The sequence below is a fragment of the Lampris incognitus genome, chromosome 10, assembly GCF_029633865.1.
Source record: "Lampris incognitus isolate fLamInc1 chromosome 10, fLamInc1.hap2, whole genome shotgun sequence".
Lineage (NCBI taxonomy): Eukaryota > Metazoa > Chordata > Actinopteri > Lampriformes > Lampridae > Lampris > Lampris incognitus.
Window position 1 is genome coordinate 43,685,576 of NC_079220.1, and position 144,179 is coordinate 43,829,754.

Consider the following 144,179-nt stretch of genomic DNA (forward strand, 5'->3'; position numbering starts at 1 on the left):
AGGTAAGTAAACAAACTTCGATGAGCAGGACAAGCACAAGTACTCTCCCAGGGAACGGCACGAACTGGCAACAAGCTGAGAGTGACACAGCCAGATATAGGGAGGTGATTGCCAACAGGTGAGTGGAGGGGTAACGAGGAAACAGGCATCAGGTGGAGTTGGCAGAGCTCCGGGTACGCTTACACTGCAGAGCGGGTGTGGAGCGGGGAGACGTTGAGCCTTGGCCAAGGTTACACTGCAGAGCGGGTGTGGAGCGGCGAGACGTAACAGTACCCCCCCCTCTACGGGAGCCACCTGGCGACTGACCTGGCGCCCCCGGGTGGGCACGGTAGAAGTCGGCGAGGAGAGAGGGATCCATAATGAGCTTCCGCGAAATCCAACTGCGCTCCTCAGGTCCATAACCTGCCCAGTCCGCGAGATACTGGAACCCGCGGCCGCAGCGCCGGACTTTAAGCAGCCGGCGGACCTTCCATTGAGGATGACCATCTACAAATTCCTGAGGCGGAGGCTCAGGAACCGGGGGCATAAGAGGACTGCTGGAGACGGGCTTAACTCGAGAGACGTGGAAGACAGGATGAATGTGCATGGAGGAAGGCAGCTTCAGCCGAACAGCTGCCGGGCTCAGGACTTTCTGGACTTCAAAAGGACCAATGAAGCGGGGCGAGAGTTTCTTGTCGGTTGTCTGGAGGGGAACGTCCTTCGTGGACAGCCAGACCCTCTGTCCCTTCTTGTACTCCGGCGCAGGGGTACGTCGCCGGTCAGCCCCTCTGCGAGCGCGCTCCCCAGCCTTGAGCAGTGCTGTCCGGATGGTCCTCCAGACACGCTGACAGCGTCGCAAGTGGAGCTGTACGGAGGGAACGGCCACTTCATCCTGCTGTGGGTCGAACAGGGGAGGTTGATACCCCAGGGATGCCTCGAATGGAGAAAGTCCAGATGCAGAGCTGACCAGGGAATTGGTGGCGTACTCTACCCACGGTAGGTAGTCACTCCAGGTGGAGGGCTTGCTGTTACATACACAACGCAACGCTGTCTCCATGCTCTGGTTTGCCCTCTCGGTCTGACCATTTGTTTGGGGGTGGTAGCCCGAAGACAGACTTACTGTGGCTCCGATGCCTTTACAAAATGCACGCCACACTTGTGAGGTGAACTGAGGACCTCTATCGGAGACTACATCTGATGGCAGGCCATGAAGCCGGAAGACATGTTGCATCAAGAGGTCCGCGGTCTCAGCAGCCGAAGGAAGTTTGGGAAGGGCTATCAGATGGACGCCCTTGCTGAAACGGTCTATGACGGTGAGAACCAGTGTTTCCCCGAGAAGGTGGTAGTCCAGAAACGAAATCCAAAGCCACGTGAGACCAGGGGCGGCTAGGAATAGGGAGTGGCTGCAACAGACCAGATGGCGCCTGGTGAGAGGCCTTGCTGCGGGCGCAAACAGTGCAGGCCGCTACAAAGCTCTTGACATCCTCCCGCATAGTTGGCCACCAGAAGCGCCGAGCGATGAACGACTGGGTACGACTAACTCCTGGGTGACAGGAGAAACGACTGCTATGACCCCACTGAAGAACTCGAGACCGAACAGCATCTGGGACGAAGAGGCGACGGGGTGGCACGTTACTCGGAGCGGGTTGAGCACGTTGGGCAGTGCGAACAGCCGACTCAAGACCAAAAGTGACCACACCGACCACTCTAGCCGCAGGGAGGATGGGTTCAGGCTCTTCAAACGCGCCTTCCTTCGGGTGTAGCCGAGACAGGATGTCAGCCTTTACGTTGCGTGTCCCAGGACGGTAAGTCAGAACATAGTTGAAACGACTAAGGAAGCCAGCCCACCGAGCCTGACGACTGTTGAGACGTTTGGCTGCCCTCAGGTGAGTCAAGTTCTTGTGGTCCGTCCAGATGAGAAACGGGTGCTCAGCGCCCTCGAGCCAGTGGCGCAATTCCTCCAGAGCAGCCACTACAGCCAGTAACTCCCGGTTTCCAACGTCATAATTCTGCTCGGCCGGCAGAAAAAGGCGCAAGGATGGAGTTTCTGGTCCTCAGCCGACCGCTGGGAGAGCACCCCCCCCTACGCCTGAATCCGAGGCATCAACCTCTACCACGAATTGTCTCTTGGGGTCAGGATGGAGCAGCACTGGGGCCGAGGTGAACCTTGTCTTGAGGACTTGGAAAGCAGAGCTGGCAGCAGGAGACCAGATGAAGGGTTTGGCTGGGGAGGTCAACGCAGTAAGCGGTTCTGCCAGCTGGCTGTAGTTGCGAATGAATCTCCGGTAGAAATTTGCGAACCCTAGAAAACTCTGCAGCTCCTTACGGTTGGTAGGTTCCGGCCAGTCCACCACTGTCTGGACCTTGCGGGGATCTGCTCTGGTCCGTCCCTTCTCTACGATGAATCCCAAGTAATCCACAGAGGGGGAGTGAAACAGGCACTTCTCCGCCTTGACGTAGAGTTGGTTCTGGAGGAGGCGCTCCAGTACCCTGCGAACATGCTGGACGTGTTCCTCAAGAGACTGGGAGAAAATGAGGATGTCGTCCAGGTAAACGACGACAAACACATCCAACATGTCACGGAGTACGTCGTTCATAAACGCCTGAAACACTGCTGGTGCGTTTGTGAGTCCGAACGGCATCACCAAGTACTCATAGTGGCCTCGGGGTGTTTTGAAGGCGGTCTTCCACTCATCGCCTTCCCTGATTCGCACGAGGTGGTAAGCGCTCCTCAGGTCTAGCTTGGTGAAGATGGTCGCCTGTGAGAGAGGCTCAAAAGTCGAACTCATAATTGGAAGCGGGTACTTGTTCTTAATGGTGATTGCGTTCAGTTGCCGGTAGTCAATACAAGGTCGAAGTCCCCCGTCCTTCTTCTTCACAAAAAAGAACCCTGCAGCAACAGAGGAAGACGAGGGCTTGATGAGACCTGCAGCAAGGGACTCGGTGATGTACTCATCCATGGTCGCCTTCTCAGGGAGTGACAAGTTGTAGAGGCGGCTACTGGGAAGAGTAGCCCCAGGACGGAGATCAATGGCGCAATCATACGGGCGGTGAGGCGGGAGTGACTTAGCACGGGTCTTGCTAAATACCTCACCAAGGTCATGATACACAGGGGGCACGGAGGAGAGATCAGGAGGCAGGGGAGTAGGCGAGCTCAAAGGCGTAGCACTAGGAGCTGCACGAAGGCATTGGGCATGGCAAGTAGAGCCCCATCCAAGGACTGTGCCTGTGGACCAAGAGATGTGGGGTTCATGGTGTCTGAGCCAGGGGCGTCCCAAGATAACTGGATTAAGCGGGGAACGTATGATGTAAAATTGCATTGTCTCTGTGTGGTTACCTGCAACGGTGAGAGTAACGGGGACGGTCCGCTGTGTGATACAGGCTAATCTCCGGTCATCCAAGGCAAACGCATCAATGGGGGTCCCAAGAGACTCAAGGGGAATGTCTGCCTGCGAGGCAAAGTCAAGGTCCATAAAACTATCATCTGCTCCGGAATCAATCAGGGCTCCAAGGGAAAGTCTCTGGCCCGCCCAGACTAAGGCAATAGGAACAAGATGGCCGCGAGATTCGGACCCACGGGAGAAGGAAAGGCGGCTTACTAGGATCTCCCTTGGTCCTGGTAAGCCTAATCTTTTGGCCGTGAGGGACAGTCGCGGAGTCGGTGCCCCTTAAGACCACAGTACAGGCAAAGACCTGCCTTGAATCGGCTCTCCCGTTCAGCAGGAGTAAGTCTAGCACGTCCTACCTCCATCCGCTCTTCTACATCCCCAGGTGGCGTTGTCGCGAAAGAGTCAGAGGAGGGATTGGCCGGGGAAACGGGAACAGCGGTTCGGTCTGACGCAGAGGTAGTTCTGGGATTGAAGGAAGTTCCACGCAAGGCCTTCTCACGCTTTCTCTCCCGGATACGTCCATCAATGCGGATAGCGAGAGCAATGAGGTCATCCAGAGATGAGGGTTCTTCTCGGGTAGCAAGTTGATCCTTCACCGCCTCGCTCAATCCTCTACGAAAAGTGGCACGCAGGGCCTGGTCATTCCATCCGCTCTCAGCGGCAGCCAGGCGGAAGTCGACGGAGTAATCTGTGACGCTGGCGCCGCCCTGCTGGATGTTATTCAGTCGTGAGTCAGAATCCCGACCGCTTACCGGATGGTGGAAAACCTTACGTAGCTCTGCGACAAAGTCTCTATAAGAGTTACAGTAGCTGGCCCCCATGGACCAAGAAGACGTAGCCCACTGCGCTGCTCGACCACTGAGCAGGTTGGTCACGTAAGCGATCTTAACAGCATCACTGGAGAACACGGTGGGCTGGTGTGTGAAAACAAGCTCACACTGCATAATGAAGGTAGAGCAAGTTTCAAAGTTACCGTCAAATGGGCGTGGACTGGTAATGATGGTTCCACGGGGTAAATAAACAGGAACCGGAGGATCTACTGGAGCGGCGGCCACAGGGGGCGCACTTGCTGGCGGTACAGGCTGGTTCAGCTGCTGGTTGGCAAGAGCTGCTGAAATGGTCTGCAGTTGTTGCATGATCTCTGCCTGCTGACTCGCCATCGCCGCCTGCTGGACAGCTAAAGCTTCCACAGAAGCTTGCAGGGGTTGAACTTGAGACTGGAGACCCTGCACAGCAACCGAAGCCTCTTGTAATTGCTGGGAATGGGCGTTGGTAATCTGAATTTGTTTTACTAGGGCTGCTTGCACCGGATTGGCTGTGGGTGTGCCGTCTGTGCTGGCTGGGGTCGTCATGGCCAGTTCGTACTGTTAGGGTTTGCACCCGACCCCAAGAGCACAAACACAGAAGGCACAAAATAGCGGGACCAACAGGCTAATTTATTGAAGAGAAAACTCAGGAAGTCCACTTTCACCAGGAAACGCGAAGTCCACCTTTAAGCCGGGAACCGTGGAGTCGCCCTTTAATCCGGGAACAGTGGAGTCGGCCCTTAATCCAGGCAGGAGGGGGGGGGGGGTAAACAGGAGGATACCAAAGGAGAACGGAAAATCACAGCAACGCTGGAGTGAAGAAATCCTCTTCGTAAACGGAAAGCAGCGCACAGGGGAAGGGGAGCAACGAGGACGGTCCAACAGAGAAATCTCCAGGGAAGATCCAGGTAAGTAAACAAACTTCGATGAGCAGGACAAGCACAAGTACTCTCCCAGGGAACGGCACGAACTGGCAACAAGCTGAGAGTGACACAGCCAGATATAGGGAGGTGATTGCCAACAGGTGAGTGGAGGGGTAACGAGGAAACAGGCATCAGGTGGAGTTGGCAGAGCTCCGGGTACGCTTACACTGCAGAGCGGGTGTGGAGCGGGGAGACGTTGAGCCTTGGCCAAGGTTACACTGCAGAGCGGGTGTGGAGCGGCGAGACGTAACAATTCCGCTCATTTGTTGAGCACTTATATATAAAGATACACTACCGTTCAAAAGTTTGGGATCACATTGAAATGTCCATATTTTTGAAGGAAAAGCACTGTACTTTTCAATGAAGATAACTTTAAACTAGTCTTAACTTTAAAGAAATACACTCTATACATTGCTAATGTGGTAAATGACTATTCTAGCTGCAAATGTCTGGTTTTTGGTGCAATATCTACATAGGTGTATAGAGGCCCATTTCAAGCAACTATCACTCCAGTGTTCTAATGGTACAATGTGTTTGCTCATTGGCTCAGAAGGCTAATTGATGATTAGAAAACCCTTGTGCAATCATGTTCACACATCTGAAAACAGTTTAGCTCGTTACAGAAGCTACAAAACTGACCTTCCTTTGAGCAGATTGAGTTTCTGGAGCATCACATTTGTGGGGTCAATTAAACGCTCAAAATGGCCAGAAAAAGAGAACTTTCATCTGAAACTCGACAGTCTATTCTTGTTCTTAGAAATGAAGGCTATTCCATGCGAGAAATTGCTAAGAAATTGAAGATTTCCTACACCGGTGTGTACTACTCCCTTCAGAGGACAGCACAAACAGGCTCTAACCAGAATAGAAAAAGAAGTGGGAGGCCGCGTTGCACAACTGAGCAAGAAGATAAGTACATTAGAGTCTCTAGTTTGAGAAACAGACGCCTCACAGGTCCCCAACTGGCATCTTCATTAAATAGTACCCGCAAAACACCAGTGTCAACATCTACAGTGAAGAGGCGGCTGCGGGATTCTGGGCTTCAGGGCAGAGTGGCAAAGAAAAAGCCATATCTGAGACTGACCAATAAAAGAAAAAGATTAAGATGGGCAAAAGAACACAGACATTGGACAGAGGAAGACTGGAAAAAAGTGTTGTGGACGGATGCATCCAAGTTTGAGGTGTTTGGATCACAAAGAAGAACGTTTGTGAGACGCAGAACAAATGAAAAGATGCTGGAAGAATGCCTGACGCCATCTGTTAAGCATGGTGGAGGTAATGTGATGGTCTGGGGATGCTTTGGTGCTGGTAAGGTGGGAGATTTGTACAGGGTAAAAGGGATTCTGAATAAGGAAGGCTATCACTCCATTTTGCAACGCCATGCCATACCCAGTGGACAGCGCTTGATTGGAGCCAATTTCATCCTACAACAGGACAATGACCCTAAACACACCTCCAAATTGTGCAAGAACTATTTAGAGCAGAAGCAGGCAGCTGGTATTCTATCGGTAATGGAGTGGCCAGCGCAGTCACCAGATCTGAACCCCATTGAGCTGTTGTGGGAGCAGCTTGACCGTATGGTACGCAAGAAGTGCCCATCCAACCAATCCAACTTGTGGGAGCTGCTTCTGGAAGCGTGGGGCGCAATTTCTCCAGATTACCTCAACAAATTAACAGCTAGAATGCCAAAGGTCTGCAATGCTGTAATTGCTGCAAATGGAGGATTCTTTGACGAAAGCAAAGTTTGATGTAAAAAAAATCTTATTTCAAATACAAATCATTATTTCTAACCTTGTCAATGTCTTGACTCTATTTTCTATTCATTTCACAACATATGGTGGTGAATAAGTGTGACTTTTCATGGAAAACACAAAATTGTTTGGGTGATCCCAAACTTTTGAACGGTAGTGTAGATGTAGGGGAAAAAAACTTTAATTCATAGTAGTACAAACCTGTTTCATGCATCACGCACACATTAGCTGCTAAGGTGGTTAAACAACAAAGAAAATAGAAGATACAGCCAATAAATGCCATGCTGCTCTGCGCCACGCCTCTAGTTACAGTGCACAGCAACCAATGAGAGGAGAGGAAACATTTCTAAACTAACTACAGAATCATTACAACCAATGCGAGGAAAGACTGGGGCTCGTTTTGAAAAAGCATGGACTTAAAGGGCCGGGGCACTGTTGAAAAAGCATACATTCAAAATATAACAAAATACCATCCAGTGGGGTACTTTACGTATACCATATAGCTGAGTGGGGCTGGAGCACAGTTGAAAGAGCAGACGTTTGAAATATAAAATATAACATCTATAAAGGTCATCACATGTATATCACCTAATGGGGGGGGGTAATAAAGACAATGGCTTGTTTATAATGGCAAAGCAGATATTTTTGTGTGTCTACAGCTGGTGGCCAGTTCATTTCTACTGCTCAAGGTAGACCTTACAGGCTTGCAAATAATAGAGTACTTCTCTGCCAAACATAGATTATGTCTTTCTTTTTTTTGACAATAAATTGTTCTTTATTCTTGATTATTTATTTTTTTATATACTATAAAAAATGGTTAGACATCACTCTGGAACTGCAGGGAGGTATAATGGCTTAATATGAGAAAAGATGGGAGTACACATAACACAAAATATGGTCCCTCTAAGTGTATGTCTAATTTTTTCCAGCTTTATGCAATTTAAAACAGCTTTAATCCAGAGAGCATGGGAAGGGGGTGCCAGAGATTTCCATCTAAGTAATTTCAATTGTCTCGCCAACAGGGTGACAAAAGCAACTATGTCCATTTTGGTCAGTCGTAATGTGGGTGAGGCAACCCCAAATAGGGCGATGAGTGGGTCTGGTTCAATTTGTGCCGCTTATTTCAGAGAGTGTGTTAAATATGTCTTCCCAAAAACCAACAAGAGATGGGCAACCCCAAAACATATGAACATGATTTGCAGGAGATTGGTTACACCTTACACAGTTAGGGCTAACATCTTTGTAAATTTTGGATAATCTTGCCTTGGTCCAGTGAGGCCTGTGAACGAGTTTGCATTAGATGAGGCTGTGTCAGGCACAGATAGAGGAGGTGTGTACCCTCTGAGTGCCTCTACCCATAATTCGTCAGATATTTCCTCACCCAGTTCTACCTCCCATGAAGATTTAATATTGTTTAATGAGGTGGCCTGTAGAGACCAAATTTGTCTATAGGCTAATGTCAGAGTACTTTTTAGAGTAGGAAGGGGGGTAAGAAAAGTGTCAAAACTGTGTGTCGCCAGCAAGAGCGGGGAATCGAGGATATATGCTGCAGATATAACTCTGGATCTGTAAGTACCTAAAAAAATTATGTCTGGGAAGCCCGAATTTGGTTGAGAGTTGCTCAAATGTAGGAAATGTATTATTAATATAGAGATCGCTGAACCTATTAATACCAAAACTAGACCACATTGAGAAGGCACTGTCCACCATAGATGGGGGAAAAGCCGGATCTGAAGCCACCGGGGCATCAAAAGAAGTTGTCTGAAACCCAAAATGGCATCTAAATTGCTTCCAGATCCTCAATGTTGTTTTGACACATACATTTTTAGTGAAGAATTGATGAGGGCCTGTAATGGAAGAGTGGGCGAGGGAAGACAATGACGCCGGTGCACATGAGGCGGCCTCCCTCTTTAGCCAAACTGGGGGTTTGGATATTTCTTTGCTCTGCAACCAGAACTGAATAATCCTGAGATTAGTAGCCCAGTAGTAGGACCTGGATTCTATTATCCTCTTTCCATGTTGTATTGTGTAAATTATGTAAACACAAAATCCATTGCACATTGTCCGTCTTGGGAGAGAGATCCCTTCTCTGTTACTCTCCCTGAGGTTTCTTCCTATTTTTTCTCCGTTTAAGGTTTTTTTTTAGGGAGTTGTTCCTTATCTAATGAGAGGGTCTAAGGACAGGATGTTGTGTTGCTGTTAAGCCAACTGAGGCAAATTATTAATTTGTGATATTGGGCTATACAAATAAAATTGACTTGACTTTACTTGACCTGAAATCTGGTAGCGCTAGGCCCCCGTCTGACTTGGGCCTCTGCAAGAGCTGTTTTCGCATCCTAGGAGACTTTCCATCCCATATAAAAGGTAACATTAGGCCATCAATCCAAAAAACTTATCGGGAAGAGAAATCAGTAGGCATTGAAAGCGATATAGGAATTTAGGGAGGGTGTTCATTTTAATAGAATTAATTCTTGCGACTTAAGGGAGGTGCAGCAATGACCAGCGTTCCAAATCGTCCTTAGTTTGGGTTAAAAGGGGGACAAAGTTGGCCTGAAAGAGGTTTTCAAGTCTGTTTGTGACATGTACACCGAGATAGGTAAAAATATTATAAACCGTTTTAAATTGACAGTTATGTAGAGAGAAACTTTTTGCGGCCACATTAAGTGACATCAATTCACTTTTACTAAAATTCAGTTTATACCCTGATAAGTGACCGAAGGATGTGAAAGTGGCAAGGGCTGCGGGGACAGAAACAGAAAGGTCTGATATGTATGACAATAAATCATCTGCATATAAAGATAGTTTGTGTTCGTGTCCGTGTCTAATTAGACCTTTACTGAGAGGATTGGAGAGAAGTTTTATTGCCAGGGGTTCTATGGCGAGGGCAAATTGCAAGATTGACCTGAGTGTAACTGATGAGCAAATTAAATGTGTTGAAGAGCTAACCCGGGAACAGGCAAAATCTTAGCTTTGGCTATAATTCAAGGCAGGACATAGCTCCTCATCAACATTAAAATCTTGCTATAGGACAAATATCAAGTGCCCTTCTCAAAGCCTGATCAAGAAAATTTGCTACCCTCATATAGTTTCACTGCTGAGGCAATAAGATGGGGATGCACCCATGAAAAAGTGGCACTTGATGCATATACAGATATAATGGCTACAAAACATACAATATTTCAAGTAAAGGATTGTGGCTTTGTGATTTCAAAGGATCTACCGTTCATGGGTGTCTCCCCAGATGGAACCACATATTGTTTTTGTTGTGGGACTGGTTCATTTGAAATAAAGTGCCCTTTTTGCATACATGACTAAAGCATTGAAGCTGGCCTAAAAAAGAAAAACTTTTGCCTTGTTGAGTATAGTGGTGGTATGCAATTATCAAGATCTCATGCATATTATTATTACCAGGTACAGATCAATCTGTATAAAGAAGCCATCTTTGGAGATTTTGTCTTGTGGACAGAGAAAGATGTATTTATTGAAAGAATCCTGCCTGATAAAGAGATGTGGAAAACGACTGTTGCTGAAGCATCTTAATTTTTTAAGAACTGCCTACTACCAGAACTTGTAGCTATAAGTACTTTACAAGGAAAGTTTGAAACCTAAGTTATTCTGTAAGAACTATGCTATTGCAGGTATTTGATAAGGCACAAGCAACCAAAGCAATTTTATCAATTGTTGTCGCACCATTAACATCTTTTGTATTTATATGGTCTGTTGGAAGGGTAGACTGCAGAATTCTGTATTTTCTACATACAAGTCCAGTCACTCTCTCAATGTGAATCCTTACAGAGGCAATTTTTCTTGTACTCTCCACATCATGTGCAGCAAGTTGTTTCTTCCCTCAAGGATTTTAACTTCTCCATAATAAAGGGCAATACATTCTTCAATGTTAAATCTCCTATCTGCAAGAATGACATCACCTGGGAGTAGATTATCCAGCAGTCCACAATTTTCAGTGAGGAATTTATCACTGGCTCTTCTACCCCATGCCTTAGAGATGAATGTTATAACTCCTTGTGCAGAAATTCCAATCAAAAATGTTACGGTATTGTGATGCTTATATGTTGAAAATGTTTGTACCCTTGCAAGTAAACTCAAAGGTTTCTCCACAAAAACATCAAAGCAGTCTATCACTACTGTCATTTTGGTCCCTCAATGCTGTCGAAATGTAAGTGGTGTTGTTTTCCATATTTCTTCTCTTTCTGGCCATCTAATCAAAAATGAAAATTTAACAAAGGCAATGTCTAGCATCCGTAGGAATATTCTTGATATGGTAGACTTGGATAAATCGAATCTGTATGCTATATCTTCGACAAACAGATTAAGCCTCAGTCACAGTAAAAGGACCATCAACTGCTGAAATTTTGTCAATAAAGAACTCTGTGCTAAAGGTATATATGGCTCAAAAAGGCTAAATACTGAAGACAGGGTGAGAAAATTTGGAAGCCCTGTGTATACCGCAACTTTTTTGTCATTTTCTGTCAATCATTCTTCAGTAAAGGATAACTTATCAAGCTTTGCTACCGCATTTTCATACCTTCTTTCCAAGTCATAAATCTCCTCACAGGTCATATCAGTTTGACAAGATACATCCTTGGTTACCAATGTGGTTTCGATATATCCGTCCTTATCGTTCGGTAACTTGACAGGGGTCTGATTGCCTTCATCTTGGTTTGCCTGATGTTGCTTCCGTTTTTGGCCTCTAATGATTCTTTTCAGTGATGAATCTGCAGGAGGCCTGAATTTGTTGTGTCCCAAGTTTAAAGTAGGTGCCCAGTCTATGTTCGCCTTGTGGAAAAGAGCAGCTGGTTTCCCGGAGACGAAGTGATCTGAACAAACTCTGGTGTTGGTTTGCTTCTCGTGGTCAAATCTGATCTGCTAATCCGAGCCAACCAGACAGCTTGTCTCTCTTCTGAAATTAATTTTGCATCTTCACCGTGATGTGTGATAACTTTTGGTAATCTGAACAAAGATTTCTTGTCACTTCCAATTCTGTTTGAACACCCAACGACTGCAAAAAAGTTTACCATGATTGATGAATTCCTTTTGATCGGGTAGGCTTATGGCCTAAAACGATAGGAACTAACTTGAAGAATTTTTCCTACTCCTGTCAGAGCCAGGTACTTAAAGTTTTAAAAAAAACCTGTTCCCTAGATAATAAAAGGCAGCAGGCAATAATTTTACGAAGTAAGAATTAACTTTTAACTTATAAACGTACTTTCGAGCAAAAACAAGCAGCGAGAACACACGTTGCATAGAATAAACAAACAGTTGCTACATGTATCCATAGCTCGGTTGTGATCCAACATGGCGGCAACCAGAAAGTCACGTGACCGATAGGAATAATGAATTGAGCATAAGTGTCCCTGTATGCAGATGATTTGTTACTTTATGTATCAGATCCAAAAAGAGCCATTACATATTTCTTAGACTCTCTCAAAACATTTGGCACTTTCTCTGGATATAAGCTCAGTATAGGAAAAAGGTATTTACCCCAACCCCCCCCACCCCACCAATCAGCTGTCATGGGATATTACACGGTCTGATTTGCCATTCACTCTTTCCCCAACAACCTTTAAATATTTGGGAATCAACATTTCCCAAAATATATCACTATTATTTGACAACAATTTTTCTGTGCCAACAACAAAAGTTAGAAGATCTTCAAAGGTGGAACAGCTTGCAGATCACACTGGCAGGGAGAGTACAATGTATAAAAAAGAATATTGTCCCTCAATATCTGTACCTATTTCAATGTTTGCCTCTTTTCCTGCATAGGTCATTTTTTTGTAGCATTAACAGTATGTTTTCCTCATTTATATGGGGCAATAAATCTCCAACGCTTCAAAATTCCTGATTACAGAGGGGTAGATTGGAGGGAGGTTTAGGATAACCAAATTTGCAATTTTACTAATGGGCAGCCAACATGCAAAAATTTCACATTGTCTGTCCTGAAACCAAGTGGTGGAATCACATTCATGTTACTCCTCCTCCTTAAACACTTGGGTATGCTATGCTAACAGACTTAAACCCAAACAATACACAGATACGCCGGTAGTCATATCCACTTTGAAAATCTGGCAACAAATCAAACAACACTGTGGCTGAAACATGCCCCCAACCCACTTAACACCCCAATATGTAATAATGAACTGTTCAAACCTGCTAAGATTGATGCCAGATTTTCTTTTTAGGATAGACAAGGTACAATTGGTGATTTCTATAGTGAAGGCACATTTTCCAGCTTTGCTCAGTTGTGTAATACCTTCAACCTATAGCAATCTGACCACTTCAGGTACTTCCAAATTTGGCATTTCCTCAAATCAAACACACCTTCTTTTCTAGATGCCCCACCCTCATTGGGAATTGATAACCATTTAATGGTGACAAAAATGACAAGACAGTGTATGTCGTTTTTATTTAACTTCCTAGCTCCAGATACACTTCCAGTTTTGCTGAAAATTAAAACAGAATGGGAAACAGAACTTGACATTATCATGCCTGACGATTGGTGGGCTAAGGCGCTGACAGAAATAAAATCTTGTTCATCTTGTGCAAAATTTCAACTCAAAATAGTTCACAGGGCACACTATAGTAAATCTAAACTTGCCAGGACATACCTGAATATAGCTAAAACCTGTGACAGATGTTATCAGGCTCCTTGTAATTTCACTCACATGTTCTGGTCATGTCCGAGACTGGGGGAGTATTGGAAATCTTAACTTTCCAAGTCATTTCAGTAATATTAGAACAAGCAAAAGAACCATCCCTACTGACTGCTATATTTGGTATACCTGACCCTGGCAAAAATACACTACCGTTCAAAAGTTTGGGATCGCCCAAACAATTTCGTGTTTTCCATGAAAAGTCACACTTATTCACCACCATATGTTGTGAAATGAATAGAAAATAGAGTCAAGACATTGACAAGGTTAGAAATAATGATTTGTATTTGAAATAAGATTTTTTTTACATCAAACTTTGCTTTCGTCAAAGAATCCTCCATTTGCAGCAATTACAGCATTGCAGACCTTTGGCATTCTAGCTGTTAATTTGTTGAGGTAATCTGGAGAAATTGCACCCCACGCTTCCAGAAGCAGCTCCCACAAGTTGGATTGGTTGGATGGGCACTTCTTTTAGCAGATTGAGTTTCTGGAGCATCACATTTGTGGGGTCAATTAAACGCTCAAAATGGCCAGAAAAAGAGAACTTTCATCTGAAACTCGACAGTCTATTCTTGTTCTTAGAAATGAAGGCTATTCCATGCGAGAAATTGCTAAGAAATTGAAGATTTCCTACACCGGTGTGTACTACTCCCTTCAGAGGACAGCACAAACAGGCTCTAACAGGTACTATTTAATGAAGATGCCAGTTGGGGACCTGTGAGGCGTCTGTTTCTCAAACTAGAGACTCTAATGTACTTATCTTCTTGCTCAGTTGTGCAACGCGGCCTCCCACTTCTTTTTCTACTCTGGTTAGAGCCTGTTTGTGCTGTCCTCTGAAGGGAGTAGTACACACCGGTGTAGGAAATCTTCAATTTCTTAGCAATTTCTCGCATGGAATAGCCTTCATTTCTAAGAACAAGAATAGACTGTCGAGTTTCAGATGAAAGTTCTCTTTTTCTGGCCATTTTGAGCGTTTAATTGACCCCACAAATGTGATGCTCCAGAAACTCAATCTGCTCAAAGAAGTGCCCATCCAACCAATCCAACTTGTGGGAGCTGCTTCTGGAAGCGTGGGGTGCAATTTCTCCAGATTACCTCAACAAATTAACAGCTAGAATGCCAAAGGTCTGCAATGCTGTAATTGCTGCAAATGGAGGATTCTTTGACGAAAGCAAAGTTTGATGTAAAAAAAATCTTATTTCAAATACAAATCATTATTTCTAACCTTGTCAATGTCTTGACTCTATTTTCTATTCATTTCACAACATATGGTGGTGAATAAGTGTGACTTTTCATGGAAAACACAAAATTGTTTGGGTGATCCCAAACTTTTGAACGGTAGTGTATGTCAGTAAAGCAAGCCAATATAATCTCATTCACCTCTGTAATAGCCCATCGGCGAACACTTTTACTATGGAAGAAACCGTTACCCCCACCTACCACTTCTTGGCTGCGTGATACCATGTCTGTTTTGGAGTTGGAAAAGATCAAATTCTCCATACCAGGTTCGACGGATAAATTGGCAGCCTCTGATCTCTTCTGTTAAGAGTCTGACCTCCCTTCCCCCAGAATGACTACCCAGATGAGACGATTAATACAATGGAACAGCTAAATCCTACAGTTTGGTAGCACACTGAAAATCTTCAAACTCCCAACAACTTATTATGTACCGTAATGGCCCATACATATGAACACTTTGCTCTCATTTATGCTTGTATGTGTGTTTATATACATTTTTTCTTGTTCTCTTTGTTTTACACTAACGTACCTCATTTATTATTATCATTATTATTATTCTTAACAGTAATATATTTTTGTTATTATTGTCATATTTCCTTGACCTAAGATAAGGAGCTAAAAAGACTAAGTGGTGGTGGTGGGGGGGGGGGGGGAGTAGAGGAAGCCATTAACAATTTATGTTAATGCAATGCTTTATATTTTCCTAAAATGTTTGTTTTCCTAAAATGCTAATAAAATATGTTCATAAAAAAAGAAGGTGGCCAGGGCCTAATTGACCGTTGCAGTCGTATCACAGCTTTTCACCTTCAAAGTGTGCAGTGACTATTATATATCACAAACAACAGTTTTGTGGGTAACCGGGTAGCATCGCAGTCTATTCCGTTGCCTATCAATACGGAGATCGCCGGTTCGAATCCCCGTGTCACCTTTGGCTTGTTCGGGTGTCCCTGCAGACACAATTGGCTGCATCTGCAGGTGGGAAGCCAGATGTGGGTATGTGTCCTGGTCACTGCACTAGTGCCTCCTCTGGTCGGTCGGGGCGCCTGTTTGGGGGGGGGGACTGGGGGGGAATAGCGTGATCCTCCCATGTACTACGTCCCCCTGGCGAAACTCCTCACTATCAGGCGAAAAGAAGCGGCTGGCGACTCCACATGTATCGGAGGAGGTATGTGGTAGTCTGCAGCCCTCCCCTGCTCAGCAGAGGGGGTGGAGCAGCGACCGGGATGGCTCAGAGGAGTGGGGTAATTGGCTGGATAAAATTGAGGAGAAAATGGGGGGGGACCTGCTTTGAAGTGAAACTGCATCTGTGTTGCTTCGTAGGATTGTGAACCTGAATTATGACAAGCACTTGCACCTTCTGGAACTAGCTGGCATGGAGTTCACTACGACACCTTTCTATCAGGCTGTCCTCCGAGCTTGGGGAACAGTCTAAAACAAGAAGAGATTGCTCCCAGATCTATGGCAGTGTAGCGGAGGAATCTCTGTTCTGTAAACCACTGATACACTGCAGGATTCTCAGCTCCGTCAGTGTACGGCAATCCCTCACAAGAGCTAGATTTACTAAGATAGCGTGTGGAAAACGGCTGCCATTTTGAGCCAAGAGACTGGTTTTAAATATTTTTGTCTAATGGAGAGGCTGTTGGAGGAAGTGATCAGTGCACTTCGTTATTTCTTCAGAGAGGCATTTGGAGCAGGGTGTGGAGAGGGTCAGCCAGTTATGCGGCCTGTTTTTGAATCTTTATGGATCCATGTTGCAGTGGAAGAGCAGGAGGAAGAAAACGGGCCCTTTCTGTCTTTTAAAACACGAGAGCTACAGGACTTCTCAAGAACATCAAAGCAGGCCTTGTATGCAGTCACTGTAAAGATTCTCAACAGAACATAACTAGCCGGTGTACAGGAGGCGAGGTGGTTGAGTGTATTGACACCAGGTTCATCTCTCAAAGGCAGCTGAAATTCCCTGTACAAAACCCCCATAAAGGAACACACTGCAGCTCTGCAGTGGAGAGTGGTATATGGGGATGTGACTATGAACAGGCATGTGGCACATATACAGTGCATCTGGAAAGTATTCACACCCCTTCACTTTCCCCACATTTTGTTATGTTACAGCCTTATTCCAAAATGGATTAAATTCCTTTTTTTTCTCATCAATCTACACACAATACCCCATAATGATAAAGTGAAAAAGGTTTTGCAGAAATTTTTGCAAATTTATTAAAAAATAAAAAACTGAAATATTGCATGTACATAAGTATTCACACCCTTTGCTATGACACTAAAAATTGAGCTCAGGTTCATCCTGTTTCCACTGATCTTCCTTGAGATGTTTCTACATCTTGATTGGAGTCCATCTGTAGTAAATTCAATTGATTGGACATGATTTGGAAAGGCACACACCTGCCTATATACACTCACCGGCCACTTTATTAGGCACATCTGTCCAACTGCTCGTTAACGCAAATTTCTAATCAGCCAATCACATGGCAGCAACTCAATGCATTTAGGCATGTAGACATGGTCAACACGATCTGCTGCAGTTCAAACCGAGCATCAGAATGGGGAAGAAAGGTGATTTAAGTGACTTTGAACGTGGCATGGTTGTTGGTGCCAGACGGGCTGGTCTGAGTATTTCAGAAACTGCTGATCTACTGGGATTTTCACGCACAACCATCTCTAGGGTTTACAGAGAATGGTGCGAAAAAGAGAAAATATCCAGTGAGCGGTAGTTCTGTGGGCGAAAATGCCTTGTTGATGCCAGAGGTCAGAGGAGAATGGCCAGACTGGTTCGAGCTGACAGAAAGGCAACAGTAACTCAAATAACCACTCATTACAACCGAGGTATGCAGAAGAGCATCTCTGAACGCACAACACATCGAACCTTGAGGCAGATGGGCTACAGCAGCAGAAGACTACACTGGGTGCCACTCCTGTCAGCTAAGAACAGGAAACTGAGGCTACAATTCGCACAGGCTCACCAAAATTGGACAATAGAAGATTGGAAAAACGTTACCTGGTCTGATGAGTCTCGATTTCTGCTGCAACATTCTGATGGTAGGGTCAGAATTTGGCGTCAACAACATGAAAGCATGGATCCATCCTGCCTTGTATCAACGGTTCAGGCTGGTGGTGGTGGTGTAATGGTGTGGGGGATATTTTCTTGGCACACTTTGGGCCCCTTAGTACCAATTGAGCATCGTGTTAACGCCACAGCCTACCTGAGTATTGTTGCTGACCATGTCCATCCCTTTATGACCACAGTGTTCTCATCTTCTGATGGCTACTTCCAGCAGGATAACGCGCCATGTCATAAAGCTCGAATCATCTCAGACTGGTTTCTTGAATGTGACAATGAGTTCACTGTACTCAAATGGTCACCAGATCTCAATCCAATAGAGCACCTTTGGGATGTGGTGGACCGGGAGATTCGCATCATGGATGTGCAGCCGACAAATCTGAAGCAACTGCGTGATGCTATCATGTCAATATGGACCAAACTCTCTGAGGAATGTTTCCAGTACCTTGTTAAATCTATGCCACGAAGGATTAAGGCAGTTCTGAAGGCAAAAGGGGGTCCAACCTGGTACTAGCAAGGTGTACCTAATAAAGTGGCCAGTGAGTGTAAGGTCCCAATGTTGACAGTGCATGTCAGAGCAGAAACCAAGCCATGAACTCAAAGGAATTGTCTGTGGGCCTCTGAGACAGGATTGTATCGAGGCACAGATCTGGGGAAGGGTACAAAAAATTTCGACAGCTTTGAAGGTCCTGAAGAGCACAGTGGTCTCCATCATTCGTAAATGGAAGAAGTTTGGATCCACCAGGACTCTTCCTAGAGCTGGCCACCCAGCCAAACTGAGCAATCGGGGGAGAAGGGCCTTGGTCAGGGAGGTGACCAAGAACCCGATGGTCACTCTGACAGAGCTCAAGCGTTCCTCTGTGGAGATGGGAGAACCTTCCAAAAGGACAACCATCTCTGCAGCACTCCACCAATCAGGCCTTCATGGTAGAGTGGCCAGACGGAAGCCTCTGCTCAGTAAAAAGCACATGACAGCTCGCTTGGAGTTTGCCAGAAAGCACCTAAAGGACGATCAAACAATGAGAAACAAGATTCTCTGGTCTGATGAAACCAAGATTGGACTCTTTGGCCTTGAATGCCAAACGTCACGTCTGGAGGAAACCAGGCACCTCTCATCACCTTGCTAATACCATCCCTACAGTGAAGCATGGTGGTGGAAGCATCATGCTGTGGGGATGTTCGTCAGTGGCAGGAACTGGGAGACTAGTCAGGATCGAGGGAAAGATGAATGGAGCAAAGTACAGAGAGATCCTTCATGAAAACCTGCTCCAGAGTGCTCAGGACCTCAGACTGGGGCGAAGGTTTACCTTTCGACAAGACAACGACCCTAAGCACACAGCCAAGACAACGAAGGATTGCTTCGGGACAAGTCTGTGAATGTCCTTGAGTGACCCAGCCAGAGCCCAGACTTGAACCCCATTGAACATCTCTGGAAAGACCTGAAAATAGCTGTGCAGCGACGCTCCCCATCTAACCTTACAGAGCTCGAGAGGATCTGCAGAGAAGAATGGGAGAAATACCCCAAATATAGGTGTGCCAAGCTTGTAGCTTCATACCCAAGAAGACTTGAGGCTGTAATAGCTGCCAAGGGTGCCTCAACCAAGTACTGAGTAAAGGGTGTGAATACTTATGTACATGCAATATTTCAGTTTTTTATTTTTAATAAATTTGCAAACATTTCTATAAAACCTTTTTCGCTTTGTCATTATGGGGTATTGTATGTAGATTGATGAGAAAAAAAGAATTTAATCCATTTTGGAATAAGGCTGTAACATAACAAAATGTGGGGAAAGTGAAGGGGTGTGAATACTTTCTGGATGCACTGTAGATCCCTGAGCAAGGAGTCACTGTTTTTTCTGTAATGATGAAGAAACTCTACAGCACTTATGGTTCAGCTGTCTCAGATTGAGCTCTGTGCTGCAGTGGTGGCTCAGAGGTTTAAGTTAAAGTCAAAGTGTCTTTATTGTCCCTTGCAGGAAAATTAGTTTGCAGCCAGTATAATAAAACTCTCATACAAAAACGAAACATGTAAACACCAAGGTAGAATTGACAACAGGACATAGTGGGCAAGGAGAACCGAAGGCGTTCAAATATACAGACCAAGGAAACAAGCGACGTGCAGACAACAGATGAATACTAACTTACTCATAATTCCTTTCTAGATGTCAACTGTATGAGACTGGGAACAGAATAGGAGATTGACAGCTACAAAGCAAATGCTAATAGAGTTCTGCATCTTGACTAATAAGTATATCTACCAATCACTTTGGCAGGTACTTAATCATCCTTGGAGATTGAATATGTCTAGTTAGATAGTGAAGCTGTGATAGTGGCTGGTAAATACAATTTTGGGATGAACCAGCCATTGTGGACAATTTATTTTCCCCATTCTAGACACAGCTGGGGAACTTTTCTCCCCTTTTGCAAAGGCGGAGCTGGAGTTTGTGCAGGGAGGAGGGATGTGTGCAGGCCGCTCATAAGCCACCTGCTGCTGTTGAGGGTAACTCTGAACAGCAGTCATCTGGTTCTTTACCAAAGCAACACCGAATAGTTCTGAGCACGTAAAGGACCCATCCCAATAGTATCCATTAGCGCACGGTTTGGTGTGGATTTTTGGTACCATTTTATAATCATTGTCAATGCGGTTATAATGTACCAGCAGGTGGGCTTATTGACATCGGTATTCAATTATTGTTTTCACATATCTAGTGATGCCACATTTTACACGGCGTTAATATCATACAGCGCCATTATTACATTTTTGCACTGATCTCAAACTAGTATTGAACTCACAATGAGCAGGTGTTTGACTTTTTCAGTCAAAAAATGAAACAAAACAAAAATATCTGAACCATTGTCATGGTCAGTGGAGGAGACACTGGCGCCAGCATCACATGCATTATGTAAACGGATGCCATTACATACATCACACAACTCCTTCCCAGAGCAGCGTGGAATGACCTTGTTGCAGCCTCTGTGTGATAGTGGAGAAAAAGGTAAATGTAAAAGGCTTGGTGTTGATTTGCTGTCAGCTTTCTATTTAACACAAACTGTCCCCCAAACCATGTCCCTTCGGAAGGCAGTGACAGTGCTTTTTTAGACCTGAGGTTTGTTCACACCTTGCATGTCTAGTTAATGCTTTGTTCCTTGCAGTTTCCATGTTTATTTCATCCTGGTTCAGTAAGTCATTTCTAAACGGTGTGGATTGATTTAAAAAAAAATCATGGATCACTCCTGATGGTTAAGAATTGGCATCTAAATTCTGTGGCACAGGATGTAAGAAATAAAAAGAACATTGTATTACTACTGAAAGTTAAAAAAAGAAGTAAACTTAGACATTAGTTCATTTATTGTTCTCTTAATGTGTCTAACCATTTGTTATTTTGATATTTTCAGATGATATCAGAGTTTCAAGTCCAAGGCTATGGATTCCAACCAAGCAATGATTCTTGGTGGAAAAGATTGCTATTGTGTTCAAGATATCTTGGTCCCCTTTTTTTATGTTTATTAATGTGTTTAAAACTGTCCCCTTAGTTTTTTTGGATCCCCCCCCTTTTCTTGCAATTGTACTTGGCCAATTATCCCACTCTTCCGAGCCGTCCCAATTGCCAGCCGCTTCTTTTCACCTGATAGTAAGGAGTTTCGCCAAGGGGACGTAGCATGTGGGAGGATCACGCTATTCCCCCCAGTTCCCCCTCCCCCCTGAACAGGTGCCCCGAGCGACCAGAGGAGACACTAGTGCAGTGACCAGAACACATACCCACATCCAGCTTCCCACCTACAGACACGGCCAACTGTGTCTGTAGGGACGCCTGACCAAGCTGGAGGTAACACGGGGATTCAAACCGGCCATCTCCGTGTTAGAAGGCAATGGAATAGACCGCCACACCACCCAGATGTCCCCATCCCCTTAGTTTTTAGTGCAAAAGGGAGTGTACAACCATATTCTGTTGACTGACCTGTTTTTCCTAGATTTAAGTTTCAAAATTTAATCAGGTCAGTGAAAGGCATTCATAAATTTTAAGGTATAACGCTCGTCCTTTTTTTTGCAACTTTATAAAACATGGCACTCATTTAGTGGCCATTTGAGTTTTTGGTTCTTTTTCAATTTATGATTTTAATCTTCCTTCTTGTATTTATTTATTTATTGTGTGCACTAGGCACAGTTGTGTAGCAATTGAGTATTGCTGGTTAGCTGTTAAGGTGGCCTGTTGCTCTGCTGAGTGCTTGTTTTCAGTAGTCTTCAGAATGTTCCTGTGACTACCACTTCATTACACCCCTTTAGGGTTTCTTTTTTTCCTTTTTTCCATAATTTGGATGTCAAATATGGCATTTATTGAGCATTATAAGCATTCTATCATTACCAGATTGCACTTCTTTCTCATCCTTTGACAATGTTTTGTAAATTGTATTTTTATCAGTGATTTCCATTAAAGAAAGTGTTGTGTTCAGAAAGTCCTCATATCTTTTTTACTTTGCTTCAAGTTTATTTGTCAAAGCACAGAATAGAAGAAATAAAGTACAATAAAAGGCCCTCATTACACATAGACAAACATCATGGTAACACAAATGCTTCACATTACTCAAGCCAATTACATAACATGCTGCTCAATTTATAGACTATCTTGTCTATAAATCTCAGTGTTTCTCGGACTGGCAAAAATGAATAACGCATAAATGATAATCAACATCCCAAACAAAAGAGTTGATGGTAGTCTGTGTGAAAATCTCTTTGGGCTGCATTTTGTCTACAGCTTCTCTTCTGTCACCTGTGTTATTATCATCATTTTTATGGTGTGGCTACCTGGCAGTGTAGATCCAGCTAGCTCAGCTTTGTCTGCGTTAAATGTTTCCAACTGAATGTCGATACACCTCAGTTTCCATTTGTGAAGCAACCCTTCAATGGACCAGTCAGCACTGAAAGAAAAGGATGCTGTTAGACTCATCTAGCCAAACCAAGCCACTTCTAAGTTATGACAGTGAGTGAAGGTCTACCTTCTTTCCTGGTATGTGGTCCAAAACTGGGCCTTTGGGTTTTTTCTCAGAAGAAAAGCGATGGTCACAAGAACATCCTCAAAATCTGGAATAAGTTTGCATTTTGTTATGCACATTCTAAGTTATATGGCCCAAGAACTTGTGATTTGGGTTATACAGCGAAATCTAGAATAATTTTGCATTTTGAAGTCAGGTTTTTATGCAAATTGTAAGTTATATGGCTCAGGACATTGTGATTTGGGTTATACAGTAAATGTTAACTGAAGAAATTAACCTTCTGGCTCGTAGAAAACATCTGATCCCAGGATGATGTCCAAGTAAGGGAGGATGAAAAGATCTGGTGAGATTTCGCCCCAAGTTAACCCTGACACCAGCACATTGGACAAACCGTTGGCAGCACAGCTTCGCCAGCAGTTCTCAAGACAAAGTGGAAGCTCTGCACTGTCTGACAAGATTACCTTTGCCCCACACTTTGCAGCCACCACACCTGGTAGACTCACACCTGCACCAAGCTGTGAATACACATCCAAAAGTATTTAAAAGGTATATACATTTTCATGTCTGCAGACATAACATCCCTTATTATGTTGTGAACTGAAATGTGAATCACACCTCCAGTACTGTCCTATGCTTCATCTCCTCTCTGTGTGTCCATACATACTGTGCCAGCACCACAGCACAAGGCCAGACATACATGCCATATTGTGGATCGAGGACCTGTGTGCATGGTTCAATGTATGTCATTTACGAGTTAGCCACGAAGTTAGTGCGGAGTGCGTGCAATAAATGCAGATATAACTTTTCAAATGTGTCATCAGAGAATTAGCAAAAATCAGGTGGGTACAACTAGGAAGATTAAAAAAAAATCACAACACCTCAGGTATGGAGACAGACAGTGATTGCCGTGTGTCTTGATTTTCTTCAAAAGAGAATGTTTTGTGGGCTATATTAGGTGAATAATCTGTACTGTGGTCCATTATTCTGGCTCTCGATCATCAGAAGATAGAGAATAAAACCAACCATGTTCCCGTCTTCTTTCTGGGGAAAAAAATAAAGTCCAAACACATCTTCTTATTCTTTTTGCGTTTTAAGGGCGGCTAACATCCAGCTTTAAGGTGCATTACCGCCACCTACTGCTCCGGCATATGACTCGAAGCGCTGTGGAAAACTCATTGTAGTTTTTTACGGTTAACATAACTGTACACAACTGTGCTTTCCTGTACTGTGTCCATGTTTCATGACCGTGAAATTATTAACGGTCACATGCTAAATTATCTTATTCTTTTTTTTTTTTTTAGTTTAGATAAGCCTCACTTTCGGTCTAAGTAATTTCCCCCTTTGTTTTTCCTCCCATCTATGAATTCAAGCGTTTCCATCTCGGTCTACATGTACATACCCAATGAAATGTAACTATTGGGTCTATGGCGGGCACTCCATATTCTATCCAATTGTTAGTTGACTATCTTTGATTGGCACTCGTCTACGACCAATGATTTTTCTATTGATACAATAGAGGGCGGGCACTCAGGCTATTTATTTGTGTTTGGTTGCAGTCGCACAGTAACGTCAGGTAGACCGTTAGCGCCTCTTGCTAGCCGTATTACTACTTTTACGACAAAGACAGGTACATAAACGCACTCACAGTTATTTATAAAGGTCCGAGTACGTATTTTTAACGCAACAATTTACTTCCAAATCGGCGGCACCAGCATGAAGCGAGGTACAAATAGTCAAAATTAGCCAGACTAGAAAAACGCAGCTAGCCGGCTAGTGAGGCGAATGTGTTTCTCCAGAAACCCCGGTCTGGCTAGTTGGCTAACCCTCGTAGGGTAACAGCGTTACATTTTTTTTAATTAATTTTTTTTTCATAGGAAGAATGAATCATAAGAGTAAGAAGAGGATTAAAGAGGCCAAACGGAGCGCCAGGCCCGAGTTAAAGGACTCATTAGACTGGACAAAGCATGCTTACTGCGAGTCTTTCGACCTGTCACACCGGACAGTGAAGGTAACCCATCAACTTGGCACACGCGCTCGGCTTCCATTAGCTGCTAACGTTACTAGCTCGCGCCTTTCACGTTACAAAACGTCAGCGGCGCGGTCGGTCACGTAGGCAGCGCACCCGACCCTGGTGACAGTTAATTAGGCACCCGTTGAAATTAACGATATAGCCTCTTATGACTCCGAAACACCCCCCCCCCAAAAAAGATCTCCAACAGCCGAAGTTTACTAATCAAATCAGTCATCATATGTTAATCAATCACACATTGCAGTTTTTTTCTAGATCTGCTTTATATATATATATATGTTAAAAGAAACTCTCAACGGTGGGAAAGTGCTCAACAAAATAAGGAGTAAAATAATCCAGTGAGTCAAGTAAATTCTTTGAGACGGTACAAGCCTGTTTCATGCCATAAGCAATCATCAGCTGTCGATTGACAGCTGATGATATAATCCAGTGATTTGACTCTCTGGATTATATAGCTAGGTTAGGAGAGGTGACAGCAGTATGGTTTCATGCCACGAAAGAGCACTACAGATACGATGTTTGCTTTGAGAATGTTGATTGAGAAGTATAGCGAAGGCCAAAAGGAGTTACATTGTGTCTTTGTGGATTTAGAGAAAGCATATGACAGGGTGCCGAGAGAGGAGGTGTGGTATTATTGTATGAAGAAGTCAGGAGTTGCAGAGAAGTATGTAGAAGTGGTGCAGGATATGTATGAGGGAAGTGTGACAATGGTGAGGTGTGCGGTTGGAATGACAGAAGGGTTCAAGGTGGAGGTGTGATTACGTCAAGGATCGGCTCTGAGTCCTTTCTTGTTTGCACTGGTGATGGACAGGTTGATGGACAAGATCAGGCAGGAGTCTTCGTCGACTATGATGTTTGCGGATGACATTGTGATCTGTAGCGAGAGTAAGGTGCAGGTTGAGGAGAGCCTGGAGAGGTGGAGGTATGCACTGGAAAGAAGAGGAATGAAAGTCAGTAGGAGCAAGACGGAATACCTATGCGTGAATGAGAGGGAAGACAGTGGAATGGTGAGGATGCAAGAAGTAGAGGTGACAAAGGTGTACGAGTTTAAATACTTGGGGTCAACTGTCCAAAGTAACAGGGAGTGCAGAAGAGAGGTGAAGATGAGAGTGCAGGCAGGGTGGAGTGGGTGGAGAAGAGTGTCAAGAGTGATTTGTGACAGAAGGGTGCCAGCAAGAGTTAAAAGGGAAGGTTTACAAGATGGTTGTTAGACCAGCTATGTTATCTGGTTTGGGGACAGTGGCACTGATGAAAAGACAGGAGGTGGAGCTGGAGGTGGCAGAGGTGAAGATGCTAAGATTTTCATTGGGAGTGATGAAGACGGACAGGATTAGGAATGATTATATTAGAGGGACAGCTCAGGTTGGACGGTTCAGAGACAAAGCAAGAGAGGCAAGATTGAGATGGTTTGGACATGTGTGGAGGAGAGATGCTGGGTATATTGGGAGAAGGATGCTGAATATGGAGCTGCCAGGCAAGAGGAAAAGAGGAAGGCCAAAAAGGACGTTTATGGATGTGGTTAGGGAGGACATGCAGGTGGCTGGTGTGACAGAGGAAGATGCAGAGGACAGGAAGAAATGGAAACGGATGGTCCGCTGTGGGGACCCCTAACGGGAGCAGCTGAAAGTAGTAGTAGTAGTAGTAGTATATATTTATATATATATATATACACACACATACTACAATCCAGTGAGTCAAGTAAATTCTTTATGAATGTTTCAGGCTTGTAACAGGCTTGTACTGTCTCATAAAGAATTTACTTGACTCACTGGATTATTTTGCCCATCATTTGTTGAGAACTTTCCCTACCATTGAGTGTTTCTTTTAACAAAGTTTTTTATATATATATATATATATATATCAACACGGATACAGGGAAAAAGATTTTAATACATTTCAGTACAGGCCTGTTTCATGTGTCTCACACTCATCAGCTGCTAATGTGATTCATCAAAGAATCATATATATATTTTTTTTTTATGTGTGTGTGTGTGTGTGTGTGTTCGTATGTAGATTTGTCCACATACTTTTATTTTACACTGTTTTTCTTGCACTCACAACTGTATCAACAACACCAAGCTAAATTCCTAATGGGCAGCATGGTGGCCCAATGGTTAGCACTGTTGCCACACAGCAAGAAGGTCCTGGGTTTCCAACACCAGGCCGTCCCAGGTCCTTTCTGTTGGAGTTTGCATATTCTCCCCGTATCTGTGTGAGTTTCCTCTGGGGGCTCTGGTTTCCTCCCACCATCATAAGACCTGCATATTAGGGTTAATACTACTGCCTGTACCCCTGACCAAGGCAATGGAAAGAAGAACTGGAGTTGGTCCTTGGGCACTGCAGCTGCCCACTGCTCCGTTACAATAGGATGGGTTAAATTCAGAAGACAAATTTCATTGTAACCGAACAACTGCACAATGACTAAATAAAGTGGCTTTCTTCTTCTAGTGCATGCAGTGCACATGGCAATAACGTAAATTCTGATTATTTATACACCATTTATACACTAAAATGCAGTGCGCTTGACACTAGGTGAAAGTGCATGGATAAAAAGGTCATGATAAGAGGTAAACATCTGTTGTGCCAGCGGTAGCAGTGCTACAAGTTTCAGGCTAATGTTGCTCAGTTTATTCAGATTAGGATTGTCATGGTCACTGACTTTGTATTGTCGTCTTGTGAGGTACATTACTCGAAAGTATGTACAGTGGGGAAAATAATTATTTGACCCCTTGCTGATTTTGTAAGTTTGCCCACTTACAAAGAGTGCAACAGTCTATAATTTTAAGCGTAGGTTCATTTTAACAGTGAGAGACAGAATATGACCAAAAGTGGAATAAGACGTTGTATGAATTTTATTAATTTATTTGCATATTTTTGGTCCAAAATAAATATTTGAACCCCTGGACAAACATTATGTTAATATTTAGTAGAAAAGCCATTATTGGCCAGCACAGATGTCAAACGGTTTTTATAGTTTCTGACAAGGTTTGTGCACATTTCGGCAGGGATGTTGGCCCACTCGTCCCTGCAGACAGCCTCCAAATCATTCAGGTTTCGAGGCTGTCGCCTGGCAACCCGAATTTTAAGCTCCCTCCAAAGATTTTCAATTGGATTCAGGTCTGGAGACTGGCTAGGCCATTCCAGAACCTTGATGTGCTTCTTCTTCAGCCACTCTTTGGTTGCTTTGGCGGTGTGCTTTGGGTCGTTGTCGTGTTGGAACCACCATCCACGACCCATCTTCAGCGCTCTCACTGAGGGAAGGAGGTGTTGGTCCAGAATTCCACGGTACATGGCCCCGTCCATCCTCCCCTCAATGCGATGGAGTTGTCCTGTCCCCTTGGCTCAAAAGCACCCCCAAAGAATGATGTTGCCACCCCCATGCTTGACGGTGGAGATGGTGTTCTTTGGGTTGTACTCCGTGTTCTTCACCCTCCAAACACGGCGAGTGGATTTGAGCCCGAAAAGTTCTATTTTGGTCTCATCCGACCACATCACCTTCTTCCAGGCCTCTTCTGAGTCGTCCAGGTGTTCATTGGCGAACTGCAGACGGGCCTGTACATGTGCCTTCTTGAGCAGTGGGACCTTGCGTGCGCTGCAGGATTTTAATCCATGATGGCGTAGTGTGTTACTAACCGTTTGCTTTGTAACTGTGGTCCCAGATGCCTTCAGGTCATTAACCAGTTCCCCCCTTGTGGTTCTGGGATGATTCCTCACCGTTCGCATGATCAGGGACACCCCACGAGGCGAGATCTTGCATGGAGCCCCAGACCGAGGAAGGTTGGCGGTGGTGTGGTGTTCCTTCCATTTCCTGATAACTGCACCGACAGTTGTTACTTTCTCTCAAAGATGCTTTCTAATTCTCTTGTAGCCCATCCCAGCCTTGTGCAGGTCTACAATCTTGTCCCTGGTGTCCTTAGACAGCTCTTTGGTCTTGCCCATGGTGGAGATGTTGAAATCTGATTGATTGGGTGTGGACAGGTATCTTTTGTACAGGTAACGAGGTAATGCAGGTGTATTTTATGTGGGTAATTAGTTGGGATTGGGGGTGCATAACTAACTGGTTTGTGGGAGCCAGAATACTTGCTGTTTGGTAGGGGATCAAATACTTATTTTTCTAAATCAGGTGGTTATTAATTTTTATAAATTCATATGATGTGATTTTATGGAATTTTCTTTGGGATTCCGTCTCTCACTGTTAAAATGTATATATGATTAAAATTATAGACTGTTGCATTCTTTGTAAGCGGGCAAACCTACAAAATCAGCAAGGGGTCAAATAATTATTTTCCCCACTGTAATGATGCAACATCAGGTGTATTAAGGATGTGACAAACAATTACTTCTCACGATGAATCGTGGTTTGCTAAAATTTGTATTTTAGTTTCTGTTGTTGGATAAGCTTTTTTTATCATGGTGGCTGTAAAGTTTTGTTGAAGATTTGATATTGTGATGAAGAGCAAGATTTCTCCTGTGTACCCTTGATGACTTAGCATATACAGTGCATCCGGAAAGTATTCACACCCCTTCACTTTCCCCACATTTTGTTACGTTACAGCCTTATTCCAAAATGGATTAAATTCCTTTTTTTTCTTATCAATCTAAACACAATACCCCATAATGACAAAGTGAAAAAGGTTTTGTAGAAATTTTTGCAAATTTATTAAAAATAAAAAACTGAAATATTGCATGTACATAAGTATTCTTACCCTTTGCTATGACACTCAAAATTGAGCTCAGGTTCATCTTGTTTCCACTGATCATCCTTGAGATGTTTCTACATCTTGATTGGAGTCCACTTGTAGTAAATTCAATTGATTGGACATGATTTGGAAAGGCACGCACCTGTCTATATAAGGTCCCACTGTTGACAGTGCATGTCAGAGCAGAAACCAAGCCATGAAGTCAAAGGAATTGTCTGTGGACCTCCGAGACAGGATTGTATCGAGGCACAGGTCTGGGGAAGGGTACAAAATATGTCTACAGTTTTGAAGGTCCCGAAAAGTACAGTGGTCTCCATCATTCGTAAATGGAAGAAGTTTGGATCCACCAGGACTCTTCCTAGAGCTGGCCGCCCAGCCAAACTGAGCAATCGGGGGAGACGGGCCTTGGTCAGGGAGGTGACCAAGAACCCGATGGTCACTCTGACAGAGCTCCAGCGTTCCTCTGTGGAGATGGGAGAAACTTCCAGAAGGACAACCATCTCTGCAGCACTCCACCAATTAGGCCTTTATGGTAGAGTGGCCAGACGGAAGCCTCTGCTCAGTAAAAGGCACATGACAGCCCGCTTGGAGTTTGCCAGAAAGCACCTAAAGGACTCTCAGACCATGAGAAACAAGATTCTCTGGTCTGATGAAACCAAGATTGACCTCTGCCTGAATGCCAAACATCATGTCTGGAGGAAACCAGGCACCTCTCATCACCTTGCTAATACCATCCCTACAGTGAAGCATGGTGTTGGCAGCATCATGCTGTGAGGATGTTTTTCAGTGGCAGGAACTGGGAGACTAGTCAGGATCGAGGGAAGATGAATGGAGCAAAGTACAGAGAGATCCTTGATGTAAACCTGCTCCAGAGCGCTCAGAACCTCAGACTGGGGCGAAGGTTTACCTTTCAACACAACAACGACCCTAAGCACACAGCCAAGACAATGAAGGAGTGGCTTCGGGACAAGTCTGTGAATGTCCTTGAGTGGCCCAGCCAGAGCCCAGACTTGAACCCCATTGAACATCTCTGGAAAGACCTGAAAATAGCTGTGCAGCGACGCTCCCCATCTAACCTTACAGAGCTCGAGAGGATCTGCAGAGAAGAATGGGAGAAATACCCCAAATATAGGTGTGCCAAGCTTGTAGCTTCATACCCAAGAAGACTTGAGGCTGTAATCGCTGCCAAGGGTGCCTCAACCAAGTACTGAGTAAAGGGTGTGAATACTTATGTACATGCAATATTTCAGTTTTTTATTTTTAATAAATTTGCAAAAATTTCTACAAAACCTTTTTCACTTTGTCATTATGGGGTATTGTGTGTAGATTGATGAGGAAAAAAAAGGAATTTAATCCATTTTGGAATAAGGCTGTAACATAACAAAATGTGGGGAAAGTGAAGGGGTGTGAATACTTTCTGGATGCACTGTACGTCACATGTCATGCTAGGGGGAATTGAGTAGTCTCAACACACTTAATGCGATAGTGTAGAAGTCTTTCTTTGGTTTTGGGTGTACCTTGAGCTTGAAAAAGAGCTAATCTTTAACCCTCTAACATACATTCTTCAATACAAAAGCATCTTTCTCAAAGAGACGCACCTATTTGCTTTGTGCACTGATATATGCTGTATTACTAGGACAATGTTGAGCGAGTGGACACCCTGCGTCTCAGTCCGGAGGAGTTCATCCAGCGCTTTGAGAGACCATATAAACCTGTTGTTCTGCTCAACTGCCAGGAAAGCTGGCCCGCTCATGAAAAATGGACTCTGGAGCGCCTCAAACGCAAGTACCGCAACCAGAAATTCAAGTGTGGCGAGGACAATGATGGCTACTCAGTGAAGATGAAGATGAAGTACTATGTGGAGTATCTGGAGTCGACCAAGGATGACAGCCCTCTCTACATCTTTGACAGCAGCTACGGTGAGCATGCCAAGCGCCGTAAGCTGCTGGAGGACTACCAGGTGCCCATTTTCTTCAGAGATGATCTGTTCCAGTTTGCAGGGGAGAAGCGCCGACCACCCTACAGGTTAGCTGTCATTTTTCATGTAGCTCTCTGGTTAATTAGAATTGCACACAGCTGTTAGTGTTGTTTACCGAACACCGTTCTGTTTGAATTTTACTCTGTTTTCTTCCTTTTGTTGAAATTGTTTACAATAACCTTTTTATGTTGTATTTTAAGATTTGTTTGTAATGATGAAGATGGAATGCATTAGTGTTAAATTCTGTGGTTCATTTGAGTATTACCTTTTTAAGTATATTGTTAACTGGTTGTTTGTTCACCTTTTCTGTTTTCTGTCAGCATTGGCAAATTCCTGTAATGTCTTTATCTGCTCTGCTCCTCTCCCCTCCATTTCAGATGGTTTGTAATGGGCCCAGCTCGCTCTGGCACAGGTATCCACATTGACCCATTGGGCACAAGTGCCTGGAATGCCTTGGTACAGGGGCACAAGCGCTGGTGCCTCTTCCCTACCCACACACCCCGTGAACTGATCAAGGTGACAAGGGAAGACGGGGGCAACCAGCAGGATGAGGCCATCACTTGGTTTACTGTGGTGTACCCACGCACCCAGCAGCCCACTTGGCCACAAGAATTCAGACCCTTAGAGATCCTCCAAAGGCCCGGAGAAACCGTATTTGTACCAGGTCAGTGAAAGGCCATCTGGTTATCATGTCCTTTTCTGCTCATCTGAAACTTTAGAAATGTTGATTGCCCTGTGGGCAACTGAATTCTTTCCAACACAGAAACGCTAAAAACATGTCAAATACAAGTACCATAAGAGTAATAAACAGCTGCATGTGCAAATCCCAGCCATAAAACAAATGCACCCGTAAACCCAGCCAACATCACAACATTGCAATACCTGAAAAATATGTGGATGGTAAAGATTGTACATATATTAAACTGCAGAAGATTTTGATCTTCTTAGGTGCAATTATCCAGTCAGAATGATCTTTCGTCTTTTGAATACACCTCACCTTCACTGGGATTTGTTAGGTAGAGCCAGATTTGACACGACAATTAGATAAAGCTTTACAATGTATAGCACAGCTAAGACGAATAGAGTCCCTTTTGGTCTGACATTGGCTTTGTCATAATGAAATCATCGTTATTTTTTATTTTTGTAAAGCAACATGGGTAAGGCAGCTGTTGTGAGATACAAGCATAGACAGTTTATTGTCCTCGTGAGGAAATTCTTTCCACAGTCAAGGGCAAGCAATACATTTACTAAAGAAAAAAAAAACACAATACACACAAAACCACAGAGTACTAATATAAATTGCACAGATATCACAGACACAACCATTAGTTACAGGAGGAGAGGAGTTGTTAGTTCATGTATGGCAGGGGGGACAAAGCCTTTGCTAAAACAAGCTGTCCTGTACCTTAGTGTCTTGTATCTATGGACAGAGGCAATAAGAGTAAAGTGATAATGAAGTGGGTGATCTAGTATGCTTTGGTACTTGGTCCAGTTAGTGTTCTGACTCTCTGAAATGCTTATTTAGTGTTCATGTTAGAAAATATTAGTTCCAGTTTATTTTTATAGTTCACTTATTTTTGATGGTACAGCTGATGGTTTTAACTGCAGTCCACATTGCTTTTTTAACAAACATCTGCATAAACAAAGCCTTGATTTTTTTTTTCCTTTTGATTTTTTTTTTTTGAGTCAAGGTTGTTATTTGTCTCTGATTCTGTTTGTGATATTCATGGACAGGATCTCAAGGCGCAGCCAAGGTGAGGAGTCGACCAAGGATGAACCTCAGAATTGCATCTTTGCTTTTCGCGAATAAAGTGGTTTTGTTGGCTTCATTAGAACGCGGCCTCCAGCGCGCACTGGGGCAGTTTGCAGCTTTCTGAAATGGCCGGGATGAGAGTCAGTACCTCCAAGTCTGAGGCCATGGTTCTCTACCGGAAAATGGTGGATTGCTCCCTCCGGGTTGGGGATGAGTTGTTGCCCCAAGTGAAGGAATTTAAGTATCCCAGGGTCTTGTTCACAAGTGAGGGTATGATGGAGCAGGAGATGAACAGGCAGATTGGTGCAGCATCAGCAGTAATGCGGACGTTGTACTGGACCGCTGTGGTGAAGAGGGAACTGAGCCGGAAGGCAAAGCTCTCAATTTACGAGTCAGTTTTCGTTCCAACCCTCAGCTATGGTCATGAGCTTTGAGTAGTTACCAAAAGGGTGAGCTCACAGATACAAGCAGTTGAAATGAGTTTCCTCCATAGGGTGTCTGGGCTCAGCCTTAGGGTGAGGAGCTCGGATATCCGGAGGTAGCTCGGAGTAGAGCTGCTACTCCTTCGCATCGAAAGGAGCCAGTTGAGGCGGTTCGGGCATCTGATAAGGATGCCTCCTTCGCGCCTTCCTTTGGAGTTTTTCCGGGCACGTCCAACTGGGGGGAGATCTGGGGTAGACCCAGAAGTTGCTGGAGGGACTAGAGTGCCCTACTTCACTTGCTGCCACCACAACCCAACCCCGGAGAAGCGGCTGATGATGAGAGATGAGATGGGTTTTTTTTTTTTAATGGCCGTAATGGCTGTGTTTAAATAGACATATAAACAGAAGAATAACATGAAGAATGCTTTGTGATAACGTAGTTTAGTTGACCACCCCTAGAGTGATAACTGATGTGACTTTGAGCCTCCTAATTCCACCTGGTCTTAAGACTGCAACAAAACTGGATTAAATCCTCAGGTCAATTAGTGCAGGCCTCACCACGTGGGATTCTTTGATTGTAACTGAAGACAACTACAACCAAAGTGCTTGAGTGTCAAAGGATGACTTGTTTCGTGGCATCTGTTTGCCAGATTGTTTTGTTCCTTTGAGAGGTCCATTTTGCATTGAAGTTATATTCACACCCTTGCTCGTATCACTCCTTCCCCATATCTTAAAAAGATGGTTATTGTCTTTTTAAGGTGCCTAATAAATAGTAAAATTGTCCTTCCTGTATCACTCAATCAAGAATTTACACCAGACACAGCTATATGTAGTTATGCCAAGTTTATTACAGTATTTCCCAAATTGGTAAATAATACTGTTAGAGTATTGTTTTCTGTGAATGTTGTCATGGGTGATGAACTATTTCAATTTTTGGTATGTAAACGTGGATACTTGTCTAATCACTTTGTCCTAGACTTTATATCTGCCGTTTACTTAAACCTTATACGCTTTTGCATTATTTAGCCCCACTATTCCATATTTAATTTGCCTTGCCAACTAAATATTCAATCTCTTATAATCCTCTTATAACTAAAGTGCATTTTGTACGTTAAATGTGGCCAATGTTACCAGGCCAAATAAATATATGTAGACCTGCTTTGTTGGAACTAGAATGCGTCTTATTATGTATCCTCAGGTGGCTGGTGGCACGTGGTCCTCAACATGGACACAACTATTGCTGTAACTCAGAACTTTGCCAGCACAACCAACTTCCCCATTGTATGGCACAAGACCGTCCGAGGCCGCCCCAAACTTTCAAGGAAGTGGTATCGGTAAGTACTCATTACAACTTGGAACTAGAGGAGTGCACTCAGTCGAGTGTAGAGCTCCGCAAGGTGTATCTCCCCTTCTCTGATGCTTGTACTTGGCAATGAACCACCCCGTTTTTCACCTAATGGGAGAAGGGAAAATATGGAGGAACTGCTTGCGTTTCTCCCCTTCTCCAGTGTTTGGACTTAAAGGAAAAACCAGTTGAGGAGTTAGCACTCAATTGCGGTATAAAACAGGTTTTTCAAAGGTTTTAAATCACCTCAACCACAAGAGATCCTTGATCATACAGTCATAGCTATGCACAAAAATTATCAGTCTGACAGGCCCAATAGTATGTGAGATTAGCACCAGACAGATGCGTGCACACACAGACAGAAAAACCAGTGTTTTTCCTGCCATTATTAGACTTTGGTGCAGCGCCCAAGTCAATTGAACGGGGAGTATGGGGGGGAAAAAACGTTTTCAATATGCAGCGCTCAAGCTAAAAAATTGACCTAATAAAAACTTTTGCCTGTCAGTCTGTGGTTGCGCAGCCTCCAAGGCAGACCCTCGCACGAGTGCAACCAAGTCTAATATGAACTTGCACTTTCCAAAAGGAAAAGGTTTGCTATGTGACCGTTTTGGTCTAACCATAACCCTGTCTTTATTTTTATTATATAATAAAGCTGGGTAAACCGTTTATGCTTGCGAATGGGCGACTCACATCTACGGTTGACTCAGATCAGTCAGCGACAATAATATGCAGCTGTTCCTGTTTTGACTGCAATCCAGAGGAAGTTATTCTGATTCTGACAGCTTTCTTATTTTTGGATTATCAAGTTTTTTTTAATAACTATTGGTCATGTCGCTGACCGATCTGAGTCAACCGTAGATGTGAGTTGCGCATGCACGAGCGTAAACGGTTTACCCAGCTTTAATATATTGTGAAAATAAAGACAGGTATTATTTTTGTTTCATCCAGTGTTCTTACAGTTCTCCTGTGCTGAGATCATTAGTGAATGATTTACTGACGTGTGAAACACAGTCAATTTCTTGTTTACTTTCGAGACTCATATGCTGTCGCTGTCCGATCTAAGTCAGTCGTGCTCATGCGCGACAGTCAATCTACGGTTGACTCAGATCGGCAGCGACAGAGTAGCATTGGTTGAGCGAGTTAGAGAGTGAATGGAGAGAGGGAGTAGCAGTAGTGGGAAACGTTTTTCAAAGGTTTTGAATCACCGCAACCACGAGGGGTTCTTGATGATAGTTATTGTTAAAAAAAAAGAAATATTAGGCTGATGGGCCCAGTAGTATGCGAGATTAGCGTTAGCTGCGGACAGAAACACACACACACACACACACACACACATGAACGACCAAATCCATAATCCCCTCCAGGCTACCACCTGGTGGCGATCAATATCAGCTGCTGGTATGAATTATTTTACTCTTTAGGAGGAAAAAGGAATGGTTTTGATGTTACTGACGCACAGAAATTTTGTCTGTCTTTCAGTGTCAGCAAGATGAGCGCTTTCAATTATTGGCCATCCAGTAAATTATGCTGAAAAGTCCTTGTTGCACTGAAAACAAGAAACATGATATATCTCACCATCGGGTCAGTCACTATTTGTTTAAGCAATGGAGACAACTGAAAGCCTCAATTGGAAATGAAAGTGATGTGGCATTGGCTGGTTTCTCATCCACAAGTAATTAGATGAACAATGTTTACTAAGTCTGACCAATTGCAGATTGTACCTTTTAAAGACAGGGTCTCTAACTGCACCACACAGCAGCCTATTGATTTCATCCTTTGCGTGGACTGAAAGTAACTCACTTGTTTCAAAGTTGGCCCAATTCTCTGGCATGAATGTGGTCTAATTTTGATAAATTACTTGTGTTTTGTTTTGGGTTTTTTTTTCTTCTTCTTTTTTGCTCCTGTAAAAGCATCTTTCATAAGATTGATCTGGCAGTCTCAAGGCTTTTGTTCAAACTATGGTCGTTGATGAATATTACAGTAAATCTTGTATGGTCTTGAGTTTCCAATTGCCTATATAAATTTTAAAGATTATTGTCTCGAACTCATATTCACACGAGACTGACATGTAAAATTGCTGTACAATTTACACATTAGTTTATATGTCTCAATCAGTTTTTAGAGATAAGTAGAGGGAAATCCACCCTTTGAGGTCATTCAAGTTCAGGAATCAGGAACATTTATTTGTCATTTCATTCCATGCACCTGCACACATAAAATGAAACGAAATATCGTTTCCCCCAGCCCACAGTAGTTCAACACCAAGACAAAAACACATGCAAACCACAAGAACACATATCCAAACTACAAAAAAAAAAGAAAACTACAAAAACACATGTATCCAATATATCAAAAAAATAAAAGACTTCTGGTGACTCACAGACATGGGGTAGATGCGTCTGTTCCATGCTCGCGCAAGTAACCAGTAAGTCATATTTTTTACCCAATATTTCGCTAACTTTTTTCTTCTAACGAACAGCACACTTTTAATCCTGTATCTTACAAAGCCATGGCCTCGAGAGCCAGTAAACAAAAAAAAAAGATAACATCACCAAAAAAGCAGACTTGCTAGCTGGCGGCATTGACATGTCCACTGCTTTGCTCGAAAACCACATAGCAACCATATCAGCTGAATTTAAATCAGCATTTTCAGCCTCGAAGCAAAGCTGGAGACAATTCAGACCACCGTCTCTGACCACAAACAGCGAATCGGCTCTCTCGAGCTCAAAGCAGAAACGATTAGCCAGAGTACTCGAGCCTTAGCGATGAGTTGTGCAGACCTAGCTAGCAACAACGCTAATGCTAGCCGCAGCCCTGTGATGGCCTGTCGGCCTGTCCCAAGTACCCCTGATTGCAGTGCAGATCAGTGACGTATTCAGCGTCTGTGACGTGTTCGATTTGGGCTGTGACATGCGCAATGTGGGCGTCCTCAAGTTCACTGGTTTGCGATTCCCGCCATTGTACGAACATTAGCTAGCATGAAACAGCAGTCATGGATTATGTTGCTAGCTAGCTTTATAGTTATTTAGCTGTATGTTTTTTACAATCCACGTTGACATAGAGTTGGTTAATAAAGTTGCGAGGGCTGAAGGCCCGAGCTGCGTCTAAAGAGCGAGGCTGCAGGCTCAGGTCCTGGACGAGCGAACGCTTTTTCTTTTTTTTTTATTCACAAATTGGTGGCAAACAATAAAGTGTTGCAAGTTAAGACAATAACATATCACAAACAACAACAAGAACAATTAACGTAATATCAGGGGATCATAATGAAAATGAAATGGAAAATAAAGCAAATCAGCTCTGAAAAATGTCGAATTGAGTACAGAGATTTATAGTATTAATGGCTTTCCTATTCTTAGAATATGGAATTGTCGAAATATATTGTTTGACTACATTCACAAATATTAAAAAAGAAGGTTTACGATCGGAGAATTTAGACTTATGGATATGTGATTTAGCAATTAATAGAATCAGATTGATGATATCGTAGTTATTTGTTTTAGAAGGCAAGTAAGTAAAAAAGCCAAACAACATATTTTCATAAGAAAGGGAAAAGTCAGGGTCAATATTATGGGTAACAAAAGTAGAAACATCTTGCCAAAAAGTGCATGTACAAGAGCAAGACCAAAATAAATGAGTTAACTCTTCTGGAACCAAATGAAAAAAGGAGCAGTCCACATCGATGTCCTTTCAATATATTTGCAGAAATATTTTGGATGGATAAAAACGATGAATTATTTTGAAAGACACTTCTTTCACTTTGTTCAAAATTAAATATTTAGAAGGCAAACACCAGATTTTCTTCCAATTAAGATCAAGGATACAGTTATTCTAGTAAGAAATAACATTTGGAACAGAGACCATTTCTCTTTGAAATAAAGAACGTATCCGGGGTTCGCGTCCCGGTCTCATCAGATCCGACTATGGCCGGACTCGATGAAGCAGCAATAACTAGCAGCGCTGTCTTCGGGAGGGGGTCGGAGTCGGCTTGTGTTCGTCACATGAATGCGTCTCTGTGTGTGTTGGAAAAGCAGTGGTTCGGCCTGGATTCGCCTTGTCACGAAAGTGGCGAGGCGTCTCCTTCGAGACTGCCGGCCGGAGAGATGCAGTTGGTGAACGCATGCAGTACGAGGGTGGGTGTTTGAACTAAAATAGGGATCGATTGGCCACTAATTTGGGAGAAAAAAAGGGAAAAATCAGAAATAAATTTAAAGAAAAAGAAATAAAGAACATATATCACAGTTATTATTTCTTTTTTTAGAAGAGAAGCAGATTTGACCAACGCTAGTAACAGCAGGATCCAGTGGCAATGGGGACATTTCAGCTGCAATTGAATAACCAAAGAGTGCCACAACACCTGAAGGAATTGCATCAAAAACTACAATATATACCTTTGGAGGTACAGGAATACCATACTTGTGTAAAAATTCAGAGTATGACATTAATGCACCTTAAGAATTGAAGAGCTGACTAAGTAACTGAATTCCATGGACAACCCCGTTTTCCAAAAACAACGATTTATGTTTATACAAAATGTCTCTATTAATCTAAATGTAGTATCGGTGGGGTGAAAAATTATGTTTGTAAATTAAAGACCAAGACAGAAGCATCTGTTTGTGAAAGTTGGATAATTTTAAGGGGATTTTTTCCAACATTATAGCTGTAGAATAAATTTAAGGCAACCAAGTTTAGAAAACAAGAAATTGGGGATAAAGTTCCAAATTGAATTTGGGTGTCTAAAAAAATTGCTTAAGCTAATTTATTTTAAAAGTATTGTTTAGTGTGGGGAAATCAATGAAGTTCAGGCCACCGGTTTCATATGAGTTCATTAAGACTGATTTTCTGACGTAGTATATTCTATTTATCCATACAAACTTTTAATGTAACTTATCAATGGCAGTAGATGTCTGTCTATTCACATCTAAAGATAAGGCTGTATATGTAAGTCGAGATATGCCCTCTGCTTTTGTTAGCAAAATTCTACCTCTAATTGACAGATCCCTTTGAAGCCATGAATTAAGTTTTTGTTGTACCTTACCTAAAATTGGGTCGAAATTCAAAGTGCATCTAGTGTTTTGGTTTTTGTTAATAACTATTCCAAGGTAAGTGACTGAGTCTTTCACAGGAATGTTAAAAATAGGGGGTACATTGCAGTTTTTGAGGGCAAGCAGCTCACACTTACTGATGTTCGAAACGAGCCCAGAAGTATAAGAAAAAGTCTTATTTGTATCAATGGCAACAGAAACCTGTGAAGCATCCTTTAGTAATAGAGTAGTATCATCAGCCAGCTGACTAAGAATGATCTCCTTTTCACCTACTGTGATACCTTTCAGGGGGCTGAGCTTAATGAAGTCTGAAAGTAATTGAGCACAGATCAGGAATAAGTAAGGCGAGATGGGGCAGCCTTGTTCGACACTGCGATTTAAATCAAATCAAGGAGAGGTGCCTGCAGGTAATTTAATTGAGAACAATTTGCATTATTATATAAGGTCTTTATAGCCGCACAAAAGTAAGGACCAAAGCCAAATTTCTCCAAAGTCTGAAACACACAGCTGTGCTCGACAGTGTCAAAAGCCTTACAGAAATCTAAAAACAAAATAAAAATGTCATCATCACATAAATCAGCATAGTCAATAAGGTCCAACACAAGTCTGATGTTATTCGATGTATGTCTATGTCGCATAAAACCACTTTGGGTTTCATCAGTGATGTGGTCCGACACATTCTTCAGTCTTTTGGCAAAAACCTGAGGTAGAACTTTATAATCATTATCAAGGAGACAAATTGGATGCCAATTTTCAATGTTAAGTGGGTCTTTCTTAGGCTTTGGAATCAGAGTAGGGAGGCCTTGAGACAAAGTTGGAGGAAGAGATTGATTTTCAATACTTTCTAAAAACACAACGTGGAGGAAGGGGGCTAGTTGCTCTGCAAAAGCAATATAGAATTCAGATGATAAACCATCAACCCCTGGTGATTTATTGAGTTTTAAGTGACGAATGGCAAACAGAAATTCATCTGATGACAATGGGCTATCACATGAGTCTTTTTGATCTGCTGAATTGATTTCGTGTCAGTGAGACATTCCAAAAAATGGTTGGTTGCCCTCTCATTATACTTTGATTCATACAAACGTCTATAAAATGAGGAACAATAGTTACTGTTCACTACTCATTTTATTTGTACATATGCCTACGGGCAAGGTCACTTATTCTACCCTAAGCAACTCCCCATATCTCAGTGTGTTCGGTCTTTTTAACATTGAACTATGGGTTACTATAATTGTACTTAAATGCAGGATATGGGATACCGGATATTTCCTGTAAGGAAGAATGGGTAAGAGGGGCGCTAGTGTGCAAGAAGTGTGGGAGTTTTGCACCAAGATGTGGATTTTTGATGTTTTTAGTTTTTTCTTTCTCCTTTTTTCTTTTGTTTTGTTTTTTTTTTCCTTGTTTTTTTTTGTTTTTTGTTTTGCCCTCCTTGTTTTGCCCTTTCTTCCTTGCTAAGCTGTCCAGGTGTTGGATAGTCTGCATCATGCCTCCCATTTATAATAATGGCTAAGACAATAAACAAGAGTAACATCCACGTCATCACATGGAACGTCAAGGGAGCCAATCATCCCACAAAAATAAACAGAATTATGGCTCATCGTCAGCATCTCAGGGGGGACATTTTCTTTCTCCAGAAAACGGACCTTCAAACCGGTGATATATTGCAACTTAAAAAGGCTTGGGTAGGCCAACTGTACCATTCGAAATTCAATGGGAGCACTAGAGGCGCTGTCATTCTGATTCATAAAAACACCCCATTCAAACCAACTAATGTCCTGTCTGATCCTAACGGACGTTACGTTATTCTCTCTTGAGAGACTAAGGGACAGCCCTCTTGTACTAGCAAGCGTGCACGCGCCCAACTGGGATGATGCTCAGTTCATTTCCAGGTTTTTCACACTTCTTCCTGATATTGACAGCAAGCATATAATCATAGGGGGTGATTTCAATTTGGTCCAGGATGCCACTCTCAACAAATCCTCAGACAAGCCTTACGTGCTAGCTAATTCAGCAAAGGTACTAGACACGTATGTCAAATGTTTAGGGCTGTCTGACCCATGGAGAGCCAAATTCCCCTCAAGTAAGGCTTTTTCTTTTTTTCCCCATGTCCATCACTCATACTCACGAATAGATTTCTTTGTAGTAGACAGCAAATTAATTTAGAAAATAACCACCTGTGAATATCATAGCATTGCCATTTCGGAACATGGCCCTGTTTCCATCGCTATTAGTCTCCCACCCCTCTCCTTAAGCAGTGGTGGTTCACTTCCTCTTTACTGGCCAAGGACTCGTTTTAGACAGTTTTTAAATTCACAAATAGTGCTTTTTTTTTTTAGACCAATGACACAATCAATGTCACAAGAGGGACTCTCTGGGAAGCCTTCAAAGCCTGTATACGCGGCAAATCCATTTCATATGTCTTGAAAATGAAGAAAGCTAGTAAGACCAGGTCAATGGAGATACTTCAGGATCTTCACCGCCTGGACAGTCAATATGCTACTTCCCCTGACCCTGAACTATATAAAAAACGTTTACAGCTCCATGCCGAACTTGACCTCCTAACGACCCATAAAGCAGAACTTCAACTGCTTAAATCTAATCAGCGCTTCTTCAAAATGGGCGACAAGGCTGGGAAAATCTTGGCCCTTCAAGCCAGAGCCACCGCGGCCTCAAGATTAATCCCGAGAATTAAATCTCCTGCAGGAGAGGTTTTCTCAGATCCAGTTAATATCAATGACACGTTTGCTGCATTTTATTCTGAGTTATACACCTCTGACCCCCCCCCCCCGATTTCTGAGGGGGACTGGCCTCTTGACTGGATGAGCTTTCCAAAAATTAATGACAACTTAGTTAGAACACTGGGCAACCCCATATCTATAAATGAAATACATGAGGCAATCAAGGAGTTCTCCACTGAATTTTTAAGACATTTATCACTCCTTTAGCACCAGTCTTACAAAAAATGCATTATGAAGCATTCAAAAAAGGCCACCTGCCACCTACCCTATCGGAGGCCTCAATCACCCTGCTGATTAAAAAAGGCAAAGACCCTCTACTCTGCAGTAGCTATAGACCTACACTATACGTATGTACAAAAGTATTGGGACACCTGGCCATTACACCTACAGGAGCTTTTATGACATCTCCTTCTAAATCCGTAGGCATTAATATGGAGTTGGTCCCCCACTTTGCAGCTATAACAGCTTCCACCCTTCTGGGAAGGCTTTCCACAGGATTTTGAAGCGTTTCTGTGGGGATTTTTGCCCATTAATCCAGAAGAACATTTCTGAGGTCAGGCACTGATGTTGGAGGAGAAGACCTGGCTCGCAATCTCCGTTCTAGTACATCCCAAAGGTGTTCGATGGGGTTGAGGTCAGGGCTCTGTGGGGGTCAGTCAAATTCTTCCACACCAAACTCACCCAACCATGTCTTAATGGACCTTGCTTTGGGCACTGGGGCACAGTCATGCTGGAACAGAAAAGGTCCCTCCCCAATCTGTCCCTACAAAGTTGGAAGCATAGTATTGTCCAAAAGGTCTTGGTATGCTGAAGCATTAAGATTTCCCTTCACTGAAACTAAGGGGCCTAGCCCAACCCCTGAAAACCAACCCCATACCATTATTCCCCCTCCACCAAACTTTACAATTGGTACAATGCAGTCAGGCAGGTAATGTTCTCCTGGCATCCGCCAAACCCAGACTCATCCATCAGACTGCCAGACAGAGAAGTGTGATTCGTCACTCCACAGAACACGTTTCCACTGCTCCAGAGTCCAGTGGCAGCATGTTTTACAGCACTCCATCCGACGCTTGTCATTATGCTTGGTGATGTAAGGCTTGCATGCAGCTGCTCGGCCATTGAAACCCATTCCATGAAGCTCCCGGCACACAGTTTTTGTGCTGATGTTAATGCCAGAGCAAGTTCGGAACTATGCAGTTATTTTTGGCGACTTTTACGCACTATGTGCCTCAGCACTCATTGAGCCCACTGTGTGACTTTACGTGGTCTGCCACTTCGTGGCGGACTTGCTGTTGTTCCTAAATGCTTTCACTTTTCAATAATACCACTTACAGTTGCCCGTGGAATATCTAGCAGGGAAGAACTTTCACAAACTGACTAATTGCAAAGGTGGCATCCTATGACAGCACCACGCTTGATTTCACTGAGCTCTTCAGAACGACCCATTCTTTCACAAATGTTTGTAAATGCAGACTGCATGGCTAGCTGCTGGATTTTATACACCTGTGGCAATGGGTCTGAATGAAACACCTGAATTCAATGATTAAGAGGTGTATCCCAATACTTTTGTACATATAATGTATCTCCCTTTTAAATATCGACTACAAAATTCTGGCAAAGATTTTGTCTCTACGACTTCAGCAAGCAGTTCCCCAAATAATTTCAACAGATTGAACAGGATTTATGTTGGGAAGACAATCTTTTCATAACACCAGAAGACTTCTTAATACACTCAATACAACCACCTCACACATGCCAGAGGTTGTGGTATCACTAGATGCTGAGAAGGCCTTTGATAGGGTGGAATGGCGGTACCTTTTTTATGTTTTGGATAAATTTGGTTCTGGTACTAATTTTATTTCATGGATTAGGCTACTTTATACTGCCCCTATGGCTTCAGTGCAGTCAAACAATATACATTCTTCCCCTTTCTCCCTGCATCGTGGCACTAGACAAGGCTGCCCGCTTTCGCTGCTGCACTTCGCCATTGCGATCGAGACTCTAGCCGTCTGGCTCCATGAGGAGAAGGAGTTTGAAGGTATTTCCTGGCTAGGCCTGACCCATAAATTGTCGCTATATGCAGATGATCTACTGCTGTACATCTCTAATCCAATGTCGTCCCTCCCGGCCGTGTTGCGCATCCTGGATCAATTTGGCAAACTTTCAGGGTACAAACTGAACCTCAATAAAAGTGAGTTGCTACCAGTTAATTCTTTGGGTGAGGAACTCCCACTGTCATCTTTCCCTTTCAGAAGGGCCAGCGTTAGGTTAAAATACCTTGGAATTTTTATTACGAAATCCTTAAATGATGACATCACCCAAAATCCCACCCCCCACTAAAAAAAATGTAAAACGGATATGCAGTGTTGGTCTAGTTTTCCCCTATCCCTAGCAGGTCACAAAGGTATGGTCAAGATGATAATTTTACCTAAGTTCTTGTATCTCTTCCCGCACATTCCAGTTCTCCTTAAGAAAAAGTTTTTTGCTGACTTGGATAAACTCATCTCTTCTTTCAGTTGGCGTAACGGGCCCGCCTGTATTAGGAAGGCTGTATTACAGCTCCCAAAAAATATAGAGGGTCTTGCACTCCCCAACTTCACACAATACTACTGAGCTTGTAATTTTCAGAAGATTCTATATTGACTCCAGATGATGGATCTCCTACTTGGGCCTGCATGGAACAGTTATCTGCCCCTTTTTCATTGCGCTCTATTATTTGCTCCCAATTGCCACTACCCGTTACCTTCAGTACAAATTCAGTAGTTACACAGTCAGTAAAAATCTGGGCCCAGTTCAGAAAACATTTTCGTTTGCATAGACCCTCTACTCATGTTCCACTTTTTAATAATTGTATATTTGGACCTTCACTGACAGACTATTCATTCTGTATTTGGTTTAGCAGGGGCATTAAGACCATGGATGATCTTCACAGTAATGGCATATTCATTTCTTTTGCTGAACTCTCCACTTGGTTTGGCCTACCCAATTCCCACATGTTTAGTTTTTTTCAAATCAGGCATTTTGTACAAAGACAGTTCCCTCACTTCCCCAATCGCCCCCCTGAGTCACCAATGGATACCGTTTTAACTCTAGATGCACAGCAGAAACACCTCATCTCTACTATTTATGGCCTAATTGACTCACTAAACTCAGGCCTTCTTGCCCAAACAAAAAACTCCTGGGAGATGGACCTATGCAGGTATTGAGCTACCAGAAGATAGGTGGAATCACATTCTTAAGCTGGTTCACTCATCCTCAATTTGTGCCAGGCATGGCCTGCTAGAATTAAAGATTCTGTATAGAGTCCATTATACCAATGCTAGGTTAGCAAAGATGTACCCCAAATTCAGTGATGCTTGTAATAGGTGTAAACACTCATCTGCTAACCTTATACATGTGTTTTGGTCCTGTCCCAGGCTACTCGATTACAGGACAAACATATTTAAAACTCTGGGGGATGCTTATAATATGATCATTGATCCTAACTGACTTACAGCAATATTTGGCATTCCACCAGAAGTAAACTTTCCCTTACCATTGCAAAAGGTCCTGGCTTTCACAACTTTATTGGCCCATCGTCTCATTTTTTTAAAGTGGAAACATAGTTCACCTCCCCCTCATGACAGATGGATCAAAGAGGTTCTACAATGTATCAAACTTGAAAAAATCAGATTCTCCCTTAAAGGCTCCCTGAGGTACTTTAATAAAACATGGAGACCCTTCTTGGACAATATAAATAATTTGACAGTTCTACCTGACCCTGACCCTCCCTATTTACCTCTCCCCCTCCCCTATCCTCTTCTTTCTTAATGCTTTTCTAATTCTATTTTCTATTTCATTTATTTATTGATTTTACATGTATGTATATTTGTATATATGTATATGTGTGTATCTATAGATATTTATATGTATACATATATTATGATTATCTTTTATGTGTGTATGTGTGTGTGTATGTATATATATATACACTACCGTTCAAAAGTTTGGGATCACCCAAACAATTTTGTGTTTTCCATGAAAAGTCACACTTATTCACCACCATATGTTGTGAAATGAATAGAAAATAGAGTCAAGACATTGACAAGGTTAGAAATAATGATTTGTATTTGAAATAAGATTTTTTTTACATCAAACTTTGCTTTCGTCAAAGAATCCTCCATTTGCAGCAATTACAGCATTGCAGACCTTTGGCATTCTAGCTGTTAATTTGTTGAGGTAATCTGGAGAAATTGCACCCCACGCTTCCAGAAGCAGCTCCCACAAGTTGGATTGGTTGGATGGGCACTTCTTGCGTACCATACGGTCAAGCTGCTCCCACAACAGCTCAATGGGGTTCAGATCTGGTGACTGCGCTGGCCACTCCATTACCGATAGAATACCAGCTGCCTGCTTCTGCTCTAAATAGTTCTTGCACAATTTGGAGGTGTGTTTAGGGTCATTGTCCTGTTGTAGGATGAAATTGGCTCCAATCAAGCGCTGTCCACTGGGTATGGCATGGCGTTGCAAAATGGAGTGATAGCCTTCCTTATTCAGAATCCCTTTTACCCTGTACAAATCTCCCACCTTACCAGCACCAAAGCAACCCCAGACCATCACATTACCTCCACCATGCTTAACAGATGGCGTCAGGCATTCTTCCAGCATCTTTTCATTTGTTCTGCGTCTCACAAACGTTCTTCTTTGTGATCCAAACACCTCAAACTTGGATTCATCCGTCCACAACACTTCTTTCCAGTCTTCCTCTGTCCAATGTCTGTGTTCTTTTGCCCATCTTAATCTTTTTCTTTTATTGGTCAGTCTCAGATATGGCTTTTTCTTTGCCACTCTGCCCTGAAGCCCAGAATCCCGCAGCCGCCTCTTCACTGTAGATGTTGACACTGGTGTTTTGCGGGTACTATTTAATGAAGATGCCAGTTGGGGACCTGTGAGGCGTCTGTTTCTCAAACTAGAGACTCTAATGTACTTATCTTCTTGCTCAGTTGTGCAACGCGGCCTCCCACTTCTTTTTCTACTCTGGTTAGAGCCTGTTTGTGCTGTCCTCTGAAGGGAGTAGTACACACCGGTGTAGGAAATCTTCAATTTTTTAGCAATTTCTTGCATGGAATAGCCTTCATTTCTAAGAACAAGAATAGACTGTCGAGTTTCAGATGAAAGTTCTCTTTTTCTGGCCATTTTGAGCGTTTAATTGACCCCACAAATGTGATGCTCCAGAAACTCAATCTGCTCAAAGGAAGGTCAGTTTTGTAGCTTCTGTAACGAGCTAAACTGTTTTCGGATGTGTGAACATGATTGCACAAGGGTTTTCTAATCATCAATTAGCCTTCTGAGCCAATGAGAAAACACATTGTACCATTAGAACACTGGAGTGATAGTTGCTTGAAATGGGCCTCTATACACCTATGTAGATATTGCACCAAAAACCAGACATTTGCAGCTAGAATAGTCATTTACCACATTAGCAATGTATAGAGTGTATTTCTTTAAAGTTAAGACTAGTTTAAAGTTATCTTCATTGAACAGTACAGTGCTTTTCCTTCAAAAATATGGACATTTCAATGTGATCCCAAACTTTTGAACGGTAGTGTATATATATGTATATATATATATATAGACACATATATATATACACATACATACATACACACACACACACATCTTTTTCCGTCCGCTTGTTTTGCTTCTCCCAATTTAGGGTTCAGCTGGGTGGCTTGAGGGTGGGTGGTCGGTGGGTTTGGTTTTCATAGGGTAAAACTCATAGGCATGTTTACATTTTGCTCTATAAACCTGTGCAAAAATGCTATAAAAAGATAATATATTAAAAAAAAATTCATTGTTCAAGAGGGCGAATGCCAGGATGACTGTTAGAACTGCTTGTCTGCATGGGCTAGCAGTTAGCTTAGCCTGCCCCGGTTCCACGCCCTGTCAGACCTGTCAGTTATTTCCCTTATAGGGCTGCACAATTAATCGAACATTAATCACGATCACGATTTTGGCTTCCCACAATTAAAGGAACATGATCGACCACGATATTGACGTTTAAAATGCGTGCTCAGAACGTGCCCCTGCATATCAAATCAAGCGCTTCCTAAACTAACTTCCTGACCAATCACAGCTGTTCCCTTTAAGCGCCAACCCTGCAGCGGCAGTCTATGCAAAAATTTTCTCATTGTTGTGGCTGCAGTCCAGAGTAGGCGAGTAAGGGCAAAACGAATATCAAATATCTGGAGCTGAAGATGAAGAGCTAGTCCCTCGAAACGGATCATTATCCCTTGTTTGGAAATATTCAGGGCAAGTGATGTCAACCAAGAACAAGTCATATGCAAAGAGTGCAGTAGAATTTTGTGTGCGCCACAAAGCACACAACTAATCTTTTCAACCATCTGAAAAACACCACAAACTGTAGTATGATGAATGCATGAAGGCCAAGAAGAATAACGTTGCTAACGTTGGCTCACTGAATCCCCATCGTTGTCCAACGTCAATTCAGACATCCATAACAGCAACCCTGTACAGCGTGTCACCGTATCCAGCCAGCTCCCAAAGACAGACTGAAATAACCAATGCAGTTGCATTCCATTTTGCCAAAGATATGTGTCCAATAAACACTGAGCAATGAAGGCTTCAGGAAAATGGTCAACACACTGGACAAAAGGTGTGTGATCCCCTCACACAATTGTTTTTCCAAAGTGGCATTAACTGCGCTGTATGCAAAACGTTGAGGGGAAATAGAGAGGGATGTCACAGCTGTCGAGTACTTTGCGACTACCACTGACCTATGGTCAGGCAGAACAATGGAGCCGTGCTTGAGCCTGACAATTCATTACATTGATGGTGATTTTAAAATGAATAGTCGATGCTTGCAAACTTCATTTTTCACACAAGAACACACAGGAGAATCAATTGCCCAGGGACTGAGGGAAGCGATGGCCTCTTGGAGCTTGCAGGAGAGACTTGTCTGCATTACAACAGACAACGGCTCAGACGTTGTGAAGGCAGCTTCTCTGAATAAATGGATGAGGTTCCAGTGCTTTGGCCACAGGCTCCATCTATCAACAGAAGAGGTGAGTAGTAGGATATATTTTTTAAAAAAAGTACATGTAATTGAAATATCGTGTGTCATCTGTGAAAATTAATTGTATGTAATCTGTGCTGATTATGTTAATATGTGAGTGAATACTTTGTTAATAACAATAATAATATATCAATAATATGATGGGGATTGTTTATCAAATGTGCATCGAAGCAGATAAGATTTTCCTCTGTGCTCTAATTTTACAAATAAATATTTCATGTTCTCTTTTAGAAAATGCAATGACAGATCCTCAGATTGACCGTGCAGTGGGTCTTTGCAAAAAGCTGGTGAGCAGTTTCTCTTACAGGTGGAGGCATAAAAGGAGCTAGCAGAGGCACAAAGGGACCTGAAGCTTCCACAGCATACACTGAAGACGGAGTGCTCCACAAGGTGGGGATCGAGGCAGGCCATGATAGAAAGAGTCCTGGAGCAGCAGAAGGCCATTGCTCATGTCTTGTCCACTGACAGAAAGGCCCGACACCTCATCCCCACATGGCAGGACACTGATGTCCTGAGGGCCATCAACAAATCCCTCCGCCTTCTGACTGAGTTTACTGATGCACTTCCCGATGAAAAGTATGTCAGTGTTTCCTTTGTAAAGCCAGTTCTCCACCTTTTCAGCTCCTTTATCCTGAATGTGAAGGATGATGATCCAGAGCTAACGTACCATCAAGACCAAAATCCTGAGCTACCTGGATGAAAAATCCTCTGACACAAGAACTGCTTGACATGGCCTCTGCTCTTGATCCACGGGTCAAGCTGAGATACATCAGTGAGGATAATGTTGCACTAATCTAAGCCACACTGACTTCTGAGATGGCGAGGATTGCACCTGCAGGCATGGTAGTAGTAATTATTGTGATTACATACAGATACAGAATTTATTATAAATGAATGGAATGAAGTGGATTAAAATGTGCTATGAAATCAAGTGCTGTAATGTGCCATTATCTGCTTTCTAGATATGGATGTTAAATATGTTTCATTAAATTGAATTTGGTATTCATATTTTATTTACCATACTCTTTTCAAGGAGATGGGTCCAACTGATCCCCGTGTTGCGACTGCTGAGGATGCACCCACTTCAAAGAAAAAGAAGACCTTGGGGAGCTTCGTCAAGACCGCTGAGGGAACCACACCAAGACCCCACCAGGAACAACAAGCTATAGCCTCTGAGCTACAGTCTTACCTACAATTAGAAAACCTTGACAGTGAGGAGGACCCGCTGGACTGGTGGAGGGAACACCAGAGACTCTACCCACGACTCTCGAAACTGGCAAAAAAAAAAAGTACTTGTGCATTCTGGCCACAATTTCTTCTTCAGAGAGGGTCTTTAGCACTGGGGGAAACATAGTGACCTGCCTTCACTCGTCTCTCAAGCCAGAAAATGTTGCAGGCATGAAAATCACTCACCTTTCGGCGAAATTTGCCATTTTGAATCCAAAATAGGTGACCTACGTGAATCGTGTAGATCCGATCAAAAAATATTTTGGGGGGGGGGGTATGGACCGGACATGGAGTTATACACGAGAGCGCGGAGCCATGGTGAGCTGGCCTATTGAATTCGAATTCATCTTTTTCATTGACAAAAATATTCCCCCTATGAGCGCGAGGGGCCTCGCGTCACCAGTCTTCTCTGGGAAGGTACCGCTACCTAATTGGTTCGTGAAGTGCTTGTGCAGCGAGTGCTTGTGCTGACCGAAGCGATTGATGGAGCAGCGCGCGGGGCTGAGCATTCCATGGGGCTGAGGGAAGATGACTCTTTGGACTAACGTTAGCTGACTGATGCCTGCCTGACTGAATTTGGTAAGCGTTTCAATCATTTCAATATTTTCTGATGTATAACGTTACTCAAGAGCTCTGTTGACATAGCCTAGTCCTACATGATTTCAGGTAGCTAATCTGTCACTAGCTAGAGATCTAATAAAGAATCCACGTGTCATCGACGCATACGTTAGCTATATTCCACACAGACAGGTGGAGAGATTTGCGTCTTGTGGAAATTGTTAGCTAGCTAGTTAGTAGGGTAACGTTAGCTAACGTTAGCTTACACCATATACGCGGCAGACTAGGTTGTATAGCTAACGTTATCCCACAAAAACAAACACGATGAACGTTAACTGTTGGCTAATTCTCAAAATCTCTAAAACCCATTTCAGGACGTGTGGACTGAGGAACTGGTGCGGTGGGAGGCTGAGGTAATGTTAACGCTAGCTAGCTAATGTTAGCTAGCTTTTTGTGTTCTAAGTTAGCTAACTCACATTGTAGAATCTGAGTCAACAAATTAGCTAACGTTACGTTAGCGAACGTTAACAATATCATAATTTCACTGTCCTATGTGTGTGTCACAGGACAGGCTTATATCAAAGAACTGGACTGTAACCGTCAATTTATGAGTGGCGCAAGCCTAGGGGCTTTCTAGTGCCTGGCTGTTCCAGGATCACGCTAGAGCGCAGGCGAGTGTAGAGAAATACATCGTGTAAGTTTACATTCACAGAATTATGTTGAGTAATGTTAGTCAGGGGAAGGGACGTAATGTTACTTATTAACCTACTATATTGTAACTGTAAATACCGGATACCTTTTAATCTGAAATCCAACTATGTATGTAGGCCTAATGTTGTGTGTAAAACAGTTTTCAGTTTTACTCTGTGGGTTAGGGTAACGTTAGGCCTATAGTCTAATTTACTTATCTGAACTTGTGAAACACTCGTTTACACATCTGATTTCAAGTGGACAGATATCTGTATAACATGTAACGTCAGATCCAAGTGTGAACAACCACCACTTATCAGTTAAGCTAGAAGTCAACCCTACTAATGTTAACATTGTTTTTCCAGAATGAGTGTGTTAGGAGAGAAAGATGCTCTTCTTGTAAAACAAGTGGATGCAGGCATCAAATGCAGCTGGAATTGGTCGTGGCTTAAACTAGAAGGGAAAATAATAGTGAAAGAACAAGAGCTCTCATTCCATCTGTCAGATGTCTTCCGGAAGATCTATAAACAAGGATTCGCACGGTGCATTCTCTGCCAAAAAGATATAAACTACACCCATACACATGTTGTTAGTATTCCTATCTTGTTTTGCCACTATTGCCCATATTAAAGCTGCGCTCTTGCGCATTTCATGAGAGATGTTGTCAGTCTCGTTTCTTATATAGCATAATGTGAACATACACTCACTGGCCACTTTATTAGGTACACCTTGCTAGTACCGGGTTGGACCCCCTTTTGCCTTCAGAACTGCCTTAATCCTTCGTGCCATAGATTCAACAAGGTACTGGAAACATTCCTCAGAGAGTTTGGTCCATATTGACATGATAGCATCACGCAGTTGCTGCAGATTTGTCGGCTGCACATCCATGATGCGAATCTCCCGGTCCACCACATCCCAAAGGTGCTCTATTGGATTGAGATCTGGTGACTGTGGAGGCCGTTTGAGTACAGTGAACTCATTGTCATGTTCAAGAAACCAGTCTGAGATGATTCGAGCTTTATGACATGGCGCGTTATCCTGCTGGAAGTAGCCATCAGAAGATGGGAACACTGTGGTCATAAAGGGATGGACATGGTCAGCAACAATACTTAGGTAGGCTGTGGCGTTGACACGATGCTCAATTGGTACTAAGGGGCCCAAAGTGTGCCAAGAAAATATCCCCCACACCATTACACCACCACCACCAGCCTGAACCGTTGATACAAGGCAGGATGGATCCATGCTTTCATGTTGTTGACGCCAAATTCTGACCCTACCATCAGAATGTTGCAGCAGAAATCGAGACTCGTCAGACCAGGCAACGTTTTTCCAATCTTCTATTGTCCAATTTTGGTGAGCCTGTGCGAATTGTAGCCTCAGTTTCCTGTTCTTAGCTGACAGGAGTGGCACCCGGTGTGGTCTTCTGCTGCTGTAGCCCATCTGCCTCAAGGTTCTACGTGTTGTGCGTTCAGAGATGCTCTTCTGCATACCTCGGTTGTAATGAGTGGTTATTTGAGTTACTGTTGCCTTTCTATCAGCTCGAACCAGTCTGGCCATTCTCCTCTGACCTCTGGCATCGACAAGGCATTTTCGCCCACAGAACTGCCGCTCACTGGATATTTTCTCTTTTTCGGACCATTCTCTGTAAACCCTAGAGATGGTTGTGCGTGAAAATCCCAGTAGATCAGCAGTTTCTGAAATACTCAGACCAGCCCGTCAGGCACCAACAACCATGCCACGTTCAAAGTCACTTAAATCACCTTTCTTCTCTGATGGCTGATGCTCGGTTTGAACTGCAGCAGATTGTGTTGACCATGTCTACATGCCTAAATGCATTGAGTTGCTGCCATGTGATTGGCTGATTAGAAATTTGCGTTAACGAGCAGTTGGACAGATGTGCCTAATAAAGTGGCCGGTGAGTGTATATATACTGTCTTGTAATTATGCTTGATTTTTCTCTCAAAGTGCACCAGATTGATGCATTTAAATATAAAATGTTCAAAATTTTCTTCCAGGGGACCATGCCCCCGGACCCCCCTAGAGGGTCATATTCTTCTCACATTTTTCACCCCTGACCCGTTTTCATGCCTGATGTTGACAGCCTGGTCTTTCTTGCCAAAAATATTATTGCCTTTTCTGCATAGACCTGAATTGTTATTTGGTTGCATTATGTGATAGCGTATTTATTTTTAGTTGGCCTATATTTTGGGTACATTTTTATTTATATTTTGCTTCTAAGAGATCTACTGAATTCAGGTGAATAAGAGCCTTGTGTTATTTATTTTTATTTCTGATTTTTCCCCTTTTCTCCCAATTTAGTGGCCAATCAATTCCTATTCTAGTTCAAACACCCACCCTCGTACTGTATGCGAGGGTGGGTGTTTGAACTAGAATAGGGATCAATGGCCGGAGAGATCTCCGGCCGGCAGTCTCGAAGGAGATGCCTCACCACTTCCGTGACAAGGCGAATCCAGGCCCGAACCAGTGCTTTATCCGACACACACAGAGACCCATTCATGTGACGAACACAAGCCAACTCCGCCCTCTGAAGACAGCGCTGCCAGTTATTGCTGCTTCATCGAATCCGGCCATAGTCAGATCTGACAAGACCGGGCGCGAACCCCGGTCCCCAGTGGGCAATTGCATTGACACAAAGCGGATGCTTAGACCGCTACACCACCACGGACCCTCAGAGTCTTGTCTTATTTTGATGCAAAGATTTGTTAATAAGCAGGAATGTAGCACAACATGGAAGTTAAAGCAGTGCTCTGTTTATTTAAATGTGAAAGTTAAATAAAAACGTCTTGTCCCTAAAAATCAATGAATAATCATGATAAATAATCATGATCTCAATATTGATCAAAATAATCATGAATATCATTTTGGCCAAAATCGTCCAGCCCTATTCCCTTATGCTAGAAATGTAGAATATTTCATATTTTCACCCCACCATTGTTTGTAATTTGCGTTATCCAGCATGCGTGTGTGGGTATCTGTGAAAGTAAACAAATATACAGTGTAGTTTTGCCTCTTTACAAGGTCACCATACATTATGGCATTTGTTGAATTTACTTGTGAGGGAAGAGTCACAGAGAAAGTCACATGGTAGTAGTGAATATAAAAGGCTTTGCAGAACATCTGTTTAATAGGCTACTGTGCTATATTGAGGAAATAATGCTTAAAGGTAGAATGAGTAGGATTTTCCTAAAAATCACTGTATAGACTAATACAAAAACAATCCCTCTCAATCATCACTTAGTATGACCCACTAAACATGTATCTTTAGAGACCTTGTCCTCTGCCTGTATTTTCTTATTTTGCTGTGTATGGGACATTTCTGGGTGTCAGCCTTTGGGCAACGGTACTCTAGAAAAATGTAGCAACCTGGTGCCAGATCGAGATCGAAAGCATGCATCCAAGAGGAAGCTACAACAATGGCAGACACAGCACCAAAAAGACATAAATATAGCATGGCGAAATGCAAAACAGACAAAGCTTGTTCCAAAATGAGAATGAATCTGGAGTTTGCTTTCACCTGCTGGAGAGCACTGAAGGAGATGATGGGAATGAAGAGCGACACGGAATTGGCCTGTGCACTAGGGTGTGTTCTGGCAACTGCAGTCGGGAGTCGGGAGCTTCTGGTGTCGTTGGACCGGAGAGGAGGGGCCAACTTTGAATGTTGTGTTTACAAACTGCAACTGACAAATCCTACTAGTTCTACCTTTAATACAGTGGCACTCAGACCCCGGCTTGCATGCGGCTCTTCAATGACTATATTGCAGCTCTATTAAGTCTTGCAATTTTGTTTTTGAACTCTTTTTAACCAAATGTTTCACCAAATATTTTCTGAGACACTTGCAATTGTGACATTCTTCTGATGAATTTGTGGCAGACTAGACACAGAAAAGGTATATTGCTGCCGTCCACATGTCATTTGTAGAACTCCATTAAATGAGCTAATTCCTTATGTAGAGTCCAGTGCAATGGAGAAAATTAATAATAGTTCTTGTTGTATCACAATGTTCTGCGCTGAGTATTGATTTCAATGAATGAGCTGTAACTCCAGATTTCAACTGATCTGCTTGCATGAGGCATCTCTCTGTGTGATAGTTGGTGCATTCCATCAAAGTATGATTCACAATTTCCAGCAGTAATGTTAATGATCCAATTTCCCAATAAGAGCAACCTATGACCCCATGAATGTTGGGTGAGGGGGGCATATTTTTGTAATGTGGCGCTTTCCAAAAAAAAAAATTGTCAATGTGGCTTCTGAGTTGGCCAAGTCTGAATACCGCTGCTTTAATGATATTCATTATATTTATAATTAATGGTTGATGATAATGATTAATGATTTCAACCTCTTGCTGGAAAGAGAATCATCCCTCAAATGGAGGACATGGGTTCTGCGCTTCATGAAAGATTTGATGTTCACTTTTTTCACTTGTGTTGAATTGAATCTCTTATCTCATTCCCACCTCTCTCAGGATTCTGAAGCAGGAGAGGCCCGACATGGCAGCACTGGCAGACAAAGTTGACCTGCAGGAATCCACTGGCATTGCATCTGACAGTTCCAGTGACTCGTCCTCCTCCTCTTCATCCAGCTCATCTGACTCGGACTCTGATGTACGTGCTCTTGTCAATTTAAACACATAACATGCATATACACTGATGAGGGATCAAAGTGTGACCCCCTGCCATATATCAACTGCTGTCTTGTGGCTTACTGTAGGGCTACACAGTGGATACGCACTGGACAGTACGCACAAACCAAGGGAAGTGTCAATAAATATAAATGGTCATAATATATTTCAAGTAGGGACCAAAATGTTGGGATTGAAAGATTGTGGGTGGTAGTAGCAGCTTATTACATGCCTAAGCAGTTTGAGAGTGCAGGCTGTAGTTTAAAGACTTATAGCAAAATGACCTATATTCCCACAGTAGGCACATCCAAAATATTTGCTTTTGCATGTTTTTACAGTGTCTCAGGAGTCAAACATGGAAGTGTCCTGTCTCAGGTTTCCTGACTTTCCTTATCTTAACATTGGCTGGTATTTACAGCAGGGCCCCTCTCTATGGCAAACCGTCCCTCAAGTAAGACATTGATTGAGTTCTTTTAAATGGGCTACATGTAAGAATCTAGCCCCGGCCTGCCCTGTCTCATAATAACATTTTGTACCTCAAGAGGTGATAGTGAGTCACTTTAGCATCCAGTCTGCCCTCAGTCCAACATGAGAGGATGAAGAAGTAGTCTAATAAACCTTGCTATGTCCTCAAAAATTTGTAGCAAACTTTCCAACCTTCTAATCTTGCCTCATCTCAAAACAGAAATGCCAATTGGTTGCAATATGGTGAACCAATTGGTATTTTTTCCAGTTGATCCACTACTGGGTCCATGCGATCTAATTTTACAGTCATCAGTTATAAAAAAAAGTAACTAAGGCAGGGGAGAAAGAGGGGATGACATGACATGCAGCAAAGGGACTAGGCCGGATTCAAACCCAGGCCGCTGCGGTAAGGACCCACCCTTATGTGATACGCGCTCAACCAGGTGAGCCACCGGGGCGCCCCATACAGAGACGTCTTTGACATAACGTCAAAACTGTTATTTCTTCATGTTCCGGTGATAATTTTAGTTAATTTTTTAATGTTTTAAACGGAAATTCTTACATATAGCCCCTTTAAAGGTCATTTTGTTTGAATGTGTATCTACACTAGAGGGCAGCATAGTTACAAGTAGTCTACCAAGGACTCTACCAAGGTTCCACTTCAGAGACGAAGACTGTCCTTTATTTTCATACAACAGATAGAAGACAGAAGAAGGGATAGAAAAAGACATATATTGGAAAGAAAATAACGGCTGCCATTTTAAGATGACCTGTTCCAGAGTCCTTCATGATATATAATGTTGTAAATAGTGTTTATGTATATATAGTGAATACGCACTCACAATATCCAAATACGCACTGTCGCAATAGCCACCTCTATAAAACTCTGTCACGGGACTTTGCTTAACACAGACAAGACAATGGGACAACAGGTGTAAAAGACAGGCAAATGCATCTTCCACTAAGACTGTAATGGTTACATGGGTAAGAATGTTTGTATATGTCTCGTTCTGCCACCATGGCAACCATGTGCATACCCTGTTCCTGCAGGCGGAGTCGGGCTCGGAGGCAGACACCATGTCTCACCGGAGGAAGAAGCGGAGAACTTGTGGCATGGCAGCCAATGGAGACACCACCACCAAGGATGACTGTGTGAGCAAGGAGCGCAGCTCTTCCCGTTGACCCTCCATTTCGTTGCTTCACTCCGCTCACCTCAGTAGAAGAACACGCCCATGGTGGAAATGATTCCTTCACTTAAGCACAGAACAGTTGTTTTCAGTTTGTTTTTGTTTTGTTGTTTTGTTTTCTCTCGTTCTCTTTGTGGTCTGTGAAGGAGTGTGTTTGGTGGCGATGCTGTGTTCTCTGTTAGATAAGACGGCTGGCATCTGGCAGCTGGGGTCAAGATAATGGAGGAGGGTCCTCTTGGGTGTGGGCCTGCCACCACAGTGCTTATTAATATGTGTGACTGTAGCTTGTATAGGAGGGGAGGGAAGATCAGCTGAGCATGACCTAACTGACTGTTGACCTTTTGGGGAAGGAAGTTGATAGTGCGGACCCCTGTTTATTGCAGTTGAGACTTAATCATCTAAATTTTCTCAGAACTGTTAAATTATTTTAAGAAGAAATTGAGAAATGGTTGCATTTAGGGGATTCAAAATCTTGGGAAAGATTTTTAATTTTTCTTTTGAGTTGTCATGACAGTTTAAGGTTTAAACGTGTTGCTAAATTTTACGAAGTCTCACATCCTGTCATGGTAAAAGAGTAATGGCAAAAGGATGCTGCCCTCGTGTCATACTTAGAAATGGAGCCACCATAGAAATATTGTGCTGATGCCAGGGGACATGGCGTAGTGGGTGTCAGTCGAGGTAACGGTTGTGTTTGATGCTGAAAAGTTTACTGACCACACTACAGAAATGGAGGGAAAGTTCCATTGGTAATGCATAGAAATCTTTTTAAAAATGCAGCATTTAGTACAAAAGTTTCTCAGGTTGTCTATTGCATATTGGCATAACCAACACTGTAAATTTACGTCCTTAGCAGTCTTAACTGACCTTCGTTATCAATGAGCTTGGAAGTAAGTGCTCACAATTGTTCACCCACAAAATGCTGCAGTTCCACTGAGAGATAATCTGTATAAAATGCCACTTTTTTATAAAATTCCACTTTTTAATGAGTTGATCTTTTCCTTTTCCATTGTATTACACAAGTCAGTCCCATAAATCCATGCTGGAGTTGAAACTCAACATGGCCAGAGTTAGCCTTGATAAAAGAAGCAGTTAACTGCTATCCACAGAGAATGGATTGGATTCTGACATTTTAATCCTTCGTGTATTTATTTTGTAAGAGCTCCCCTTTGCCAAAGGTGTGTGAAATTTATTCCGTGTGACTGTGAGACAACAGAAAAAAAGGGTTATTCAGTCTCATTAGCTATGCCAGCTATTCACCCAGAAGCTCAGCCTTAAGGAGAATTGGCATAAGCAGCTGCTTTTGTAGATTTGGCTGTACTAAAAAGCTAGAGGTAAATGTCATCTTAAATTTAAGAGCTAAATAACCAATGTTTGTCACTTTGATGTTAAAGGAATTCTGCCCTGCTAATCACATGTGGAGATAAACTGAACGCTGTCGTGCATATTTTAGCATCCTCTGTAGAACAGTGTGCCAAATGCTGCTATGAGATAAACCTCCACAATGTGAGTATGGCAGTTTTGCGAAACTTTGAGTCATATTGATTTTGTACTTCTAAACTCGAAGCATACAATATACATGTGTTGTTCAGGTGAAACATTAGAGGGCACTGCACTCACCAGAATGCATATTTTAAGACGAGTTTTATTGTCCATTTAAGAGAAGAAGTTGTTCAGGACAACATATTCAAGAGTTGGCGTTAGGACAAAGAGAACTGAGAAAAAAGACATTGGTTCAGATTTCAACATTTTTCTACTTTTTGTCTGACATCTCAAACTGATCACGTTCTGGTGAGAATTCAAAATGTTGAACCTGGATTTGTTTTTAGGTTTTTTTCTTTCCTCATTAATTCTTCAGTCAGCTTTCAAATGAAGGCAAATGCTGATTACTCTTCACTGTCAAAATGAGTAATCAACCTCTGATGTTAAGTAGACAGATCTTGCTTGCCTGGCCTTGTTCTTTCATGTTTGCCATCGTAGAGGCAGGTGAATCCTGGCTGTGCTTTAAAAATGGTGTGATCTTAAAACGGTGGGAAAAATACGTCAGTATGTGATTTGCCATATCGGTGTCCGTGTGGTTTAAATGTTGTGTTAACAAAAAGTGCCTATGAAGTACCATTTGACCGTGTTACTGGTCTCAGGGTGTGTTGGTGTGACCGACGGCAGGGGAGGTTCTGTTGTAGAGCTCTGGTCTCTGGTGTTTTCTGTGTTTTGTTTTGTGTTTATTTTAGACCTCTCTTTGCGCACACCTCACTTGAAAGCACTTAGCACTACTGCTGTCCCTGGGGTCCATCACACGGTGCCTTCAATCTGCGTGGGTAATGACCACATTGGGGCTTGTCTCTCTGGTCTTAAGGGTTAGCTGTCTTCTTTTTACAACCCCGTCAACCACCCCCACCCACCCACCTGTCACAAATCATGTGAGCTGGGCTGAGAAGGGGGGGCGGGGTCATCCCAAAATGTTCATTGACCATCACAAGCTCTCAGCGGAGCATACCAATAGGTTACACAAGTGAGAAATCTCCCATCAAATACATGTTAGATGTTCATCTATTTTTGTAAAAAGAGATGCTGGTTTTGAACTTGTGTTTCCAGGAGGAGAGGTGGATAAAAACTACCTTAAAACACGCACGCACGCACGCACGCACGCACGCACGCACGCACGCACACACACACACACACACACACACACACACACACACACACACACACACACACACACACACACACACACACACACACACACACACACACACACACACACACACACACACACACACACACTCACTCACTCACTCACTCACTCTTATGGAAAACCCGACTCCCAGACAGACCTCAGATACAGACCAGTCACACATCAGCATGGATGTTGTGTGTCCAGATCAGCTCAAATGATGACAATATTGAAAATGAGTAACGGAGCCTGTTGAGATTTTGACGCTGAGACACACCTTGATGTTAACCGGATCAAAGTGAATAAAGTAATTTTGTTCAGTAAATAAAATATTTTCGATCACAACATATGTTTTCTTAACTGATCTACTATATGATGCATAATGAAATTGATCATTTGTATTGCCTCCTTTAATGAGTTCAACAAGGGGCTGAAATCTGTTCTCTACTTAACGTGGGCATACACCATTTGTCCTTTGTATATACTTTGATTTATTGCACTCATGTCAAGTGTACATTTTTAAAGAATCATACTGGTGTTTTTGCATGTTTAACTTATTCCTGTCCATTTTCCAAAGCAGCCTTTATAGGGATTTTATGTTGCACGTTTTCACTGCACAGATTTAAAAACCCTAACCATGCATTTACTCCATCCATGTGTTAAAGAAGCTGGTTGGGGAAAGTAGTCCGTGAGGTCAGCTGGTTTACTACGTGGATGAATCAAATACACAGCACTTTTACTCTCTGGAGGCAAACTGAAAGAAAAAAATAATAGCTCATGTAGTGATGGTGGGGCAAATAAAAAGATGAATAATCTATGATCTTTACTCAAGAGATCCTCATTAGGCAGCCAGCTTCCAATATGGGGGACTTCTTTTTTTCAAACCCACTCATTTATACACTGCTCAAAAAAATAAAGGGAACACATAAGCAATGCAATGTAGCTCCAAGTCAATCACACTTTTGAGATATCAACCTGTCCAGTTAGGACGCAACACTGATTTGTGAATCAATTTCACCTGTTGGTAAATTGTCTAATTTCCACCAGGTGGAAATTGGACAATTTGCAAGACAACCCCTATAAAAGGAATGGATTTGCAGGTGGTGGCCACAGACCATTTGCCTGTCCTCATCTTTTCTGGCCGATCTTTGGTTAGTTTTTCATTTTGCTAGTGCCCTCACCACTAGAGGTGGCATGAGGCAGTATCTGCAACCTACAGAAGTTGCTCAGGTAGTGCAGCTCATCCAGGATGGCACATCAATGCGTGCTGTGGCAAGAAGATTTGATGTGTCTCCCAGCACAGTGTCCAGAGCATGGAGGAGGTACCAGGAGACAGGCCAGTACACTAGGAGACGTGGAGGGAGCCGCAGGAGGACAACAACCCCGCAGCAGGACCGCTATCTGGTCCTTTGTGCAAGGAGGAACAGGAGGAGCACTGCCGGAGCCCTACAAAACGACCTTCAACAGGCCACTAATGTGCAGGTTTCTGCTCAAACAGTGAGAAACAGAATGCATGAGGATGGTGTGAGGGCCCGACGTCCACAATTGGGGCCTGTGCTCACAGCCCAACACCGTGCAGCCCGATTGACCTTTGCCAGAGAACATCTTGGTTGGCAGATTCGCCATTGGCGCCCTGTGCTCTTCACAGATGAGAGCAGGTTCACACTGAACACATGTGACAGACGTGAGAGAGTCTGGAGACGCTGTGGAGAACGTTCTGCTGCCTGCAACATCCTCCAGCATGACCGGTTGGCGGTGGGTCAGTGATGGTCTGGGGAGGCATATCCTTGGAGGGCCGCACAGACCTCTACGTGCTAGCCAGAGGTACCATGACTGCCATTAGGTACCGGGATGAGATCCTCAGACCCATTGTCAGACTATATGCTGGTGCAGTGGGCCCTGGGTTCCTGCTCATGCATGACAATGCTCGTCCTCATGTGGCCAGAGTGTGTCAGCAGTTCCTGTATGTCGAGGGCATTGATGCTATGGACTGGCCTGCACGTTCCCCAGACCTGAATCCAATCGAGCACCTCTGGGACATCATGTCTCGTACCATCCGCCAACGCGATGTCGCACCACAGACTGTCCAGGAGTTGACCGATGCCCTGATCCAGGTCTGGGAGGAGATCCCTCAGGAGACCATCCGTCGTCTCATCAGGAGCATGCCCAGACGTTGTAGGGAGTGCATACAGGCACGTGGAGGCCACACACACTACTGAGCCTCATTTTGAATCGTCTTGAAGAATTTCCACAGAAGTTGGATCAGCCTATGTTCTCATTTTCCACTTTGATTTTGAGTATGATTCTGAATCCAGACCTTAATGGGCTAATGATTTTGATTTCCCTTGATCATTCTTAGGTTGTTTTGCTCTAAACATATTCCTCTGTCTAATAAATAGATTTTCAGCTGAAATATTTCATTCATCGAGGTCTATATTGTGTTTTTAGGTGTTCCCTTTATTTTTTTGAGCAGTGTATATTTTCCCAATGAAATACACTACTCTGTGGAATTTACATTAGCTTGCAAGTTTAAAGTCTGCAAATGGATTTTTTACTGACATGAATGGAAACCTATGCTGGATAAACGCATCAAAATTGTACAGTGCTTTCGGAAATGGTCGAGTGTCACGTAAAGTGAATACGCAACATGCAGTGACTGTACCTTGGAAAAGACAATAAAACACCGGTATGGTCCTTTAAAATGGACTGCCTCCACACGTGGGGCAGGTCCGAAGGAACGACGCCCTGTTTAAATAGCTACCCGGTGCGCTCACAGGACTACTCATTTCACTGGACGGAGAGACGAGATGCACCTCGGTCTGAGCTGGACTGCGTCCTGAACGACACCTGGTAGACCCTGCGACGACTTGGACAACGCCACATTAACACAACCAAGCTTCAGCGAAAGTATTTATTCCTCCATAATTGATATTCTTTAATTATAACATGGATCTGGACCCGACTGTCATCATCCCCGCCATCATATTCACGGTTGTGGCCATTTATTTCGCATCCTCGCTGTTGAACAAGAAGACTGAGGCGTCATCCAGAACTAAGACCGCGCCAAAAGTTGACTACGAAGATGAAGTAACCGAATCCAGAACCGCAGGAGTAACGGGGCTTTACGAGCCTAAGGTGGAGCTACCACCGGTGATAGAGCACAAAGCAGTCAACCCAGAAGTTGCCTCCTGTCCCAAAGAGAAGCCCTTTCCCGTGGTGGAGGAGGTAGGACCTGCTGAGAAGCAGGAGCCCGAAATCGTCCCAGTGCGTCAAGCAGAAGTTAAGGTGAGAAGCGGAGCAGCGGCAGGCCTGATTAGGATTTGTTTTTAACCATAACACTGGCGTTTTGTCACGGCCGCTATGCAGCCAAATTTTGTATCCTCAAAAAAAAATGCACCCCATATCAGGAATCGGGGTCACTTGTCGTTTCACTTCATGCGTACATGAAATAAAACGAAACGCCGTTTCCCCCAGCCCACAGCAGTACAACACAAAGCCCAAAACTACAAGAACACGTATATCCAAACTAACACTTCAATCAAAACTACTCTAGTTTGTAATGCGCGGCGTCGCGGGAAATGCTTGTACATTATCTATAAGTTAATCTTGGTCAGGCTGTTACGTGTCTAGTTCAGTTCAGTCAATGGGGGGAATAGCGACAAGTAGATGTCGCCCTCTTTTGTTAATTTTTGTTTAGCTAATTTTAGATTAACACGTTTTTTTCCAGTTGCAGTTCGCCCGCTTTCGGTAAATCTACAAGCGATAAGGGGGGGTTAAAAAAACAAAAACAAAGGGGTGCGGGGCTTTGTTTCCCAAATAGTAGTCTATTTCCGCGGCGCAACGGATATATGGGAATAGTATTGTTTTCTGGTTGCAGAATTTGGCAACACGGCAAGTTTGGTTAATAACATAACAAATTAGCTTGAACCGGTATGCTGTTTAAACACCAGTGCCGATTTAACAACCAGCTTACATCGTGTCGACATCGCTGCTTAACTTCAAACACTACGGGTTTAAAGATGGACGGTACAGTCGAAAACCAGCCAAAGATCCAGAAGAAGAAGAAAACCAGCCAAAGATCCAGAAGAAGAAGAAAACCAGCCAAATGTCCACGGTGTTTCACAGTGGCAGGCCCGTGTGTTCGGCTACGTTTCCCCACCTAATTTCCCCACAAGGTTTAGTATGTCCTTAGAAGTGCTTGTAATCTTTATGTACGCCACTAATGGTTAAGTGATAGCTACTTCATCTCTAAATTCTCTCCACGCCATTGCTGAGAGTTGATCTGGAAAAATGTACTTTTCTAGGAATATCAAACCAGACGGTAGGTCAGTTAAAATACTAGATGGTTTTGGATCCCTTTAGTTTTCATCAAAACCGAGCAGCTGAACATCGCCAGCTTTCATCCCAGCAGTTCTGTACTGCCCCCCACACCTGTTAACCTCAGCAGGACTGAACCTGCCACTGCAGTCTCAAAGGGTCATTTAGTGTTTGACCTGCAACATGTCTCATCTTTCTGAGGTTCTTAGCTTTTCCCTTACCCCTTTTCCACCACAAGCCCCATATGAGGTATTTCAGAGCTCCCTAACTGAAGCAAGAATTTGCCCACCACCAGTATAACATCGGGGTATTTGCATACCACACTGAAAGCAATGGAATACTCCTCTATATATGGTGCCAAAACTATATTTACACATATGTAGCCTGCATGGTGTCACATAACTGAAATCGACCTCTTGTATTACACAAGGGAGAGCTGCCACCAATCCATAGAAGTGGGTGTGACACCAGAGCTCCAGCGCTTGTGATTTTTTTTGCAACACAGGTACATGTTAAAGCCAATGTAAAGCCAATCTATCAGTAATGGAGAAAAGACTTGGGGTTGATAAGCTGGTACGTGTCCCAAGATTAATTGATTGATGTCCATGGTAGTTGAGCAGTATACACTAAACTTGCCTTTTCTTTATGAAGAGGAAAAGAACATGCATTTACGGGGGCTCACCATGATAGATGCAGGGTTCCCACTCTTTTTATCACTGCCCAAGACTTTTTAACGACAACTTCTCATGACTTTTGCTTGGCTATACTAAAAAATGCAACTGATGGCAACCATCAGTGGAAGCCTCAACAGTCTCTAAATGGACTGTGTAACTTTTAGATTGAGTAAAACTGAAAACACAGTATACATTGTTGTGTTGGTCCTCGCCCGTTTTGACAGAGGATGTGTGGGTGTTGGCCAAGTTGAGCTGCGCTCGTGCTGTAGGAATGGACTGAACGTTCATCATATGAATAGGAACTGTCATTGCCAAGTCATGGGTCTACAAGCCATCATAGTGTCACCATTTCCTGTGATTATGTGTGCGATTACTCAGTTTGTCATCATACTTTTTATTACATCTGCCCCCAAATTTCTAACCTCTTGTTGTAATGCCAGAACCAGGTCAGAGTATGCAAAGAACACCTTTAAACTAAGTTAATGTAGTTGTTCCTGGTTTAAACCAGCCTGTAAATATTTGGGCCTCATTCGTACAATTTTTTTTCTTACACATCCATGGCATTTTTTAGCCCTGGAAGTTTGCCTGTCAGTGTAGAACCTGGGTAACCCCTGAATTTAGACACCAACTGGCTAACGCTGATGTCTTTGCACATTAGGGGGTAAGAATTACAAATAACCATCAGGCTTTGCTTCTGTCTGTCAGACAATCTTGAGGGCTAAAGAAATTCCATGGATGTGTAAAAACAAATTTTACATACAAACGATTGATGAATAAGGTCCCTTAGTCTTAACAGGAGTGTCTTTGACTTTGCAGAACCAAATTAAGTGCAGGGGGATGTTTTAATTTTCAGGCAGATGCTGTATTGGTAATACTACTCCAGGGGTCGTCAACCCTGCTCTTGGAGAGCTACCGTCCTGCTGGTTTTCACTCCAGCCCTAATTTAACACATCTGATTCAATTAATCAAGGTCTTGGTAAGTAGGTAATCAGTCAAATCAGGTGTGTTAAATTAGGATTGGCGTGAAAACCGGCAGGCTGGTAGCTCTCCGGGAGCAGGGTTGGTGACCACTGTAACTACTCCTTCAGCCATGGCCCTCTGACGCTCTCCGTCCACCCCAAAGCCTCTCCTCCTTTCCTCCCAGACCATCTGTGCATGCTTAGCGGCTCAGTCACACCCAGTGTCACGTTGATAGTCAGCCCCCTTTATTTGGATTGCACCTGTCTGCTGCTCAGCTCACTCTTTGATCCCTTTTGTTGCATGGGAATCAGGCATGATGCAGCAGTGTTTTGCTGTTGTCTTGGACACAACTTACCAAACACCACGCACACATTTGTGACACTCAGACATCATTGTTACCACTTTGTCTGATGCTAAATCCTCAGTCGCCCCATCTCATCCCCTTTTATTTTCCATCATAGACTCTCATGCTCAGACACTTTAACCATTACAAAAACTGTTGGACTATGATTTATTAAGAGCTGAAGAACTAAACCAGATATTGGTCAATTGATTTTCCTCAATTGCACAGCCATAACTATAAAATCCAACATGGCATTGAACAACGTCTTAAGACAAATACCCACTGTGTCCTAGCATTATTCACATGTCGAACATACATGAAACGCATTCACACAAAAATAGTGGTCCAACATGGACATGATCTTGTGGCCTAAGTAAGGCCCTTACAGGTCATGTATGTCCATATAGTACGCTGAGACCGAATACCTTTTAGGTTTAGCTCACTCAGCAAATTCCAGTTTATACATTTACAGCTATTTTAAGACCCCGCCATGCACCATTCTCCATTGGTGACCTAGCCTAATCTGGTTCCATGACCTTTTGTGTGCTTAACATGTTGTATCTTCCTCTATGTGACATGTTTTACCGCTGGTGACATGTAGTCTCTGTCCATCTTAAAGGGACACTTCACCCCAAGATCAAAAATACACATTTTTCATCTTACCTGTAGTGCTATTTATCCATCTAGATCATTTTGGTTTGAGTTGCTGAGTTTTGGAGATAGCGGCCATAGAGATGTCAGCCTTCTCTCGAATACGCTGGAACTGGGTGGCACTTGGCTTGTGATAAGATAAGATGTGCTTTATTAATCCCCCTGGGGAAATTCATCCTCTGCATTTAACCCATCCTAACACACTGGAAACAGTGGGCAGCTGTGTAGCTAGGAGCAGTGGGCAGCCACCATGTAGCACCCGGGGACCAACTCCAGTTCTTCTTTCCATTGCCTTGGTCAGGGGCACAGACAGGAGTATTAACCTTAACATGGATGTCTTTTTGATGGTGGGAGGAAACCGGAGCACCCAGAGGAAACCCATGCCAACACAGGAGAACATGCAAACTCTATACAGAAAGGACCTGGGATGGCCTGTGGCTCAAACCCAGAACCTTCTTTGCTGTGAGGCAATAGTGCTAACCACTGGGCCACCGTGCCGCCGTTGGGTTGTTCCAAGCACCAAAAAAAATTTAAGAACTATTTTCTTAGACCAAACTACACCTACATGAAACTGCTCACAACAAGGTATGTGGATTATCTTGATGATTTCTGGAAAGAGACGTTGCTGCTGAGTTTTTCAAATGTATTTTTTGGAGCTTTGAGCAACACAAGCCAAGTGCCATCTAGTTCCATTGTATTCAAGAGAAGGCTGACATCTCTGTGGCTGATCTCTCCAAAACTCGGCAACTTGCACCAAAATGATGTCTAGATGGATAAATAGCACTACAAGTAAGAGGAAAAACATGTGTTTTTGATTCTTGAGTGAACTGTCACTTTAACCTTGTGTTCAACTGAGGGGAAAAAGGAGACGGAATAGTGTTGTTGTGCCTCTGATTTTGAGCTTTTGTTTGTATAATTGGGAGGACATGATGAATCTTGCATTATTCATCAGTTAATCAGAACAGAATTAAACATGTGCTGACTTTGCCAAACAGATGAAAGCATTCGAGTGAGATGAAAGACTTGTAAGCGTTTTGGCTCTGAGGCATGCCAGGAGAAAGCGTAGCATTTGTAAGACATACCACCCAGCCTCATTCTCTTTGTGTAACTTCTGCAACTGGCTTTATAGGATCACATGTAAGAACTTCCAGTTTGGAGACGCTACTGTTCTCCCTCTTTTACTGTTTGCAAATGACCAGCTGCAGTTCTAGTTCATTCTATAAACGGAAACGTGTGTGTGCACATGTTTGGTTTGATAGGGAAAGAGGGAAGGTAGAGTTTTTTTTCTTCCTGGTAGCGGTTAATTGGTGATTAAGAGCATCCAGCCCAGAAGTGTTCTTAGGATGCTTATCGAGTTGGTTTTGTACCACTGGCGCAACACATTGTCAACATGCATTCATAACATATCTTCCAAGAGTCACTTGTCCCATAACTGGAAAAATAAACATGACTCATCAAACCTATTTCAAGGCTCTGCGCTTGTTTTGCCATGTATTTTGTTTATAAGAGAGCGGAGGGAGGGAGGGAGGGAGGGAGCGAGAGAGACAGGTCCTCACATTCTTCTTTTCGCTTGTGCCCTGAGAGTTTATTTCACTCCTAACAGAAGTGTGTAATGGAATATGTGAATCTGTACCCCTCTTGGTATTAATCCCCCCCCCCAAAAAAGTCCCATCAGTCCTGGTCTCCACCTCTTTTTAATCTATCTAAACCTCCTTGTGTCTCCCAGTGCCCAGAAGGTTTGCCTGGGCATCTCATTTTAGACTTTGCTTAGAAAACGATGGATCCTAATCATATTCCTCGTTAGGTGGGCAATGCCCCACCCTTCATAAGCAACGGGCACCATCATTGGCACACCAAGGAGGGTGAACTGATACCATCGCTTTCCTTAGCTTGCCTCTATGACTCCCTGTAAAGCAGGATATCCTGGCATTTCTGGTTTTTTTGGTCATGTTGAGGCATACCATTGCCAATAGTTTACCAAAATGAGTCAGGACCAAGGAATGTGTGTGCCCAGTGCCAGATGGAGAAGGCATGAGGGGGTGGGGGGCAGTAGAGGGTGATTTCCTCTACTAAAGGTTACATTGATTTCCACAATGAAAGTTGGCTAACAGCAGCTCTTTGTGTAGCCGACCAGACAGTGACAGAGCCTTTTTAATGGGGAACGTGAATGGCAGATTTCAGTACACTAGGTCTGACAGCACAATAAACCTGTCATGTGTCTTTTTGGTGGGAATCAATTAAGTTGAAACTGTTGCACCACAATGCTGCATGTTATGTCTTGCCAACCAACTTAACAGTCTTGAGTGCAAACGGGTGATTAACTTAATTTATGCAGAAATTATGCCATCTGTGGTTCGAACAGTTTTATGTTCTCAATTTCAGTGTGAACTAAGATTCAGAGCTGAAGGGCTTAACGTCCGGAGCGGACATTGAAGTTGAACCTGGCCTTCTGTCGGTGGCAGTGATGTCCCTGAGGGCGTGATGCCATGGGATCTCGTTCCAGCCTCCCGCCACTGGGACACTGCATCTATTGACTGTTGGCACACAAAGCCAGTCTCTACTGTAATGTGTCTTTGAGCCTGTCTGAGTTTTGTGCATCTGTGTTGTTTATCTCCATCTCACATTCTTGTTTAAAATACCCCGGGACCATCTTTTACACTTTTTACAGCTACCTTTGCACCTGTTTTTCCCTGAGACCAGAATGGCTGTGGTATTTATGATGGCAAACCAGAATGGTGGTCTCTTGTTGCTTCATTCACAAACAGGGGCAGAATTGGTGTGCTCAGTCAGAGATATGAGAACAGTATGCCTGTGTTTAGACAGAGACACAGGGCCGGGTTGGGAGACAGCTGACACAAGGCGATCCTATCCCATCCCAGATGCCTTGGCCCTTTGCCCTCAGCCTTGCTGACGCTCTCTACAGGACTCCCATGAGCCTCAACATGGGATAAGTGGGCTTGTTATACAGGCCTGCTGCCAGACCTGAGCCCGATGGGAATGGCAGATGTCTTGTTTTATTTTTCTAACTGATAGATTAAGGTCAGAAAAGGGTTTAGTTTGGTTTATCCTCATTTTTGAGGGGTTCTGTATATTCTGTATTTCATATGACATTTAACAGCCAAAACCTGCATATACACTGGCTCATGCTGCTGGCACTATACTCGCATTCTCCTAAATGGCTTGCATACTGGTATGACTAGTGCTCTAATTTGTAAAGCAAATGTAGGGCTCGATTTCAGTGGGGTCTTAACATGCATTCAAGGGTAGTTTAAGTCTGTCAATACCCATTGCATACTTTGGGGGGGGGGGTTTTGGGGTGGAGAGTGAGGTGGAACAAGGGACTATCTTAAAACCAGGAGCACGGAGATGCGCCTCTGACTCAGTTTGTCTTTTTTTTTTTTTTTGGCCTGGTGGCCTGTCCAGGGTGTCTCCCTGCCTGCTGCCCAGTGACTGCTGGAATAGGCTCCAGCATCTTTGCGACCCTGAGAGCAGGATAAGTGGTTCAGATAATGGATGGATGGATAGAACATCTGATTTAGAGTTAATTACTCATCACATCTCAGGCTGATGCCGAACTGCTATTATTTGTGTTCTTTTGTTAAAGAACCTTTACCACAGGCTAGTTGAGGTACAGTGTCAGCCAGTTAGCAAAGCATTGCTGGACCCGATAACATGGATCGCTTACAATGTTGCTTACAAATACTTACATACAGACATGGGGGGAATCAAAACCAGGCCCATCATTTTGGGGAAATAACCTCCACGACAGCCACATATTGGGGGTTGAAATCCATGAAGTCAGGTTAAAGGTTGCTAATGCTCTGTTGGTTGGAGTAACCAGGCCAGTAAAGGATCAGTAAGGCATTTTAACTTTTAAAAGTGTAATTTGAACAGGCTCTCTCATGACACACCATCACCTCTAGAGAGCCTGCAAGGAACTGTAGAATCCTTTTCATTCACTGTGGTTGAAGTTGGACCGAAACTGAAACACTATAATTTTTCAACAATTATTACTTTAGTTGTCATGCATTTTGTACCACCTCTTTCGACTGCAAAAATATATAAGCATAAAAGGTAGAATTCAGTTTTTTCATGTCTCTTTTCATGAGTTCCCCCAATTCAGCTTCTCAGCCAATCCCACTTTTCTGATACTAATGTCATCAGACACACTTGTTTGATGACACAGCCAATCGGATCAACTCGTCAAATTATAAAACTCCGCCTACCCTTACCATCAACCCTTTCTTCTACTTTTCAGTCAAAGAGAGAGCAGTTATGGATAAAAGTGTAAAAAAAACAAACACAATATTGGTAATTTACAAATAGAATTGTTGCTGAATGTTTTATGTCATATTAAAGGTTTTTAGGTATGAAAAGTTAGATATATCTATCGTTTCAGCTTTAAGGTATGTACGTTGCGTGTTTGAAGTGTCAACAAGCTAAGAGTTTGGATGCTGCTCCTCGGTAGCTCCATCGCAGAGCTAAAAAAAGTTTTTATGAGTAAACCACTCGGTACAATGTGACCGATTCAGATTTCTCCATCAGAAAATGCCATCGGAGGTCGTGGAGGCTGTGGTGACACATACTAATCCAAGATGACGGACATCTTGAACACTGACTGAATCCGCTGCATAGGGCCTAATTAAACAGGCATTCGTGCACTGGAGCCACAATCCTTTTACAAGTTCCCAGCTATAGACAAAATCCTCGACAAGTCTTTTATTTTTAGCGTTGCCTGCATGGTGTATTGAGAGTGATAAATTCCCCAAAGAAAATAGTATTTGCTCTCTGTAACTGATGTGCAATGCTTAAAGGAAAGAAAAAAAGCATTACAGAGAGTGAGTTCACAACAGGCTTAGTCATCAGATAAGCACGTTTGTCCAATTATGGGGTGAAAAGTGTGGCAACAGTGAAAGCTGGGCCGTGATGTTGCCTTGGCTAACATTTAATCAGTAACATCTTGGAGACTTGGAAAGAAGGTAGAGCACCATGACTGTTCGGAAGGGGTGGGGTGGTATCAGCAAAACGGATGCCATTCCGGTGTCTGTGTGTGTGGGAGGGCTTCTGTGGGATTAAGTATCTGAACGGCGGCGGCGGGATTGGCTTTGCACAGGCGAGCCCTGGAGGAATTCCTTGTTCCACCTACCACATTGTTCCCAGTTGTCACTGCATTGAGTCACGAGTGGCCCGATTAATGGGAGGTCTCCTGGGTCACAGGATGAGCATTGATTGACAGAGCCAGACATGAGGGTCATGTGACCTTTTTGCTCTGCCATCATGCCTCTTTGCTGTTTGAATTACTCAAGCTGTCATCCGTTATCCGTAGCTTCCTCTTGGTGCAATCAGTCAGGCAACGTAACAGACGTGTTGTGTAGGTGAGACATTTCCCATTTCCCACAATCCTATTTTTTCTTTTTTCTCTTGATCTTACTTGCCAAGTCATGCCTTCATTTTTACATACTTTTATATTGTAGAAATGTTTTCTTTTAATTTTATACTTATTTTTTATGCTTTTTTTTCTTCTTCCTGCTCCTTTTCGGTGATGAATGTGTATAATTATGATATGTAAATAAATATGTTTATGTAAAACTACTGTTTGGAAGTATACACTAAAACATTCAAAATAAACATCAATGAATAAATGAATTGCATAATCATTTATATTGATCATATTGTTAGATTATGAAGTCTCAAACCAGACACACTTATCAATATATGTTTAAATACTTGGGGTTAGGTCTTATGTTTAGATGGATTTGTGTCATATTTAGTGTGGGGAAACTACTGCTTAGTCCAATACCTGGACAGGTGAACCGGCCATACTAAATTGCCTGTGCGTGCCTTGTGCGATGGCCTGGCGGCCTGTCCAGGGTGTCTCCCCGTCTGCTGCCCAATGACTGCTGGGATAGGCTCCAGTATCCCCGAGAGCAGGATAAACAATTCGGAATCGATGGATGGGACAAAACTGACGTCGAATCTGACGTCTTTTTGTGATGAAATAACATTTTCTGCAATGACCGGAATACAAAAGTTTTTCTATCAATATATGCATTATCGACAGACATTGTTCTGTTTTTTTTTTTTTTTTGGCATCCATGTTTACTTTCTAGTCTGTCTACTTAGGCGTGGCATTTTGAGAGCATCCAAAATGTATGAGAGCCCTCACACAAAGCTGTTTGCATTTCGGTGTTTAGTCAGGAGATTTGATGCGATATGACAAGAGACCTCTGGCAGCTCAGGATGCCCAGAGCCAAATGTAACCCCAGACCGTCCCATGGACTGGTCTCTCTCTCTCTTTCTTTCTCTCTCGCATGCCTGCCCCCTGTCCTTCTATGTGTTATGCTTCTCATGTGTCCTGTCTATGGTTGTCTTACATCATTGTGTCTAACTTGTGCCCTGTCCTCCAATTCACATGTACTGGTGACTATAAGCACTGTCCAAAGTGTCGACAACCGTATGTATGGCTCTTTCCCTCCACATCCAGAGGCTGTGTGGAGAAACCCAGACCCTGTGCTCAAGTGTCTAATCTGTGCAAACTCAGCACTTCCCCGAGGACACAAACGGGTGCTTCTGCATAGAAGAGAGGGTAGCAGGCAGGTTGAGTGATGGCTGGACCCTTGAGGTCAGTCATGGAAGCTGTGTGTGTGTGTGTGTGTGTGTGTGTGTGTGTGTGTGTGTGTGTGTGTGTGTGGCTGGTCACATGTATTTGTGTGTATAAATGTGCATATGGCTGTTATAGCATTTACAAGAGTAAGAGAGAGTCCATACGCATGTGTGTGTGCATGGTTTTGTATGCGTTCCTGTGGAGAGAACATAACGGAGCAAGAAGCTGTGTGTGTGCGAGAGGATGTTTCTGTGCCTGTTAGTGTGTTTTACTAGGGCTGTAAATCACAAGTTTCATCACAATACAATATTATATCGATTCTTTGGAGAACGATACGATATTTGCTGATATCACAGTCTGCCATGATACGATTTTGATTTAATTCAGGGGTCTGCGATCAGTATGAGATGATATAATGTGCCCGTTTACAAGGTTCTATCTGTGTGCTCATTGGTTTAGAGATATTGAGCTTTAAAATGTTCACATCCTATGGGGCGTATCTTAGGCGTCCGGGTGGCATGGCAGTCTATTCCATTGCCTACCAATGTGGGGATCGCTGGTTTGAATCCCCGTGTTACCTCTGGCTTGGTCGGGCGTCTCAACAGACACAATTGGCCGTGTCTGCGGACCGGATGTGGGTTTGTGTCCTGGTCACTACACTAGCACCTCCTCTTGTTGGTTGGGGCACCTGCTCGGGAGGGAGGGGGAACTGGGGGAAATAGCGTGATCCTCCCTCGCACTACGTCCCCCTGGTGAAACTCCTCACTGTCAGGTGAAAAGAAGCTGCTGGTCAAGTAAATTGTTGTTGTTTTTTTGTATAGCCCAATATCACAAATTACGAATTTGTCTCAGTGGGCTTAGTAGCAACACATCACCCTGCGCTTAGACCCTCTCATCGGATAAGGAACAACTCCCTAAAAAAAAAAACCTGTAACAGGGAGAAAAAATAGGAAGAAACCTCAGGGAGAGCAACCGAGGAGGGATCTCTCCCAAGACGGACAACGTGCAATGGATGTTGTGTTTACACAATTCAACATTGAGAGGATAAACAGAATTATAATGGACATAACATTTATGAAGAATATGATGTGCAGGATGCCAAGCAGTGTCCAGACATCACTGGAACAGTCCAGGACCCAAGCCACGCGATCAGCATCATCATGTAAAAAAAAAAGAAGAATTATATGGATGCTGGCTACTCCAAATGTATTAGAGGAGGCATGTGGTAGTCTGCAGCCCTCCCCGGATCAGCAGAGGGGGTGGAGTAATGACAAGGGTAGCTTGGAAGAGTGGGGTAATTGGCCAAGTACAATTGGGGAGGAAAAAAAGGGGAGGGGAAAAAAAAGATGATGATATGGATCGATGTTTTGACTTTGCATCAAGTGATATTGGATTATTGATCATTGATGGATCGCTACACCCCTAGTGTAACGGGTGTTACGAAGGGGTGTAACGAACACAAGAGGAAGAAGAGTGTACATGTATGTATGTGTGTCAGTAACTTCGTGTGCATGTACATGGATTTGTGTACGTGTGCACATGGACGGAATGGCGGAAGCAGGCAGCTATGTGTAAGAGAGTGAGCAAGTATGTGTCTTTGTGTGCGTGTATCTGTGTGTGTGTGTGTGTGTGTGTGTGTGTGTGTGCATGTATAAATGGTATGAAAGAAAGCAGCTGTGTGTGTGTTGCTTTTTTTGTAAGTGTCAGGAGCTGTCAGGGAAAAGGTCCGTAGAAGGTTGGCCCTGCATTGACAGGGCTTTATTTGTCTATGTCAGAGGCAGATGGTGCCTTGTCAGGATATAGCCTCTTCACGAGGACACGAGAGGGAGCTGCAAGTGACAGTCCTCACTCATACAGCCATTACTCTTTCTGGACAAAACACTGTTGGTGGTAGAGACGGCACTGAAAGTCGGTTCTTTGTACACTACAGTACTATGTTCTCTGGTTTTTGTTTTTGTCTGTGATGAGCAATGTTGCATTTAGGTGTGAGTTGTATGTCATTTTGGTGCTATGAAATAATCAGCAAATCTTAAGAGCAGAGAAACGTGTGCAAGGAGTTCAACCATCCCAGAGGATCTGAACGGGACAGGCTCACTTATTTCTATGTAAGCTACAATTTCATTAAACCACAGAGAGGTGGCCAATACACAACAATATAACGTTTGAACAAATAGAAATGATTAAAAACTCTTGATGAGAAATGTTTTAAGACTCAAAATATTTGTTTTAGAGATTAGATGTTATTAGGCCTTACAGCTTTGTGCTTGAGTGGCTTTAGTTTTTGGAATACAACCAATGCCTGCATTTATTAACTTTTGGTCACATCAACACCAAGTCAAAGCGTTTTGTCACAAAGACAGTAAACAAAGCTCATAATGTTGTAATTCAGTGCTCAGTTAACCAGGGATTCATTTGACCGCGTTATACTTAAAGCTTATCCTTTAGCTTAAAGCTAAAGGCCGTCGCCTGGAACGCCTTTACACGAAAACCGGCCTCGTTCTTCATAAAGACATGTATAATGACCACATACTTCATTATAAGGAGGCTCTGTCCACAGCTAAATCGTCTTATTATGCAAATTTAATTAGATCAGGTGAAGGGAACACTGGAATCCTGTTTTCCATGGTAAACAATATTTTACGGCCACCAGACACTCTGACACCTCACCTGTATTCAGTTGCTCAATGTAATGCTTTCATGACCTTTTTTAATGCCAAAATTTAAAATATTCATCAGTAATTGACCTCATCGAACAGTACTGCATACAGTTCATCTTATTCACCCTTCTATGTTCCCCTCTGTTCTTCACTATCTAGTTTTAAACTCCCAACTGTTGCAGAACTATCTGGTCTTATTCGCAAATCCAAATCTACCTGTCAGCTAAACCCCCTTCCTACTCATTTAGTAAAAGCCTGTGTATCTTCTCTATCCTCTTTAATAACTGATATCATACATTCCTCCCTTACCTCTGGTCTTGTTCCCTCATCTCTCAAAACAGCTGCAATAACTCCAATACTCAAGAAACCTGGCGCAGACCCCAACAATTTCAATAATTTTCGCCCAATCTCAAATTTACCATTTCTTTCTAAAACACTTGAAAGAACAGTCACATCTCAGGTACACGCTCACTTGACTAACCGCAATCTTTTTGAACAATTCCAGTCTGGTTTTCGCTCCATGCACAGTACGGAGACAGCATTGGTGAAAATCACTTATGATCTTTTGATGGTAGCTGACTCTGGGCTCTTAACCATACTTGTCCTCCTTGGTCTGAGTGCAGCCTTTGATACCATCTCACACAACATCCTCCTAGAAAGATTAGCTTCCATTGGAATAAATGGCACCCCCTTGACTGGTTTAGATCATATCTCTCTGGCGGCACTCAGTTTGTCCAACTTAAAAATTTGAGATCTCACTCCTTTCCTGTTACTACTAGTGTTCCCCAGGGTTCTGTATTGGGACCCCTCCTATTTATTATTTACCTACTACCTCTTGGCCCATTTTCAGGAAATTTGGCATTCAAGTTCGCTGCTATGCGGATGACACCCAGCTTTATCTATCCACCAAACCTACCTCTACTCTTCTGCCTACTTCCCTTTCTGACTGCTTACTAGACATTAAATCCTGATTTTCATACCACTTCCTCAAACTTAATAGTGATAAAACTGAGGTCCTTTTAGTTGGCACTAAATCTACTTTGGCCAAAACTGATAGTTTTTCTCTTACTATTGACAATTATATAGTTCCCCCATTGCCTCAGGTTAAGAGTCTGGGTGTCATCCTGGACAACACTATCTTTTGAAGCCCACATCAACAATGTTGCTCGGTCTGCATACTTCCACCTACGCAATATTAATCGTCTTCGGCCGTCGCACCTAAAAGCACAGCCGTACTCGCTCACACTCTGGTTACATTGCGTATTGACTACTGTAATTCTATCCTCTTTGTTCTTCCCCTCAAACGTCTTCATAAGCTTCAATTGGTCCAGAATTCATCTGCCCGTATCATTACCAGAACGCCTTCCATAGATCATATCGCTCCTGTTCTTCAGCAACTCCATTGGTCCCTGTTATATACTGTATTGACTTCAAGATCCAGCTCCTCACCTTTAAGGCCCTTAATAACTTAGCTCCTTCATATCTTTCCGAACTTCTTCATATCCACACGCCACCCCGCACTCTCAGATCCTCTTCTGCTTTCCAACTCACTACACCATCGGCCCACTTGACTACCATGGGGACTAGAGCCTTCAGTTGTTCTGCCCCCCGCCTATGGAACTCTCTCCTGCAAGAAATTTGCAACATTGACTCTCTTTCAACCTTCAAATTCCATCTCAAAACATACCTTTTCAAACTGGCATATTAAGTCTGATCCACACTTCATGGAGTTTTCTGCAGATGTTGATTTTATACTTATCTGTTGTGTTAACTTTTTATTGTCTACCCTGCTTTGTTTTGATTTTACACTGTCTGATACAGTGCTGCTTGTTCTTTTTTTAACTGTGTTCTGTGAGGTGTCCTTGAGTGTTTTGAAAGGCGCCCACAAGTAAAATGCATTATTATTATTATTATCATCTCTCATTGATGATGTTTCTTCTTATCTTTTGTCCCTGCAGCTTGTCCCAGAGCCTGCACCAGAACCAGAAGTTGTACCAGAACCCACCATAGTACCAGAAGTGGTACAAGAACCTATGATAGCACCAAAGCCCATTGTAGTAACAGAGCCTGTACCAAAACCAGTGGTGGTACCTGAGCCTGTACCAAAGCCCATTGTAGTACCAGAGCCTGTACCAGAACCAGTGGTGGTACCTGAGCCTGTACCAAAGCCTGTTGTAGTACCAGAGCCTGTACAAGAACCAATGGTGGTACCTGAGCCTGTACCAAAGCCTATTGTGGTACCACAACCAGTGGTGGTACCAGAGCCCATCGTAGTACCAGAGCCTGTACCAGAACCAGTGGTGGTATCAGAGCCCATTGTAGTACCAGAGCCTGTACAAGAAACAGTGGTGGTATCGGAGCCCATTGTCATACCAGAGCCTAAACCAGAACCATTGGAAGTACCAGAGCCCATTGTAGCACTGGAGAAGGTTGAAGTACCAGAACCAGTGCTGGAGCCTGCGGTCAAACCTGAACCCGTACCAAAACCCATAGTGGAGCCCGTCACACAAACTGTGGCTGTACCGGAACTGGAGGCTGTGATTGAACCAGCTGCAAAAACAGTGGTTGACCAAGCACCAGAACCAGCAGCCAAGCCTGTTCAGGCCCCAGTGGAAGAGTCCCTCCCTAAACTTATTCCTGGATCAACCCCAGATGACCTGTCTGCTCCTGAACCCTCGGTAGAGCCCACCCCCCAACCGGCACCAGAGGCTGTGGAGCACAATGGTGAGTTCAGTGTACAATGAAATATGACTGTCTGCTTGTACTTAATTTTAAGCTATTTCTGCTCTCTAACTTGATCAAAACTATGCAAAGATCGATGAGCTCTGAATTTCAGCCTGGCTTTAAAGCAGTATTTTTTGCATAATGTGTGACTGCTGAGAGCCATACTGAGGTGTTTAAAGGGGACCTATTATGCAAAACTCACCTTTTTCAGTGTTTTTGCATATACATTTGAGTCTCTGGTGGGCCTACTAACACACAAACTTTGAAGTAAAACAACCCAGTCATTTTGTTGTGGGCAGCCAAATTGAAAATTTTTGGAAAAAAGTTCAAACCCAGCAAGCCGATCAAATATCCTTCCGCCCTTTACGGCACGGAAGGAAAACATTATAATAATCCCGCCTTCAGTTGAATATCTCCACCCACCTGCCTTACATGGCTGTAAAGGTCGACATTTTTTGCAGGTACCGCTAGCTAGCATAATGCTCGCATAATGTCTTCGCACGGAAAATGCGCTGTTCTTGGCTGTAATAACCCGCACAAATCGCTACATTGGCTCCCAGCTTCAGAGGGCAGAAGAGCTGAGTGGATAAAGTTTATTTTTGATGGCAATGTTCCCGCTAAAGTTGGCAAAACACTGTTGTTGTGTGACGGGTTTCAGCAGGTTTTCAGGAGACTTTCGATTTTCAATGTGACAGCCATGGGATGTGTCGGCCGTACTGCGGGTGCTTTCTCTGGCTGGGCTGCCTACACCATACCCGGACCCGCTTTGTGTCTTTGTGTCCTGATCAATGGACTAACTTAACTTAACACACCTTCGGAGGGCCTCTGCCGGCGTTCGGGTGGTCGGTTCCTCCGGTCTTGCAGAACTTTTTTTTTTTTTGCAGCGAGCAAAGTGCCGAGTTGGGGGGGGGGGGGGCCTAGCGCCTAGCGCCTAGTCCTCTCCATTGCTCCAGCGGGGCTCAGCTGGACCGTTTGTCCCAGTTGTTCTTCCACGGCTCCTGCCGCGAGGTTCGCTGCCCCTCCCCCGGTCCAAGAGCTCGGAAGACATTATCTCAAAAGCCTCACACGCTGAAGCGCACGCTTAAAAAAAAAACATTAAAAAAAGAAAAAAACTCCTCAAAGCAAGAGCCGAACTCCCGACCGGTGTTTACCGAACCCGGCCGCGGGGTCCGTCACCTACCCATCTGTACTGATGTGTCATAGGTTAGTTTACATTATTACGACAGTGACCCCTTCACCATAAACTGATTTACGGCAGTGTCTGGTGGAGCGCGAATAAAGAATGTTAAACGGCTCTTCTGCGTTGAGTCATTTATGGTTATTTTAGTCAACCAATACATGGTACCAGGAGTAAACGGTCTTGGCGACGGCAATAACAACAATGGATTGTTTAAAACCGCCTGAAGGTTTACAGTTGGAAGGCAATGTTGATGCGAATTGGAGAGCATTTAGACAGCGGTTCATGCCGTCTTGTCCGCCGTTGGCGCCCACGACAAGGCAGATGAACATAAGATTGCTCTTTTTCTTAGGATTGCGGGTCCACAAGCCATCTGTGTACAACACGTTCATATATGCTTCAGAGGACGACAGGAACAGTTTTGATGTGGTGTTAAGGCAGTTTGATGCCCACTGTTCGCCAAAAAAGAACGAAACTAATGAACGCTATGTGTTCTGTAGCCGCGTGCTGCAGCAAGGGGAGAAGTTCGACGTGTTCCTAACGGATTTAAAATTGAAAGCGCAAACGTGCAATTTTGCTGATCTGACTTCAACTATGATAAGGGATCAAATTGTTTTTTGGAATAAACGACAAAAAAAATAATCGGAGTGCTTGTTGAGGGAGGTTGAGTTCACTTTGGATGGTGCAATTCGGATATGTCAGGCAAGCACATTAGCCCAGTTTCACATGAAAACATTCAGCACACACACTCTTTAATCGTCCTTGGATATGGAAAGTGCCTCTGTCGATGTGATTAATAAATACACGAGAGCGTCCCGAGAACAACTTTTCAGCGGAGCGCAGCAAAAAGCTCTTTGATTGCAGTAGATGTGGCACACATCATCAAGCTCGAAAGTGTCCAGCTTATGGCAAAATATGTCTGAAATGCAATGGGAAAAATCATTTTGCAAGGATGTGTGTTGCAAAAGGAAAGACGGCGAGGCGAAATATTAATGTTGTGGAAGAAGCTGATTGTTCTGAGTTTTTTGTTGGCACAGTGACAACTGAGTTGAATACAGCAACAGTTAATGCAATGACAGGTGATAACTGGGTGGCATCTTTGGAAGTAAATGGTGCTCCTCTCTTAAAACTGGACACAGGTGCTAAAGCCAATTTGATTAACATTGTGGACTTTGATAGTTTGGGCTGGAGACCCACTGTAGCAAAGACTGAAATTGCTTTGAAAGCATACAATGGACAGGCCATTCAAACTTACATGGCACCTGCAAACTCATTGTCAAGGTGAAAGACAAATGCAAATCACTCCCATTTATTATTGTTCCAGAGGGTCATGATTCATTGCTCGGAGACAAAGCATGCGAGGACCTGGACCTGGTTAAGCGTGCGTATGCTCTAACTGACCCAAGCAGTATTTCAGAGGAGATTGTTAGCCGTTATGACCATATCTTTACTGGATTCGGTACCTTGCCATTTGTTCACTCAATTACACTCACTGATAATGCACGACCTGTGGTTCATGCCTCAAGACGGGTCCCTGTTCCCCTGCGTGACGGCCTCAAAAAAGAGTTGGAAAGAATGGTTGCTTTGGGGGTGATAAAGAAAACCGATGAGCCAACTGACTGTGTCAATTCAATGGTGTGCGTGAGAAAAAAGAATGGTGAGCTGCGTATATGCATGGACCCAAAAGACCTCAATGCCTGCATCAAATGGGAACATTTCCAAATTCCAAAACGTGAAGAAATGGCCAGTGAAATGGCTGGTGCTCATTACTTCTTTAAACTGGATGCATCAAATGGGTTCTGGCAAGTGAAACTGGATGAGCCAAGTGCAAAACTTTGTACATTCAATACTCCTTTTGGGAGATACTCCTTCCAGAGACTACCCTTTGGCATTAGTTCGGCTCCAGAATTGTTCCATAAGGCAATGGAGCGCATCATTGAGGGCTTGGAGGGGGCCCGAGTCTATGTGAATGATTTGGTGGTTTGGGTCTCTACAATACAGGAGCAAAATCAGAGACTTGAACAGTTGCTGCAACGAGTATAGCAACATGATCTTAAACTCAATAGGCAAAAGTGTAAGTTTGATGTGAGGGAACTGACATTTCTTGGGGATAACTTATCTCAAAGTGGTGTTCATCCTGATGAGTCAAAAGTTAAGGCAATCAAAGCCATGCCGACACCAACTGATAAAAAAAGGCCTTCAGCGGGTGCTTGGAATGGTAAACTATCTTGGGAAGTTTATCCCTAACTTACCAGGCAGAATAGCACACTTGCGAAAGCTCCTTCAGGCCAAGACCGTCTATGAGTGGACAGCTGCCCATAATGCGGAATGGGAGGACATTAAAGGTGTTTTAGCTCAGGAGCCTGTGCTGACATTTTTTCAAGCTGGCGGGCCAACTGAAGTGTCAACTGATGCATCGAAAGACGGCATTGGTGCTGTATTGTTGCAACAGCATGAAGGTTCCTGGAAGTCTGTTGCTTATGCATCATGCTCTATGACAAAGGCGGAGTGTCGTTATGCACAAATTGAAAAAGAGTGCCTTGGACTGGTTTTTGGCTGTGAGACATTTCATGGATACATGTATGGACTTGCTAAAGTAATTCTTGAGACAGACCATAAGCCTTTGATAGCCATTGCCCGAAAAAGCTTGAATGACGTCCCCTCGCATCCAGTGGTTGATGATGAAGCTACAAAGGTATGATGCTGTCCTTACCTATGTGCTGGGGCCTTGTTTGTTGATTGCTGATGCACTCTCATGTGCCACTCCAGTTGTGTCTCAGGTCTGCTGTAGCAGCACTGAGGTGGATGTTGCTCTGCATGTTCACATGGTGAAGGACACACTCCCTGCTTCTGATCAACAGCTCAGGAAAATAGCAGAGGAGACTTCCAAAGACCCAATTCTCTCCAAAATAATGGAAAACATGGAGCATGGCTGGCAAAGGGGCTCGTGCAAGCAGTATCACCCACTCAGGTCTGAGCTCTCACTGGTGGATGGTGTTATACTCAATGGCAATAGGATTGTGATTCCTACCTCAATGCATAAAGAGATGCTGACCAGGGTGCACGAGAGGCATCTAGGGGCAGAGAAATTAAACGCAGGGTATGAGAGGCTATCTATTGGCCCAACATGAATGAAGACATAGACGCAATGGTTGGCAACTGTGTCACATGCCTTAAGTTTCATTACAAACAAACCAAAGAGCCAATGATTCTGTATGAGATCCCCTCAAAACCATGGGAGAAGGTTGGGGCTGATCTCTTCTACTGCAATGGAAAGGAATATTTGTTAGCTATTGACTACCTCTCAAATTAACCAGAAATAGCTCTACTATCAATGACTTCAGCACAAAGTGTCATAGTTCATCTGAAGTCATTTTTTTCTAGACATGGCATTCCTCAAGAGGTGGTTACAGACAATGGCCCACAGTTTTCTTGTCATGAATTTAAGCAGTTGGCAAAACATTATGGTTTTAGCCACACAACTTCCAGTCCGCTGTACCCACAAGCAAATTGGAAGGCTGAAAAGGGGGTCCAGATCATAAAAAGAATCCTGAAGAAGTGTGCACAGAGTGATACAGATCCATACCTGGCCCTCTTAGCTTACAGATCATCACCTCTCGAAAGTGGCTATTCTCCGGCTGAGATCCTTATGGGACAGAAGTTGTGCACTAGACTTCCAAAGCTGGACACTAACAACTGTGAGGCAGAGGTCCAGGCTCACATAAGGAGCCTAAAACACAAACAAAAACTCAGCTATGACAAGGGATTCAAGCCTTTACCAGAACTGATGAGGCATGATATAGTTCGCATAGAGGAGCCTGCTGCATAGAGCACAAAAGTGATGGCCACACTTACCGGAGAAACGGGAGAAGCCTCTTGAACACAGGAGCGACCTTTCAGCCAGACTGGAGTGATGATGTTCAGAGTTTCTTAACGACGCCCAAGTTGGAGACTCTGTCTCCAACTTGGGCGTCAGGAACTGTCACTTGCCTCCTCTCCTGTGGTATTGCAGGGACCTGAGTTGGAGCCTCTAGCCATGCGGCGGTCTAAGCGGACTGTCAGGCCTCCTGAGCGGCTTGAATTGTAGATGTGTTTTACAAGCCATACCTTTGTATTATAAGGACTTTGGGGAACCCAGGACGTTGGTGGGGGGGGGGGGCCCTATGGATTTTTGTTACAAAAATACAAACAAACAAAAAAAAAGAGAGCGAGAGAGAATATTATGTTTTTGTTTTTTTATGATTAAAGAAAAAAAGTTAACCTGTTCATTATATCATCAATGTTTACATTTGAAAACTGAATGTTTTTGAAGGAAGGGGGGATGTACTGATGTGTCGTAGGTTACTTTACATTGTTATTACAGTGACCCTAAGAGGGGTCACCATAAACTGATTTATGGCAATGCCCAGTGGAGCGCGAATAAAGCATGTTAAACGGCTCTTCTGCATTGAATCATTTATGGTTATTTTAGTCAACCACTACACCGTCTGTACACCCCACCACCAACGGGGTTGTGGTTTTTGGGTTCGCCCAGCCCAGTCCGTTCAGCCGGCCTCAGTGACATGAGGCTACCTGGTTGATCCTGCCAGTAGCATATGCTTGTCTCAAAGATTAAGCCATGCAAGTCTAAGTACACCATCAGTGAAACTGTGAATGGCTATATACACAATGATTGATATGTTAATTTTCACACTGAAAGAAGATCCTCAAGTATCAGTCAACTTGGTGGAGTGGATTGAAGAGGTTCTGTTTACATCTCGTTCTCACCTGGGAATGACATCATGGAGTGGGGCGTGGGGTGCAGCAGCTCATTTGCATCAAATTAGCATATGCTCAATCTAAGTAATTCGAACATGCTAGAACGCTTAATTTGAGTGGTATTTTCAGCAAAAATACTCAGACATGTTTTGAGGACCCCAAAGACTTATAGTAAAGTGTTGGAAAAATAGCATAAAAGGTCCCCTTTAAAGGGTGATGGTGATGCGCTAATGCTAAGTGCTCATTCTGCAAGGTGGCCAACATAAACAGTACTTGGATGTTCTATATAGAAGCCTCCCATAGTCCAAATACTCTGCGGAGAGAGAAAAAAAACTCACTTTCTTTTATGTCTGTTCTTTCAAACCAGTTATATCTTGTCTTTAATTCCTAACCTTTCAGCTGGCTCCAGGTCCTTGTCCTTTTTAGTAATTCAGGTCTTGTTGAACCCGATAGCTCAAACTGTTTCTGGGTGCTAGATGGAGGACAATCAAGAGACACTGAACAACACAGAAGGTCTTTGGGTTCAGGTTTAAGGTTATTTGCATTATCAATATATACAATGCAGTTTTGTCAATATTAAGAGATGTGTTTCCTGTCCTCTGCCTCCATAACCTCTGAATAGCACAGCGGTTGCCTCTATTGGCCAAATGTTAGCGGCTGTGCGACGCAGATAAGAAATGCAGAAATGTCAATTGAGTAGAGGTGCTTCTTTGCATACTGATAAGTGGGAGAGGGGAAAAGGCATCGGTGTTCATTCAGGGCTCATGTTTACTCAGGTTTTCTGATGTTCGCACAACCAGGATACTCAATGAGTATCCAGTCCATATGTATTCAGAATGAGAATTAAAAATAATCAAAACCTGTAGCACTTGCAGGAAAAAAATTGACTGAATATTTTGATTTCTCAAAATAGAAAATCCTCAACACAAGGGATAAACCGTAATGTCATATAATTGATTTACATCAAACTACAGCTGGGCCAGCCCAAATCAACCCCTCAGTGCAGCAGACATTGCCTTAAAATTCAACTAACCTATTGTCTTAAGATGGATGTCAACTACAGTCAAGCTTCAATTTAGTGTAAATACTGTCTTTGTCGAACTATGTCAAAGTTAACTTCATGTCAAATTGGTAATTCAGACTCGGCCATAGAAATTGACAATGATGGCTAGCCACCAGTTTTGGCCTATTGCTCTATCGGAATTGGCACACAATCTCCTTTCCGAATTAGTCAAACTGGATTCCTACAGGCTAGAATCCCAGTTTGCCTCCACCAGTAACAGAAATGCTAAGTCAATTGATGTACAGTCAGTTGAATCAGGTGGCCTTTAGGCTTATAAAAGTAGAGCAGCCATCTGCTTTAAGAGGATGATACTTAATCTGGAGCACAGATACACCAAAGCACTGCTCAGCTGCCCTGCTCAGCACCTGCTGTTAAAACTGATGGGAGAATCTGCTTTGGATTGTTCCTACAACTTGTGATACTAATATTACAAGAACAGATGTTGTAACGTGTGTGTGTGTGTTTTCACACATGTTCATGTGTTTTCATGTGAACTGTTAATCCTGGGTCTCCTCTCTGTCTCAGACATGGCTGCTGCTGAAGATACAGTTAAGTTCACCCCGGGCAAGAAACAAAACAAGTTTGAGACACTAATGACCAAGGAGGAGGTGGAAGAGGAGCAGAGGTAAGACTGGGACTGACCTCTGTCCTGCCAAGGCAGCACACACACAAACACCACCACCACCTCCCCACCCTCAAATCCACACAAGCCCCAAGCCTGCTTGCCTTGTTGAAGTGGAACTGCTAATGCTGCATGCCACTATTTACCCTGATTCCAGTCCAGTGTGTTGTATTGCTCTGTCCTTAAAGGTCCCAAGAAGATAACATATAGAGCATCACAAGCTTATGCAATTTGATGTGACTCTGAATGAAACGGAATGGTCAGGAGGGATGTTGTGAGAAGAGGGAGTTTGATTTGACTGACAGCCAATCACAACCAGGCATTTTTAGAAGAATTTGGACATCGATATGCTATTGGCTAGTTGCAAATCGGTGGTAGAAGATCATTCATCTTCTCATAATCTCCCATTCATTCATTGGACATTTTCATTAGTGTATGCCCACAAGTGCAGGGTGTTGTGACTAATGAAATATTGCAATTTTCAAGAAAGAGATAAAACATCATTCTTTCAACACAAAAATAAAACTTTTTTTTGTGAATTCCTAGAATGTGGTATGTAAATGTAAATTAAGTGCAGCTAAAAGAGCTAACAAGAGTGAAAACGCGTTTTTCATTTTCATGGGACCTTTAACATGTTTAAACCTGACGTTGAGGGAGCCTGACATGGTAAGTGATAGGGCAGCTAAACCAATAATCCTGCAGAGTAATGCAGATGGCTGGGTGGGAGCGTGTGTGTGTGTGGGCGGGGGGGCGGGGGGTCACTCTTCTGTTTTGTATTTATTCTAACCATGCCATAATTTTATGCAAGTGAATGATGTGAAGTTGAGGTGTTCTTTTCTTTTTTTTCTTAACACATGAATTATTTGTTTGTACTTTAGATAACGTCCAGGCAATTCCTCAAATAATGTGCATATGAAAAGTTAGGATGGATTAGTCGGACATGGCTTTATCTTTAGCCCATTTTCTCAAGTCAGTCTTTCTGCAGCCTGCTGTAGTTTGGGGCTGGAAATGAGTTATAGGCGCCAATTATGAAATTGGCTGTGGGTGCTCATCTAAAAGCATAACATAAAAGCACATATAGCATGTATTTTCTCCCTGGAAAAAAAAACCCAAACAGCTATCAAGACAATAAAATGGGGGATTTTTTTTATATGTATAGAGAACCTGTCCGCAAACCAAAACTAGACTAATTTGTTGGATTTTTTTTTTATGTCTATCTGTTAAAAAATGTAACAAGGTTTTGAATGTTAATGATATTCACTGCATACAAGTTGAATTATTGAAAGCCGGCAGTCTTGGAATTATCAACATTTTAGGCTGAATTTGGAGGTGTAAGTAGTCTACAGCTTTGGTTAAATTGTCGTATTTGGTGTAACATCAAAGATACTTGATGTCACTTGTCTTTTTTGATTTGACTAAGAATGCTCATTTATTTTATATTATCTTTTGGAGGCGTTGGCGGGTGGGTGGCAAAAATATTGTGGGCTGCTCATGGCTCCCCAGCACCCACAGAGCTGTCGCCTGAGAGCAGGGGTGCGTTAACATCAGCCTCCTGGCTTCTTTCATCATTTCCATAATGTTTTCATTTTCCATCTCCCCTATTCCTTTATCTCCATCTCTCCTCGACACATCCTGAGGCTTGAAGCGGAGGGGATGGAGTTAAGTGTGATGTAAAGGACCGGTGTGCTCCCTGTCTGCTGGTGAGCTCTTGCTGCGTGCAGTCTGCACCTGGAGCTCAGAGATGGCTGGGAGATGGAAGTAGTCTGTCAGTGAGAGGAAAAGAGGGCTGAGGGAGGACAGTGAAAGTAAAATAAATTCCTTTGCTTATGAGAGTATGGCAGGCACACAGGCCCGTGGCAGAATTCTCAGTTTTGGGCTTGGCTTTTTATGTGCACCCGTTTTTTTTTCCTCCTGTTTCCAACACGGGGAGTGTACGTCTAAAGCTCTCTGATTGGAGGTCGATGTCTTTCAACCGCAGAAATGAGTCAAGCTTTTTAAAATACCTCCATGACTTGGCAGTGTTTCTTTATTGTGTTCCCATGGAGTTGTGAGGAGCGCAGAGGGAAAGGAGAGAGGGAGAAGTTCATGTCACTGCTGAAGGAAGGTTGTTTATTTTTTGTAGTCATTTTTTTTTTATTCCCATTTTCATTACAAATCTAAGGCCACTCAAGACAGTTAAATCTGGGGGGAAAAAAAGTTTTTTAAACCCATTTTGGCCTTCCATCCACACCAAGCCGTTTTCAACCATCGAAAATGCATCTTTTCAAAAATGCACTCCAAAGCAGATAAATTTGAAAGCGCCAAATTGCCGTTGTGGCGTGGACGAGAAAGATGGAGCTTTTCAGAAATGCTGACGTATCATTTTCATGTGATCCTGTAAGTCCACGCACACACACACACACAGACACACATGAGCAAGGCATGTGCTGCGTGATTACTTTCGCTTAACGTTAACACCATCCTCAACTTTCATTCATTCACTGGGATAGCCGCACGCCTGATGACCCAATTTGAATAAATATACTGGTTAATCATTCTGCGGGAAGAATTTCTTTTTGGAGCTCACAAGTTATTTGCATCTCTTCTCTGTTTAATTGGTCTGTGAAAGAGCTTTCACCTCATGTTTATCTTTTCAGGATAGAGCTTACAGCCGATTTTACCTCTCTATAAACATCGGCAGGCAGGCAGAGTGTGTGTTAGAGGGGATATGGTAAGGTGCTATTTTTCTTGGATAAACTTCTTGACTACCATCCCAACCCCAGCCCTTTGTCCTGCTCCCATCCATCTGTGAGACACCCCCCCCTCCAAGTCCACCTGTCCTCCCCATGACCCCTTATCCTTCTCACCTCCAAACCCTTGTTTAGACACAGTCCACGAACCACCCCCTGTCATGGCCAACCCCCTTCATTTGAAATGTACGAGTCAGTCTTACCTGCTTCGTGGTATGTGATGTTTCCCTGTGGTGTCATCCTTCCTTCCTCCTGAGTAAATGGGTCACATTGCCATTGTGTGTTTGTTTACTGAGTGACCTCCCAGGCTTTAAAGTTTGATGCTAGCGCTGGTGCAGTGGTGGCACGGTAACGGTAGCCATGGTGTTGTGTTACAGTACAGCTCCAGATGGTGAACGGTTTCAGATCTCGTTATCCGCTTATTATTCACCTTCTGTTTGATCTTGGCCAGCAGCAAGCCTCCATCCACCAGTCTGACCAACACACACACACACACACACACACCTGCCTCTATATCCTGGAGCTTAAAGTCAAACCGAAATCAGTCATTAGATCTAACTTTCATGTCTGAAATGTGAACATGGCAGTCAGCAAAAATGTTTGTAAATGACAAATATTGTGTATTTTTTTTCTTAATCCATAATTGTTCTGGCAGGGGTGGGCGGTGTTTAAAAATGTGATGATTTGATCTGATTGGCTGTATGTTAATGCATGTGTCTGATTAAATACATGTCAGAGAAAAAAGATCAGTGGAGAGAAACTAGAGGGGGAGCTCTTAAAAACAGAGATGGAAAAACTGAATTCTACTTTTTTACACTTGTGTACAAATATATCTCTATGTTTCAGTAGAAAAGGACAGTACAGAATACATGATGATTTAAGTAATAGCTTATGTTAGAAAATATTGTCGTTTCAATTTCGGTCTGACTTTAAGCCTCCCAGTGGACACAAAGTTACTCATTAAACAGCTCCTGATCATAGCAAGTTGTTAATGCAGAGCAACCAATGTGGGTCATGTGTTCTTGGGGGGGGGGGGGGTCCTTTTATAAAGGAAATACAAAGGCCTTTGTAGGGACCTTCCACTAGTCCTTTTTATTGAGAATGCGTCTGTAAGGCCTCTCTAACAAAGGCGCAGTCTATATCTTATTACTGAGGCCAGGGGTAATCCATTTTGATAAGGCTGTTTGGTATGGTGAAGCTTTTCTTGTCCCAAATGCTAAGAAAATGATGTATCTCTATGAACAACCAAATTTGTCCCCCATTCACAACACATTTTGACTTTATTATGTGGGTGTGACTTTTATCACCCCCTTACTGATTTTAGGAACCAACTGCCAAAATTAAGCATTATCTCAACCGGGCAGATGCCTTTACACAAATCACAGTGTTGCTGGTAGGGAAAAAAAAATGTGATGACTGCTTTAATTAAGTAATTACAAGATGTTTTTACAACACTTCAGTGAGTTACATTACATATCTTTATTTTAGGCAGTTTTCATTGACAAGTCTGCTTAGATACCCATTTCTCCACCCATGGGGGAAAAGTTTGCTTAAGTGCACTTCTAGTATAGCTCTTTTTAAGATAAATATAATAAGCAAGTGTAATTTTATTTTACTTTTGTTTTACTTGCAAAACCTGAGCATCTTTATGCTCAGATTTATTGTTACAACATAGTAACAATAATACAGACTGATACTTGTGCTTTAAATGAAAGCTCGACTTGATAGATTTTTTTTTTTTTTTTTACTTTGAAAATGTGCTTAAGTATGTTTTTAGCTCTGCAAAGTTAGTATACTTTTAACTTGGGTATACTGTGAAAAATATACTTGAGGTATACCATTCTAGTAAGGGCAACTGTTCAGTTTCCTTTATGCTTATATCACATGACACCAGCAGACTAGATATCCAGTTTAAAAAAAATATCTGCAGGGGTGTACACCCTGTATTAATGAGATTTTTGCGGTTTCAGGAAGAACAAGGTTAACGTATAGCATTTTCCTTTTAACCCAACTAAAAGCCTTAAATCTGAGTTGCTTTACTTGAGTGCCCTCTGCTGTAAAAATGCCCCTAACTTCTCCAACGTCTGACTAAATGTAATGTGACATTTCTCTCTGTAAGGAGACATTGATGATGGTTATTGTCAGTGGTGGCGAGTAGCTAGGTACATGTACACAGTATGTAATTAAATTACAAAATAAATATAATTGAAATCCGTTACAGTTACTGAGGAAAAAATTGGATCAAGTTAAAGTTACTAAACAAAATGTTGGTGATTATAAAGGGGTTACATACAATATAAATGTTTTTTTGTTTTTTTTTTACTGATTTTTTTTATTCTCGAATATATTCTTTTTGGTAAAAAGCTTATTTGTTTCAGTGGTTGTGCTTTAAAATCAAAACATTCCAATCTTAATTCAAGTTATTTTTTATTTAATATGTATTTAATTTTATTTATTTAATAAATTAATTAATATTACTACTACTAGTACTACTATTAGTAATATTGCTATTACTAGAGGATGCTTGTGCATCCTCAGTGGCTGGGTTAAATTAATTAATGTTTAAAATTATTTTTTATTTATTATGTTTTTTATTATTCAAGTTATATTGAACTTTTAATAAAAGTTTGACAGTAACCAGTGTTGAGTACCATTGTAAGGCTTACACTGCCTTGTTTAAATTTAAGTTTTTAGGACTTTTCAGATTTATTGCCCAGTTTAAAGCATTTGCTAGAAAAGTAATCATATGTAATACGTTAAATTACTTTGACGTAATTAAAAAGTTACATTACTTTTTTTTAACAGGGTAACTACGTAATCTGTAACCTATTACATTCTAAAGTAACCTTCTGGACATTGGGTGTTGTGTCCTCCAATTTTTTAAATTAAGCCAGTTCAAAGTCTTCATAATGTATCTTGATGCCCGCTTAATAATCCAGGTACGAAAATCACAGACGTTTGATACGTTTCATACACTCTGTCAATAAACGTTGTATCCAGATGAACTGAGTCAACCTTCTTTGATCTTCATAATGCAGGTGACAGTAACTAGATCAATGAAGACCATCACAGTATATAGTCAGGGAACTTTATCACTTCAAGAACTTTTCCCAGTAACAGCATTGCTCCTCTCTCCTCAATATGTTCATTATCCAAACAATGTTGGCATTGGTGTGTTTCCTTACACCTGACCTCAATCTAAGTATTGTGTTATTGTCACCTCCACTAAAGTGCCAAGATAAATACTCTCCCACCGTTATGGAAAGCGTCTATGGGTGGCTTGCCTGTGGCCTTTTTGAGAATGTTTGTGAATGCAATAGCATTCATTTTGTCAAACTAGTAATTTCTCATCCAACAAATATGTTGGATGAGACATATTTGTCATCTTGGGGTGTGGTGGTGGGTTTGCTCTTGTAGAAAATTCTGTTTTTCCCATTTCGGGGCTCATTTTTTCAGTTTGGTTGGTTATTTCAACTTTAAACAAGCTCTGCTTTTTTACCTGCTACCTTCTTACTAACTCTGCATGCTGCCATCTAACATCACAACCAATGGTGAGTGGTTTTCTCCTCCATTCTCCATCTTGACCTTTGCCATAGAAATTACTTGACTGATACCCAATCTATACTTGAAGTCTGTACCAATTACTGTTTGTAAATAAATATGCTCTCAATAAGCATATATATTTGACGCACAAGTCCCCAAATGTAATTTCTTGTCTTCTTTCCTTTTTCTTTTAGTGCAGCTGAGTAAAACAAGAGACTACCTGCACCCAACCAACCCCCGTCCTTGTTTGGTTTTTTTTTTATTTTGTTTTTGTTTTGTTTTTTGATGACGTTCCTCTTCAAAGATCTTTAAGTTCATCAACCTGCAATGAAGATCAAGCTGCCATTACCAACTGGTTCTTCAGTGCTGCTGTCGATAAGGGACATTATACATTGCCTCTATCCTTTCCTTATTCATTTCATTTTATTTTTGTGAGGGGTTGGTGGATTGGGGGTTGGATTTAAGATGACCGCCCCGTTTTGCCTGTGGATAATAGCAAGCTGCCTTAAGCCAACACCAAAGTGCGTACATCAGCCTGTACATTTTAGTTTGCTTTGCCAGTGTCCGAAAACTTGTCTCTCCGGTCTTGTGTTTTGCGTAGATGAGTCCAAGCAGAAGGGGTCTTAATTGCAGGACAAGGGGAGTTTCAGGTAGAGAAAAGTTGCATGAGGGAATAGGGAAATTAACAGAATAGTGTGTGTGTGTGTGTGTGTGTGTGTGTGTGTGTGTGTGTGTGTGTGTGTGTGTGTGTGTGTGTGTGTGTGTGTGTGTGTGTGTGTGTGCGTGCATGCGTATGTGTGCATGCGTGGTTGTGATTACAGAACAGAGAAAGGTTTGTAAGATATTTTTGTCTTGCAGCAAACAATTTGAGCTGTTATCTAAAACTCAAAATGAGCAATGAACTGCAAAGATCCCCTCCAACCAATATGCACCTAATGGGCTGCCTGTTTTCTTTTCCTGTGTAAGGCTTAGATACTTTTTTAATAATGTACAAATCAAGAAAGTGCTATCCGCATAGGGTGACTAGCCTGATGCAATTGTGTTTTCCATTACATCGAATAAAGAGCTCTCACACCTCACCCGAAGTGAGACGCTTATGCAAACAGATTTAAATTTAGCCATAATAGTTTGTCAATGAATGAGTGTCTGTCCAAGTTGGGGTTAATACTCTCTTTGCCTGAATTGTGAGGGGGGTGAAATTATTTGATGTACTTCGGCTTTATCCCACCATAATGTTTAACTGTACATGTTTGTTGGAATGTGATTTTTTTTGTCAACTCTGGATCATTAAAAAAAAAAAATCCAATTTATCCAAAAGTCCAAAATCATTTTCTGCAACTTGTGACCCCCCCCCACACACACACACACACATTACTCTTTTTTCATTCTTGATCAAATGTACAACTCCACACCCATTTTCTATAGTTTAGTTTTCAACTGTAAGAAATGGAGTTGTACTTGGTTTATTATGGCCAGAATTATGTGCACATACAAGGATATATGATATCCTGCTTCAGGTTAAAATCAACTGCAAGTTAAATACGAGTCCAATAGGGGAAATCAAAAAGAAAAATGCAAAACATGAGACTGGATGTATGTCCTCAGGATCTATGGGTCTAATGGTGTCATCTCCAAAACACTTTGAGGTTTTTGAAAGATAAGGTTGACAGGAGCACATGAGTGAATCCAGGGGAGTTTGCCATGGGCTTATTAGTGGGAAATAATTTCATATGGAAAATGCTGTGCATGCTTTAGCAGCTTGCAACCTCGATTTTGAAAACTACATGGAACAAAAAGATGCAGCGTTGTTTTTAAAACAAATCATGCAAAGACTACAAAACTGGGTGTGGATTGTAAAAGCTAGAGACATCAAACAATGTCTGAAGGTGAATTCTCCCTGAGGTTTCTTCCCATTTTTTTTCTCCCTCTTAAAGTTTTTTTTTTTTTTTTAGGGAGTTGTTCCTTATCTGATGCGAGGGTCTAAGGACAGGATGTTGTGTTGCTGTAAAGCCCCTTGAGGCAAATTTGTAAATTTGTGATATTGGGCTATACAAATAAAATTGATTTGACTATATTTTTTTCTATCTAATGGTCAATGACAGGCTGTGAAAAGCACACCATGGCAAATTTATTATCCATTTTATCATTCTTCACAGGGGCAGCACAGTGGCTCAGTGGTTAGCACGGTTGCCTCACTACAAGAAGGTCCTGGGTTTGAACCCCAGGCTGTCCCAGGTTCTTTCTGTGTGTAAGTTGCATGTATATCCAAAGGAGTTGAATCAAGTGCAGCTGGACTTGATATATATCAGTGATATATACCAAGTGCAGCTGGACTTGGTATATATCACTGATATATACCAAGTCCAGCTGCACTTGATTCAACTCCTTTGGATAACCATGACCTGGATGAATGAGAACATTCACAGACAATTTGCATGTACTCCCAGTGTCTGCGCGGGTGTCCTCTGGGTGCTTCAGTTTCCTCTCACCATCAAAAAGACATGCATATTAGGGTTAATACTCCTTCCTGCCTGTGCCACTGAGCAAGGCAATGAATGGAAAGAACTGGAGTTGGTCCTCAGGTGCTGCAGCTGCCCACTGCTCCTATCCAATACGATGGGTTAAATGCAGAGGACATTCGTTGTTACAATACAATTCATTGTAAGGTACAATGATGCAATAAAGTGGCTTTTTTTCTGTCTTCCATCAGCTTACAAGCGATATAACACTTGTTGGTTGTTCTTTTTAGAAAACTTATAAAGTATTTAAAAGTGTATACTTTTTCACAAAAGAACAATTTCTCACTGGATAAATAGCACTTATTACCTGCATGCTACATCAGAGCTTTTAAAAAGATCCTCTGCAGGTTTTAGTTAGGTCCTTTGTCTTACATTCTCCCCATAGATTAGTTAGAATTCACCAATATTGACACACCACCTGGCACACAAACCAATATGTGGATATAATGTTCCTTAAAGGGGTCATGCAGTGTCAAAACGGGAACATGCCAAGTCAATCTGTGTCCCTCCCATATGTGATGTGTAGTGTACCTTTGTATGGATTACTTTTGAAGTTACTCATAGTTTCAAAATGACACTTTGAGCACAAACTAAATGTAGTAGGCACTGGCCTGGAGTACATATACTTTTGGTGATTATGTCTCTTTGGCTCTTATGTTGTGCTTTCAAATGTCAAAGGGTGAATGCATGTGTTTGGGTAATATCTCTGTGTCCAGGTCGGCAGTGACAGAGCGACATGTATTTTGCTTCCAGGGTGCAGCAGGAGCAACTGGCAGCCATTTTCCTGTTGCTGAGGGAGAACCAAGAGGGGCTGGGCGAGGTGACGGAGGGGGACATGGAGGAGCAACTCAAACTCTATACCCTTTAATGAACCAATATATGAAGAAACATAGAGGAACAGGGGAAAGAAGAGTTATTGAACTTAGTATTTGATTTTGAGGTGTGTGTGTGTGTGTGTGTGTGTGTGTGTGTGTGTGTGTGTGTGAGAGAGAGAGAGTGAAGACAGAGACAGTGGTGCAGATGTGTAGGACCGAGACAAATAACCAACCATAAATACATAGAGTTGTAAATTAAAGACAATCATCAGGCCTGTCAATTTAATTGTTCATTTGACTGAACATATAGATGCAACACAGACCGTTGAAATGCTTGAATATACTGTATAACACAGCTGAGTCTGTCTTCATATCATGTTGATGTTAGACTGGATTTGTAGGGAAGGGAAAAGCAATTTGTTACTTTCAGTCAGTATGCCTATGATCTTAAGCAGCTATATTTATAAATTTCATTACATTTTGCAATTAGTTCTATTCATATGAAATTGCCCTGGCTTGGACTCATTTAACATCCTAAGCAATGAAGTCACTCATGCATCATGCAGCCACTAACTTTACTTGAAACTGTTGGTTTAGGCCTTGTCCACACCTACGCTGGTATTTTTTAAAACATAGGTTTTTTTTTGTTTTGGCCTTTTGTCCACACACTAACTTCTAACGTGCAGATTTTTAAAAACTCCAGTTTCAGTATCCAAATCGAGCATTTTGGTAAACGATGACGTCACACCCCAGGCAGCGAAGCAGTCTATTCCGTTGCCAACCAACACGGGGGTCGACGGTTCGAATCTCTGTGTTACCTCCGGCTTGGCCTCTACAGACACAATTGGCCGTGTCTGCGGGTGGGAAGCCGGGTGTGAAGAGTGGGGTGATTGGCCAAATACAGTTGGGGAGAAAAAGTGAAAAAGAGGGGGAAAAAGCAGTAACTCCACCTCGGCTGTCTACACAAACAAATCACATTTTGCTTTCGGATTCGCCACAGCAACTTGGGCCCTGGTGCTGGATCAATAAAGGTGAACAAACAGATGTCAAATAACTGTAAATAAAAAAATAGCTACTATTGTTTTGGTTTTTTTTAAAATCAGTACCGCCAAATGAAAATAAGCTCACTGCGCATGCTCAGAATGTTCTTCTGGTATTTATGTATGTATGTATCGTCGATGTAGACTTTATCACCACCTACTGGCCCGGCATGACTGTTTGACCATTTGTAGTCGTTTTAGCATTATCGTGTGTATAGAGATATTTTGTAAAACGTCGTGTTGACAGATTTTTTTGTTTGTTTTACGGAGGGGGAACCGTGTACGTGTACGTGTGGCGTGTGGACTAGGCCTTAGTGAGAATCAATGTGCCTTTACGTTACTTCTTTTTCCCCCCGTGAATTTAAGTTCTGATAGTAGCAGCCTGGCTATAGGTAGTTTTTTGTTTTGTTTTTTAGCTGCTGAAACAAACTTGTTTTTATTGAAGTAATTATGATAAATGTCTGCTATGGTCAGTAAAATGGCAAACTTTTGAGAAAACTGTATGTAGGTTAAACAGGTCTATGGGCAATCAGCCGTGATTTTTTTTATATTTGAGAGAATCTTTTTCATGCCATAAAACTACCCAATATCATATGGATTAACCAATCAATGCTGTTTTTAACAGCACAGATATTGTATATTAGCCTCGCAAGTGAGACAATTTGACATATTTGGGGATGGGGTGGGCATATGAAGTTCTGCTCAGAGGCCCCAAAAGGGCTTGGGCCGGCCCTCGTAGGCTGATAATCAGAATCAGAATACTTTTTTCATCCCCGAGGGGAAATTGGGTTCTATTACATACTGTAACCGAGGGTTTGTAGATGTCGCCTATACTGTATGAAACTATAAAATAACAAATACGGAGGTTCCACTTTCACACGAGGACCACTTTATTTGGATTCTTCCCCCAACAGAACTCCACAGCAACAACACTGTGTACAGCACTTCCGCTCTCTCTTCAGCCTTCAAAATAAGAGCTCAAGGTATATACTGTGGCAACAGCTTATAACAGGAACTTAAAATCACTAACAGGCTAAGTCCAGAAAAATAGGTTACATACCTCCCCTCCTACAAAAAGAAACGTCCTCGTTTCAAAACAGTAACACTATAAGTGCAAAAAAACACAGGCTTGTCCAAAACATTATCAACCTGTCCTCCTAAATATACATATATAAAGCAGAAAACACACCCTGAAACCAAAAAAAGTGCATATCAATCTGCGAACCCCAGAAGGAACCCAACACCATAAAACAAAATCTTAACAATAACATTATGCAAGTTATCCCTCACGTCACTGCACAGTCTCAATAAAGTATGCCACACTATGCCCCACGTACACCGGAAAGTTCTGATACACCATAGCATCCAGACATACTATATACATATGAGAAGAAAAAAAATGTACCATCACAGTAAAAAAACATGTCAAGTGACCCCGACAAACATTCAACAGAAATTCCAACAGTCATATTGACTTGTCTGTGATGTCTCTTGTTTTTCAAACAGCTAACCAAACGTGACAAAGTCCTTGAAACGAAGTGGTTTTCTCACAATCCTCCCAGAACGAGCAACAGTCTGTAGTGGCTCACTGGTGCCTGTAATCCGAACAGTCTCTGTGTCACCAGAGGCCAGCGGCTCCTCAGCCACAAAGTCCCTCTCTGGCGACCTCTCGTCCAGCAGCAAGGGAGCATGAAGAGAAGCCGGCAGGCTATCTGAAAAACCAGCAGCCACCGGTAGTGTGTATGGTTTCAGTCTATCATAATGGACAACCTGCCCCTGTCCATCAAAGTCCAAAGGGCTGCCAATATGATAGGTGAGTCCAGGTTTACCCTCAGAGCCCAACACAGACAGGACCCTGTAGGGCCCCTTCCAGTGGGGAGCAAGTTTCATACGGTCCTCTGTCGGATTATGCAGCCATACCAGATCCCCTTCTTCATACGGCTGGTGACGGACCGTCCCATCATAGTACAACTTCTGCTTCTCGTGAGCGTCAGCGCCACCCTGCCTGGCACCAGCAAAAGCAGTCTCCAGCCTCTCTGCCAGAGAGGCCACAAAGTCAGCATGAGAAAGAGGTAAGTCCGAACGCACCAACTGAGATGGCACCAACACATCCACTGGAACACGAGCCTCCCGTCCGTGAGTTAGATAATACGGAGTGTAGTTGGTGCAGGCATGAACAGATGTGTTATAGGCGAAAGCCACCTGTTTCAGATAATCGTCCCACTCACCACCACAGGCGAGCAATGATCTGGCCAGCTGGTCAATGAGGGTGCGATTAAAGTGTTCAACCATTCCGTCCGACTTGGGATCATAAGGTGTAGTGCGTGTTTTCTTAATTCCCAGGAGCTGACACAGTCTTTGAACAATCTCAGCTTCAAATTGCCGGCCTTTATCACTGTGGACCACTTCAGGTACGCCATGCACCAGCACATAACCAACAGCTTGGTTATGTGCTAACCAGCCCAGTCAGTAGCACCAACACTGTGCTACTGACTGGGCCATTTGGTTAGGGAGAGCATACAGATTCACATACTTGGTAAAGTAGTCTTCCACTACTAACACATACCTGTTTCCCTTAGAAGTCACTGGCAGTTCAAGGATGTCAGTTGCCACTCTCTGGAATGGCCGAGTTGCTCGGACACTCCCCATCAGTGCATGATGCTTAGGCACCGGGGCCTTGCGGGTTTGACATGGGATGCACTGCTCACACCACTGTTGAATATCTTTGAACATGGAAGGCCAGTAGCAAGTTTTCCTTGCACGTTCCCACACACGTTCCACTGAGAAATGTGCCGATGTAAAGCCCCCATTCAGATGCTGCAGCACATCAGGGACCACTGAGGAGGGCATGACAACCTGACACAGAGGATCTCCAGTGAGGGGAGAGTTCACCGCCCTGCAGAGTAGTCCATTAACAACAGAGAGGCGGGGATATTCAGTCCATAATTTTCTAAGCCACCAGGAGCTACCTCTCATCCACCCCCTAGGTGGCTGAGAACCACTCCTCTCCATCCAGTTCATTACCTGCCTAATATCTGGGTCAGCCCATTGTAGCTCCCTCATTTCCGTTCCATCATGTGACAGTGCATGCATAAAAGACAAATCCTGCGTCTCACTGCTCCTCTCCACACGCTGTTCCCCTGCGTCGAAGTCAGAGGTCTGGGGGTTCCCAGCGGGTGCTTGAAGCAGTTGAGTGTCTGTTTGGGGAACACTTGGCCCTTCCTCCGAGCCTATGACATTCACTTGTTTTGGCTGCCGCGTGGTGACATTTACCACCCTGAGCTCGGGGTCCTGAGGACGCCGTGAGAGTGCATCAGCATTAGTATGCCGTTGCCCGTCCTTGTGCTGTATAATCCAGTTATAAGGGTCTAGTTCCAATACCCATCTCGCTCTGCGTCCCGTGGGATCCTTGTCAATAGAAATGCCACGCAGGCCCAGCAGAGGCTTGTGATCAGTTACGATGGTAAAGGCAGCTGATCCAAAGTAATGTCTGAATTGGCGTATAGCCCATACTACAGCCCACAGTTCTCTGTCAAATGTAGACCAACGCCGTTCCGGGGAAGTGAGCGATTGGCTAGCGTATGCCACCACTCGCTCCAGTCCGTCCCTGTCCTGAGCCAATACAGCCCCAACTGCTTCCATGGAGGCATCCGTGTACACTTTAAAGGGGATGTTAAAGTCAGGCATGGTGACAACCGGAGCACATGAAAGCACCCCTTTCAGGTACTCAAAGGCTGTGTTACACTCAGTTGTCCATCTGAAAGGTGTGTCTTTGCAGGTGAGGCGATGCAGAAGAGCTGCATGCTGGGCAAAGTCCTTAACAAAGCGTCTGTAGTAAGAGCAAAGGCCCACAAATGCTCTCACTTCGGTTGGATTCTGTGGTGTGGGCCAGGTTCTGACTTTATCTGTGTTTCGAGGGTCGGGCTGTAAGCCGTGGCGAGAAACAACATGTCCCAGGAACACTACATGATCTCAAGCCAGGTGACACTTATTAGAATTCAGCCTGAGGCCGGCTGCCTGAATCCTGGAGAAAACTTCGCGCAAACTGGAGAGATGGTCCTCAAAGGTGGGGCTGTATATTAGAATGTCATCGAGGTACACCATACACACCTGCCATGGGAGTCCTCTGAGCACCAGCTCCATCATGCGCTGGAATGTTGCAGGTGAGTTAGTAAGGCCCATTGGCATCGACCGCCACTGATAGAGGCCCCGGCCCGTTGTGAAGGCAGTTTTCTCCCTGTCTCCCTCAGCGACCTCGACCTGCCAGTATCCATTTGAGAAGTCCAACGTGCTGAACCACAGGGAGCCCGCCAGTGCATCCAGGGTCTCGTCCCCCCTGGGGAGAGGATGAGAGTCTTTCACGGTTATACTGTTCAGGCGATGATAATCAATGCAGAACCTCCACTCACCATTCTTCTTCTTTACAAGGACAACAGGCGAGGCCCAGGGGCTGCAGCTTTCCTCAATTACCCCGTCAGCCAGCAGGGCGGCCACCTGCCTGTCCGTTTCCTCTCTCTTTTTTGGTGAAGTCCGGTAGGCGCGCTGCCGTAGAGGAGGATGATCACCAGTCTTGATGTGATGTTGGATAACTGTGCATTTGCCAGTCCCTCCTTTTGATGTGCTGAATATCTCCTGATGCTCTGCCAGCAGTGCAGCCAGTTGTGCTTTCTGTTGCTGACTAGCGGGAGACTCCTCCAGTGACACAAAAGGCACATCACTGGATGAAATGGCAGAGACAGTCTCCATCGGAACCTGTGGGAGTGACACGATTTCGGACTCATCCACAGAGAAAAACTCCCCCAGGTGCACGCCTTCCCTCAGTATAATGTCCTGATTTGTAGGGTTCAACACACGGGCTATGGTGACCCCGTCTTTCACAGATGTCACTGTGTGAGCTATGACACACTCACTTTTGCCTTTGAGGTTGGTTGATAAGTAGCCCACAAAGTCAGGGAGCTGGTCAACTGGCCCAGGTGGGGACACACTCACAGGCACCAGCATCTCGGTGCGGGGGGGCAGTGTCATGACAGTGGCGATGGAAACATTACAACACTCAGGAATCAGGTCTTTGCCACTCAGAAGTGGAAGTACAGTGTCCCATAGCTGCAGTTTGCCACGGGCATAATCCAGCAGGGCGTGATTTGTGACAAGAAAGTCCAGGCCCAGCAGCGCTGTTTGTGTGGACTCCCTAATGACGTGTAAAACATGCTGCCGGGAGGTCTTCCCCAGACGCAGTGTGACTGTTATGGTACCCAGTGTGTCAAGCATCTGTCCATTCACTGCCCGCGCAGCAATAAAGTCCGCTGTTAGGGGCCGCTTGTGCAGGGCTAGAACAGACATGCGGAAATTGTCACTGATAAACGACTCGGTTGCCCCTGAATCGACCAATATGTTTAGTTCAGTCCTTTCAATGCTTCCCCTCACGTATGAGGTTCGCTGCTCTGTCTTGTCTGATGTCATGGCATTACTCGGGGAGGGGATAAGCATTCCTCCCTCCAGAGGGCCCATAGGCTCTGTAGCTGGTGTTTGGGCCGCAACATCAGCTACATCTCTTTTCCCGACTGGTTTGCTGAGTCTTCCCTCTTGAGGAAGAGAAAATGCATGCCTCGCCATCTCTGTGTTTCCTCATTAGAGGGGCTCCTAGCAGGTCTGGGACCCCGCCAACTTGTTTTTCCTCCCCGGAAAATGGCGGCGGGAGTTCAATCCTCACGTTGCTGGCGAACGGCTTTTCTCCATGTCGCTCTCTGTCATTATAGTCCAGCGGATCCTCGTATTTCCACATGTTGCTCCTCAATTATCTCAGAAGACAGCAGCAAGATGAGTGAAGTCTTCGTGCACACACCGCGCCGGGGTTCCGACACGACGAAGCTCCGCCGTTGCTAGCTGAGGCTAACTGAGAAGCTGACTCTCCGAACCTTTCTTTTCGGTAATTTAAACGTCTTTCTTTTGCGGGACGTTGGCACAAGCATCCCACCGCTGCCACCAGTGTAACCGAGGGTTTGTAGATGTCGCCTATACTGTATGAAACTATAAAATAACAAATACAGAGGTTCCACTTTCACACGAGGACCACTTTATTTGGATTCTTCCCCCAACAGAACTCCACAGCAACAACACTGCGTACAGCACTTCCGCTCTCTCTTCAGCCTTCAAAATAAGATCTCAAGGCATATACTGTGGCAACAGCTTATAACAGGAACTTAAAATCACTAACAGGCTAAGTCCAGAAAAATAGGTTGTTACGGGTCTAGATAGATCGATGCCATCGGCTATCCACTAGTTTACCTTAGATACACATGACCCGCGCTCAGGAACATGTTACATCACTTTGAATATACTTGGCTGCACTGAGCAACTCGTGTGTGTGTCATTCTTTATAAGATAGCCTACTGAAACATGGTGCCAGAAGTCGGAGAACTTATTTCTTATTTTACTAGCTCGCATGTTTAAGTTTGTAGGCCTGAGTAGGTCACATGTCGGAGGATTCCGATTCAGAGCAAAGTACTTCTGCTGAAGACGTTGTCACAGAGGAGCTAACGCTAGCATTACCGGCGCCGATAGCATCACATACAATGGCAGCTAACGTGAATATTCCACCACCGTCCCCGATGAGCTTCACAGGCGATTGGAGTGTCAATTGGGACATTTTCGGGCCGAATATGAAGACTACGTCCTCGTCACGGGCATACTTGGCAAGGACAAGAAAATACAAGCGGCTACTCTAAGAAGTGTGATGGGAAGTGAATGCAGGCATATTTACCGCCACAATCTGAACCTCTCAGAAGATGATCAAGGGGATCCTGACGCCATACTGAGAGAGTTGGGGAAATACACTACCGTTCAAAAGTTTGGGATCACCCAAACAATTTTGTGTTTTTCATGAAAAGTCACACTTATTCACCACCATATGTTGTGAAATGAATAGAAAATAGAGTCAAGACATTGACAAGGTTAGAAATAATGATTTGTATTTGAAATAAGATTTTTTTTACATCAAACTTTGCTTTCGTCAAAGAATCCTCCATTTGCAGCAATTACAGCATTGCAGACCTTTGGCATTCTAGCTGTTAATTTGTTGAGGTAATCTGGAGAAATTGCACCCCACGCATCCAGAAGCAGCTCCCACAAGTTGGATTGGTTGGATGGGCACTTCTTTGAGCAGATTGAGTTTCTGGAGCATCACATTTGTGGGGTCAATTAAACGCTCAAAATGGCCAGAAAAAGAGAACTTTCATCTGAAACTCGACAGTCTATTCTTGTTCTTAGAAATGAAGGCTATTCCATGCGAGAAATTGCTAAGAAATTGAAGATTTCCTACACCGGTGTGTACTACTCCCTTCAGAGGACAGCACAAACAGGCTCTAACCAGAGTAGAAAAAGAAGTGGGAGGCCGCGTTGCACAACTGAGCAAGAAGATAAGTACATTAGAGTCTCTAGTTTGAGAAACAGACGCCTCACAGGTCCCCAACTGGCATCTTCATTAAATAGTACCTGTTAGAGCCTGTTTGTGCTGTCCTCTGAAGGGAGTAGTACACACCGGTGTAGGAAATCTTCAATTTCTTAGCAATTTCTCGCATGGAATAGCCTTCATTTCTAAGAACAAGAATAGACTGTCGAGTTTCAGATGAAAGTTCTCTTTTTCTGGCCATTTTGAGCGTTTAATTGACCCCACAAATGTGATGCTCCAGAAACTCAATCTGCTCAAAGAAGTGCCCATCCAACCAATCCAACTTGTGGGAGCTGCTTCTGGAAGCGTGGGGTGCAATTTCTCCAGATTACCTCAACAAATTAACAGCTAGAATGCCAAAGGTCTGCAATGCTGTAATTGCTGCAAATGGAGGATTCTTTAACGAAAGCAAAGTTTGATGTAAAAAAAATCTTATTTCAAATAAAAATCATTATTTCTAACCTTGTCAATGTCTTGACTCTATTTTCTATTCATTTCACAACATATGGTGGTGAATAAGTGTGACTTTTCATGGAAAACATGAAATTGTTTGGGTGATCCCAAACTTTTGAACGGTAGTGTACTTCAAGCCAGCAAAAAACACAATATACGAGAGGTACATTTTCGGGAGTTGCAAGCAGGAGGAAGGAGAATCGTTTGATACCTTTGTGACGAGACTGAGAGAGAGGGCAGCAACCTGTGAGTATGGACAGTTGAAAGATGAAATGATCCGTGATAAGATAGTCCTGGGAGTTGCAAGCGAGGCCGTTAGGCGCAGGCTGTTGAGAGAGAAGGATTTGAACATGGTCACAGCTATTGACATGTGTCGCGCAGCAGAGCAAACTGACATCCGTATGAGAGCAATGGAGTTTGCAACAACACCGCAGCCGGAGGCAGTGCATGCCGTTGCTAGGCAACACAGACAAAACCAATGGAAACAAAGCAATCCACCCAGAACAGCAGGAGATGCAGGCAATTGCAAATATTGTGGCAGCTCGCATTCAAGGGGCAGAGAGCATTGCCCGGCCTTCGGGAAACAATGTAGGTCATGTGGGACACTTAATCACTTTTCTAAAGTGTGCTTAAAGAGCAAAAAGGGGCATGCTGAGGGCAAGGTAAACTGTGTGGAATACACAGAAGAACCCCCAGAGCATAGTAATGATGCAGATGATCTGTACATGTTTGAGTCAATCGGCGCAGTGCACACCAAAGGAAAGAAGTGGTTTGTGACTCTGAAACTCCACGACAAGCCACAACAATGTCAGCTGGACTCTGGAGCCACCTGCAATGTAATGGGCTTTCAAGACAAGAAAAGGCTGGCCCCAAACACACCTCTCCGCCCGAGTGACACCAGACTGAAGCTGTATTCGGGGGAAACACTGAGCTCTATGGGCACCTTTGAGACTGACTGTACTGTGAGAGGCCAAACACACAAGCTCTCATTCGAAATAGTGAGGACCAGCCAACATCCTCTTCTGTCAGGCTCCACCTGTGAACGCTTAGGGCTCATGCATTTCACAATTCCAGAGGATGTGCTCAAAATGGAACACACACAACCAGGAGCCCTAACTAAAGAACAGCTTATCAACAGATACAGTGACGTGTTCAACTCCCCTGTGGAATCCGTGCCTGGGGAGGTCCATTTTGACCTTGATCCTAGTGTTGCTGCAGTACAGAGTGCCCCTCGCAATGTCCCAATCACAATGAAAGCAGCAGTCAAAGCCCAGCTGGACAAGTACGAGGCTGACGGCCACCTTGCGCCTGTCACAGATCCTACAGATTGGATCAGCAACATGGTGATTGTTAAAAAACCGGAGAAGCTGAGAATATGCATTGACCCTAAACCATTGAACAAAGCCCTAAAGCGCTCTCACTACATCATGCCTACCTTGGAGGACATTTTGTATAAATTGCCCAAGGCCAGAGTCTTCACGTTAGTGGACGCTCGGGATGCATTCCTGCAATGCAAACTGGACTATGAGAGTAGCCTCATGACCACGTTCTGGACCCCCCTGGGGGAGGAAGCGGTGGCTCAAGCTACCATTTGGAGTATCGATGGCGCCCGAGGTATATCAGCGCAAGCAGCACGAGCTCCTGGCCGGTCTGAAGGGCGTTGAGCCCATTGCAGACGATATCCTGGTCGTCGGCTGCGGGGACACAGACAAGGAGGCTGGGGACGACCACGACGTCAAGCTTGCGGCGTTGATGGAACGCTGCCGCGAGGTCAAGCTTCGCCTCGGCCTGAAGAAGTTGCAGTTCAAGGTGGCTGAGGTGCAGTTTCATGGCCACATTCTCTCATCTGCTGGACTGAAGCCCGATCCAGAGAAGGTGAGAGCCATTATTGACATGCCGAACCCAACAGATGCCAAGGGCGTGCAGCGTCTCATTGGCTTCGCTAACTATTTAGCCAAGTTCATGCCTCATCTATCTACTGTCTGCGAGCCGTTGCGACGCCTGTTGGACAAGGACACACCCTGGCACTGGCTGCCTAAGCACGAGGCGGCGGTTCATGAGCTTAAGGCGCTGGCGACAGCCATGCCCGTCCTGCGCTACTATGATGTAACTAAGCCAATCGCAATCCAGAGCGACGCCAGCCAGAGCGGTTTCGGTTGTTGTCTCATGCAGGAAGGTCAGCCCATCGCATTTGCCTCGAGGGCTCTTACCCCCACCGAAAAAAACTATGCACAAATTGAGAAGGAGTGTCTCAGTATCGTCTTCGCCTGCCAGAGGTTTCACCATTACCTATATGGCCGCGACCCAATCACAGCGGAGACGGACCATAAGCCTCTGATCTCTATTTTCAGCAAGCCACTTCTCAATGCGCCCAAGAGACTCCAGAGCATGCTCATGACTCTGCAGAACTACGACCTGAGGGTAATCTACAAACCAGGCCCAGAGATGTTCATAAGCGACACGCTCAGCAGAGCTACGGCTGGATGCTCCGGCAGAGGGACTGCATATCAGCGACACGCTATCTGCTCTCTGCAACAAGAGCAGGAAGACATACAGCACGTGAACCAGGCAGAGTACCTGAATGTGACTAACCAGCGGCTGGAACAGATCAGACGACACACCGACAGAGATGAATGCTTACAGGTACTGAAGAACACTGTTCTCGTGGGCTGGCCAGATGTAAAGGAGGAAGCGCCCCTCATCGCTAGGGAGTACTGGCCCTTCAGGGATGAAATCAGTGTGCAGAACGGAGTTCTGTTCCGGGGGCAAAAAGTCATCATCCCAAAGTCACTCCGCCCAGAAATGTTGACGCGCATACATTCAAGTCACATAGGGGGTGATGCATGCTACCGACACGCTCAAGAGACATTGTACTGGCCCAACATGCAGTCAGAGATAAAGGACTTTGTAAGCAGCTGCTCGACCTGCAATGTGTACGCCCACAATCAGCAAAAGGAGACCATGCTCTCTCACGAAGTACCAACCAGGCCATGGCAGGTCTTGAGCATGGACCTATTCAGCTTCAGACAGAAAGACTATCTCCTAATAGTCGACCACTATTCCGATTTTTGGGAGATTGAGCTTCTACCCGACATGTCTGCAGAGACAGTCATCAAGCGATGTAAGGCACAGTTCGCCCGACATGGTCAGCCAGAGAAGGTTATTACAGACAACGGCCCTCAGTTCACAGCTCAGTTCACACGGTTCGCTTCTGAGTGGGAATTTGAGCACGTGACCTCCTCTCCCAGACACCCGAAAGCGAATGGCAAGGCCGAGTCGGCCGTGAAGATTGTAAAAAATCTTCTGCGTAAGGCCGCGCATGATGGTGAAGACCCCTGGAAAGCCGTGCTTCACTGGAGGAATACACCTACGGAAAACATGGGCAGCAGCCCAGCACAACGCCTCATGTCCCGCCGGTTGAAGACGTCCATCCCGGCGGCAAGCAAGCTCCTGGAACCAGCTGTTGTCGTGGGCGTCACTGAAAAGCTGCGCCACAGGAAGCAACTCGCCAAATCCTTCTATGACAGATCTGCCCGTGAATTGCCGGCACTTGAAATTGGGGAAGTCGTACGGATGAAGCCCCTGCCAGGTGATAACACTGGCCGCTGGAGAGTCGGAACTTGTCTCCGCAGGGTTGCGCCGAGGTCTTATCTTGTGGACATTGATGGCTCCCTGTACCGTCGTAACAGGATCGATCTCAGAGTGGCTGAGCCAGCTGCACGAGCCGCGCACGATCCTGTTGAACCCGCTGCGGCACACACACCGGACGGGGATCCAGCTACAGAAACTGTCATTGAGACCCCTCAGGCTGTGTTCGAGCCGAGCCCCATCAGGTCCATGCCCAAGGCGCCATCTACTCCTGTTGGCGCTCCGCGTTCGGATGGACACACTTACACAAGGGTTGGACGGCTGTCTAAACCTCCACTGAAACTCACTATGTAATCTGAATAATGTTGATGGTTGCTATGTGGGAGAGAGGGGGAAAATAGGAGAAATGTTATCATACCCTACTGTGGTTATTACACTGGTATGGGATATGAAGAGATTTACTGCTGTTGCACTGTTATTGGTTGTTCGTATATGAAAGTAATTTTATTTTGCACTAACTTCATGTGTATGTGTTTATACTTGGAAAAGGAGGATGTTACGGGTCTAGATAGATCGATGCCATCGGTTATCCACTAGTTTACCTTAGATACACATGACCCGCGCTCAGGAACATGTTACATCACTTTGAATATACTTGGCTGCACTGAGCAACTCGTGTGTGTGTCATTCTTTATAAGATAGCCTACTGAAACATAGGTTACAATACAATTGTCTGTGAATGTTCTCGTTCATCCAGGCCATGGTTATCCAAAGGAGTTGAATCAAGTGCAACTGGACTTGGTATATATCCGTGAAGACGTTTCGCCTCTCATCGAAGAGGCTTCCTCAGTTTGTGCCTTTCTGACTAGACCAAGCTAGTCTGACTGGCTGGTGATGAAACTCAGAATTTGTCCTCTATGGATCGATGTCAGAGCTATTGATATGCGTGGTTCTTTGTGATCCGATGTTTACCAACGCCCGTCGCTAACAGAGCCATAGATATGAGTGGCTCTTTTGTGTATTGTCAGCTCTGTGTTGCAGTGTGCCCAGCAGCACTCAGGCCCAACGAGAAGAACACAAACACCTGAGGGGAGCTCTAAAAACCTGCGGCTACCCCAGTTGGACCTTTGTGAAAACTGCAACACGTTCCAAAAAGACCAACCGGGTGAGCGACGAGGAGAAAAGGAACAGAAGGAATAGCATAGTCATCCCGTATGTTTCTGGGGTCTCCGAGAAACTCAGGAGAATTTTTAACAAACACCGCATCCTGGTATACTTCAAACCCAGCAACACACTCCGACAAAGACTGGTTCATCCCAAAGACCGTGTACCACACACCCGGAAAAGCAATCTGGTGTATGCTGTACAATGCAATGAGGATTGCACTGATCTATACATAGGAGAAACCAAACAACCACTACACAAACGGATGGCCCAACACAGAAGGCCAAACTCCTCAGGACAAGACTCAGCAGTCTATCTACACCTAAAGGAGAAGACACACTCCTTCGAGGACAGCAACGTACACATCTTGGACAGAGAAGATAGATGGTTTGAAAGAGGGGTGAAGGAAGCCATCTATGCGAAATTGGAAAAACCATCCCTCAACAGAGGAGGAGGTCTGCGACACCACCTATCTCCCACTTACAATGCCGTCCTTTCATCTCTACCCAGGAGACTCACGAAGCCTAGCCTCCAAGAACAACAGTTGGTCACTAACGGCTCCAACGACTCTCATGACCACTGAACAATGAAGTCGAAACTGACACCCCCAACGACCGTCGCTGATGGCGACGGGCGCGGCTGGACATCGGAGCACAGGAGAGCCATGCATATCAATAGCTCCGATAACGACGGGCGCGGCCAAACATCGGTACACAAAAGAGCCACTCATATCTATGGCTCTGTTAGCGACGGGCGTTGGTAAACATCGGATCACAAAGAACCACGCATATCAATAGCTCTGACAACGACTACTAGAGGGTAAATTCGGAGTTTCATCACCAGCCAGTCAGACTAGCTTGGTCTAGTCAGAAAGGCACGAACAGAGGAAGCCTCTTGGATGAGAGGCGAAACGTCTTCACGGATATATACCAAGTCCAGTTGCATTTGATTCAACTCCTTTGGATTGCAGACAATTATTAACAGTTGGCTTTGTAGTAGCTTTATAAACGGAAAACTACTTCTGGTCAGTAACTTTTTGCATCGTTCATTTAGAGTATCATGTTTTTTCTATTCCCCCACCCTTTTTTTCTCCTAAATTGTACCCGGCCAATTACCACACTCTTCCGAGTTGTCCCGGTTGTTGTTCCATCCCCTCTGCCGATTCGGGGAGGGCTGCAGACTACCACATGCCTCCTCCGATACTTGTGGAGCCACAAGCCGCTTCTTTTCACCTGACGGTGAGGAGTTTCGCCAGGGGGACGTAGCACATGGGAGGATCACGCTATTCGCCCCCAGTTCCCCCTCCCCCCCGAACAGGCACCCCGACCGACCAACCGACCAGAGGAGGCGCTAGTACAGCGACCAGGACACATACCCACATCCAGCTTCCCACCCACAGACACGGCCAAATGTGTCTGCAGGGACGCCCGATCAAGCCGGAGGTAACACGGGGATTCAAACCGGCGATCCCCATGTTGGTAGGCAATGGAATAGACCGCTACACTACCCGGACGCCCCTCATTTAGAATATCGTTTAAGTTTTTTTTTTTTAAAGAATGGAGGTCTGTGTAGCAACTGGACTCATTACATTTTGGGTAGAGTTTGACCTAGTTTTATTTTGCTTTATTTATTTATTTATTGGAGTTGACATTCAAGCATTAATTTTGTGGAAAAAAATAAATGTATGGGAATTTCATGTGTAGCTTTTAATTCGGGAAATACTTCTTAGTTTATTGTTTCAAATTAATTGTATATATGACAATAAACAGTGCACAACTTTGTCTGTTTATGTTATCATTGATAAAGCCTACTGATTATAGGGGAGGAAATACAAAGTCCTCAAGCTCATTTTGTTTTGGGAGAAAAGTTAAATAACACTATTAACCCAGCCACTGAGGATGCACAAGCCAGCGCATTCTTAGTGCCGGTCTCAATACCGGTTAAATGGGGAGGGTTACGTCAGGAAGGGCATCCGGCGTAAAATCTTTGCCAAATCAAATAAGCGGATCATAAATAAGATTTCCATACCAGATCGGTCGAGGCCCGGGTTACCAATGACCGCCACCGGTACGGTTAACCAGCAGGGTGCCGGTGGAAACTATGCTACTGTTGGTCGAGGGAAAAGGAGAGGGGGATATGGCATGTCCAGAGGCAGCGAGAGAGGCAACTTTGAATGTTGGCACTGTAACTGGTAAAGGGAGAGAGCTGGCTGATATGATGGAAAGAAGAAAGGTAGGTATACCGTGTGCGCAAGAGACCAGGCGGAAGGGTAGTAAGGCCAGGAGCAGTTCAAATTCTTCTACCATGGTGCAAATGGGAGAAGAAATGGGATAATTCTGAAGGAAGAGTATGTTAAAAGTGTGCTGGAGGTGAAGAGCGCGTCAGACAGAGTGATGAGTATGAAGCTGGAAATAGAAGGTGGATTGATTAATATTATCGGCGCATATGCCCCGCAAGTTGGGTGTGAGATGGAAGAGAAAGAAGAATTCTGGAGTGAGTTGGATGAGGTGGTGGAGAGGGTACTCAAGGAGGAAAGAGTGGTGATTACAGCGGACTTCAATGGGCATGTTGGTGAAGGGAATAAAGGTGATGAGGAGGTGATGGATAGGTATGGTGTCAAGGAGATAAATATAGAAGGACATATGGTGGTGGATTTTGCAAAAAGGATGGAAATGGCTGTGGTGAATACATATTTCAAGAAGATGGAGGAACACAGGGTGATGTAAAAGAGTGGAGGAAAGTGCACACAGGTGGACTATATCTTATGTAGAAGGCGCGATCTGAAAGGGATTGTAGACTGCAAGGTGGTGACAGGGGAGAACGTAGCTAGGCAGCAACGGATGGTGGTTTGTAGGATGACTTTGGAGACCAAGAAGAGGAAGCGAGAGAAGGCAGAGCCGAATATCAAATGGTGGGAGTTGAAGAAAGAAGACTGTTGTGTGGAGTTCAGAGAGGAGTTAAGATAGGCACTGGGTGTTAGTGAAGAGTTGCTGGATGGCTGGGGAAGCACTGCAGAAATAGTGAGGGAGACAGCTCGGAAAGTACTTGGTGTGTCATCAGGACAGAGGAAGGAAGATAAGGAGATTTGGTGGTGGAATGAGGAAGTACAGCAAAGTATACAGAGGGAGAGGTTGGCAATGAAGTAGTGGGATGGTCAGAGAGATGAAGAAAGTAGACTGTTGTCAGAGTTGAAATTGTTCAGCGATTCTGGCGTGCATACCCAGTGCTAGACCGAAATAAATGCTAACTTTACGGAGGAATAAATACACAGTGGGGCGTCAGTTCTTATCTTACCGGAATCAAAGTAGAAAGATAAACTTTATTGATGCACTTATATATGCACAGACCACATGTCAATCTCAGCGCATTTCATTGGCTGTTATCACTGTCCATGTACTCATGAGGTTTGCCTGTTAATACAAAAATATAGATTTACTTCCTACAATTGAGAGCACACATTTCATATATGTCAACACCCCCACTTCCTCTCATGTTGTTCATCTTCTTAACTCAAAACATCATAAGATTTTCTACCTCGCATCATGTAACCTTTCACTTACATGGTAACTCTCCAAACATAAACTTTGCAAACTTAATCCACTTAATTTTTGCTGCCAACACTGCTGCACCTTGGTTATCCTCGTAGACCTTAGCTGGTGCATACTGACGTCTGTCAATACCTTCTAGTAGTTGTACTAGGTACATACACTCGTGTAGTTGCGGCTAACGCGGTATACTCTGCCTCACAAGTGGACAGTACAACAGTGGGTTGCTTTTTGGTTTTCCATGAAACCAAAGCACCATTTTCATTTAGGCTTATACAATAACCAGTTGTGCTGCGTCTGTCAGTTATGTCAGCCGCCCAATCTGCATCATTGTACGCTTGTAGCTAGAGTTTCTCATCGTCACATTTCCTGTAACATAACTCTGTCAGTTGTGCCTTTCAGATATCTCAGTACATGTTTTACAGTAATTCATTGCTCTTCTGTTAGCTCATTAAAGTACTGTGACAGTTTACTTACTACAAAAGTTAGATCGGGTCTCTTACATGTAGTCAGATAGATTAGGCTACCTACTATCTCTCTGTATTTTCTGGCATCACTCAACATTTCTGCATCATTAGTGTAGTTCAATTTTTGTTCACATGGTTTTGCTCTAGGTTTACAATCTTGCATGTCAAACCTTTCTAGCATTTTTTTCCACCCACCTCTTCTATGACATTTTCACACATTTATCACACTGGTCAAAATCGACACCAAGAAAAAATTTAAATTTACCCATCTTTTGACTGTATCCCTTAGCTTCATAACGTGCCTTGTATTTGTCAGATCCGTCAACATCGTTCTTAATCGCATATACCCATCTACCCCCCACTGCATTCTTACCCTCAGGTAAGTTGGTCAGGGTAAATGTGTCATTTTCTCTGAGCGATTGCATTTCGTCATCCATTGCATTAATCCATTCCTTTGAGTTAGTTGAGGTTACCACTTCCCTGAATGTTAGGGGTACATTACACATCAGTCTGGAACAGTAATCTATGTTCGTCAGTACCTGATCATCACTCTCCTCATCAGATATTCACTTAAATAACCTGGTTTCTTCCTCACTCTAGAAAGGTATTGTGTAGGCTCATGGCTGGGCTCGCCCGTCTGTAGTTTGCTGTTCACCTTAGGCCTAGTTACTGGGACCTGGCTCTGAGTACATCCTGGACTTACATCAGTATTTTGCCTGCTCTTGCTAGCCCTATTCTGCACCTCGAAGTCATCATCATCAGGCGTCATGTCAGTCTGTGTCTGCTGCTCTGCAATCGTTTTTGTTACAAACTTAACCAGTCTGTGCTTCTGCACTTTCCCATTGTCAGGATAATAGACCATGTAGGCTGGGCTATTCTTGTCATACCCGGTAAAGATTCCTTTCTCACACCTTGAGTCTAGTTTTCTCTTGTCATGCTTATAGGCATAACATACTGACCCAAACATTTGCATCATAGAAATGTTAGGCCGTTTTCCTGTCCACATTACGTAAGGCGTCCGTTTTGTGTGATTGCAAAAGCATCTGTTCCTCACTACAGCTCCTGTCTGCACTGCATAGGTCCATAACACCTTTGGCAACTCGCTCTCTATTAGCATACACCTTGCCATGTCAAAAGGGTTCGCCAGTTTCGCTAAGCTATACCATTCTGGTGTGGTGAGTATGGTGCTGGGGTCTCATGCCTAATTGCATTTCTGCTGAGTATAGCGCCTGGTAATTATTTCCCATGAATTCTGTACCGTTGTCAGATTTTCCCGTATGGGGCTGTGTCAACAAGAAACCTCTCTGTTGCTTGCACTGTGTCACTCTTATTTTTCAGAAAGTGCACGAACACTGCACTGGAATAATCATCAGTGAATGATAACGCAAACCCATACCCGTCTCTGGACTCTGGGTCTATTGGTCCCGATGTGTGTGTACCAACTCTAGAGCTGCTTTGGCTCTCACATCAGGCTCCCTTTTCCTAGTTTGGATATATTTTCCCTGAGTGCACACTTCGCAATGAAGGGTAGGTTTGTCTACTTTGCCCTTGATTGTCATACCATCAACAACATTTTGTAATTTCTTAACATCATCGTAATTACAGTGCCCTAGAATCTCATGCCATGTCTGTATATCAAAACACGCTTTACAGTGGTCACCACATTCATCATTTACTGTGTGCAAGTAGTATAGTCTGTTATGCTCATAAATGTGGAATTGTGTACCGTCTCTGTCTCATAAAACGTCCTTTCCTTTCCTGAAGATTACGATCGCTCCGCTGGCAGTGGCTGCTTTCACAGAAAAGATGTCCTGCGGGTATGAGGGGATGTACAACGCCTGTCTCAGCGTCGTGTTGTGGCGTCGCCCTCTGCTGTCGATCAAGCACACCTCCGCGTCTCCTCTGCGCTTTGCGATTCCGTTGCTCCTTGTGCCATCAGCCAACTCCACGCAGTGTGTCTCGGCCTGGAACCTGTCGTCGAATTTCTTGAACTTTGCTATATCCGTGATATGTGAAGTTCCTTCCTTGCCCGCCATCAGACCTCTCATCTTGACACCGCGCCCTGGCTGGATCTCCGCGTCCCCGTTGCTCGTCAGGAATGTGTACGCCTTGTTGCTCGTCTCCTCGGACACTTGTCGCGCGTCGTTCCGCCGCTGTCTCCGTCTGCAGGCTGTGCCCCGATGTGTGGTGCTTTTGCACCGACTACACCACTGCTTGCGTTGACATGCTCTGGTTGTGTCCTTTCAGGCCACATCTGAAGCACACTATGTCCGCTCTCTCGGCTCCCCGATCACCAGCCCTCGCCAGAGCGGGTCTCGCACTCGGCAGCACTCGCGCCTTCATGACGTTGTCGTCCGATGCTGTTGCGCGCATTTTATCAGTGTCCTCGTAGCTCCGTAGTTTCGTTTTGAATTGGGCAAAAGGCATTGTCACATCACTTTGCGTGACATGAATAGCGACCGGTTTGAATGATTCTGGTAGTCCCTTCAAAATCAGTGCTACTAACAGCCCATCACTCAAATGTCTCACCAGCGTTTCTCAATGCGGTGCTGGCTGTCTGTGCGTATAACATTCAGTCACACTCTCACTGCTCGACTTTTGAAGTGAAGTCAGTTCTGTATACAGGCTAATTATACGCGGCTTCCCTTTACCTGCATCACCGTCAGGTCGATGTGAGCACTAGCGAGTTGATTCTGACACCAAGTAATATTTAAAAGGGTTGTCTCCTAACGGTCACTCTAGTGTCTCGAATGAAGCAATGTCCGCACATTAAATAACGTTTGACGTTCCGTGTTTACTGTGGTCTACCATGCATACACAATCCCTTCCGTCTGGTGCATTTCCTGAATCTCCAGGATAGGTCAGTGACGTCATCACCTAGCGTCGTGCTGGACTAGACCATTACTGGATCATACCATTATATCCGGACCTATGGCTATTACAGTATGTACTCAAGTTTGCCTATGTGTTAATACAAAAATACAGATTTACTTCTACAATTGAGAGCACACTTATTTCATATATGTCAACATAGACAGTGTAATGTTTGGAAATAAAAACTCAAATACCATGAAGCTGCGTTTTACAATCTTGAGTGAAACATTTGCATAATGAAAACGGTACATGTTATGTATGCACACATCGACAGTGCTGCATTTGATTTGGTGCTGTTCTATTGTGCTGGGATCGATTGGTGATGCCTGCGGGCTCTGGGTTGTTTGATCGGGTCTGCCTTTGATGCTGTGTCAGTCTAAATAAAGAATGCCACGGAGAGGTTGTGTCGAGCGACAGCGCTGTGTCCTGACGTGATTTCTAAATACAATATTGGCGACGAGGATGGCTGATATCTCTCTCCCACCACCTGCCCCCTTCCTGGCATTACCTGGCGAGCCTCCGGTACCATGGACTCGCTGGCTACATAGTTTTGAAAATTACATCATCGCCTCAGGGCTCGACGACGTGAGCCAGGCTAGGAAGACGGCTCTGTTGCTTCACTGCTTGGGAGCAGAGGGTCATCGTGTGCTCGGGACTCTGGGGAACGTCACAAGCTTTGCCGAAGCTGTGGGACTTATGAGCACCCATTTCACTGCTCCACAGAGTGCCCTCCTTCGGCGATTTATATTCCGTCAGCGACACCAACTGCCTGGTGAGTCTGTGCGGCAGTACGTAGCTAATTTGCGAGGGCTAGCTAGCTCATGCAAGTTTGGCCCGCTTCAGGACGAGATGGTTCGCGACCAGCTAATCGAACACACCAACAACGCAAAGGTGCGTGAGACTCTCCTGCTGGAAAAAGATGATCTGCTGCTGTCCAGAGCAATTACCATCGCACTACAGGTTGAGGGAGCAGCTGAGTGTGCTGCTATGCTAAATACACAGCAAGTGGCCACCTCCAGTCAAGCTGCCAACGACTCCTCCCTCTACTCACGGCTGCCCCTCGGGACGCAACCCAGCCAGAGCGAGGCGGGCGCCGACTCCACTGGGGACGTCTTGCAACTGCAACGACGGCGTTCTCGGCCCCGCCCTCAACAGTCCTGTGGTAACTGTGGGTCTCGGTCTCATGTTTCAAGGGCTCAGAACTGCCCTGCCCGTGGCCAGACATGCCGTAGCTGCGGTAAGCACAATCACTTTGCCAACGTCTGTCGATCTTCCCCGGCTGGGTCAGAGGGCCACACCCCCCAGTCTTCAACCGCCGTCATTCACAAGGTGAGCTCTGCGCCAGTGTCATTCAAATCATGCACAGTCAACATTAATGATGTGTGCATTCCCCTGCTGTTGGACACCGGTGCAAGTGTGTCTCTCCTGAATGTTGATACCTACAGTCAATTTTTCGGTTCACTGCCACTGTCCGCACCCTCAGCTGTCCTCTGTGGGTATGGTGACTCCAAAATCGATCTGGTTGGCTCTCTCCAACTGACTGTCCGCTATGGAACCAAGCTGGTGCCTAATGCAGTTTTTCATGTGGCACGCCGTGGGGCCAACCTGATGGGCCTGGACCTGTTCTCCGCTCTGGGGTTCTCCCTCTTAGACACAAGGGGGGCAGCAATCCTGACTGTCGCCACATCTTGGCAGCAGAAGTGGCCATCGCTGTTTATGGGGCTGGGCTGCCTCTCCGCCTTCGCCCATCAACCTCTCCTCAACCCTGCTGTGAAATCTGTCATCCAACCACTGCGCCGCATCCCGTTGGCTCTCCGTGATGGGGTCTCCGCCGAGCTGCAACAACTGCTGGAAGCTGGCATCATTGAACCGGTGGACGCGTCACCTTGGGTCTCAAACCTCGTGGTGGCTAAGAAGAAGTCGGGGGGCCTGCGTGTCTGCGTCGATCTACGTGCAGTAAATAAGGCAGTGGTCCCTGATAAGTATCCACTGCCCACCTCAGAAGAACTCACTGCTCAGTTCTATGGCTCTGAGGTGTTCTCCAAGCTCGACCTCAGACAGGGGTACTTACAGGTGCCCCTCCACCCCAGCAGCCGAAACCTCACAGCCTTTGTGACACATGCAGGAGTGTTTCGCTACACCAGGATGCCTTTCGGTCTCAGCTCCGCCCCTAGCTGCTTCCAGAAAATCATGGTCTCCGTGCTGGCTGGCATACTGGGCGTGGCCATTTATCTGGACGATATAGTGGTACACGGGCCCACCAGTGAAATCCACGACAAGCGCCTTAACATGGTCTTCGCAGCCCTGTCCAAGCACAAGCTAACTCTCAATGCTGAGAAATGTGTCCTCTCTGTGCCAGCCATCGACTTCGTGGGGTTCCGGCTGTCAGCGAGCGGTGCAACTCCACTACAATCCAACGTGGACACCATTCAGGCCATCCCTGAGCCCAGCTCGGCCGCCCAGGTCGCCTCCTTCCTGGGTATGACAAGTTACTACCTGAGGTTTCTTCCCCAGTACTCTGCGACCACAGCCCCCCTGCGCCAGCTGCTGCGTAAGGACGAGCCATGGGTGTGGTCAAAGGCATGCAGTGACGCTGTGCGTGATCTCAAGACTCAACTGACTTCACCACCAGTGTTGGCTCACTTCAACATCTCCAGCTCCACCTTTGTGACCTGTGACGCATCAGCCACAGCGATAGGGGCCGTGCTGTCTCAAACCCAGAACGGTGTGGAGAAGCCCATTGCCTTCGCCTCCCGTGCCCTCAACCTGACCGAGCAGCGGTACTCCGTGGGTGAGCGTGAGGCGTTAGCCTGTATCTGGGCTTGTGAAAGGTGGCACCTCTACCTCTATGGCCGCTCCTTCACCCTCAGGACAGATCACCAGGCCCTGACAGCGCTGCTGTCCACATCTGGGACAGGCCACAAACCCCTGAGGCTGCACCGCTGGTCTGACCGCCTCCGCCAGTACAACTTCAGCCTGCAGTTCACCCCAGGCAGAGACAATGTTGTCGCCGACCTGCTCTCTCGCTCTGTCTCCACCCCAGCTCCACAGACGGACACTGACTGTGTGGAAAAGGACATTGTCCAAATGCTACACACACCCCTCCAGGCCACTGTCTCTCTGCAGGAGCTGAGGGCAGCCTCCGAACAGGACCCTGTCCTCTCCCAGCTCCGCACCTACATCCAGAACGGCTGGCCTCACAAGGTCCCAGAGGAGCTGGCTGCGTTCGCCCGAGTCAGACAGGAGCTCTCCTGCTGGAACGACACCTGCGTGGCACGTGGGTTTTGCACAGTGGTCCCAGCTGCTCTCCGTGCACGTGTTTTGAATACGGCGCATGAAGGCCACCTGGGCATTGTGAAACTGAAACAGCGCTGCCGAGACCTGGTGTGGTGGCCGGGGATAGACAGAGATATTGAGGCTCTGGTGAAGGACTGTTCTGCCTGCCTTGTGAGTGGCAAGACTGGCCACCAGGCTCCCCCACCCCTGCAACCTCTCGCCTGGCCCTCTCAGCCCTGGGAACACCTGCAGTTGGACATTTGTGGTGAGATCCATGGAGTTCCCCACCACCAACGCTTCATGGTGGTCGCCTACGATCTACACTCAAAATGGCCTGAACTCACCACTTCCGGCACTGTGACCTCACAGATCATCATCGACTTCCTGGACTCTCTTTTCTCTCGCTGGGGCCTCCCAAAGGCCATCACCACTGACAACGGCCCTCAGATGGTCTCTGCTGAGTTCACTGCTTATCTCGAAAGCAAGGGCATCCGTCATATACGCACTGCGTACTACCACCCCCAGGCCAATGGCGGCGTTGAACGTTTTCACCAGTCACTGAAGAACGGCCTCAGAGCACACATGGCCCAAGGGTGCTCTTTCACGCAGGCCATCCGTCACACTCTGCTACACTATCGGGCCACACAGCACTCGACCACAGGCGTCTCCCCAGCCTCTCTCATGCTAGGCCGGGAACTGTGCATGCCCCTTGACAGGCTCCGCCCCTCCACACCTCAGGCACCTCCCTCTGGGGTCAGAGCCTCAGTCACTCGTCAGCAGACGCGGATGAAGCAACGGTTTGACCAGTCAAAACGAACCAGGGTGCCAGACATCAATGTGTCAGACTGGGTCAGGGTCCGCAGGCCCCACAGGGACAATAAAATGGCTTCATACTGGTCATCTCCTCTCCAAGTCACCCGTCAGCTGGGCCCAGCCACTTACCTCCTCAGCGATGGCACTCGGTGGCACTCCAGTCGTCTACGGAAGGTGTCAGCTCCGCCACACACAGCTGGTGACACAACCATAGCCATTCCCTCAGCATGGCGAGACGCCCCGGGGCTTCATGCAGCTCCTACACGGGCCCCAGACATTTCTGGGCCTCAGCTCCCCCTGCCATCTCCCTCCCCACCTCGGCCTGCCCAGCCTCAGGCCGCCCCGCGACCTGTTCGCACACGTTTACGCCCTGGCCACCTAGAGGACTTTGTGTCAACCTTTCATGTTTGAAATCCTGCCCGGGGGGGGGGAAATGTTATGTATGCACACATCGACAGTGCTGCATTTGATTTGGTGCTGTTCTATTGTGCTGGGATCGATTGGTGATGCCTGCGGGCTCTGGGTTGTTTGATCGGGTCTGCCTTTGATGCTGTGTCAGTCTAAATAAAGAATGCCACGGAGAGGTTGTGTCGAGCGACAGCGCTGTGTCCTGACGTGATTTCTAAATACAATAGTACAGCCGCTAGTGCATCTGCTAGCCATGGCTACTAACACTGTTCTCTAGCTCCCTTTCTTCCGGGCTTAACGTGAACCAAGAGCATCTCCCATATACAACACTTAACCTAGAGCGCCCCTTGTGACCAGAATAAACATTAAAACTAACACCAGAAACATTACTAAAAATATTGTTTCAGCTCAACGTTTTTTATTGAATATCCCAGAACTCCCCATATACCGGACGTATATATACATACCGGATATAGCATCATAGCAACCTGGTTAACACACCCAACTTGCCTGTAACATCTCCTTTCCTTTAGCTACATTTAGCATAATGGTACATAGCATTACATAATGCATTGTCTCCACAATCACTTTTTTTAAAACAATTAACACGGAGCAGTCCAACAGTCTTTTGTGAAACGTTTCTTCTTTGTGTATGTTCTGTAAGTGTGTGTGTGTGTGTGTGTGTGTGTGTGTGTGTGTGTGTGTGTGTGTGTGTGTGTGTGTGTGTGTGTGTGTGTGTGTGGGCTTTTGGAAGTGCAGCAATCCGCCTGCACCCTAGTGCCCATGTTCTCTCAATGCCACCTCAAAGTAACAAGTTCACTCTTTGTGGTGGCCTCGACAGGCGGCCACTATGTGAGTAGACAGCCTGGCCTGTTGTACCACTGGGTTTTCCTGGTGTCGAGCACTGTCCTTGCACTGGGCCACTTGGCATGTGAGGAGGTACCACCTCACTTGGTTTGCCCTGACCTGAGACATTCCTTGTCTCGGCTGAGGCGGTCTTTCTGGGGACATGACCCTGTTCAGGACTGCTCCGCACAGGCATTCCCAAGTGCTGTGTTTGGGCTGAGCGCTCTGCTACACGCAGATCTACACGGTTGCGTCTGTAGAGTGTGCTGTCAACATCCACCACAAATGAACGAGGAGCAACTTTCTGGAGGCACCATCCCAGAGGCCATCATCCCGTGCGCTCACCAGGTATAGGCCTCATTCTTATATGATCTCCCACATTCAGTGCTCAGAGGTCCCTGGCAGATCTGTCGTAGGTGGATTTTGCCATCTGCCATTTCCACCGCAACTTCTCTGTCAATCCGACCACTACATGTGGTAGAAGCAAGCTGTCCGCAACTGGCAGAGAAGTTTTGAGCCTACGTGACATTAAACATTGGGCTGGGCTGCTGTTTAACCCCTCTGTGGGTGTGTTGTGCCAGTGGAGGATGGCCATCCGTGCATCTGTACCATCCAGTTTTGCTCGCTTGCAGAGAGACTTTATGATTTTCACAGCTGACTCGGCCTTACCATTCGATTTTGGATGTCGGGGTGAGGATGTGACATGGGTAAAACCCCAGCTCGCTGCAAACCTCTGGAATTGCTCACAAGCAAACTGCGGGCCGTTACCAGTGATCACTCTGTCTGGCTGTCCATAACATGCAAACTGGGCTTTGCAGTGCGTGATGAGCATGTTGGCTGATAGATCTGGCAGCTGGTCGATTTCCCAGTAATCTGAGTAATGGTCTACAAGGATAAGAAAGTCTTTGCCAGCATATGAGTAGATATCCATGCTCACCGTTTGCCATGGATGTGCTGGTATCTCATGTGACATCATAGATTCCTTCTGCTGGGTTACAGGCTTCTCGTGTAGACCCGTTGCTAGCAAAAAATCCTTGAATTCTGCCCGAAAAACTTCCCAATGTTTTTGTTAAATCCCCGGACATTTGCATGCCCTCGGGCGCCGGAATGCTATTACTCGCCATAGCGTGGATTTATTAGTTTATTTGGTAGCTAAACCGCTTCTGACACCATGTTTCAGCTCAACGTTTTTTATTGAATATCCCAAAATTCCCTACATACCGCACGTATATGTACATACCGGATATAGCGTCATGGCAACCTGGTTAACACACTCAACATGCCTGTAACACATGTTATAAAGCATGGACATTACACCAGCCCTTTCCTTACTTTTTTGTTTTTTTTAACAGTAACTATTAACCAGTCCAACTCAAACGTTCTCTTGCATTATACCGTTTAGTCAGTTCACTTTAAAGTCAGTGTTCTGGACTCTGTTAGTCATCGTTTAAGTTGAGACCTTTATTCTTTTATTCTTTTATTTTGAAGTACTTCCTTCGCGACCGGCAAATTGTAAGCAGGAAGTGTTATACCGTCTTACCAGTGCATCATGTGTTCCGCAAAAGGTTATCCTCCATCCTTGATTCTTACATCTTGATACACGCAATGTTTGTAAGTATTTCAGTTCATGTGGCCTATATTTACTACAGCATTTCAAAAGTCTATCCCATTCATTTTTTCGTTTTATCTGTAGTATGTTATGCCGTGTTGGTTTGTGCTAGCTTGCTATGTGTTAGCATGTTCCCTTTTGCTAGTCGTATGCTACGTTATACCTTTCTGTATATTGGCTAGTCTACAGGTCTTAATTCGTGCACTGAGGCACTCTTATTTGTACTTTTGATATGTCTTATGTGTTCATATTGTGTACTTATGTAGCCGGGTGGTAAATCTGTTAAATATGTTAAAATATTTTCCACTTAAATTTAGTATAGTTTAACTGTTAATATATGTAATTGTTACACTGTCAAGCCATATAAAATGTCATTTGATGTATTTAAATTGTGAGGCAGATTGTGAGTGTATTTTTATAGTTTTGGTTGTCATTGCATGTTTTGACCAGTAAGTGGCAGTGGCGGACTTTTATTGTAACTCCGTGCAAGTTATCCAAGTGCATCTTGGGTATTCTTTCTTTTTTTTCTTGTGTGGAGCGCCTGAAGATTGCGGTGTGACAGTGCTCTGACTCCGTAGTAAGTAAGGGTAAATATCTTGTGAAATATACCTGTAACATTATTCCAAACAATATTGTATGTCGGTAATTTGACAAGATGGTTTGATTTAGACGCTACTGGAGTTGATGTTCGGTGATTTTGGGCGCGAGCCGTCGACCACTGTTCGCCATTGCAGGCATGACAAGGTAATGTTGGCGTGAATAAAGCCACACCATGCCATTGTATTTGGGATGTAAAGGTTTTATATGCATTTTAATTCTGTTTAAAGGTAACTGACAGAGTGAGAAGTTGCGCGATCTTCAGGAAGTTCCACATGTCTTTGTTAAACCCTGTTTATCGTACATAGTCCACTGCCGTATTTTCCACCGTATTTTGTATTTATTATTTCCCTTTTTAAAATATTTTCTGTTAAACTTGCCACATCTGTGAACATTTATGAGCTGTTTGCTCGAAAGACACATGAATGTATGCACTCAGTAAAACGATCTGCATTCGAAGGTTCAAACAATAAAATTAAAGCTACAAGAACCCCGGAAGTAATTGTGTCCTGTGTGGTATCTAATTCCACGGGCTACATAATTTTGGTACCAGGAGTGGGGTGTAGCTAAAAGATTTTTTTTTTAAATTGGCAACAGAGTGGCTTATTTTTACTTAAAAAAAATACGGCAGTGGTGAAGATTGCTGGTGACGTCCGTTGGTGTTGAGTCTGAAGCCATCCTGCTGTGGAGGTGGTGACCAGCGAGAGACGACGTGAGGGCATCTAAGAGGTTCTGGTGCTTCCTGTTTCACACGACTCAGCCGTACCAGCGCAGAGGACTCCAGCGCTAACTTCAGCTACAAAGACCAAGATCCAGCAAGGCTCCAAGTTAAAGACTGTCCTTGTAGTATCCTTGAACCAGGTTTTGAACTAAATATCCTCATTTATACTGGACTGAGTAAAGATTAATATATCATTATGTCTAGTGATTCTGGTGATGAAGGGAGTTCACGTAATGATAATGGCCACACCTCAGGTGGCATAATGGGTATAGGTGAAGGTGCTAAAAAAGAAATGCAGACCACCATGCAAGAGCTTGCCAGACTGCGACATGAGCTCACCAGGTTAAATGGTGAAGCAAGGGCTCAGAGAGCAAGTGATAACAGTGCACCCACACGTTCATACATCTACTTTCCAAGAGAACGCCAGATCCAAGCATTTAGTGGGGAGTGTGGTACAGACAGGAGATCTGTCGAAGAGTTTATTGAAGAGGTTGAAAGGGTTTTAAGATACAGAGAGCAAACAACAGAAAAACAATGTGACTATATACTATCTCTATTGCATGGCCCTGCATTGGAAGAGGTGCGACTATGCATGAGGGGTCAGTCAGTGGGGCCCAGTGATTTATACTCTTACCTGAGCAATGCATTTGGGGAAAAGCGCAGTTCCACACAGCTTTTGCAGACCTTTTACAACCGTAACCAAACTGATGGAGAAGACCTCCGTGACTACTCCCATGCACTATCCCAGATTTTGAGCTCTGTAGTGAAACAGTCCACAGATGTAATACCTAATGAGAAAACTGTGCTCAGAGACCGGTTTATTGAGGGTTTAAGAGAAGCAGCACTCAGGCGTGAACTCAGGAAAATGGTTAGGGACAAACCAGAGAGCAGTCTTCTAGATGTGAGGAACGAGGCCCTCCTGTGGGAGATGGAGGACAGCAGGTCTCATTGTCCCGGGGTCATAAAGAGCAACCAAGTTACACCAGAGGTTCCGGAAACCCAGTGCTCTATTATTAAAACAAACAATGACCAAGGTATTGCATTAAATGATGTTCGGAGAGCAGTAGCCCATCAAGAAAAACAGCTAGCAGAGTTAGGCAAAACACTCGCTGATCTAGCCTTTGCTGTAGGTGAACTGAGTAAGCGCAGCACTCAACAGACATTCCTAGAGCCCAAGCCACGACCTAGACCCCAGCCAAAGTTCACACCAGATGGTCAGCCTATCTGTTTCAAGTGTAGAGGCATAGGTCACATTGCAAGAAAATGCTCACAGGCCAGAGGGGGTCAAGGGGACGCAACACCTAGTTCTTATGTAGTGCAGGAAAACTCGCACCCTCAGTTGTCATGAGCCACACAACTCGAGGGGAGGAAGCTGGCTCACCAAAAGAGACTCCAGACAGAAGCAGGATCTTAGAACGTGCAGTCGGAGAATGTAAAACTGTTGAGGTGAAACTACGAGGTGTTACAGTGTCCTGCTTACTTGACACTGGTAGCCAGGTCAGTACAATTTCTGAGAGTTTTTTCAGGGAACACCTGTCAGTGAAAGGTGAAGACATTCACCCGACATTTGAGTGGTTAAAGATCACTGCAGCTAATGGATTAGACATACCCTATATGGGCTATGTGGAGCTTGATGTAGAAGCCATGGGTCTGACTATCCCCGAGCGAGGTTTTCTGATAGTTAAAGATTCTGAACACTCTTCCTCTGTTCCAGGTCTAATAGGGATGAACATTGTCAAAAAATGCAGAGAGCTAGTACACACTGAGTTTGACACCACACTGCAGGAGAGGTTTGACTCAAACTGGAGAGAGGCTTTTAATCATCTTCATGCAGTACATGCAACAGACAGACTCTCTTTCGCTAGGGTAGCTGGTAAGGATGTAGTCCATATACCTGCTTCATCTGCTGCTACAGTTATGGCTAGGGGACTCAGGACCGTGAGCGAGGATGGTTCTTTTTTGTTGCTGGAGTCTGTGGGTGTCCCCGTTCCTGGAGGTTTGGTTGTTGTGCCTACTTTGGTTTCATCGGGCAATCACATTTTTCCAGTCCGAGTCATGAACATGTCTGATGAAGATATCTGGCTAGGGCCAAGGACTAGGCTAGGGGTTTTGACTCAGGTAGACTGTGTGAAAAGTGATGAGCTTTGTGAGGTACAGTTCCAGAGAATCTCAGCAGATACTGAACAAGTGAGTATCAGTGAACACCCCGAAACACCGACAGGTGTGCAGGAAATTCTCGGCAAGCTCAATTTTTGTGGTAGCCCAGAACAGCAAGCACAGCTGACTTTGTTACTGGAGAAGTACTCTTTTGTGTTTGCAACAGAAGATGAAGATCTAGGCCACACTGACAAAGTACAACATGAGATCCATCTGACAGATGACATACCTGTAACACAGCCATACAGACGAATCCCACCCACACAGTACAGTGAAGTCAGGGAACATATTGGCAAGCTGCTTAAAAAAGGGGTCATTCAAGAAAGCTCTAGTGCTTATGCTTCGCCCATAGTACTAGTGAGAAAGGCAGATGGTAGTCTGAGGCTATGTGTTGATTACAGGAAACTCAACTCAAAGACAAGACGTGATGCATTCCCGCTCCCGAGAATTGATGAGAGTTTTGATGCGCTGAGAGGAGCAAAGTTCTTTTCGACCATAGATCTGGCGAGCGGATACCACCAGGTAGCTATGCATGAGAGAGATCGGACTAAGACTGCATTTACTACACCGTTTGGTCTGTATGAGTACGTGAGAATGCCTCTTGGTGTTTGTAACGGTCCAGCTACATTTCAGAGACTTATGCAAGTTACTATGAATGATCTCATTTTTCAGATACTCCTGGTCTACCTAGATGACATCTTGGTTTTTTCAGAGACATTTGAGCAGCATTTGGAGAGACTTGAGACTGTGTTTAAGAGACTGGCAGAGACGGGCCTTAAGGTGAAGTTGCAGAAGTGTGCTTTTCTACAACAGTCAGTAAAGTTTTTGGGTCATCAGGTGTCAGCAGAAGGTATAGGAACTGACCCCTCCAAGGTCTCTGCTGTTAAGAACTGGAAGGTCCCAACCACTGCCAAAGAGCTGCAGTCGTTCTTGGGTTTCTGTAGTTACTACAGGAGATTCATTCGAGGCTTCTCACAGATTGCCGGGCCACTGCATGACCTAGTCAACAAATGTTCAGGTGTGAAAAAAACAGGGAAAGTAGGTCACCAGTTTTGTAATATGTGGACACCAGAGTGTGACTCTTCCTTTGAGCAGTTAAAGGAAAAACTTACCTCTGCTCCCATTTTGGGTTTTGCCGATTTCACACAACCATTTGTAGTTGAGACAGATGCTAGTCAGCATGGATTAGGCGCTGTATTGTGTCAGCAGCAAGGTGACACCAGACGTGTCCTAGCATATGCTAGCCGCAGACTACGCCAGGCTGAGAAGAATGACCGAAATTATAGTAGCATGAAGTTGGAGTTGCTTGCCTTAAAATGGGCAGTTGCTGAAAAATTCAGGGGTTACTTGCTTGGTTCAAAGTTTGTTGTCCTGACTGATAACAATCCCCTCTGCCACCTCAAGACAGCCAAGATAGGTGCTATAGAGCAGAGGTGGGTAGCGCAACTGTCTGTTTTTGATTTCGAGGTTAAGTACCGTCCTGGTTGCAGTAATGCCGCCGCAGATGCTCTCTCTAGGCAGCAGTTTGCAGGGGAGCCTGAAACAGACCCTGACTCGGATTTTGACGACTGTATCACTGTGTGTAACCTGATTGAGCGAGGAACAGTTCTGGATCCTGGTCTTGTCTCTAGAGGTCTGGAGTGTTACAAAGTGAGACAGATCCGTGCTGGGGAGTCGAGGTCTGGTGAGACAGGTACTAAACAGGGCAACACCCCCACACTGCCAGGTTATACCAGAGAGGAGCTGGTAGGTTTTCAGGCCGGTGACCCCACCCTAAAAGAGTTTAGGGCATTTTGGGATCGGGGGAGGAGGCCATGTCCCAGAGAGAGAGCAGCCCTGTCTAGTCAAGTGAAAAGATTGTTGAAACAATGGAGATGCATACAACAACGAGAAGGGTTGTTGTACAGGGTTATCACAGACCCACGTCATGGAGAAGTGTGGCAGTTACTCGTGCCTAGTTGTTTGAGGGACCAAGTTCTAGAAAATGTACATAACAACATGGGAAATCAGGGCATAGAGCGCACTGTAAACTTGCTAAGAGGGAGGTGTTTTTGGGTAGGGCTATGCGAGGATGTGGAAAGCTGGGTTAAAAACTGCGAGCGGTGCATTTTGACCAAGATGCCTCAGCCAAAAATCCATGCTCCAGTTCAGGCATTCCTGGCCTCCCGACCTCTAGAAGTGGTGGCTGTTGATTTTACAGTGTTGGAGGCAGCTTCAGATGGCCGTGAAAATGTCCTTGTTGTGACCGATGTGTTTACAAAGTTCACACAAGCGTATGCTACCAAAGACCAGAAGGCTGACACTACAGCTAAAGTTTTGCTCAGGGAGTGGTTCATGAATATGGGGTCCCAGAGAGACTGCACTCAGACCAAGGTCGAAATTTCGAGAGTGAAATTATAGCAGAGCTGTGCAAACTCTATGGGGTTAAAAAGACTCGGACAACTCCCTACAGGCCACAGGGAAACGGTCAGTGTGAAAGATACAATCGCACACTCCATGACTTGTTAAGGACACTCCCACCAGAGAAAAAAAAGCGTTGGCCAGAGCATCTGTCTGAAGTAGTATATGCCTATAATGTCACTCCTCATTCCACCACAGGGTACTCGCCTTATTATTTGCTTTTCGGGGTACAGCCACATCTCCCAGTAGATGCTTTATTAGGGCGTGAGTGTGTGTCAGACAGGAAACAGGATTGGTTGTCTGTTCATCAGGAGAGACTCCGACAGGCACATGAGAGAGCCAGAGAGTACTCAGAGCAGAAGGCAGCTGAGAGGATCTCACTGCAAAATGAGAAGGTGTATTGTCCTCCTGTGGACATTGGTCAGTTGGTTTTCCTACGTCACAGACCCCCAGGTAGACATAAGATTCAGGACACATGGACCTCAACAGTCTACAAGGTAGTTGACATCCAGGGTACCACACACACTGTTGAACCTTTTGAGGGAGGTCCCATTAAAAGAGTTCATAGGTCAGAGTTGCGACCTTGTGCGAAACCAGTTCCCAAACCAAGAACTAGAACTAGGTTACAGACCACTACACAGCCTGTAGCTGAGGATGAGCCTGAGTCACCTGAGGCTGATTTTGTTATTGTTGAGGAAGTCATCCCTCGCCGGCTTGTGCAAGTACCTAACCTGCCTCTTGCAGCAGAAAGTGTTAGTTTACCTGTGACAGCACCCACAGATGAGAGTGACGGTGAAGGACCTGAGGAAGGTTATTCAGATATGAGAAATTGTGGCACAGAAACAGAATGTGTTAATGATGTGCATCCAAACGTTAGCGACAGTGACTTGCCCATTATTGAAAACAGGGACAGGCCCGCACTAACAGAGGATGCTGGTGGAGCAGGACGTAGAACCTATGCACCTAAACCTGCCATTAGGAAAAGCAAGCGGGAAATGGCTGGATCTCATTCAAACCCATTTCATCTGCCAAAGTCCTTGAAAAGGCCTTGCAGGGAGTATTTGAGTCAGTTCATGTTTTGTAGTCACCGAGGACGTTGACTATATTTGCAGGGGAGTATGTAGCCGGGTGGTAAATCTGTTAAATATGTTAAAAGATTTTCCACTTAAATTTAGTATAGTTTAACTGTTAATATATGTATTTGTTACACTGTCAAGCCATGTAAAATGTCATTTGATGTATTTAAATTGTGAGGCAGATTGTGAGTGTATTTTTATAGTTTTGGTTGTCATTGCATGTTTTGACCAGTAAGTGGCAGTGGCGGACTTTTATTGTAACTCCGTGCAAGTTATCCAAGTGCATCTTGGGTATTCTTTCTTTTTTTTCTTGTGTGGAGCGCCTGAAGATTGCGGTGTGACAGTGCTCTGACTCCGTAGTAAGTAAGGGTAAATATCTTGTGAAATATACCTGTAACATTATTCCAAACAATATTGTATGTCGGTAATTTGACAAGATGGTTTGATTTAGACGCTACTGGAGTTGATGTTCGGTGATTTTGGGCGCGAGCCGTCGACCGCTGTTCGCCATTGCAGGCATGACAAGGTAATGTTGGCGTGAATAAAGCCACACCATGCCATTGTATTTGGGATGTAAAGGTTTTATATGCATTTTAATTCTGTTTAAAGGTAACTGACAGAGTGAGAAGTTGCGCGATCTTCAGGAAGTTCCACATGTCTTTGTTAAACCCTGTTTAACGTACATAGTCCACTGCCGTATTTTGCACCGTATTTTGTATTTATTATTTCCCTTTTTAAAATCTTTTCTGTTAAACTTGCCACATCTGTGAACATTTATGAGCTGTTTGCTCGAAAGACACAGGAATGTATGCACTCAGTAAAACGATCTGCATTCAAAGGTTCAAACAATAAAATTAAAGCTACAAGAACCCCGGAAGTAATTGTGTCCTGTGTGGTATCTAATTCCACGGGCTACTCTTACTTTGTAGTACCTTCAATTTTGTAACTGAAGTGTTATTTTGTGTTTGTATATTTCAGTTTCACCTTTTGGCAAGTCTACTACTACTACTACTTTCGGCGGCTCCCGTTAGGGGTCACCACAGCGGATCATCCGTTTCCATTTCTTCCTGTCTTCTGCGTCTTCCTCTGTCACACCAGCCACCTGTATGTCTTCCCTCACCACATCCATAAACCTCCTCTTTGGCTTTCTTCTTTTCCTCTTTCCTGACAGCTCTATATTCAGTATCCTTCTCCCAATATACCCAGCATCTCTCCTCCACACATGTCCAAGCCATCTCAATCTCGCCTCTCTTGCTTTGTCTCCAAACCGTCCAACCTGAGCAGTCCCTCTAATATAATCATTCCTAATCTCCCCGTGAAATCTCCCCGTGAAAATCTTAGCATCTTCAACTCCGCCTTCTGTCTTTTCATCAGTGCCACTGCCTCCAAACCATATACATAGCTGGTCTCAAAACCATCTTGTAAACCTTCCCTTTAAGTCTTGATGGTACCCTTCTGTCGCAAATCACTCCTGACACTCTTCTCCACCCACTCCACCCTGCCTGCACTCTCTTCTTCACCTCTCTACTGCACTCCCCGTTACTTTGGACAGTTGACCTCAAGTATTTAAACTCATATGCCTTCGTCACCTCCACTCTTTGCCTCCTGACCATTCCACTGTCCTCCCTCTCTTTCACGCATAGGTATTCCATCTTGCTCCTACTGACTTTCATTCCTCTTCTTTCCAGTGCATACCTCCACCTCTCCAGGCTCTCCTCAACCTGCACCCTACTCTTGCTACAGATCACAATGTCATCCCCGAACATCATCGTCCATGGAGACTCCTGCCTGATCTTGTCCATCAACCTGTCCATCACCATTGCAAACAAGAAAGGGCTCAGAGCCGATCCCTGATGTAATCCCACCTCCACCTTGAACCCATCATTCATTCCAATTGCACACCTCACCATTGTCACACTTCCCTCATACATATCCTACACCTTTTGGCAAGTAAACATCATAAACTTCACCCCGCCTCCTGAAATGATTGATTGCCGAAGAGTTTAGCTGACTGGATATTTGGGTTATTGCTCAGATCCTCCAAGACCAGTACAGTGAAAAAACACCATATCATCAAGCCATAAGAAGGGAGCGACTGGATAAGAGACTGAAGGACCGTCATACAGACATTGAGCAAGCCTCCATGACACCCTCCCCTGATGTCCTCACTTCAGTGAGCCCACACATCTTCTCTCACCATGGCAGGAGGCGCACATGCTAAAGTGCTAGAAGGATGTGCCACAGAAGAAGACCTCCACTCATTATGTTCTCGTTCCTCCAAATCATCAAGTAGTTCCAAATCATCACTTGCCATTGCCAAAGCACGAGCCAAGGCTGAGGCAGGTATCTCCAAGATGGCCTATGGTCAGAAGGAGATGGAACTTAAACTACAGAAGGCTCGTCTGGAAGCTGACCTAGCAGTGGAAAAGGTCTGCATAGAAGCCACCCTAAAGGTTGTTCAAGTAGAAAAGGAAATGGATGCTGCACGGATTGAAGCAGAAATACTGGAGTCAGGTCTGATGGACCAAGACCGTCAGTCACGTAGCAGTAGAGCCTCTAATCATCTCTCACCCCAGACACGACTTCAGCATATAGAACACTATGTACTGGATCAAGCCAGCCTGAAGTCCAACCCATTCAGCTCATATGCCTCACCTTATCATGAGCACCAAGTCACAAGTCACACCCAGCAGCCTGCTACATCCATCCCACTCTACAGACCCCTTCCCGTGAAAATGGAGCCGCTCTGGCAGAACGACGGAGGAGCGGACAAGAGAGATCAACAACGACCCCTCAGTGATCCTAATAATAACCAGAACAGAGCGGTCAGTACAGGCACCCCTGACACCTCCACCACCAATGACCTCGTCAGGTTTCTTGCACGGAGCCAGTTGGTGACCTCAGGGTTGACCAATTGCGATGACAAGCCAGAGAATTACTGGGCGTGGAAGTCCACCTTCAATGGAGCCATCACAGGCCTGTGCCTGTCAGCGGGAAAAGAACTTGATCTTCTCATCAAATGGCTTGGCAATGAATCTTTGGAACTGGCACAGAGGCTCAAAGGAGTCAACATCAGGCACCCTCAGGTCGGATTGATGATGGCTTGGCAGAGACTGGAATAATACTACGGCTCGCCTGAAGCAATCAAAAGGGCTCTCTTCAATAAACTTGAAGACTTTCCGAAGGTGATGCACAAAGAAAGATCCGTACAACCTCTGCAACTTGGGTGACCTGCTCCGAGAAGTGGAAGCTGCAAAGAGGGATGGCTACTTACCAGCCTGTCTTACCTGGACACCTCCCGAGGAGTGGCTCTCATCATCAACAAACTTCCATACAATCCGGAGCTCTGGCCTGAAGGGGCACTTGTCCGGCGCTATTATGAGCCATGCAGGGGTGGAGTTATCGGGTCAAACACTGCTTTTGTTGCGGGGGGGGGGGTGAGTATGGCTGCTGCTGGTGATTAGGTCACTCACTAGTCTTGCTAAATGAACATTCGGGTTTCATCATACAACTGTCGTGGCCTGCGTCTGGGCCAGAGTGCAGGGCAGAAAGCTCACCGCATAGTTGTTGAAAAACTTTTGGTGAATTGTGACATATTATGTATGCAAGAGACATTTTTAGCAAAGCAAGAGCTGGAACTCCTTCAATGAGAACTTTCATGGGGCTGGGGAGTCTACATCTGACCTTGGTGTGGGAATAGTCAGAGGCAGGATACCAGCGGGTGTGGTTATTCTATGGAATAAGAAGCTCGGCTCACTGATAAATGTGGTTAGGCTTAGTGTTGACTGGTCCATTGCAATACAGTTTACTCACAATGTCAGGGAATTCTTTATCCTAAATGTGTATACACCCTATGAATGCCAGCAGAATGAGGATGAATACTTAAATAGGCTTGCATTCATCAATTCCTTTATTCAAGATAATACTTCTTCCAGTGTGTATGTCATTGGGGATTTGAATGCTGATATCTCAGACAGGAATTCGTTATTTGCTAATCACATGGTTCAGTTCTGTCACGATAATAATCTTATATTGTCAAGCAAAGTCTTGTTGCCTACAAATACTTTTACATACATAAGTGAGGCATGGCACACTACGTCATGGCTGGACCACTGTATTTGCACTGCTGATGCACATGCCTCGTTGGGGAGTATGGGTATTGTGTATTGGGCAGCAACGACTGATCACATACCTCTTGCTATGGCTATAAGTATTGAACATCTACCTGTGCTGTCTAGTAATGGAGATAGTGATAATGCAGAAAGGTTGGACTGGTCAACTCTTACAAAAGAGGACATCTTAGCCTATCATGCCCGTACAGATGAAACCTTAGGTAATATACATCTGCTTAGAGATGCAGTTATGTGCAGAGACATTAATTGTAAGGATATGAGGCATAGAAGAGATCTCTGCTGCATGTATGATGATATTGTTAGTGCTCTGTGTGAAGGTAGTAAGCCCTACTATAAAATATAAAAATATAAAATATAAAAATAAGACACATAACGTCAGACCTGGTTGGAACAAGTATGTAACTGGGTATCATGAAGAAGCACGTGAAGCCTTTAAATCATGGGCTATGGCAGGCAGACCCAGACAAGGGCCTGAGCTTGAACACAAGAAGCTCACTAATGCAAGATACAAGTACGCCATTCGCTTCATCTGTAAAAATAAGCAAGCCATGAGGGAAGATTCCATGGCTAAGAAGCTGCTAAGAAATGATCCTGCTAATTTTTGGAAAGAAGTGAGAGCTCTCAACAACTATAAAACATCTCTACCATGCACTGTTGATGGTATCTCCGGTACAGACAATATTGCAGAGTTATGGCGACAGCATTATAGTACCTTATTCAATTGTGTCCACAGTGATCTGTTTAAGGTGGGCAATATTGAGAGTGATGATTCAATGGTGATCATGTCACATGAGGTTTACCAAGCTATAAACAAGCCATCTGTTAACAGGCAAGTGGCTTTGATCATATTACTGCTGCACACCCTAAATATGCCAGTCCAAGGATAGCTCCTCTTCTTGCTATTTGCTTTACTGGCTTTATGGTCCATGGCTTGTTACCAGACTCAATGTTGTCTGTACTGTTAGTGCCAGTCATTAAGGACAAAGCTGGTAAAGTATGCAGCCTAGATAACTCCAGGCCTATAGCTCTAGCCAGCATACTGTCAAAAGTCCTAGAAAGAATACTGCTGGATAGAGTGCATGAATCTCTCAACTCCACGGATAACCAGGTTGGTTTTAAAGCTAAACATGGCACTGACTTATGTATATATGCCTTAAAGGAAATAGTAAACAAATATAGAGGCCAATACTCATCAGTTCTTATGTGTTTTATTGATGCTTCTAAAGCTTTTGATCGTGTTAACCATAGAAAGTTGTTTGTTAAATTGAGTCAAAGAGGGGTGCCTAAATACATTGTGAGAATTCTGGCTTATCGGTATGCCCACCAGACTAAGCAAGTGAAATGGGGTAATAGTATTTCAGCCCCATTTGGGGTTAGCAATGGTGTCAGACAAGGGGGAATACTGTTTCCAGTTCTCTACAATTTATATATTGATTTGTCCAAGCAGTTGAAAACCTGTAACACTGGGTGTATGATTGGTAATACCTTGGTGAAACATATTATGAATGCAGATTACCTTGTCATTCTTAGTTCCTGTAGTGCTGGTCTCCAGCAGCTCCTTGATATATGTTCTGTGTATGGTGCGGAGCAGGATATCAAATACAATGCTAGTAAGAGTGTTGTCATGATCTGCAGAACCAAAGAGGTCAATCATCTAAAATTTCCTGATTTTAAATTGTCTGATAATAATCTTGGGGTATGTAATAAGGTGAAATATCCTGGACACTATATTACTGAACAAATGACAGACGATGGTGATATTTATAGGCAATGCCGCATGATGTATGCACAAGCAAACACTCTGTCACCCAAGTTTGGTATGTGTTCAGTTAGTGTGAAGATGTCTCTGTTCAGAGCATATTGTTCAACACTCTATACTGCACACCTGTGGTCAAACTATAAAAAAGCAAGCTTACAGAGGCTTTGAGTAGCTTATAAATGATGCTATGAGAATACTGCTAAAAAGACCTAGATGGTGTAGTGCAAGTGACATTTTTGTGGCTGCAGGAGTCAATACCTTTCAGACTCTTCTAAGGAAGCTCATGTATAAATTTATTTGCCGGCTCAATGACTCTGATAATGTAATCATCAACAGTTTAACTCATATAAGATTCAGTGCCATATGCTACCAATCCCAGCAGTGGGGCCACTGGTATAGCTGTCTTCTTATAAGACACTGATTTGTTCCATTTATGTTATTTATTGTGTTTACTCTTTGTATTGTCTGGGGTTTTTCTTTTTCCTATTTGTCTTTGTCTGTTACGGACTCTGAGTCTGCAATAAATTTTTGAATTGAATTGAATTGAGTTGAAGCTTCAGGATAAATGGGCATCATTTGGCCACGTACAAGCAACAAAACTATGTGTTTACTGACTCTACCGCAGGGAAGCCAGAGTAAAAACAGATCCCAGCTTCAACCTCCCACCATACCACGCAGCACCTGAAAGGAACGAGAGGTCAGACAGACAAGGGAAGACAGCTATATCAGTACACAAGACGCAAGTGTCTCCTACAGAGAAAACTGAAGATCAAAAGAAAGATATTGACCCTGGAAAGCACTGTCCCATCCACGACAAACCCCACCCACTGCAGAAATGTAGAGGGTTCAGGGAGAAGACTCTAGAAGAGCGAAAACAGTTCCTCAAAGACCATCACATATGCTTCCGGTGCTGCTCCTCCACAACCCACCTTGCTAGAGACTGCAACATAGAAGTGGACCGCAACGAATGTGGCAGCGACCATCACACCTCAGTACTCCACCCGGGTCTGGCTCCCTGGAAGTCCAAGTCATCTCCTCCCGCTTCAGAGAATGGCGGGGAGGGAGAACAAGCGGACAACCAGGAAGTCACCCCCAACTGCACTGAAGTATGTGGAGAAGGAATGAGTCTTAGTCGAAGATCTGCCTAGTCAACGTTTATCCTGAAGGATGTCGGGGGGAGTCCAGAAAGATGTATGCCATCCTGGACAAGCAGAGTAAGCACCAGAGTTCTTCAGCATCTTCAAGGTAACAAGTAGTCCATCACCGTACACACTCAAGACGTGTAGGACTCAAGAAGACAGCCTGCAGAAAGGCCTGGGGCTACATTGTGGAGTCAGCAGACAAGAGTGTCAGTTTCCCTCTCCCCACTCTACTCGAATGCGATCAGGTCCCAAACAACCGGTCGGAGATCCCAACTCCCAATGCCGCTCACCACCACAGGCACTTGAAATGGATTACAGACGAGATCCCACCCCTGGACCCGGACGCAGGCATACCCCTGTTGCTTGCCAGAGACGTTCTGAGAGCACACAAAGTCAGGAACCAGATAAATGGTCCTCATGACACCCCATTCGCCCAAAGACTGGATCTTGGATGGGTCGTCATTGGCGATGTGTGCCTTGGTGGAGCACACAAGCCACCTCACGTCAGAACTTTCAAGACCTCCATTCTGGAAAGTGGACGCCCCAGCTTTCTCAGCCCATGCAGCAACCAGGTCCAGGTAAAAGAGACATTTGCCCACAGCTACCCGGTGTCAGCTACCCTAGACAGCACATGGAAGACGCTCGACGGAGAGAACCTGGGTCAGTCAGTCTTCCTACACACAGCCAGCGACCACAAGCTTGCTCCTTTGATGGATGACCTGAGATTCCTACAGATCATGGACAATGAGTATCGCCAAGATGAGTCGAAAAGCTGGGTCGCACACCTACCCTTCCACTCACCATGGAAACGACTGCCCAACAATAGGGAGTACGCCGTCTCAACTCTCTCCACTGCACTCCAGAAAAGCAGCCACAGATGAAAGCCCACTACGTAGAGTTTGTCGAGAAGATGCTTACTAACAAACATGCAGAGATTGCTCCACCCCTACAGGAGGGCCATGAATGTTGGTATCTCCCATCATTTGGAGTCTACCACCCAAAGAAGCCAGACCAAATCCGTGTGGTTTTTGACCCCAGCGCACCGTACGACAAAGTCTCTCTCAACAACGTGCTCCTCAGTGGCCCCAATCTCAACAATAGCCTTTTGGGGGTGCTCATGAGATTTCGGAAGGAACCTGTCGCCGTCACTGTTGACATTCAGCACATGTTCCACTGTTTCATAGTACGTAAAGACCACAGGGACTTCCTCCGCTCCCTGTGGTTCCACAATAACGACCCCAACAGCAACACTGGACTACAGGATTGCCGAAGAGTTTAGCTGACTGGATAGTTGGGTTATTGCTCAGTGAGGTATGATGGGGGTCTTCTGTTTACCCTGACTGGGTATCTCTGAACAGGTGATTTTGGCCCAGGGGGGTTAGGGGCTAAGGGCTCTGGGATTTGTTCAGGGTGGATTTCGGTCCAGTCCATGCCTTTCAAACCACATTGCTGAGAGTGGAGATTTTCAGCCACCGGGAGGATCTTGAAATGGGATGAGTTTCTGGTGATGACATGGCCATTGTGTTTGGCTGTCACCATGGAGCCTTTGATGGTGGTGACCCTGTATGGGCGAGGATTGTAAGCAGGGCATAGCTTCCCTTCCTTCTTTTGATGACACAGGACCCTGTCACCTACTTTCACAGCCAAAGGAGCAGTATGGCACATCCTGTGAGCATTGTGTTTCATCCTGTTCTTTGCCACTGCATCTGCTTGGTGTAACTGGAAGGGAAGTGGAGATTCAGGCGGCTTGATTCTGAGGGGGCCAACCGAACCGCACATCCATAGGTGCCATTCCAGTTGAGCAGTGAGGCTTGGCACGGTAGTTGCGGAGGAATGCGTACAGAGTCTGTTTCCATGGCCGACCTTCAACGTGGGCAGCACGTATGGTCTTTTCAAGGGTACGCATGAAGCGTTCAGCCTCAGCATTGGCCTGAGGCCACATCGGAGTTATCTTCCTATGCCTGAAACCCAAGTATGTAGCGAAGTCTGCATATTCCGAGCTTTGGAAGGGTGGGCCATTGTCAGTTTTGACTGCCAGTGGAATTCGCAGTGTAGAGAATATTTTGTCGAGTTTAGGGATCATGGCTCTGACTGACATAGACTGCAGAATCTCTACCTCTGGATACCTGGAGTATTCGTCTATGACTACCAAAAGGTAATCACCAGAAGGGAATGGACCACAGAAGTCCACACCAACTTTTTCCCATGATGACGATGGTAGCTCAGACATGCGGAGAGGTTCTTGCATGTGATTAGGCACAACAGCCTGGCATGGGATGTAGCCAGCTATCGTGGTTTCTATTTGTCTGTCAATGCCAGGGAACCAGACTTTCTCTCTGATCAACTTCTTAGTTTTGACCACCCCCTGATGGCCTTCGTGTGCCAGTGACAAGGCCCTGATTTGTAATGAATGAGGGACAATGATCCTCGTGCCTCGTAGCACAGTGTCATCCGTAGCGGTCATAGGTAGTTCTTTGATTTTCTTGAATGACATTAGAGCAGCAGAATCCACTCCTTCAGTAACATCTTGTTTTACGGACAGTGACTCCCATGAGCCTTCTTTGATGAGTCGAATGACTTTGCACAGAGTGGGGTCAGTTTTGGTTGTCTTTTAAATTTCACTCAGTGTCATTGCCTTAGGGACAGCATTTGCTGTAACAAAGTTGACATATTCTTCCGCTTGTCTTTCATTGTCTGAAATGTCATTAGAGATATGTGATACTCGTGCAGGGTGGCGTGACATATAGTCTGCCGGGTTTTCCTTACCAGACTTGCAGCGGACTGTATAGTTGTAAGGCTGCAGACGTAGACTCCAGCCTTCTATACGAGCAGGTGGCTTGGATTTGGGGTTGTGGAAAATCCATTCCAACTGTTTGTGATCACTGATATGTGTAAAGGGTGTGCCATAAAGGTATATGTGAAAATGTTCACAGCCCCACACAGTTGCAAGTGCTTCCCGTTCTGTTTGTGAGTATTTTTGTTCAATTGGGGACAGCACTCTACTTGCATAGCTTATCACTCTAGCTGGTTCATTTGGGCCATCCCTTTGCGCCAACACAGCCCCAAGACCTACTGGACTTGCATCAACTACCAGTTCAGTTAGTCTGTGTGGGTCAAAGTAGGTCATCACAGCATCACTTGCTGGACTTCGTTTCATCTCATCAAGAGACTTCTGGTGCTCTTCCGCCCAGGTCCAACGAACAGTCTTTTTTGTAAGTTCTCTCAGACATTGGGTTAATGTGGCAAAATCCTTGATGAAATGGGCACTGTAATTTGCCATGCCCAGAAGACTGCGGACCTCACTGGCATTAGTCAGAGCAGCAGCATCATGAAGCGCCTAAACCTTCTTGGGATCTGGAGAGAATCCTCCATCTGAGAATGTGTATCCAAAGAAGTCCAGAGTGGTTTGTGCGTATGAGCACTTAGCCTTGTTGAGAGTTAGGTTCATCTCCCTCAATCGCTGAAACGTTTCTCTAAGAGCTTGGTCATGGGCAGCTCTTGTTTTCCCAAACACTAATATGTCATCACTTAGTTTGATTACTCCTGGGATGCCACCCAGGTCTTGTTGAATGGCATTTTGGAACACCTCTGCAGCCGATGAAACTCCAAAGCTCAGTCTTTTGTAAGGTTCCAGCCCTACATGGGTGGAGAATGTTGTGATATATCGAGAGGATTACTTTAGTTCTAGCTGATGATACCCACTGTTCAAATCTAGCTTTGAGAAGAACCTGGCTCCACTGAACGAGTGTATCACATCATCTACTCTAAGTGTGAGATGTCGTTCTTGTTCGACCTGTTTGCTTTGAGAATGTTGATTGAGAAGTATAGAGAAGGCTATAGGGAGTTACTATGGTTATGATGGATGACATTGTGCTCTGTAGCGAGAGTAGGGTGCAGGTTGAGGAGAGCCTGGAGAGCTGGAGGTATGCACTGGAGAGACGAGGAATGAAAGTCAGTAGGAGCAAGACAGAATACACATGCGTGAACGAGAGGGAGAGCAGTGGAATGGTGAGGATGCAAGAAGTAGAGGTGATGAAGGCGTATGAGTTTAAATACCTGGTGTAATGTCTGTAGAAGTATCTTCTCGACATAAAGAATACTTTCCGAATAAAATGAGCCGACTCCATGAGTTCTTTTAACAAGTGTAACGTTTACTGCTGCTATGCGTGTTTTTATCCAGCACACTCCATTTCTGTCTACCTCAACAACTAACAGACATGCGCACTTCACGTCATGGTAATAGACAGTAAATCAGTGACACCTACTGGTCATATTACTTTCACCTATCACATCTCCCCCCTTAAGATGATTTCTCCAAACTAGAAAAATAACATAGTCTTTCTTGCACTGACACTTTAACAAAAATAGCAGACACCAAACGTCTTTGTATCGCTCAGTTCACTGTCAAATTCACTCTATTTAACAAATTAACCCTCAACTGAATATTCTAAATAAACAACTGAACCATTTTCATATTATTGCTACATTACACCTGTCATACCACCCCGCCCCTCTTTCAAAAAGTATAATCCCACAGTCCATAAATCCACACACCTCACAAATCGAGCCTTATATCTGGTTTACTCACTCTCCCTGAGTGAGTAACATTTGTCCCCTGTGCAAGATTAACTGGTGTCTTTGGAACTTGGGTGACCTCAGTGTCTCCATCCTCTTCCGGATCGACCGAGTCAGGACCCTTCCCAGGATGTGGATGTTTTGGGTGTGGCCAACAGATGACGCCTGTTCCTTCTGTATTTCTCACCTTGAGCTTTCTCCACGATGTAAGATGTGGGAGTGGAGCTGGGACTGTGGACGACAGCTGGCGTTGTCCTTTGTTTTTGTCCATCTAATTTTGTGAGCACAGTGTCCCCTGGGCTCAATGGGGGCACAATCCTTGCTCCATTCCTGCAGTTGTAGTAATATGCCTGCTTCTGTTTAGCTGTGGCATCGGCCTTTTTAATTTCATCTTCGTCGGGCCAGTTTGGTTTCAGATTGTCCTGCAGTGTGGGTAAAGTGTTCCTGAGTTTCCTACCCATTAGCAGTTCGGCTAGACTGGCTCCGGTAGAAGCTGAGGGTGTGGCTCTGTACGTTAACAGAGCGAGGAGGGGGTCTTCCTGTCTTAGTATCTGTTGTGACTTCTCTTATGTACACTATTGTAGTGCTAC

The 144,179-nt window shown here is 44.4% G+C and overlaps 3 protein-coding genes across 9 annotated transcripts; 2 read left to right on the top strand and 1 right to left on the bottom strand.

Moving 5' to 3' along the window:
* Nucleotides 1-22,311: 22,311 nt before the first annotated feature.
* On the bottom strand, nucleotides 22,312-24,957 carry mettl23 (methyltransferase 23, arginine). Of its 5 annotated transcripts, none has more exons than XM_056287620.1 (6): nucleotides 24,793-24,957; nucleotides 23,699-23,861; nucleotides 23,436-23,540; nucleotides 23,098-23,335; nucleotides 22,824-22,908; nucleotides 22,312-22,745 (listed from the first exon to the last, which is right to left on the bottom strand). In XM_056287620.1, the coding sequence occupies exons 2-6, from the start codon at nucleotides 23,798-23,800 to the stop codon at nucleotides 22,577-22,579; spliced, it is 699 nt and encodes a 232-aa protein (XP_056143595.1). In that variant the 5' UTR covers nucleotides 23,801-23,861; nucleotides 24,793-24,957; the 3' UTR covers nucleotides 22,312-22,576. The 5 variants fall into 5 exon arrangements, with proteins under 5 accessions (XP_056143595.1, XP_056143597.1, XP_056143598.1 ...); XM_056287622.1 differs by lacking the exon at nucleotides 24,793-24,957 and adding an exon at nucleotides 24,138-24,159; XM_056287623.1 differs by lacking the exon at nucleotides 23,436-23,540.
* Nucleotides 24,382-61,668, top strand: jmjd6 (jumonji domain containing 6, arginine demethylase and lysine hydroxylase). 2 transcript variants are annotated; one of them, XM_056287618.1, is made up of 6 exons: nucleotides 24,382-24,828; nucleotides 31,186-31,574; nucleotides 31,905-32,191; nucleotides 34,901-35,036; nucleotides 56,865-57,003; nucleotides 58,536-61,668. In XM_056287618.1, the coding sequence occupies exons 1-6, from the start codon at nucleotides 24,700-24,702 to the stop codon at nucleotides 58,665-58,667; spliced, it is 1,212 nt and encodes a 403-aa protein (XP_056143593.1). In that variant the 5' UTR covers nucleotides 24,382-24,699; the 3' UTR covers nucleotides 58,668-61,668. The 2 variants fall into 2 exon arrangements, with proteins under 2 accessions (XP_056143593.1, XP_056143594.1); XM_056287619.1 differs by lacking the exons at nucleotides 56,865-57,003; nucleotides 58,536-61,668 and adding an exon at nucleotides 39,306-39,645.
* Nucleotides 61,669-64,115: 2,447 nt separating this feature from the next.
* si:ch73-366l1.5 (FILIA-N KH-like domain-containing protein) lies at nucleotides 64,116-96,868 on the top strand. 2 transcript variants are annotated; one of them, XM_056287530.1, is made up of 4 exons: nucleotides 64,116-64,628; nucleotides 79,508-80,273; nucleotides 87,797-87,896; nucleotides 94,365-96,868. In XM_056287530.1, the coding sequence occupies exons 1-4, from the start codon at nucleotides 64,290-64,292 to the stop codon at nucleotides 94,366-94,368; spliced, it is 1,209 nt and encodes a 402-aa protein (XP_056143505.1). In that variant the 5' UTR covers nucleotides 64,116-64,289; the 3' UTR covers nucleotides 94,369-96,868. The 2 variants fall into 2 exon arrangements, with proteins under 2 accessions (XP_056143505.1, XP_056143504.1); XM_056287529.1 differs by having other exon boundaries at nucleotides 94,360-96,867.
* The last annotated feature ends 47,311 nt before the right edge of the window (nucleotides 96,869-144,179 follow it).

Excerpts from the sequence above, each read along its gene's own strand:
- mettl23 (XM_056287620.1), bottom strand. The coding sequence starts at position 23,800 with ATGGACCACAGTACAGATTATTCACCTAATATAGCCCACAAAACATTC. Across the intron at positions 23,336-23,435 it reads AGCATAGGACAGTACTGGAG|CTTGGTGCAGGTGTGAGTCT; the intron begins GTGTGATTCACA and ends GTGTATTCACAG. Across the intron at positions 22,746-22,823 it reads ACCACATACCAGGAAAGAAG|TGCTGACTGGTCCATTGAAG; the intron begins GTAGACCTTCAC and ends CTTTTCTTTCAG.
- jmjd6 (XM_056287618.1), top strand. The coding sequence starts at position 24,700 with ATGAATCATAAGAGTAAGAAGAGGATTAAAGAGGCCAAACGGAGCGCC. Across the intron at positions 24,829-31,185 it reads TGTCACACCGGACAGTGAAG|GACAATGTTGAGCGAGTGGA; the intron begins GTAACCCATCAA and ends CTGTATTACTAG. Across the intron at positions 32,192-34,900 it reads AGAAACCGTATTTGTACCAG|GTGGCTGGTGGCACGTGGTC; the intron begins GTCAGTGAAAGG and ends ATGTATCCTCAG.
- si:ch73-366l1.5 (XM_056287529.1), top strand. The coding sequence starts at position 64,290 with ATGGATCTGGACCCGACTGTCATCATCCCCGCCATCATATTCACGGTT. Across the intron at positions 64,629-79,507 it reads TGCGTCAAGCAGAAGTTAAG|CTTGTCCCAGAGCCTGCACC; the intron begins GTGAGAAGCGGA and ends TTGTCCCTGCAG. Across the intron at positions 80,274-87,796 it reads AGAGGCTGTGGAGCACAATG|ACATGGCTGCTGCTGAAGAT; the intron begins GTGAGTTCAGTG and ends TCTCTGTCTCAG.